The sequence below is a fragment of the Oryctolagus cuniculus genome, chromosome 12 (genome assembly GCF_051225735.1).
Source record: "Oryctolagus cuniculus isolate XC-2025 breed Fujian yellow rabbit chromosome 12, ASM5122573v1, whole genome shotgun sequence".
Lineage (NCBI taxonomy): Eukaryota > Metazoa > Chordata > Mammalia > Lagomorpha > Leporidae > Oryctolagus > Oryctolagus cuniculus.
Window position 1 is genome coordinate 95,071,973 of NC_142878.1, and position 144,179 is coordinate 95,216,151.

The 144,179-nt window shown below is 44.8% G+C and overlaps 1 protein-coding gene and 1 long non-coding RNA gene across 4 annotated transcripts; one reads left to right on the plus strand and one right to left on the minus strand.

The window, feature by feature from the left end:
* Window positions 1-20,195: 20,195 nt before the first annotated feature.
* Window positions 20,196-91,326, minus strand: LOC138844713 (protein sidekick-1-like). 2 transcript variants are annotated; one of them, XM_070054418.2, is made up of 4 exons: window positions 90,828-91,326; window positions 27,952-28,071; window positions 27,424-27,518; window positions 20,196-20,448 (listed from the first exon to the last, which is right to left on the minus strand). In XM_070054418.2, the coding sequence occupies exons 1-3, from the start codon at window positions 91,072-91,074 to the stop codon at window positions 27,433-27,435; spliced, it is 453 nt and encodes a 150-aa protein (XP_069910519.1). In that variant the 5' UTR covers window positions 91,075-91,326; the 3' UTR covers window positions 20,196-20,448; window positions 27,424-27,432. The 2 variants fall into 2 exon arrangements, with proteins under 2 accessions (XP_069910519.1, XP_089165624.1); XM_089309498.1 differs by lacking the exon at window positions 90,828-91,326 and adding an exon at window positions 28,162-28,395.
* Window positions 91,327-97,652: 6,326 nt separating this feature from the next.
* LOC138844716 (uncharacterized) lies at window positions 97,653-99,638 on the plus strand. 2 transcript variants are annotated; one of them, XR_016218579.1, is made up of 3 exons: window positions 97,653-97,752; window positions 98,295-98,414; window positions 98,625-99,638. It is a non-coding gene; the product is annotated as an uncharacterized LOC138844716 (long non-coding RNA). The 2 variants fall into 2 exon arrangements; XR_016218578.1 differs by having other exon boundaries at window positions 97,662-97,969.
* Window positions 99,639-144,179: the final 44,541 nt, after the last annotated feature.

Below are 144,179 nucleotides of genomic sequence, written 5' to 3' on the forward strand. Positions count from 1 at the left end.
TCCCCACAGATCAGGAAGCCAAGGCTCAGAGACTCACCCCAGGTCAGGGGTCTGCCAATTCTCCCACCACGTGCCCAGATTACACTCCACTCCCCGCAGCACGCAGACACTGCCTAAGCAGCCATCATCCTGTAGGAAGACCCTCCCTGACACCACTCAGCGAGATTCCATCCCTTGAAGAGAAACAGCAGTCCTCTAACTCCTGGCTCTCACTCTGCCTGGGTTATTAAGCCTTCAGAAAAGACAGTGTCAAGTTGTTCAGCTCCACACAGACTGCCTGACTTACAGGGAAAGACAGCAGGTTCTGTGTCCCCAGTAGCGCACAACCCATGGAGAGATCAGCTAGCTAAGGGACGCTAGGAGCCAAATGAAATGATCTCATTGAGAACTCAGCCAGGTAATCCAAAGGAGAGGAGGAAGAATCTGCTGACTTCTTAACAGCAGGGGAGCTGGGGAAAGGAGTAGCCCAGAGCTTCTGCCCCGGCAGGAACAGCACCAACTACGTGACGGGCTCCAAGAACCAAAAATGCCCAGTAAACCAAATACATATTATGTAGATGGGGAAAGTATGAAAGCAGGCTAAAAAGATGGCTTGAAGCAAACCATGAGTGTCCTTGAGATAAAGCCAAGACTTCACAGGGTACATAAGGCCAGTTCCACAGGTCCCGAGCTAAGAAGAAGGTGCAAACTCTGCCTAGCCTGTGACAAGTAGGCTGGAAAGAGCCAAGCCAGTGGATGGGGAATTACATTGAGAGGGTGCTGCAGCTTGCAGAGCAGGAGGGACCTGAGATTTGAACCAGCCCCGTGACAGTGGAAAGGGGAAGAACTGGCCCAGGTAAGATCAGCTCATATGGACATAGGACACGCCAGGCAGGTGGGGCCCAGGTGAGATCAACTCACACGTGGACAGAGGACAAGCCAGGCAGGAGGGGCCAAGGTGAGATCAACTCACATGGACACAGGACACAGCAGGCACAGAGAGGGTGCAGGACAATTTGGGGAGACTTCCAAGACTAAGAAGCTGGTAGCACCCTTGACTCAAAACAGGAAATTCAGGAGGAAATGACAGAAAATTGAACAGAGGAGATAGTGAATTAGGCTCCCATTAAAAGCTAGGGGACCAGCCTATACTAGAGTCATAGTATCACAAGAAAAAGCACCACAGTGAAGAAACCAAATATCTCCAATATGCCAAATAACAAATGCAAAAACTGAGATAATAGAAACAAGGAAGTCACCATGACGCCCCCAAATGAAAAAGACACCCCAATTCAAGATTATGAAGATGATGAGATAGAAGAAATGCAAAAAGCAGATCTCAAAAAATTGATAAGAACATTAAGAAGTTCTCAAAAACAAATTCTTGAACTACAGAAATCCTTAATGGACAAGGTAGAAAATCTCTCTCGTGAAAATGAAATATTAAGGAGGAATCAAAATGAAACAAAACAACTAGTACAACAGGAAACTGTGATAGTGACGAGAAATCATAATGAAGTGAAGAATTCAATAGATCAAATGAAAAACACAATAGAGAGCCTTACAAACAGAATGGGTGAAGCAGAAGAGAGAATATCGGACTTAGAAGACAGAGAACAGGAAAGGATACAGTCAGACCAAAGAAAAGAAGAGGAAATTAGAAATCTAAAACATATTGTCAGGAATCTTCAGGATACTATTAAAAAACCCAACATTCGGGTTCTAGGAGTTCCTGAAGGCATCGAGAGGGAGAAAGGATTAGAAGGCCTTTTTAGTGAGATATTAGCAGAAAATTTCCCAGGTTTGGAGAAGGACAGAGACATCCTAGTACAGGAAGCTCACAGAACCCCTAATAAACACGACCAAAAGAGATCCTCACCACGACACGCTGTAATTAAACTCTCCACAGTGAAACATAAAGAAAAGATCCTAAAATGTGCAAGAGAGAAATGTCAGATTACTCTCAGAGGATCTCCAATCAGACTCACAGCTGACTTCTCATCAGAAACCCTACAAGCTAGGAGGGAATGGCGAGATATAGCCCAGGTACTAAGAGAGAACAACTGCCAGTCCAGAATATTATATCCTGCAAAGCTATCATTTGTGAATGAAGGTGAAATAAGGGCTTTTCATAGCAAACAGAAATTGAAAGTATTTGTTGCCACTCATCCAGCCCTGCAAAAGATGCTTAGAGATGTGTTACACACAGAAACACAGAAGCACGGTCATCAATATGAAAGAAGGTAAAGGAAGGAAACCTCACAGCAAAAGATCACAGGAAATTCAAAGCATATATTAGAACTTATCTTTGGCAAATGGCAGGGCAAAGTTACCACTTATCATTAGTCACATTGAACGTGAATGGCCTGAACTGTCCAGTTAAAAGACACTGATTGGCTGACTGGGTTAAGGAACAAAACCCATCTATTTGCTGCTTATAAGAAACGCATCTTTACAACAAAGATCCATACAGACTGAAAGTGAAAGGCTGGAAAAAGATATACCATGCCAACAGAAATGAAAAAAGAGCGGGCGTAGCCATCTTAATATTGGACAACATAAACTTTACCACAAAAACTGTTAAGAGTGACAAAGAGGGACACTATATAATGATTAAGGGATCAATACAACAAGAAGATATAACAATTATCAATGTATATGCACCTAACTACAGGGCACCGGTTTATCTAAAAGATTTGTTAACGGACTTAAAGGGAGACTTAGACCCCAATACAATAGTACTGGGGGACTTCAATACTCCACTCTCAGAAATAGACAGATCAACAGGACAGAAGATCAACAAGGATACAGTAGATTTAAACGACACTATAGCCCAAATGGATCTAACAGATATATACAGAACTTTCAGTCCTACAGCTAAAAGTTTACATTCTTCTCAGCAGTACATGGAACCTTCTCTAGGATTGACCACATACTAGGCCATAAAGCAAGTCTCAGCAAATTCAAAAGAATTAGAATCATACCATGCAGCTTCTCAGACCATAAAGGAATGAAGTTGGAAATTAGCAACTCAGGAATCCCTAGAGCATTTGCAAACACATGGAGATTGAACAACATGCCCCTAATGAACAATGGGTCACAGAAGAAATTAAAAGAGAAATCGACAATTTTCTGGAAGTAAATGAGGATAACAGCACAACATACCAAAACGTATGGGACGCAGCAAAAGCAGTGCTAAGAGGAAAGTTTATATCAATAGGTGCCTACATCAAGAAATTGGAAAGGCACCAAATAGATCAGCTTTCAATTCACCTCAAGGATCTAGAAAACCTACAGCAAACCAGACCCAAATCTAGTAGGAGAAGAGAAATAATTAAAATCAGAGAAGAAATCAACAGGATTGAATCCAAAAAAAATTACAAAAAATCAGCCAAACGAGGAGCTGTTTTTTTGAAAAAATAAACAAAATTGACACCCCATTGGCCCAACCAACTAAAAAAAGAAGAGAAAAGACCCAAATCAATAAAGTCAGAGATGAAAAAGGAAACGTACCAACAGACACCACAGAAATAAAAAGAATCATCAGAAAATACTACAAGGACTTGTATGCCAGCAAACAGGGAAACCTATCAGAAATGGATAGATTCCTGGACACATGCAACCTACCTAAATTGAACCAGGAAGACATCGAAAACCTAAACAGACCCATAACTGAGACAGAAATTGAAACAGTAATAAAGGCCCTCCCAACAAAGAAAAGTCCAGGACCAGATGGATTCACTGCTGAATTCTACCAGACATTTAAAGAACTAACTCCAATTCTTCTCAAACTATTCAGAACAATCGAAGAAGAGGGAGTCCTCCCAAATTCTTTCTATGAAGCCAGCATCACCTTAATTCCTAAGCCGGAAAAAGATGCAGCATTGAAAAAGAATTACAGACCAATATCCCTGATGAACATAGATGCAAAAGTCCTCCATAAAATTCTCGCCAATAGAATGCAACAACACATCAGAAAGATCATCCACCCAGACCAAGTGGGATTTATCCCTGGTATGCAGGGATGGTTTAATGTGCGCAAATCAATCAATGTGATACACCACATTAACAGACTGCAGAAGAAAAACCATATGATTATCTCAATAGACGCCGAGAAAGCATTTATAAAATACAACACCATTTCATGATGAAAACTCTAAGCAAACTGGGTTTGGAAGGAACATTCCTCAATACAATCAAAGCAATCTATGAAAAACCCACAGCCAACATACTATTGAATGGGGAAAAGTTGGAAGCATTTCCACTGAGATCTGGTACCAGACAGGGATGCCCACTCTCACCACTGCTATTCAATATAGTTCTGGAGGTTCTAGCCAGAGCTATTAGGCAAGAAAAAGAAATTAAAGGGATACAAATTGGGAAGGAAGAACTCAAACTATCCCTCTTTGCAGTCAGGAGGTCTTATGTCACAGAGATGCAATCAAAGCATGGGCGGGGGGACTCTCTAATGCAAAACTGAGATAAAAGGAATGGAGATCCAAGTGAGGGGCCTCCCTGGACCTGGCCACAAGTTGTAAGAAGTGGTGCCTTCCTCCTGGGCCTGCATCAACCCCATAGGCTTCGCAGCATTGGAGGATGTTCCTCTAGCTAGGGATGTATCAATCGACTTTGCCAGGATCATGAAACTTGAGTCTGGATCCTGCAGATCTCACCATATTTATCACCGCTCTAGTAGGGAGTCCATGAATCTGACTTTCACTCCTTAAGAAACCCAGTGCCCAGACCTTCCCTTCCAAACCCTTGCCTTGAGGGAAACAGCTGAGTGTATCTATAGTCAGTCCTGGGTCTTTGCAATCTCCTGACTCACAGTCAGCCAACCTCCCCAGTGCACTGAATTTATGGCTGCAAGGGGCCCTGGGCTGCAATCAAGGCAGTTTCATAACTTGTTGGTCCTCATGGCTCTGGCTGGCCTTGCTAAGGTGCTTCTTCCTGGGGGGGTCATGTCTTCAGAGTGCAAGGCTCAAGGCCTGCCATAGGTGTAGTGCCTGGACTGGCACAATGGCCTGCCAGGTCCTGACCTCTGGGCAGATTATGTTACCACCATTCCAAATGCAATCACGCGAGAAGCAGGAATGACAGTTTTTCCTGTACAGCAGGCATTCCTGGGGGACTTCCACAACTGACTTGGATACAATAGGAAAGCTACAAGCTGAAATCCAAGTTGATAGGCCTATTAAGTCCTAAATCATATATGCCTGGGAGGCTCCCCTATGAAAGCAAGGAGGTAGATAATATAAAATGCAGTTTTGCTACATTAAAAGGCAGTAGAATTTTGGCAATCAAAATAGCTGAGTTGCTCAGTGAGGTTAGGCCAGTAGCACAGATATCAACAGTGACCCACCAGAGGAGGAACTCCAAAGTAAGGGTAAGGACTGTCCAGTTTGAGGCCACACAAAGTCATTAGGAATTGGTGTTGTCCCAAGAATTGGTGGACATATGAATTTCAAGATGGCCTTGAGTGAGGGTGGACTGCTCGACGACAAGTAGGATGATCACAAGTTCTGCCCCCTAAGACACATGACACTACCCCGGTATCTGGAAGGAGGTATCTGATGTGAGATGACTGATGGGGGCTCTGCAAATAGATGAAGTGTCAGAGGCTGACATCCTCGTAAGGACACAGACTCCTCAGGGTGTGGGTTTGTCTGGCCTCTGCAAATACCACTCCCATTTAACAAGAGATTCTCAGTGGCTGGAGGCCAGGGCCCAGCTCATGATGCTGAGGGAGGTAGTCCAAACTCTCCGTGAGTCAAACAGTAGTGTCACTACAAGCGCAAAGCTAACTTGAAATCCTTTACCCATGGGGCCCTCAGAACCAAAAACTAGCCATAGAGTAATCCTTAGCTTTTTCCTTGGAAGTATGCCTGACCAAGGTGCATCCTTGTGGGTGGCTGGTGAGACAGATGAATCTTAGGGTTCTTTAGAGGTGAGGAAGTTGGTGTTATCAGAAACTGAAAATGTGCTGGGCTTCCCTGGTTGAAACTGAATCAGTGAGGAAAAGCAGATATATGTGGATTTGTTGAGGAATTTGTCTGAAATCCTTGTTCAAAATATAGACCAAAAATTTGAGGTTGCAAGCTCTCATCTCATATGGAACTAAGGTCCACACCCACTTGGACAAGAAGTCAGTTGCTGATGATTGAGGCCCATTTTTCCTCCTCCTCTTGATTATCAGTTGAAACGATGTCCTCAACATAGTGTCACAGGTGGATGCTAGGAGACAACTGAAGGCCAACAAGATCCTGTTAACACAGACCACGAGCCCTGGAGGACCACAGAGGCAGTCGACTGGAAGTCTCATAAAGGTGCATTGTTGGCCTTCAAATTAAAAGGAAATGGTGGGGCTGGTGCTATGGTATAGCGGATTAATGCCTTGGCCTGCAGCGTAAGCATCTCATATGGGCGTCAGTTTGAGATCCCCTGCTCCAATTCCCAACCAGCTCTCTGCTATGGCCTGGGAAAGCAGTAGAAGATGGCCCAAGTCCTTGGGCCCCTGCACCCAAGGGGGAGACCTAAGGAACCTCCTGGCTCCTGGCTTCGGATCGGTGCAGATCCGGCCATTCCAGTCAATTCTCTCTTTCTGCCCCTCCTCTCTCTCTATAACTCTGACTTTCATATAAATAAATAAAATCTTTACAAAATAAAGTAAATGGTGCCAAATCTCCACAAGACACATACAGTTCTTGCCACAGCAATAATGGCAAAATTATCAGGGGCAGTCTGATAATATCAAGTAAGGCAAATTCAAAGCGAAGCATGACCTTCTTGAGGTGGTGGTAACCTGCAGGATGCCTCCATTCCTATCCGCCAGCTTGGAGAAGGTGCTTGATGGGTGAGTTAATAGATGACTCAATGTATTTCAAAGAATACTTATACTCTATCATGGACAGCTATGTCGATTCCCCACTTGTCCTTCTTGAGTTATATTTTAGGGTGTTGACAATATAGGGATGTGTGTTAAGTGTCCATGCCGCATCAGTACAAAAGACTTGGGATTGATCTAGGTGAAGAACAGAAGTCTTAGGCTGTCCATGCCAAGGAACAGAAATGATAGCTGAGAGGTAGGCAGAAGCAACACAAGGACTCATAGGAAGAGGTTGGGTCCTGTCTTGATGCTGACCATGGCAGTCGACCCAAGGGCATGTCCTCTTCATAGTCTGTCAATGAATAATGACTGATGCACTTTACTGGGAATGTTCACAATGCCATAGGAGTTAGTGCCTGATGATCCATAAGGCTCTATAATGTGACCCTAATACATGGTGATTGTCATCCACAAAGATGCCTGGTGATGATTGCTTACCGCTAGTGTGCACAAGAATCCCACCATGGTTGAATGTCTGGTGGTCTTCTCTCTGTCTAGAAGGGCCTCAGTGGTGTCCAGAAACTCATGAGACTTGCCTGAAATGAGCCAGTAGGCAGCAGTGCAGCCTGCGAAGCCACTGACTTTGTTGACGATGTTCAGAATAGGTCCCAACATGTATCACAGGAAGTCAGAGAGCGCACCACATCTGATTACACAGCACTGGACTGCAGGGAGATGCTGAAGGAAACTCTGGCTGTGAACACTCTACGTGTCTGCCTTCGTATTTCCCAGGGTGCTTAGGGTTTGCGTAGGTTGATAAACTTCTGAAGTTGCCGCCAACAGGGCCAGAAGTTTTGCTCGGTCCTGTGGTGGGACTGCTTTTACAAGTAACAATGGGAATGCTGATGTTGTGGCACAGCTAACAATGCTTCCGTTTTATATTGTAGTGCTGGGGCATGCCCCAGCTACTATGCTTCCACTCCAGCTTCCTCCTAAGGTGCATGGATAGACAGTAGGTGATGCCTGAAGATCTCAGGACTCTGCAACCCATGTTGGAAAAGAAGATGGAGTTCCTGCTCCTGGCTTCACCTTGGCTAATCTGTAGCTGTTGCAGCCATTTGGAGAGTGAGGTAGTGGTTGGGATGATATCTCTATGGCGTTCCCTCACTAATATTTTTTTTCCAAATAAAAAATCATTAAAATGTAACAATAGCCAAGGAACTGTGACAGAGTTGTTAAGATGTCATTTGGGTTACCCACGTCCCATATCAGAGCGCCTGGATTTCAGTATAATCTTCTTGCAGTCAGGTTTCCTGCTAATGTACACTCTGATGGATAGCAGGCATTGGGTCAGTTACTTAGGTCTCTTCCACCAATGTGAGAGAACTGGATGGAGTTCTTGGCTTCTGACTTTGGCCTAGCCCTTCCAATAATGTCTGCAGGCTTTGGGGGTGAGGCCAACAGATGGAAGCATCTCTCTCTATCTCACACTGCCATTCTAATAATTAGTATATAAAGGCATCAATACATTGTATTTGGCATGGCAATTAAAGACATCATTTTTGGTGCCAGCATCCCATCACAAAGTATCTAGGATCAATACCTGTCATGCATTCACATCCAGGTTCCTGCTTCTGCTTACCCTGGGAAACACAGGATGGCTCAGATATTTGGGCCCTTGCCACTCAAGTGGAGTGATCCAACCAGTGGGAAATCTGTTTTCTTGTCTTTCAATGAAACATAATGACTAACGCTTAAGTAAGTGAATAAATAATTCCACTGGGGCCAAGGTAGCTTGGTTGGGACTGTCCTAGGGGCAGCTTTGCCATTCAGGGCTGGTGGCTTGCACATACTCACTGAAGAATGCCTAACAGCTCTCTTTTATTCTTAATTGTACACGTCCATTGAAATACAGAGGCTCCTGCTGTAGTGTGGTGTTTAACATGATCTGGACACCCACTGCAGTAGAAAACGTTTATGTTCACCCTCTGTGCAAACATGATGCCATCTGTTTGTGCTTTCCAGACAAGCTGGACAGGATCTTGATGTGGTTCAGTGACAGCTGCCAGCTGCCAAGTCTGTTGCCCCGTGATTTGTAGGCTACTTCCTGTCAGGAACACAGCAAGGTTGCCCTTCTCAATCTGTTCCTGTCCAGTCTTTGGGCAGGCTTTGTATCTCCATCCACAGCAAGGTGTATATACATCTGTGTGGACTTCCTTGGTGTCTGAGATGCAGAACTTCACCACCTGAGACGGTTGCAGACAAGGCATCTACTTTCTTAACCATGTCCTGGGTGGTACTTGGCAGCATGTGAGGAGCAGCCAGCAGTCATCTGGTGCATCCGGACTCACCATCCCGCAGCACACAAGACTCTGCATTACCCAGGTGGAGGTACAAATGTCTGAAATGATCTCATGAGACCATGTTACTTATACGGGGCTGCCAGCAACACTCTGCACACAACCTCAAGAAGCCTCACTGTCTCACTGGGAGTCTGTGGGGGACACAGAAACCAGTGATAAACCAATGGGTGAACCCATGCACTCCATTAACAACGTCAGTCCACAAGTCTACCAGGTACTATTTCCCATACGGCAAATGACAGAGAAATTTTCCACCGATAAACTTTAAGCCTTTTTGACATGCTCTTATATTTATGACATTAAATATTCCTCAACACAACTGTTAACAATAACTGGATTCAACAACATTGTAGAATACATGATGTTGTGCATGGAAAAATCTAAACACTCCACCAAAAAATGGTTCAAGATGAAAAACCAATTCAGTAAAGTTACAGGTTACAAAATCAACATACGAAAGCAGTAGCTTTTTATATGCTAGCAACCAACTTGCCAAAAATGAAATCTAAAAAGTAATCCCATACACAATAGAGACAAAAAGAAAACATTTAGGAATCAATGTAACCAAATAAGTGAAAGATATCTACAATGATAATTCTAAAATGTTGAAGAAATGAATCATCAAGGACTCCCAAAATGGAAAAATATAACTTGCTCACGGATTGGAAGAATTAGTATAATTAAAATACCTGTATTAATTAAAGCAACCTACAAAATAAATGAAATTCCTATCAGACACCAATGACATTTTTTACAGAATGAGAAAATAATCCTAAATTCCCTAAGAAATCACAAAATATCAAGAATAGCCAAAATTATCCTGAGCAAAATTTAAAAAAACAATCAACTTGGAGGCATCAGAATGCCTGCCTTCAAAACTAACTACAAAGCTATAGCAATCAAGGCAGCATGATAGTGGAATTTAATTAATTAATTCATCAATCCAAACAGGTAGAGACAATTGATTTTTCATGGAAGTGCCCAGACTATACAATGGAAAAAAGTATCATCTATTCAGTAAGTGGTGCTGGCAAAACTGGATGCATCTATGTAGAACTGAATATTACAGTACTATAAAAACTGAAAGCCTGTTATTAGTATCAAAATCATTGCAACTGGAGGACTTCATGCTCAGTGAAATTATCCTGATACAGAAAGACAAATATTAGATGTTCTCCTTTATATAATGAGAGCTAAAATTTTCTTTTATGAAAAAAGAAATCAGGCAACAACAACAAAAGAAAAACAGAAAAAAAGTTAATGCCTGTGTATATCAGTATTGCTGCAAATATAGTTTTGTTCAACTTTCTTTTATATCTTTATCAAACAAATTCTTAAGGATGATATACTACTATAATTTTAATAATTCATGATCATTTTAAAATTTACCGTGTATTAGTGTAGTAGTCATTTTTATAGAAACCTTTGATTTAATAAACATAAATCTCATAAGTACAACTTTTGGATTACAGCAGTTCTTCCCCCCATACCCACCCTCCAACCCGCAAACCATCCCAACTCCTACCCCCTCTTCCATCCCATTCTTCATTGAGATTCATTTTTAATGATCTTTATATACAGAAGATCAATTCTATACTAAGTAAAGATTTCAACAGACTGCACCCACACAGACACACAAACTTTAAAGTACTGTTTGAAGACTAGTTTTACCATTAATTCTCCTAGTACAACACATTAAGGACAGAGGTCCTACATGGGGAGCAAGTGCACCGTGATACCTGTTGTTGATTTAACAATTGACACTCTTCTATTTGACATCAGTGATCACCCTAGGCTCCTGGTCATGAGCTGCCAAGGCTATGGAAGCCTCGAGTCCACAAATTCCAACATTATTTAGACAAGGCCATAATCAAAGTGGAAGTTCCCTCCTCCCTTTAGAGAAAGGTACTGACCTCTTTGGCGGCCCTTTCTTTCCCTGGGATCTCACTCTTAGAGACCTTTCATGTGGGTGATTTTTTGCCACAGTGTCTTTCTTGTCTTTCCATGCTTGAAATGCTCTCATGGGCTTTTTAGCCAGATTCGAATGCCTTAAGGGCTGATTCTGAGGCCAGAGCACTGTTTAGGGTAGTTGTCATTCTAGGAGTCTGCTGTGTGGCTTGCTTCCCATGTTGGATCATTGTCTCCTTTTTAATTCTATTACTTTTTTTTTTTGACAGGCAGAGTGGACAGTGAGAGAGAGAGAGAAAGACAGAGAGAAAGGTCTTCCTTTGCCATTGGTTCACCTTCCAATGGCCGCCGTGGCTGGTGCACTGTGGCCGGCGCACTGCGCTGATCTGAAGGCAGGAGCCAGGTGCTCCTGGTCTCCCATGGGGTGCAGGGCCCAAGCACCTGGGCCATCCTCCACTGCACTCCCTGGCCACAGCAGAGAGCCGGCCTGGAAGAGGGGCACCCGGGACAGAATCCGGCGCCCCGACCTGGATTAGAACCCGGTGTGCCAGCGCCGCTAGGCGGAGGATTAGCTGGCTTTTTTTTTTTTTTTCCTATCTATTACTATCAGCAGACACTTGGTCTTATTTAGGTGATCCTTTTTTTGGTAACTTTTATTTAATAAATATAAATTTCCAAAGTACAGCTTTTGGATTACAGTGGCTTTTTCCTCCCCATAACTTCCCTCCCACCCACAACCCTCCCATCTCCCGTTCCTTCTTCCATTCCATTCACATCAAGATTCACTTTCAATTGTCTTTATATACAGGAGATCGATTTAGTATATATTAAGTAAAGATTTCATCAGTTTGCACCCACACAGAAACACAAAGTGTGAAATACTGTTTGAGTACTAGTTATAGCATTAATTCACATTGGACAACACATTAAGGACACAGATCCTACGTGGGGAGTAAGTGCACAGTGAATCCTGTTGTTGACTTAACGATTCACACTCTTGTTTATGGTGTCAGTAATCACCCCAGGCTCTTCTCATGAGTTGCCAAGGCTATGGAAGCCTTTTGAGTTCACCAACTCTGATCTTATTTAGACAAGGTCATAGTCAAAGTGGAAGTCCTCTCCTCACTTCAGAGAAAGGTACCTCCTTCTTTGATGGCCCATTCTTTCCACTGGGATCTCACTCCCAGAGATCTTTCGCTTAGGTTTTTTGTTTTTGGTTGTTTTTTCTTTGTTTGTTTATTTTGTTTGTTTGTTTGTTTTTGCCAGGGTATCTTGGCTTTCCATGCCTAAAAACACTCTCATGGGCTCTTCAGCCTAATCCGAATGCCTTAAGGGCTGATTCTGAGGCCAGAGTGCTGTGATCTCTTTGACACTTAATGCCATCTTACTAGTTAAAGTGATCAGTTTAAGTTCATAACTGATCATAAAGATAGGACTTTTTTTGTTTGATTACTTTTATTGCCCTTGCCTATATTCTTCCTTAATAGATGAACTCTTTATTGAATGGAAGATAAAGCTCTTATGAGGTAAATTTAAAAATACACTATTTCAAAAATAAAAGATTTTAAAAGAATGACAAGCCCTCACTTTTTTAATTTCTGGTTTGTTAAGAATAGTGTACAAATTAAAATGTCTCTGTAGTGATTCTCAAAAACCAATAAAATCCCAAATATGAAAAAGCTTATCTCATATTCATTGTATTGCTCTGATGCTATTCAATTTCACATACACACATGAAAACATACTACCATTTTAGTTTATTAAAAGAAATAATCTAAAATAAATATCCATCAGCAACTTAAAACACAGCCAGGTAGCCCTTCGACTGAGCATGACAAGAAAAGAACAGTTCAGTTATTTACAGGTTATGTTTTTGCTTGTATTAATTAACCATTTTCAAATACCATAATATTAGTTGTGACATTAATCATTTAAAACCCCTTAACTTTATACACCAAGTAACATGTTGGTATTTTTCCTTAAATTTCATCCACAAGAGTTGTACATATTTATGGGCTAGTGTGACATTTCAATACTCATATAAAATTTGTACTGATCAAATCTACATTAATCTTTGGCATTATTTTATGGACAGAGCCTTGGGCTCCTTTATTTCATTTTCTAATAAAAGATAACAGATTACTGTGAGCTACACACATCCCCCTGCATGATCCTAGGAAATGACTCAGTAATCTAAGGCTACTGGGATAATCATCCGTAAACCATTTTTTCCACCTAGTTTTAATATTGCAATTGGTTTCAAAAGCAAAACACGGAGAAACAATAAGGGGGAGGGGGGAGGAGAGAGAGAGAGAGAGAGAGAGAGAGAGAGAAGATACCACCCATCTAGTAGTTCATTACCCAAATGTCCAAAATACTCAGGGCTGATCTGACCCAGGCTGAAGCTGGGAGATGGTCTCCAATGTGGTAGCAAGAATCCAACTACTTAAGCCATCACTGGCTGCCACTGGTATCCTGAGCATTGTCTTTCCCACCATGCCAAATGTCTACCCTTCAAAAAACTGTCTGACACACCCTCATATAGCCCTGGCTTCCAGAGGAAGAGGCCACAGTCCCCTGTCTTGACCCCATCACTGCATGGTCTCCTACTCCCAAATCACTACACATGCCAAGCTCCTGCCCAACTCCAGCCACAGCATCTGGTTTAATGGATCCAACTGAAGACACTGGGGACCCTGGCCCACCAGGGTTACCAAACATGCAGTCACTGGACGTAAAGGCCCACATCTGAGGCAGAAGCAACCTGGATAACCACATGTCCAAAACTGAAACTGTATCACTGTTACACCACATATTAAAATCAGCTCAAAATGAACTGAAAGTCCATACAGAAGATCTGAACACTTACAACTTATAAAGTAGAAAAGTCCTTGACATCAGCCTCAAGAGTGGTTGCTTATGTGCTAACAACTAAAGCACAGAGAGCAAAAGCAAATGTAAGGAAATGAAACCCCAACAAACTAGTAAAGCAAAGATCAGTGAAATGAAAAGGCACACCAATGGATAGGAGGAAATATTAGCAAACCGGATGTGTGATCAAGGGAATAATACAAGGAAGGCATACCACTAAGCAGCAAAGAATACAATTTAAAAAGGACAAAGGACTGAATCAATGTTTTCCAACAAAGACATACAATGTACCCTGAGGGTATGTGAAAAAGTTCTGAACATTGCTATCATCAGCAAAATGCAAATCAAGATTACAGTGGTTATTATATCTGTTAAATGGCTACTATTAAAAAGTTAAAAGATAACAAGTATCGGGCACAATGTAGAGAAAACAGAACACACACTAGTGGAGGGAATGTAAATTGTGCCAGCCATTATGAAAAGCAATATGGAAGTTCCTCAAATGAAATTAAAAAAGGAACAACCTTTATTAGCCATGAATCCAAAAGAAAACCACCATCTCAGAGAACTGTCTGCACCCCCACATTCACTTCAGCATCATTCACAATTCCACGATATGGAAATAACCCAAATCTTTGTTGATGGACCCATAAGGAAAACTGGGATACACACACAGTGGAATCCTCACCAAACCTTAAAAACAAAGGAAATACTACTACTTGTCACAAGATGGATCCAAAAGTATGGAACTACAGGACATTACAATGAGTGAAACAAGACACAGAAATAAGAAATATTACATGATCACACTTACATGTGGAATATACAAAAGTCAAACTAACACAGTCAGAGAGCAGGAAAAATGAAGAGATGTTAGTCACAAGATACAAATATATGGTTATGGTGCTGGAGCTGGGGTGTAAAAGCTTAAGCCTCCACCTAGACGGCCAGCATCCCCTATGGGCACCAGACCGAGTCCCAGCTGCTCCACTTCCCATTCACCTCCCTGCTAATGTGCCTGGCGAAGCACTAGAAGATGTCCCAACGGCTTGGGCCACTGTGCCAAAGTGGGAGACCTGGGGTCCAGCCCTGCCACTGAGGACATTTGAGGAGTGAAATAATGCATGAGATGAGATATCCCTCATCCTCTCTCTCACTCGATCTTACTCTCTTTCCCTGCTTCCTTTCTTTTTTTTTTTTTATTTGACAGGTAGAGTTATACAGTGAGAGAGAGACAGAGAGAAAGGTCTTTCTTCTGTTGGTTCACTCCCCAAATGGCCCCTAGAGCTGGCGCTGCACTGATCCAAAGCCAGGAGTCAGGTCCTTCCTCCTGGTCTCCCACGCGGGTTCAGGTGCCCAGGCACTTGGGCCATCCTCCACCATCCCAGGCCACAGCAGAGAGCTGGACTGGAAGAGGAGCAACCGGGACTCGAACCCGGCACCCATATGGGATGCCGGCACTGCAGGCAGAGGATTAACCAAGTGAGCCATGGCGCTGGACCCTGCCTTTCAAATAAATCTTCTGGGAAAATACATATATAAATAAAATTTAAAAATTTTAAAAACGCTATAGGAGTGATAACTTTGTTAAGTAGCTTCATTGCACTACCCCTTTCATAGTGTATGGTAAGTACCAGGAGAGTCGAAAAGTTTGTGTGAAAATGCAATGTAAAGATCAGACTCATATCGAAACACACATTGCATGCCTTGAATATATACAATTTTTGTTTCTCGGTTGTATTGTAATAAGGCTGGAAAAATAAAACATGCAAAAATAGGTTCCTATACTTAAAATGCAAATAAAAATTAAGGAACTTAGGTTAATATTGTGGGGTTTTGGTAGGCTTCATGGGAAAGAAATGAGTTTTAAAACATTCATGATTGGGGCTGGCTGGCACTGTGGCGTAGCAGGTGAGGCCACCAAATGCAGTGCCGGCATCCCATATGGGCATCGGTTCAAGTCCCGGCTGCTCCACTTCCAATCCAGCTTTCTGCTATGGACTGGGAAAGCAGTAAAGGATGGCCCAAGTCCTTGGGCCCTCGCACCCACGTGGGAGACTTGGAAGAACCTCTTGGCTCCTGGCTGCGGATCAGCAGAGTTCTGGCCATTGCGGCCAACTGGGGAGTGATCCAGCAGATGAAAGACCTCTCTCTCTCCCTCCGCCTCTCCTTCTCTCTCTGTGTAACTCTGACTTTCAAATAAATAAATCTTAAGAAAAACATTCATGAACTTGACTAAACTAAATTTCAGGCAGTTTATATCTTGAAAATAAAGATTCAGGATTTCTATCAAGAGAATATTTAAGACAATATCCAAGTAACACATTACACTGTCACCTCACCTCCCTCAGACTGAAAACTCAGAAATAGAAAATAAAAGTTAGTATATCTGAAGGAAACCAGGAAAGTGAGAAGTGAAATTAGAATTATAAATTACCATATGGTATTCTCCCACCGATGGGTGTACATTCCTATATGCATGTAACACAGTTACATATTACAGGCAGGTTGAGAATTCGCCCAATTAAACCATGGAACTGAAAACGCAGGGCCTGCTTCATCAGCATGTCACCAGTGACACGGCAACTGGACCCAACAAAAAAGAGTACGCTCTCTGCTGTCCAAATTCTTGCTGGATTTCACTTGAATTTGTACTTTGTAAATGAAGGCTGATAGGAAGATGGGGCAAGTGCTGGGGCTTGGAGCCAGGGGGCTCATGCATAGTTTGATCTCTCACTGACTCACCGGGACAGGTCTTGGTCACAGTCCTCAGGCTCACTGCCCTAAAATGCCTTCCATTTCCCATCACTGGTGACCACAATGGCCCTTGGTTCAAAGCAATAGTTGGGTGTGGGCACATTATGTTTTGAGAACACACCTTTGGGGAGGCACCATGGTAGTTTCACACCTAAACTCAATCTAAATTCCTAGGGTTTCCATATTGAAATGCATGACAATTTTTAAACAGCCCAATCTGCATTTTTCAGTTCCTACCAGGAGCTACACATTATGGAGTTAGTTCTGTCAAGTTTTAGAATTTACACTTTCCTATAGTTTTCACAATGACATTCTTTCAGCTTATTTTGTAATCACAGGAAAGGAAGGAGGGAGGAGGGCAGCATGCTGGGGAGAGGAGGGAAAGGTGAAGTATCACTATACTCCTCAATCTGTGTCTATGAAACACATGATATCTGTTCACCTCTGTATAAATAAAAATTATTAAAAAAAGAAATTTAGCTGTGAAAACTGCAAGAGGAAATAAACGAACCAAATGGAGATATCATGTATTTAAGTTGAAGAACAAAGCAAAACATGGCAATACCAAAATATTAAACCAGGATGCTCACAGCAGTATGGCAGGGCCTTCCCCGTGGAATGAGTAGCAGTACAGGCCTACGGCATCTTAGTCACCAGGGGCTGCAGCCTCTGCCAGGGTCAGAGGTGCTCACGCTGCACTTGCTTCACTGGATCAATAGGTGGCAACGTCTTCACTGATCAGGTTGCTTTAGAACCCATTTTCATAAATGGCAGGACCCCAGTAGATATCATGAAGTATTTTATCAGAAAACTGTGGGTCCCATTACATTTATCATATTATCTCTATGTACCTCAAAAATTTAGGGTCTGCCAAGAATTACTCAAATTCTACCTGCACAGAGCAGAGGGCTATACACCATGAACATTAGTCTACTACAAGAATATCTCTTGGGGACAGCACTGCGGCATAGCAGGAAAAGCTTCTGCCTGTAGTGCCGGCATCTCATAAGAGCACTGGTTTGAGTCCCCACTGCTCCACTTCTGATCCAGCTCTGTGATATAGCCTAGGAAAGTGGAAGATGGCCAAAGTGCTTGGGCTCCTGCACCCACAGAGAGACCCAGAAGCAGCTCCGGGCTCCTGGCTACATATCAGCTCAGCTCCAGCCATTGCGGCCCTATGGGGAGTGAACCAGCAGATCGAAGACCTCTCTCTTTTTCTCTCTCTGCCCCTGCCTCTCTGTAGCTCTGCCTTTCAAATAAATAAATCTTTAAGAAAAACCTTTCTTTCCCCATTTGACACTCACATGTCATCTTCCATAGTAATCAGGTGGGGAAATCAAGCAAGGTGATCCATTAGTGTAGGAGGAGTTATCAATCACATAGAGCTCAGTGTTTGCTGAGGCAGTACTTTTAAATTTAACATCATATGTATGAAAATGTTTACAAGGTTTAAATGTCTTTGAAAGCAGCACTCTGAAAACTACACATATACCAATTCATTGAAGGATTTCCTGGACTCCATGCCTGTTCTCTCACTACAGCACTTCAGTAGAAAGCTTTATAATATTTGCAATACTGAACTGCAAGTCACAGTTTTAGTTTCCCCATACGTAATTATAGAGGCCTACATAACTCACAAACACAATTGTATAGAGGTAACAAAGGCATTGTTTGTAGAAAACTCTTCACCTAGTTTTCCCCCATAGATATGACTTTAGTTAAGCAGAGGAAAAGCATCTTAAGATGTTTGGCATAAACCACTCTAATTTTGGAATTTCCTCACAAAGTTTCTATATTTTAACTTCTTATTAGTAGTGCACTAGTAGTTGCTAGCCTAGGCTTTTTGTGGGAGATGCTAAAGTTTCATGGTAGTCACAGGAACAGAGGTTTGTGGAAAAGGTGACAGAACTGAGACGCAAAAGTGAAAAGCAAAAGAATCACATATTCATGTGGCTTTGAGAAGGGTGTAGGGACCAGACAGCCTTTGAGATGCCTGGTGATTGTTATCAGAGAACATCTGTGGACTGGGAGCATGAGAAAACAAAAGAACAGATTTTTCTTGGTTTGTTGTGTGTGAGGGCAAATTATGGAATCAAGGAATCAAGTTTGAAAATAGCCAACACGAGAAAACCATGGGCAATATAAATAGGTCAAGCTAACGATGAGAGAAAGAGCCAAGACCTTCCTGAAACACGGTACAGAGATAAGGCTGCCTAGGATGAGAAGACCAGTGAGAACAAACACATAGACTGAACATGGGGTCATTTCAACTTCTGGATTTGAACAATCAGCACTAACAGGAACACCAAGAGTGGATAATGAGGAAACTGGAACATCCACGAGGACGTGCACCAAGGAGCTGTTTCGGAGTAGTCACTGGTCAGCATCTCATAAGATGAGGATCAAGGAATGATCCTGGGATATCAACACAAGTAACTGCTAACCAGAAGGAAGGGAGACTTAATTCACCACATACTGTAAGAACCAAACCACAAAACACAATACCTACGGATTTTGAAATTTTGTGTTGTTTAAAACACAGGACAAACAGGGATTTCAATTCACCAACCGATGGTTTAGAACCAATTACACGGCAACCAGAGTGGATACTGCCCAGAAACAATGCCCCTGCCTTCTCAGACCTAAAAATGGTCTACAAATATCATAATCCGAATGATTTCAGTATTTCAAAATCGAATTTAGAAGTAAAAAGAACCTGTATTGAGTTATTCAGAACCTTATAGTTTTATACCTGAAACAAATATACTTAGGAAGTAATGCTACCCTCTCAAAATTTCGGTGCCATCCTCTGATGATAAACGGAGTCCCCATATTCCTAGTTAATGCAATAGTATGACTGGGATATGTAAATTTTACATGATATGTCTTCCCAGATAACCACACTCATTAACACAATACAACAATGTATTCCTCAGGAACTTTTTCATAAAATTAGGGAAACACTGGATATCACAGAGGCAGAATTAGAATTCAGTGGGGCGATGACAAGAATGTACAACCATCTTTTTGGGTTTAGCAGTCAAAGTTATTACTGCTGTGTTGGAGAACCTTCAATGCAAACTGAGAGAAACTATCTTAGCAAATTAGGAAAAACAGGAAGCAAAGCCTGTGAGCAGGAACTTCCTTCCTGGATGACCAGATCCACTTTCTCAGCTCCTATCCACTAAGTAGAACTATAAATCCAGAAAATAAAACAAGAGACCTGGAAATCAACACAGTTGCTGGGCATCTTAATTGCCCACCTATAAGAAGATGACTCACCTGCGGGCACCTGCTGGTTCACCCATCCTGGCATCAGAATTCAGCCAGGTAGGCTCACACCTCCTGGAACTGTCTGTGATACCTCCGAGCACATATACGGTTTACAATATACAATTTAAAATCTATTTAGAACATATGATATGAAATTTATAATATATAATAAAAGGTTATCATATAAAATACAGTATTCGATTTATAACATACAATTTATTCTTCCCTCCCCCTGGCTCCTGAAGGCCCACGTGTCCCCTGCCTGTGTCCAGGACCGGCATATGATACGCACAAACATTTCAAGAAGACTCACCAGGCGAGAATGGACAAACCTGAGGGTCCTGTTGAATCCACTGCCACTCCTCCGACACCGGCAGCCCGGCCCTTCCTGTAGGTGTTGCTCTCGGCTGCTCACCTCCTTGTTCTTAGGGCCAGGGCTTAGCACATGCTCCAATGAAGAACTCCACGGCGCTGGACACCAAGAAGAGAAACGAGAAACAGCAGCACTGAGCACCCCTTTTATAAACTCGGTATTTAATAGCATACATCATTTCTGGTCAGATTACCTGCAGGCTCCAACCAATCAAAAAACAAAGACCAAGCCCGCGCAGGGGTGTGGCTCCAGGCTTCTCCTGGGCTCCTGCTGTCTGTCCCCAGTAGGCAGTGAAGCCAGGCGCCAGCGCAGTGGGGCCACAGGTCAATTGTTTGCTTCACTTTTGTCATGGAATTTATTCCACCATTCGATTTAAAATTTGACAGAGTTTTTCTCTTTAGGTACAATACATACTCTTCTGCTTTTTCTCCTTAGAGTGTTCAAATAAAGTGAAATTGCTTTTATAGGACTCATGCATTGGGAGTGGTGGCTGTTTTTCAACTACTAGATTACAGAAAGAAAACAAGGGTGGGATGCTGGCATTACAGGTGATGGCTTAACCCACTGCACCACAACACTGTGGTGTAGTGGTGACTCCTGCGGTGCCAGCATCCCATATAGGCAGCAGTTCGAGTTCTGGTACTCGGATTCCAATCCAGCTCCCTGCTAATGTGCCTGGGAAAGCAGCGGAGGATGGCCCAGCTCTTGGGCTCCTGGCTCTTGGCTTAAAAATTTGCTCTGTGGGCCAACGCCGTGGTAAAGTAGGTAAAGCATCCCTCCGGCAGCGCCAGCATCCCTCATGGGTGCGGTTCGTGCCCCCGATGCTACTCTTCCAATCTAGCTTTCTGCTTATAGCCTGGAAAAGCAGCAGAAGATAGCCTCACTTCTTGGGCCCCTGAAACCATGTAGGGGACCTCAAAGAAGCTCCTGGCTCCAGCTTTTGAATTGGTTCACCTCTGGCCATTGCAACCATTTGGGGAGTAAACCATTGGACGGAAAACCTCTCTCTCTGTAACTCTACCTCGCAAATAAATAAATAAATCTTTAAAAAAGTTGCTCTATCTCCCACTGCTTTTCAGAGAGAAGGTGGATAAAAAGGTGCTGTGCGCTCTAAATCCATTTGACAAAAAGGACTAAGATAATCTAAGATCAGGAGCAGTAGTAAGCAGCCTTTGAACCACAAAATATAATAAAAACTATGTTGCTTAGCACACCAAGTGTTGGTCCACTACTACTCAAAAGCAAAGCATTTCATCCTTGTAATTATGCTCACACGACACGCACTTATATACCCTAATGGTTGCGAAATTTTCTTCAGAATACAAGACTTTAATTTTTACAGAAGAGAAAATGCCAGCTTTGATAAAATGAACATGCCTGCACTCGAAGGGAAAATTAAACCTTCAGAAAAAAAGCAGTGAAACCACCAGATTGTGAAAAGAGTATTTTATCCACCAGGAAGTTTCTGAAAGCTGTTTTCTGTCATAAACAAACAAGGTGCCCAAACTCAGGACTGAACAACACATTCTACCAGTGCCACACAGCCACGATACTAAATTATTGTTCTTGCCAAGGCTTCAAATAGAGGGTACATTTCTAATTATGCTGGGTAAGCTCCAACACCCTCAGTTTTGAGCAAGCCGAAAATTGTAGTCTAATGCTGCAAACTTCTATCAAGTTCCTAGTACCACGGGTTCAGTAAGTTATAACACACCTAAGATGGTGAATTTACTGATGACCAAAGATTGCCAAAACGACTTTTCACATACATTTCCTCAGGTTTTTAAACAAAAGGCATTTTAAAGTTGCTATAGCAATATAAAGGGAAAGTAAAGAATGACCAATCACACTGCCTCTGTTAAGGTCAGAGATGCTCTGTCTCACCTGCATTCCTTGTACGGCCGGCGCGCTGTGGCCGGCGCACCGCGCTGATCCGATGGCAGGAGCCAGGAGCCAGGTGCTTTTCCTGGTCTCCCATGAAGTGCAGGGCCCAAGCACCTGGGCCATCCTCCACTGCACTCCCTGGCCACAGCAGAGAGCTGGCCTGGAAGAGGGGCAACCGGGACAGAATCCGGCGCCCCAACTGGGACTAGAACCCAGTGTGCCGGCGCCGCTAGGCGGAGGATTAGCCTAGTGAGCCGCGGCGCCGGCCAGAACGGCATAGTTTCTAATTTCACAAGGCTGTAGTGATTGTATCTGGTGCCCAACACAGACAACCTAGTGCTTGCTGTGCTGCTCAAAAAATCCCAGCAAACCTTGTGGTCAATTCAATTCTAGAAGTCTCTTCTGCCTTCTCATTAACTGCTACTTATATTCCTCTGTTTTTCTTATGACTTTCCCACATGGAGCATTCTCTAAAATACCTTCAGGCCAGACTTCAGCCCCTGGATCCTCAAGAGTACAATAATGTACAGTTTGCAGGGCACTGTTAAGAGGTCAGGGAGAAGTCCCCTGGTGTTAATAGCTTGAGTAATATTGTTTTCTCCTTTAGACCACATCATTAAGGTGCTTTCATTATCCATAAAGCAATTCTTTATGTCACAGCAAATGAGATCCGGCACTAATTCAAATAGGCTAATTTCAACCTAACAAAATAATTTATTCCTAATAACTAAAGGACCAAGACAATGACCAAAATTTGTAAAGACTTGTTATGATACATGAGGGATCTTCAAACATTATATAAAACATACGTATTACAAAAAATATGCATGGGCTTAAAAAAATTTTACACTAAAATAAAGGTATCTTTTGAATCCATTTCCCATTAACTTTCTGAACTATTCTGATGAAGAAAAGAAAAAGCACGGTTTTAAAAATGAATCCTACCAGAGCAAAGGATGATGCTACATGATAATTTACAAGGGAGAAGCCAGCAGAGAAGACGCAAGAAGCCTAACGCAAAAAAATGCTGCCCTTCCTGAATTGCAAGGTGACTTGAAGCAGAGGAATGAGATTTCCTTTCCAAGTTAGAACAAATGCACACATTAGCATTAAGTTCTTTTTTAAAAAAGATTTATTTTACTTATTTGAAAGAGTTAGAGAGACAGAGACAGAGACAGAGACAGAGACAGAGACAGAGACAGAGAGGTCTTCCAACAGCTTGTTCACTCCCCAAATGACTGCCAATGGCCAGTGCTGAGCTGATCCAAAGCCAGGAGCCAGAATTTTCTTCTAGGTCTCCCACACGGGTGCAGGACCCCAAAGACTCAGGTCATCTTCTACTGCTTTCCCAGGGCTTAGCAGAGAGCTGGCTCAGAAGTGGAGCAGCCGGGACATGAACCAGCACCCATATGGGATGCCAGTACTGCAGGCCAACACTTTATCCTGCTGTGCCACAGCGCCGGCTCCAGCATCAAGTTCTGATAGGACCATCTCCTCGTCCTGAGGCTCTGCTCCATTCTACTGGAAAGACACAGTTTTACCTTCTAAGCTACACACAGATTTAGTGACAGCCTCCAGAGCACCATGGCTTGCTGTGCCACCCTGGCATCCCAGGAAGATCCCACAGTCCCAGCAGGAAGCACTCAGCTCCACCATGAGGCGGCACTCAAAAGTCTTCACCATGGGTGTCTGCAATCACAGTTGGATATCCAAGTGGTCACACAGATCCGAGGAACTCTGTTACATGTTTTCTGGCATCTGGAAACTCAGAAGTCAACTCAGTACATTTCCAGAGGCCAAAGCCTCTACACCTAGGACCAAGCAGCTCAGAACATGTCCTGGGGTGGGGGCAGTGAACTTCCCAAGGCAGGAAGTGTTCAAGTTGCACATAAAGTCCTGACCTCTGGTCCAAGATCCATTTGTGGGGATCTTGAGGTGACCTTAGTTATAAGGGGGCTGCTTGGATGCAACATTTCTATCAGGGGCCTTGTCTGGACCTTGATTGCCAGGCTCAGAGCAGGAATAGAGCAGGGACAGACTGTCCCATGAGTCATTTGCGAGCACAGTTCTCAATGTGTGGTACCATAGAAACACTAAGCGGAGCTGTGGGGACCCAGTACTGCTCAGAGAACTTGCAGGAGGTCTCTGCCACACAGCAGCATTCCAGTTCCTCTCAGTGCTCTAGGTCAGGGGTGAGGAGCCTTACTCTAGAAAAAGATACCAGTCCTAGCTAGACAAGACAAGAGGTCTCTAAGAAAATCGAGGAGCGTGATCACGAGACAGTATGACTAACTAGTCCACACAATCCTCAGGGAGCTGATTTAATAAGACATAAGTCTGCCCAGGTGCCCTGGAGTGTCACAGGATTATACCTGGACTGGTTAAAGCCAATGGGTTATATTCAGCAGCCAGGGCCAACCTCATGGGCATGCAGCCTACATGGTCACACAGAAACAGTCACACGGCTCGCTCTCTGAAGGGCCTGCACTGGGTTTAAACCTCTGCTGGTGGTGTCTTAAAAATCCTCAAAACTCTGTCTTTGAACTTGTGTTTTGTAAGCCAGTCAAAAGAGCATGAGTCTGAGCCAAGGAGGTAGGTGGAAGAAAGGAAAGAGCTTTATGTTTTAGTATCTTTAGTGGCCCTTTACCCCTGCCTTTGGAACAAGGTCCTCACAAAATTGTGCAGCAGGCCCAGTTAGCAGTGGTGAGGTAAACCCCTCCCAAGTAGCCAGCCACACTTTGAAGGAGGGAACTGAAGACTAATCAGGGATGGGCTTTTGGTATAGCGACTAAGCCTCTACTGCAATCCCCACAGCTCATGTTAGAGTGCCCAGGATCAAGTCCTGGCTGAAGTCCTGATTCCAGCTTCCTACTATTCCAACCTGGGAGGCAGCAGGTGATGGCTCAAGTACTTACATCCCTGCCACTCACATGGGAGACTTGGATTGAGTTCCCAGACCCTGGCTTCACATACCTTTCCAGCTGTTGAGGGCATTAGGGAAGTAAACTAACGCATGAAATATTTCTTTCTTCCTTTGAAATAAATAATAAATAAATTTTAAAAAGACTAATCACCAGGGACCTTGAGGACTCCTCAAACCCTCTGGTCCTAACCCTACCAGCAAATCTCCTTTCATACCTCAAGGTCCCTCTTAAAAGTCAGTTCCAGTCCCAGGGTGGCAAGGTACCCTCCTCAGACTCCCCCGCCCCCTGCCAACAGCTCAAGACTCCCCACTGGTGTGAACCAGGACACAAGACCTATGTTAACAAATCACAGCATGAGGCCACAGCATTAGCAAGAAGGGTCCTTAGTGATACAGCTCAAGTCCCTGTAGTTATTTATGCTCCACACACAGACAAGCCCAAAGACTAGGACCACTGGTTTTCTCCGGCTACCACCTCTCTGATACCCCAACTCTGGAACCGATGGAAGCTGAGGTTCCAACCCCAGGAGGGACACAGCTCTGGGGCAAGCAAAGCAGGATTTAAACTGGAACTTCACTGATCTTGATATATGGCCTAGGGCAGGTTCCCACTTCCTTTAACTAATATTTAAAAGGCTATCAGAAGTGCCTCCCTCATAGACCTTTGAAGAGAATTAGACAGGACAATGTGGTATAATTCAAAAAAACAAAAACAAACAAACAAAAAAAAACCTCTTGCTTCCCCTCCTTGTGTTGTTATTTAGAAATGAGACAAGGGTACCTTAAGAAGCCTGACAACTGAAAGTGCTTCATTAATGCTGATTCTGTTAAACATCCTTTCTTGTCCCTCCGACCTTTATTCTTGTGACCAGAGCCTTCATTAACCATCACTTCCTGTCCCAAGACGCAGCAGTGAGGGCACTGTTAGTTCTGCATATATCAAATACCAACCGTGACCAGGGACTACAGGAATGAAAGCAGAGAGATAAAGTCCTGCCCTGGACAAGCTCACAGTCTTGCATGAAATAGGTATACAGCAAATAAATGGTGATTAAATGGGTAAGTACTTTACATATATAAAGAGTGTGTAACAGAAATATTTCTGTAATGAAATACATCCAAAAGCTCTGGATACTTACCTCTGTCAGGGGAAGGAGAGAAAAGTATCACAGAAAAGGAAGACACCCATACGGGATGCTGGTACAGCTGGCGGTGGCTTCACTGACTATGCCATGGCTCTGCCCGCCCCACACCCCCAAACCCCCAACAACCCAGGCTGTTCCCACTTGTGATCAAGCTGTCTGTGTGCAGTCTGTGAAAATTCACCAGATTCTGTGCAAATTAATTCGAGCGCCCCATGCCCGTTTTCCTGCACACACACCTTACACTTCCGAACAACCTGGAGAAGAGAGGCCGTGAGTCAAGGTCCTCTTCTCAAGGACGCGACCAAGGCTACTGCTGGCCAGGGACAGAAAACACCCAAGACGCAACCGAGGCCATGGGAAAAGTTCTTCCTCTCCCAAACCCCGCCACCACCCACACCCACCAGGACTCCTGTCACTCTCCACCTCCCTTTCCTCTCCTCCACGCGGGTTTCTGCCCCTCCCTTCCTCACCTCCACACCTACACATCACCTTTTCATTCTCCCCCCTTCCTCTCTCCTCCCGCGTCCCCCTTGAGCCCCTCCCTCCTCCACTTTCTATCCCAACTACCCCTCAAACACACACACCCTCCCCGCTCTCTGCACCTCGGGCCCTACCCACCCAGTGACAGGAAGGCCACCACAACCAACCATCCACAGAAAGAGCTGAGTGGATATGAAGCCAGGAGCCAGGAGCTTCCTCCAGGACTCCCACACAGGTCTTCAACTGCTTTGCCTGGCCACAGCAGAGAGCTGGAACGGAAGTGGAGCTGCTGGGACTCGAACCAACACACATATGGAATGCTGGTACTGCAGGCTGCTTCACCCGCCAAGCCATGGCTCCGACCGCCGCCCCACCCAGGCTTTTCCCACTTGTGATCCCGCTGTCTCCTCAAACGCCTAGGAAAGCAGAGGAAGTGGCCCAAGGACTTGGGCCCCCGAACCCACACCGGAGTACTGGATACAGTACCTGGCTAGGGCTCCGGCCTGGTCAAGCACCGGCCATTGTAGCCACCTGGCACCTGGGCGGAGTGAGCCCACACACTGAAGATCTCTCCCTCACCGCCTCATCTATAACTCTGCCCTTCAAACCAGTCTTTAAATAGAAAAAAGTCGCGTACTTACTATGAGGTGTCAGAATCTTGGGGCAGGCTTGAACAGAGCAAAGAGGGATTCTTGGGGTTTCTCTAAGCTTCTGCTTTCTCCTCCCTGTGTGCAGTCTGTGGAAAGTCACCGGATTAGGTGCAAATTAATTCGAGCGCCCCATGCCCGTTTTCCTGCGCACACACACCTTACACTGCCGAACAACCCAGAGAAGAAAGGCCGTGATCAAGGCCTCTTCTCACGGATGCGGCCAAGGCTACTCCCCGCCAGGGGCAGAAAACCGGGGCCGTGGGAAAAGTTCTTCCTCTCCCCACCCCACGCCCAACCACACACTCACCGGGATGCCTGTCACTCTCCCCCTCCCTTCCCTCTGCCCCATGAGGGTTTCTGCCCCTACCTTCCTCGCCTCCACACCTGCACGCCACTTTTTCATCCTTCCCCCTCGCTCCCTCCTCCCACCTCCCCCCTACACCCTCTCCTCCACCTTCTATCCCAGCTACCCTTCACACACACACCCCACCCCCTCTCTGCACCCTGGGCCCCGCCTACCCAGTGACAGGAAGGCCACCACGCCAAACTCTCCGCAGGAAGGCCGTTTCTGTGTCTCTGGAACATGAACGCAGTCTTGAGGTGTAGTCTTCGGGAAGCGGCCAAAGCAAAAGACTGCACCTAGAAATTTCCAGAAGCCCAAGATAACTGATGCGGCCGCCTCAGACTGCAGCCTCATCTGAACCCGGCCTGAACCTGGGGGGCACTCACTGTGTCTCCTCAGGGTGGGCCACCAGCGTCGAGGATGGCTCCTCAAGGCTTGTGCCAGCGCTGGGCAGGAGCGGACACGACGCTGACTCCTACCTGAGCACCAGCACAGCTGCAGATGCGCCTGCGGGTGCACTTCCAGGTCACAGCGCCAGGCGCAGGCGCACTCCTCACTGGCCGTCGCCATGGCGCAACGGGACGCATCTGCGCACTGCGACATCCCACGTCCAGCGCCCCCAGGGTCACTTCCAGTCCCGCCCCTCCAGGCTTTACCCAGGCTGGGCAGCCGCTGGTGGCCCAGGTACTCTGCACCCCACTTCCCTGCTTCCTGGGAGTCCTCAATGGAGCTCCTGCCCCCTGGCTTCTGTTTGGCACAGCGCATGCTGTTGAAGCCGCATGGGGAGAGAAGCAACGCAAGCGGCATCGCGAGCGCTCTTTCTCGCCAGAGCGTCCATCTGGGGGATCACCCCCCAGGTGACTACAAAGGCCGGGGCTGGGCCAGGCCAAAGCAGATGCCAGGGAATTTATCCGGTACTCCCTTCTGGGTTCAGGGGCCTACGTCCTTGGGCCATCTCCCTCTGCTTTCCCAGGTACGTTAGCAGACAGCTGGATCCCACGGGGAACAGCTTCCAGGAGGGACCAGCGCTGTGCGGTAGCGGGTAAAGCCACCGCCCACAGTGCCGGCAACCCATATGGGCTCCGGTTCGAGTCCCGGCTGCTGTACTTCCGAAGCAGCTCTCTGCTGCGGTCTGGGAATGCAGCAGAAGATGGCCCAACTCCTTGGGCCCCTGCACCCATGCAGGAGACCCCGGGGAGGCTCCTGGCTCCTGGTTCCTGGCTTCAGATCCGCTCAGCTCCGCCCTTTGCAGCCAACAGGGTAGTGGACCAGCAGATGGGAGACCTCCCTCTCTCTCCTCTCACTCTGCCTCTCATCCTCTCCATGTGTAACTCTCGATGAAAAATAAGAAAGATCGAAAAAAGTAAAAAATTTAAAAAAGGAAGACATAGCTGTAAATAAAATACTGCATCAAGACCAACTACTAGAGTTTGTGTAGAATTTGATATTATATGCACTACATACCCTATTAACACAGAATTTGAAAAAGAGTTTAACTTAGAAAAGATTCTGGTACACATTCCTTCTCTTCTTCCTTACAAACATTCTGTCTGGCGTATTCTCTGACTCACGCATCAGGAAATCTTTGCAATGTATTTATTCAGACTCTTACGTGTCCACTTGCACAAGGACACGGAACACCTGTGACCTACACAGTTCTCCACAGAACACAGGTCTGCTTGCAAGTCACCACCCTTCACAGTCTAGCCCTGCATTTAACCTATGGAATGTGTTTGAAATGGGACAAATCCTATCTTCCACAAAGCAAGACAGAATACAGAAAGGCAGCATCTGAGGTCACTGTTGACATTTTCTACGTGCACGTTATCATGTTGGTACTTTTTCTCTCATTTCTCAATGTTAGATACATCAGCTAGGAGCTGCATCATAAGCAGCACTAGGTGTTGGCACTGTGGTGTTGTGGGTAAAGCTGCCCCCTGCAATGCCAGCATCCCATATGGGTACCACTTCCAGTCCCAGATGCTCCATTTCTGGACCAGCTCCCTCCTAATTGCCTGGGAAGGCAATACAGATGGCCCAAGTGCTTGGGCCCTACCACTCTTGTGGGATACCCAGATGAAGCTCCTGGCTCTTGACTTTGGCCTGGCCCAGTCCCAGCCACCACTGAGGCCATTTGGGGAGTGAACCAGTGGATGGAAGATCGATCTATCTCTCTCCCTCTCTGTCTCTCTGCCTTTCAAATAAAAAACCTTATCTCTTTTTTTTTTTTTGAGTAAAGTAGCAACACCAGGACTTGAAACAGGGAATACCATATGGGATGCAGGTGTTCCAAGCAGCTTCTTAATGCCATCCAACATCAAATACCTGCCCCTGAAGGTCTTCTTACTCAACTTCTCATTTCACATGTGAGGTTTACAACCTTTGTTCCTCTCAAAAGGACAGTACTGTACTGCCTATGTTAGAAAGGAAATCTAGCAGGTAAGCGCTGTGGCGTAGCAGGTAAAGCCACTGCCTGCAGTGCAGGCATGAGCCTCAGCTGCTCCACTTCCAATCCAGCTCTCTGCTATGGCCTGGGAAAGCAGTAGAAGATGGCTCAAGTCCTTGGGCCCCTGCACCCATGTGAGAGACCTGGAAGAAACTCCTGGCTCCTGGCTTCAGATTGCAGCAGCTCCAGCCATTGCAGCCATCTGGGGAATGAACCAGCAGATGGAAGACCTCTCCCTCTGCCTCTCTCTCATCCTCTCCTTCTCTCTGACTTTTAAGAAAATAAATCATTAAAAAAGAAAGAAAGAAGAAAGAAATCTAATCAGAGCAAGATCAGCAGTAACATTCCTGTGTCAGGCATTTGATAAGAGAAATGCCCCTACGTGTTCAAAGTGCCTCCCTGTATTCTCTCCATTTACTGAGTGCATGTATTGGTCAAACGACTGGTGCTTTTGAGGAGGATGAGCAGAACAAGAATAAGAGGCAAAGGATGACAATAATCTGCAGCAGGGCCATGGAACGAAGGTGGCAGAGAGGGAAGATTCTAGTCATACCAAAGCTATAAAGAGAAAAAGCTGAGTTGCTCCACATGCATGTAGAAACATCTAAAGGTACTCTGCTTTCTAGCCTAGGTAGGAGGCGTGAGTAACAAGAGCACCCATCAAAGAGAACACAGCCTTTTTTTACCTATTAAGACTGCTAACAATTACATAATAATGACCTGGAGTTCACACTACAGAATAGAGAAGCAGTGTGCTTCAAGACAGCACACTTGAGTCTTTTTGTTTTTTTTTTTTTTTTTTTTTTTACAGGCAGAGTGGACAGTGAGAGAGAGAGAGAGACAGAGAGAAAGGTCTTCCTTTTGCCGTTGGTTCACCCTCCAATGGCTGCCATGGCCGGCACATTGGGCTGATCCGATGGCAGGAGCCAGGTGCTTCTCCTGGTCTCCCATGGGGTGCAGGGCCCAAGCACTTGGGCCATCCTCCACTGCACTCCCGGGCCACAGCAGAGAGCTGGCCTTGAAGAGGAGCAACCGGGACAGAATCTGGCGCCCCGACCGGGACTAGAACCCGATGTGCCGGCGCTGCAAGGCGGAGGATTAGCCTATTGAGCCACGGCGCCGACCATACTTGAGTCTTAAACCAAGGGTTCTAACATGATCCAGGAGCAACCAGGACTATAACCCGGTGTCCATACAGGATGCTGGTGATGCAGGCAGAGGGTTAACCAAGTGAGCCACGGTACTGGCCCCTCCAATCACTCTCGTAACATCTCCACAGTTCCCTCCTCATGCGTGTCCTCTCTCAATCCCTACTCAGTATAGATTCTACTGTCTGGCACTATCAGGCCCCCCACCAGGTGCCCAGTACTCATCCTCTCCTCCTCTGTTTCTCTATCACAGGAACCTTAAAGACCTTGATATGTACTAAACCCAACTCTCCGCCATCACCTCACCTCCACACAAAGAGCTGGCCATGGTTCAAGGATGCTACAAGGAACTGCATCCCCTGAACTGCAATGTCTCCATCATTAACGTTTTACCACATCTGTTCCAATCACCTTCTTTATCTAACTGCACCCATTCTCATTACTCTTAGAGAGCAAGTTTCTGACATAAGGGCTGATCTGCCCTATGTTCACCAGAGTAAACGTTCCACAAGAGAATATTCACCTCTGGAACCTCAGATCACTAGCTGAATAAGGAAACTGATACCACACTGTCAGTCCAATCTAGAGGTCCTCTGCACACGCTGTGCCTGTCAACAGCAGCCCTTGCACTTGCTGCCCAGCATCAAATGCGGCATTCCCTTGCTGTACCTCTTTTATTCTCAAATAGCTGCTCAGTGTTTCCCCACCTTTGTGATATTGACAATTCTCAAGAGTTCCAATCTTTCACTCTTTAGGATGTCCCTCAAGCAAAAACTGTAAAGGTGTCCTCAAAGTCAAACTCATGTTGGCATTTTATCAGAAAAACCTCAGAAATCACACTAACCTTTTCTCAGCTTTTCTCATCAAGAATCACATGATGTCAACGTATGTCACGACTGGTGAGGTTAACCTAGATCATCTGGTCACCAGATTTTCCTCTGTAAATCATAAGCATTTTGTGGGGAGATAACCCAATACTACACAGCATTCAATGTCTCATCAAACTTCTTCCCACCAACATCAAGATCCATTTGTAACTTCCATATGAATCAACTATCATTATGGTAGACGCCAAATAATGACTTGTTTTTTTAACTACCCATTTTACGGGGAGATAACCCAATACTACACAGCATCCAATGTCTCATCTAACTTCTTCCCACCAACATCAGGATCCATTTGTAACTTTCATCTGAATCAAGTATCATTATGGTAGATGCCAAATAATGACTTTTTTTTTTGAACTACCCACTTCTTCATCATTAACAAAACACCCCGCTGTAAAGAAGAAATTTTTCTTATCTCTCACTTATTCGTATACAACATCAACATTTACTTTAGTGCTGAAATTATCCAGTATCTGGCCAGTGTGCGCTCCTTCAAGCTAACTTCTGCATCTTCATGACACACCCTATCACTCTGAAAGAATTTTTTTTTAAGATTTATTTATTTATTTGAAAGGTAGAGTTAGACAGCCAGAGAAAGAGAGAGAGAGAAGAGAGAGAGAGAGACAAGAGAGAGATGAGAGAGAGAGAGAGAGAGAATGAGAATCTTCCATCCACTGGTTCACTCCAGAAATGGCCACAATGACCAGAATTTTGCCAATCCAAAGCCAGGAGCTTCTTCCAGGTCTCTCACATGGATAAAGGGGTCCAAGGACTTGAGCCATCTTTCACTGCTTTCCCAGGCACATTAGCAGAGAACTGAATCTAGCAGCTGGGACCCAAAGCGGCACCCATATGGGATACTGGCGCCACAGGTGGTAGCTTTACCTACTAAGCCACAGCACCGGCCCCTGAAGAGTTCTTCAATTCCTTAGAGAAATATATTTCCCAGGCTCATTACACATACCCTGCAATCAACTGTTCCTTCAAGGAACTTTGATTTCCCTCTTAGGAGATGACAGAATTTACAAATTCATCTAGCTATTTTTGATTGTAGACATCTTCCATGACCATTTTGAGGACTTCCCATATGCATGGATTTCAAACTTTTCGCATCAAAATAAACTTATCTCTTAATTCCATTTTCTACAAACTTTTAAAGTGGTGTCATATGCATAGATTTTCAGTATCTACATTTATATTCATGTTTTAAAAACCATGAATTTACTTTAAATTTCCAATTCCTGTCTGACATCTTCAAATTCTTTTTAATCTTCCTCATTCTATATTTATAAATTCCTTATCTGTCAATAATAAACATAGTTTGTTGTAACCTCAATATATTTACTTGGTTGCTCAATCTCCTGAATATATAACCAACTTCATTGGCTGCCTATGCAGCTCTCAGTCCCACTGCCTCCTTCACCTCTAGTCTGGTTGCCCACTCTTCAGCTCCTGTACCTGTCACTGCCTCAAAAGAAAGGGAAGGTAGGGAAATCCATGAAGAGTCCATAACAATCCCAAAATGGAACTCCAAATTTTCTCCCTGCAAACCTGCTTTTCTCTGAGTCTTCCACTTGTCAGTAATCCAATGTAATTCACTTCATTGTCTGGCCAAAATTGGGTTTGCTTCTTTTTCTCAGTATCCATCTAATAACACGCTTATTTGCTCTACCTTCAAGACTTAATCCAAGCATTGCTACTTCTCTCCAGCTTCAGGCCAACTTTTACAGCCCAAGTCTACTTATGCTGCTCACAAAGACTGCTTTAAGAGTCTCAAATTCTCTGCCTTGCAAGCCTACAATCTATTCCCCAGAGAGCAACCAGGATGACTTTTTTTTTAAGACAAACACAAACCAACGCACAGCCTACTCTACTGAAAATTCTCCATGGACTTAGACGTAAAATAAAATCCAAACCCTTCACCGTATCGTATCAGCTTCTTGAAGTACCCCTGCTACTTCTCCAACCTCACCCACCAGCTAACTAGCATCTGCCACTCAGATCTTTCTGTGACCCTCAGTCACCAGGCTCTGCCTCATGCACTCTGCGCTTGCTGCTCTCTTCCATAAACTGGGTATAGTCCCTCACATCGAACAGCTGTGCTAGAATGTCACCTCCCCAAGAGCCTTTTCTGACCTGCATTCAGTACCTCTAGCTCCATCTTCATACACTGCTTTTTTGTTTTCACAGCACTTAACACTATCTGTAGCGCTATAATGAGTTTTATTCAGTAGTTTAATGACTGTCTTCCATTATAAATCGTTATTCTTATAGAGACAGCGTATTGACCACACAGTATTACTTATAACACCTCATGAACACTGAATAAATGTTTGCTAAGCTGACACATTTACAGAACTGTGTATGGAATACTACATGAAATACAATCACTTGAAACTACGGACTCAGTATACATTCCAAAATAATAGGGTCAGCAACCACCAGCAATTTCTAGAGCATACCCTCAAACCTGAGATGTGCCATTAACAGCAGAATTTCTGCGATTACAGAATGCGGCAACTAAAGAGACATGAATACCAAGTCAACTGACAAGCTGCTGTCTGCAAAATATAAAAGGTGAGCAGAGAGCCACATGGAGAAAGTCTTTCTGAGCTGCCCAAATGACAAATATCTTCATAATAATATAAAGCTCTATCTGGAAGACATCTATAAGATTCAAAAATGCATACTCCAGTGGTTTGTATATGCATCAAGAATGAAAACCAACCAAATAAAAGACCATCTATGGCTCTTCGCAGCCCTGAAAGAAAGAAAAAGAAACAGGATGGATACACAAATGAGGCAGATTGATGGCATGAAGGAAAACTTGACAAGAATAAATGGGACTGCAGGAAACAATCATGATGGAGAAAAAGAGAAATGAAAGTAACCATTCCATCCAGCATTCCCCAGAACAGTGATGGAAGAACATGTAACTAAAAATAAAAATAACTCCAAATAGCTGTCCGCAATGAGAAAACTCATAGACAAAGGTATAGATATGTGCACAAGCACGTGTAAAACAAATACTCATACAAAAAGGGGAGGCTGATAAACTTTCAAAAACAATGATTATTAAATGCATGTTAGGTCATATTATATGTTAAAAAACTACCTTTAAAATTTTTCCCCAGCATGATGGCAATGTGGCATAATATGTTAAGCCTGCACCTGCATCTCCAGCATCCCTTATGGGCACCAGTTCAAGTCCTGGATGCTCTACTTCTGATCCAGCTTCCTGCTAATGTTCCTGGGAAGGCAGCAGAAGATGGCTCAAGTGCTTGGGCCTCTGCACCTTCTTGGGAGACCAGGAAGAAGCTCCTGCCTCTTGGCTTTGGATTGGCCCAGCTCCAGCCATTGCGTTCTTCTGGGGAGTGAATCAGTGGATGGAAGATTGATCTCTCTCTCTCTCTCTCTCTACTCCCCACCTTCTCCCCCTCGCCCTCTTTCTGCAACTCTGTCTTTCAAACAAACCTTCCAAAAATGGCAAAATATTAAAGGGTTTGGCAGAATGTGGAGAAAAGAGAAGCTCTGCACACTGCTGGTAGGAATGCAGATTACTACAGCCATCTTGGAAAACAGTATGGAAGTTCCTCAAAAAACCAAAAAGTAGAACTACCATATGATCCAGCAGTTCTACCCCTCGGTATATATATCCAGGGGAAATGAAATATGTCCATTGAAAAGGCATCTGCACTGCCATGTTTATTGAAGCATTATTCACAATAGCCAAGACATAAGACAAAATCTAAGTACTGGAATACTGATAAATATATAAGGAAAATATGATACCTATAAATAATGGAATATTACTTAGCTATAAAAATCGAAATCTTTTCATTTGCAACAACATGAACTGGAGGTCATTGTGTAAGTGAAATAAATCAAACAGAGAGAACTATGACTTGATCTCACTCTAAAAAAAGTCTTTGTGGAGTCTTAAAAAAAAAAAACAGGTAATCTCATAGAAATTGTGTATATAATAGTGGTTACCAGAGGATGGGGAGCAAAGTGAGGTGGGAGTGATGGGGAAAGGTAGATGGATGAGTACTAGGTTCCAGCTAGATTGGAATAAGGAGTTCTGGGGTTCTATTGTACAGTAGGGTGACTACAGATCATTACATACCATATAGTTCTCTGTAAAGAAACACTAGAAGATAAAAGGCAAATAAAATATATCCCTAATTCAACGCTTCCACCATCTCTATGGCTGCCATCTGATCCATCAACTTCATTCCCTTTCATTGGATCATTTAAGTGGCCTCCTAACCGATCTTTGTGATTTCATCTCTGTCCCCTGCGTGCTGTTCTCAACACACAATCACGTCATGCTACTCGTGACCTTAGTGCTTAAGTACGATCATGTTGTTTCTACCCTGACTCAGTGTCTTCCAACTGTTTGTCATCCTGCTCCACACAATGCACCCCAAAAGGCTCTGAATGATGTGGTGCCCCTGACCGCATCTCTCAGATCTCAAGCAATTCATTCTGCTATTTATTCTTTCTGGAAAGTTCTTTCTCTGCAGAGCTGTGTGGTTCACTCCTTTCCCTCTTGAAATGTCATCCTCTCAGGCACTATTTGTTGAATGAATGAAGGAGTCAATGTTGTCAATAAAGCTGCTATACTCACTCAGGCCAGGCCCTGCAGGCTTCTAATCCCCATGATGTAGTCAGGAACCAAGGACTGGAACCCATACTTGAAGGATACTGTGTTCACAGCCACCAAGGCATTAGCAGGCAGCTGAGGCTGTGCCCACAATCAGAGTAATATTTTTGCTATATAAGTTGATGGCAAGTCTGTATGTACAAACACAGAACTAAGTGTACAAATACAGGACTTTTTGTGAGGATAAAATTAACATTGCCGGTCAAAGTATGACCATAAATTGATACCATTTCCACACTCATGTTGATATTGTAATTAAGAACAAGCATTTAGAAACCTCACAGCAATTGGACAGTGCTATGGCACATCAGTGAATGGGTCTCACATGGGATTGTACTGCATACAGTCATGTGCAGGCAGATCACTAATCTACACAGGTTCTGCATTTGTTTAAAAAAGAAAAAAAAACAGTCCTCACCACAGGCAATATTAAGTGCATTATTAAAAAGTACATCTTTACAGAGGACAAAATACAAGCATCTGCCTGAATACCTACCAAATGACCTTTGTTCTTTTAAATATACAGAAAACTATTAATTTTTGGTTTTGACACTTGTTCTCATAATTCAAATGTGCATCCAATTTTCTTTCTACAACATATACAAATAACACATAACTATTTGGAAAGTGTGTGTGTGTGTGTGTATGTGTGTGTGTGTGTTAACTGTCAACACTGATAGGTATACTAGCAGGTGACCACTTCCCAGCATCTTCCTGGAGATTAACAACACTGTATTTGACATGTAGATTATAATAACTTTTTCACGGAACTTCTTGTAGTCAAAATCTACCAACAATAGATGCTGGAGAGGATGTGGGGAAAAAGGGACACTAACCCACTGTTGGTGGGAATGCAAATTGGTTAAGCCACTATGGAAGTCAGTTTGGAGATTCCTCAGAAACCTGAATATAACCCTACCATTCAACCCAGCCATAACACTCCTTGGAATTTACCCAAAGGAAATGAAATTGGCAAACAAACAAGCTGTCTGCACATTAATGTTTATTGCAGCTCAATTCACAATAGTTAAGACCTGGAACCAACCCAAATGCCCATCAACAGTAGACTGGATAAAGAAATTATGGGACATGTACTCTATAGAATACTATACAGCAGTCAAAAAACAATGAAACCCGGTCATTTGCAACAAGATGGAGGAATTTGGAAAACATCATGCTGAGTGAATTAAGCCAGTCCCAAAGGGACAAATATCACATGTTCTCCCTGATTGGCGACAACTAACTGAGCACAAAAGGGGAAACTTGTTGAAATGAAATGGACACTATGAGAAACAGTGACTTGATCAGCTCTTGTCCTGACGGTTGATGTACAATGTAATACTTTATCGGTTTTAGTATTTTTTTTGTTCTAGTAACATTGGTTGAACTCTGTAATTAACACACAATTATTCTTAGGTGTTTAAATTTTAACTGAAAAGTGATCCCTGTTAGGAATTTGGAAAACATTATGCTGAGTGAAATAAGCCAATCCCAAAGGGACAAATACCACTTGTTTTCCTTGATAGGTGACAACTAACTGAGCACCAAAAAGGAAACCAGTTAAAGTGAAATGAACACTATGAGAAACGGTGACTTGATCAGCCCTCACCCTGACTGTTGATGAGCAACTTGATATGTTATCCCTCTTAGTATTTTTTTTGTTTGTTCTACTTAATACTTTTGGTTGAATACTGTAATCAATACACAATTCTTCCTACGTGCTGAAACTTAACTGAAAAGTGATCACTGTTAAATATAAGAGTGGGAATAAGAGAGGGAAGAGATGTGCAATTCCGGACATGCTCAAGCTGACTTACCTCAAACGGTAGAGTTAGAAACATACCAGGGGATTCCAATTCAATCCCATCAAGGTGGCATGTTCCAATGCCATCTCACTAGTCCCAGTGATCAAGCTCTGTTCACAACTGATCATAATGATAGGACTAAGAACCAAAGGGATCACATAAACAAGAATAGTGTCTGCAAATACTAGCTGATAGAATCAAAAAGGGAGAGAATGATCCAACATGGGAAGTGAGATACACAGCAGACCCATAGAATGGCAGATGTCCTAAACAGCACTCTGGCCTCAGAATCAGCCCTTAAGGCATGCGGACCCGGCTGAAAAGCCCATGAGAGTATTTCAGGCATAGAAAGCCAAGACACTCTGGGGAAAAAAAAAACCTAAATGAAAGATCTCTGCGAGTGAGATCCCAGTGGAAAGAACAGGTCATCAAAGAAGGAGGTTCCTTTCTCTGAAGAGAGGACAGAACTTCCACTTTGACTACAACCTTGTCTAAATATGATCAGAGTCGGTGAACTCAGGGGGCTTCCATAGCCTTGGCAGCTCATGACAAGAGCCTATGGTGATTACTGATGCCATAAACAAGAGTGTCAATTTGTTAAGTCAACAACAGGAGTCACTGTGCACTTACTCCTCATGTAGGATCTTTGTCCTTAGTGTGCTGTACATTGAGATTTAATGCTATAACTAGTACTCAAACAGTATTTTTCACTTTATGTTTCTGTGTGGGAGCAAACTGTTGAAATCTTTACTTAATGTATGCTAAACTGATCTTCTGTATATAAAGAGAAACGGAAATGAACCTTGATGTGAATGGAAGGGGAGAGGGAGTGGGAAAGGGGAGGGCTGCAGGTGGGAGGGACGTTATGGGGGGGAAGCCATTGTAATCCATAAGCTGTACTTTGGAAATTTATATTCATTAAATAAAAGTTTAAAAAAAAAACTTTCCAATACAACATTATGCAATAATGTCCTCTCCTAAACCACTCAGTCCTCTGAATGCCCTCTTGATAGTTCTCATCACATTCCAACATTACCATATAACTATCCATCTTCTACCGGACTACACCACTGTAGGGAAAGGCACCATGTCTATACGGGTTTATCACAATACTGAAAGTAGTTCCTGGCTCACACTAGGGATTCAGCATACTTTTATCATGAATTCATCTTACACAGGAAAGAAAACTGAAGGTGACAATAAAATGTGGCCTCTTCAACTGGCCAAAGGGAACATAGTGTCCACTTCCTAAACAAGAAGATACAAGACAATGGTGTAGCTCTCAGTATTATGGAAGTGAATGAGCTTTAGTGCATATTCATATGCCTGTGATTAGAAAAAAACAGTGAAATGAACTTAGACTTTTGCACATGAATGTAAAAAAGTAAACTAATATTAAATCGTTTGCAAGAACAGAGGCAAAACAAAAAGTTTCCTTTGAACTGGAATGTTTTCCATAACATATATGTGCATGCAAGGTGGATACCTCAAGGCGGGGAGGAGAGTCAGGAGTGTGGAAGCAAATACATTACTGTCCCTGAACAGAACTGATTCTTGTCTCAGCCAAAGACTTGATTTTGGCTTGTTTCTGCCTTTTCTCTGGCTTGACCAGAAGAGGAAAAAAAGTTTAAACTGTTACAGATCAAAAGTCTACTGACAGGTGATCCATATTACTTAGTTACTATGAGGAGACTTCAAAAAGTTCAGGGAAAACTGGAATTAAAAATTAAATTTATTCTCATGCAAAAAATGAAATCTATTTCATAATACACATTTTCCATAAATTTGAAGACCCCCATATATGATATCAATTCTGCAAGTCACAGTTTTTTTTCTACTCTGAGAGGCTGGGTGTCCCAGACCTCCCTGTCCTGCACTCCCTCTGGTGCTCCACAACCATTGAGGGACTGAAAATGCTGGGGGCAGAAGCACACGCTGCATGCTGTGCAGGATAAAGGTAGCAAAACGTCCTAAATGACTCTGCAGGAGTACTGTGGGTCTCAGCTAAACCTTGCAAGACTGCTAACCATTCACCAAGAGGGTGGGGACAAGTCACTTTGATTGACTAGTGCAGCACTCAATGATAACCTTCTACATGCTAGGTGTATCTGCAAGCTCTCACTGGCCCATGGTAAGCTACCATGGAAGCACACAACCTACATCAGTACATGTGGTTCTGCCTCCCCACTACAAGAGGTCTATACCAGCGCAGATTACACCTCTAGGATTCAGCACCTAGCACACTCCTACAGCTAGAATACATTAGTAATTGTTAGTTGCGAAGACAACAAGCTTTTTCATTGTTGAGTCCGTAACAGTTGTATCATTCAGATCAGTGGTACATCATGTTTCTCGGGAGATTTCACTCCTTCTAGATTTATCAAAAACACACAAATATTGTCATTCCTCATCAAATATGATACACCTACATTTTCCCCTTTATTTAATCATGATCTCAATCACTTGTCTCATGACACAAATGTTAAAGGTTTACCAATTTACCACTTTGTATTAAATCACACAATTTGCCTTGAAGAAGATTTTTATAAAACTATTACCCAAGTTCTATACGGTGTAATTAAATAAGTCAAACCAACCCTTAGGGACCTCTTGCTCTGAAATGAAATTTAAGAGCCAAAGAGTGCCTGTAACCTTTACTGAAGTCATGTCTAAAATGTGGCTTTAAACTTAAACTAATCAGATCTCCATAGAAAAGGCTGGTCACACTCACTGACATGCATACGTGTGAATTTCACCCCCACCAGAAAGATCAATATGGAAAACAAGACCAGACTGTTCCAAGGGTACTCAAAGCTAGGAGTTTCCCTATCACTCAAGGTTAGAGACAGTAGTGCTGCTTGCTTGTTCACTGTCCCTCCAACCTCTAGCAGTTCTATAGATAAGGAAATAAAAAAATATTTCATAAGGCAACCTAGGTGGTGCCAATCACCAATCACTAATTTAATAAACATCTCAATGCTGCTCCTTTATGATGCAAGACCCACCAAGTAGATCCAAAGACAGTTCCTGGGGCTGGTGCCACAGTACAGTGTGTTAAGCTGCTGCCTACGATGATGGCATCCTCTATGGGCACAGGTTTGAGTCCCAGCTGCTCCCCTTCTGATCCAGCTCCCCGATAACAGCCTGGGAAAGCAGAAGATGGCAGAATTGCTTGGGCCCTTGCATCCACATTGGAGACCCAGAAGGAGTTAGTTATGGCCTCCTGGCTTCGGTCTGGCACAGCCCAGACCGTTGTGCCATTGAGGGAGTAAACCAGCAAGTGGAAGATTCTCTCTCTTTCTCCCTCTCTCTCTGTATTCTGCCTTTCAAATAAATAAAAAATAAGTCTTTTAAGAAAAAGATACAATTCCTGCACACAGGGGCCCCAAGTATCTATTTCACACAGCATGCATACATTATCTCTTTAAAATTAGCTAAATTCATGGGGCCAGCACTATGGCTCAGCAGCACCAGCATCCCATATGGGCACTGGTTTGAGCCCCAGCTGCCCTACTTGTGATCCAGCTCCCAGCTAATCCAACTGGAAAAGCAGCAGAGGATGGCCCAAGTCCTTGGACCCCTGCACCCACATGGGAGACCTGGAAGAAGCTCCTGGCTTCTGACTTCAGATCACCTCAGCTCCAGTCATTACAGACATTTGGTGAGCAAACCAGTGGATGGAAGACACTTTTTCTCTCTCTTGTCTCTCTCTCTCTCTCTCTCTCTCTCTCTCCCCCCTCTCTCTGTAACTCTCTCAAATAAATAAATCTCCCTTAAGAAAGCTAAATTCATATGCATTTAGCAGGAACATTATTCATCTCAGTGTAACCTGAGTGTCAAACATCCTCTCCAATTACCTCTCAACAGCCAGAGGGACAGGGCACTGAATCAGAATTAAGAGCCAGAATTTTGCTTCTACTTATTATATTGACACACTGGCTGGATTTGATAAAATAACTTCTAATTTCTCAATTTTAGCTCTTCACATTCAACAGATGAAGCAACCCTTAAAAAGCTGGATGAGCACAGATTATCTGAGAAGTACATGAAACAGTCAGAAACAAGGAGAAAGATGTATCACTCCTACTGAATTAGATCCTCAAAAAAAGACAGCATAAACAACAAAACTGAAAAGATAGCAGAGCTAAAGAAGAAATTAATGCAGTCATAACTGAAGGCTTTTTTTTTTAGATTTATTTATTTATTTGAAAGTCTGAGTTACACAGAGAGAGAAGGAAAGCCAGAGAGACAGGTCTTCATCCGCTGGTTCACTTCCTGATTGGCCACAATGTCCGGAGCTGCACCGATCCAAAGCCAGGAGCCAGGAGCTCCTTCCACGTCTCCCACACGGTGCAGGGGCCCAAGGACTTGGGCCATCCTCCACTGCTTTCCCAGGCCACAGCAGAGAGCTAGATCAGAAATGGAGCAGCCAGCACTTGAACCGGCACCCACATGGGTGCCGGTACTGCAGGCTACGGCTTTACCTGCTACGCCACAGCGCTGGCCCCTATGTCTTGAAATACTAAAAATCTTACAAAGCCTATAGTTAAGAGTACTGGATAAAGAAGGTGCTTCCTGATGATGGCTCAGACCCTTTATCTCATATTCACCTGTCAAGACTCTCCACACCTTCGATCCAATAGCTTATCACTTCCAGACTAATCCTTATGAAATGTTCACTTCCTTTAATATTTTCTAACTCGAAAACTTAGGATTTCCTGAAACAGGAAATCACTATCTAAATTCCATTACATGATTCTCCTACAATTGTATGTATTTTTACTACTTATTTTTACTTTGTGAATATACCTCTTGGCCGTCCCATAAAAACCTTATGTCCAGTCCCATGTCATATTTAGGTTGATCATGGTTTCCCCATCTTCTGTGACTCTTCAATTTTGAGAATATCAAACCCAAAGTAGCCTCCAACATCCCACTCAAGACTGCCTCCTCTATTTATGGCCTTTTTCTATTTTCCACCTTCACTAAGTTGGCTTCACTCTAAAAGAATGTTTACCACAAATTTATCACTGTCAAGATAAACAGAGAGTAGGGAAACATTCATATGCATCATATGCTGTATCCATGCAGCCCCCAAAAATTGTCCATGTCTCTAATTCCTGGATCCTATGAAGATGTTCTTCTTCTGAGAATGAAATAATATTCTGCATTTAAGCATAAGCTCTTAAAACAGAGGTGAGAGCAGGGAAGAAGACTGCTGACTGGAACTCAGGCTGCTGTTGCTGGAGAGGGCTGCATGGATACATGAGAAGGGGTGTGAGCAGCCCGCAGCAAAGGGGCTTCCATCCCAGGACAGCGGGAATTGAATCCAGGCAACTGCAATGAGCTGGGATGTCGCTCCATCCTCAGAGCTCCCAGAAAGGAACACGGACAGCCCTACTGGCAACTTGATTTTGGCCTCATGACACTCTAAGAGGAGGACACTGTCACACACACCATACTGACCTGCAGAACTGTGAAATAAGATAGGAACATCGTTTTAAGCTGCAAAATCTGGGGTTCTTTATTACAGTAGCAACAGGAAACTAATCCACACACACATATGGCTGTGCAGGGTCAAGCAAGAAAGCAGGCAGGCCAAAACACAAGTTCAGACATGCCATCCAAGCACCTCTAAAGTGCTGGTACTGAGGCTGGTCAGATAAAGATCAACACGCCCACTGGAACAGGAATCAAGTGAACGGGTGGACTTCATGACTCAGTTTTTATTAGGGAAAACTTGGAGAGATTCCTCTAACCAAACTGAATTTTAAAGTAATCAGGTCAAATATATTAGAATTACAGCATAAGACAATTTGTTTCAACTATTCTTGACATAGTATAAGAGATCTGCATTTAACTTCCAGACTCTCAAGCAATACATCCCTTTATGACCAAATGTAAGGTTTTTTTTGACATGACGTTTGCACAAGACGCAGCAAAGTCGAACAGCTGCATCCTGACTGTACGCCCAGCCTTGTTATTAACATTACACTAACGAAGAGCTCAATGGAGTAAACAGATAACTGCACAGGATGTTCTTCACTAACCTGAATATCTGCTTATAGCTAAACCAATACAAGCAGGGGATTTATCCAGAAGCTTTTGAGGAGAGCAGGGTGAAACATCAACTTGTTGGTGGAAATCTTGAATCCATTTACAAAACCACTGAGCCAACAGATGGGCAAGAGGGAAATGTGACCCCAACAAGAGGGTCCCCAGAGAAGATCCTGGTAATGTGACAACCAGCATTTTTAATTGCCTTACACAGTGAGAACAGTCCATCTAAAGGTACTAACTTTTAATCAAATTAAAATAACTTCAGACAATTTCCCCCAAAATGTACAGTAACGTGCCCAAGAAAAACACATACAAACACAATCACTCATAATCCCAACATCCGGAGGTAACTCCTGCTATCAGTCTGTTGTTAGTTGGTTTTCTGATTTATATACATGTTTGTATTTGAATATGTATGTAAGAGAATACTTAGAAATGTCATACTGTTATAAAATTCAGCATTAATCTTTTACATCTATTTTCATGCACATCTCTGGCCTCAACAGAGGCAAAATGAACTTCCGACTTTACCAATTCACTGGCTACTTGGCATTAGAAAAGTCACTTCATCTTGGCTTCAACATTTCTACATACAAAAATGAATATAATAGTACCTGTTTCACAGCAATACAATTAGGTATGCATAAAATATTGCCCAAAACATAATAAGCTAGTATAAAAATGTTAGATCCTATCACTATCATTTCCTACAACCAATCTCCAAAAGTCTAACTGATGAGAAGAAAGGCTTACCTCTTAAGAATTTTTAGGATGCATTAGTATTATTTTCTCAAGAAAGAATGGTACAAAATAAATTATTCACCTTTAAGAAATTCATTTTACTGCCTCATAGCAATACTGGATATACTAAAGAAGCACATACTATCCTCCACATGGGAAAAAATGGAACTATAAAATTAATACCTTATTCAAACATTCTCAAAGATAAATTTTGTTTTGATTCAAAGAGCCTAAAACTGTTATATATTTTGGCTATTTAAGGATCCCTAGGTGGCTTCTTCAAAGAGAACGGGCACAGAAACAAACTAGCAAAGAAGGGGTTAGTGTTTGACACAATGGGTTAAGTTATACCTTGGAACACCAATAACCCATCTATGAGTGTGTGGGTCTAAGTACACAATCTACTTCTGATCCAGCTTCCTGTTAATGCATTTCCTGGGAGGAAGCCAGTGATGGTTCAAGTAGTTGTGTCCCTGCCACACATGTGGGAGACTGCACTGAGTTCTGGGCTCCTGGCTTCATCCTACTCTGACAGTCCCAGCTGTTGCAGATTGGAGAGTCAATCAGCATAAGAAAGCTAAGTATGTCTGTCCATCTGTCTCCCAACCTCCTTCTTTCCTGGCCTCTGCCTTTCATATATGGATGATTTCTGTCTCTCTGCCATTCAAAAAATAGAAATAACCAACAAAACAACAAAATAAATTACTATTAACTAAGAAAAATATTTATGCATTGAGTATTGGCTACAGTTGGTATAACAACAAGGAACACATTTGTGATTAACAGCAACTTATGTATTGTCAGGTGCTGCCATGGTCTTACTTAATGATGACCTAGCAAAGAAATGCACAGTGAATTCTCTGAACGTGCTGAGTCAAGCAAACATTTATTGGCATAAACTTCAAGGCTTACAGATCACGCAACATAGAAGAGTTGAGACCCTTATCAGAAGAGTTGGTGATGTCAACAGGGACAATTTGCATGCAATACATTAAAGATAATTCACCCCAACCATAGGAGTAACAGGCTTTGAGCCCTGAGTCACAATGAGAGGTACACCTGCATTCCTAAGCAGTACACACTACTTCCTAATCAAACACACTATAAGTTCCTGCAGAAAGCAAGCAGAAGTATCAAGTATCATCAGGACAACATGGGAAACAAAGCACAACTTGAGTTCTTCTTCTATATATCACAATATGTTTCTGTCTCTAATGCCATACAGAATTCACTCAGGTACAACTCAAGCAGTAATGGAATGCACCCAATAAAAACAAGCCAACATAATTAACAGGAAATAGGTGACCAGCATTGCAGCATCATGGGTAAAGCCACTGACTGCGATGCCAGCATCCCATATGGGTACCGGTTTGAATCCTGGATGCTCCACTTCTCATCCAGCTCCTTACTAATGCACCTGGGAAAGCAATGAAAGATAGCAAAGTACTTGTGTCCCCGCACCCACGGGGGAGACACAGATGAAGCTCCTGGGATCTGGATTGGGCCTGGCCCAGCCCCAGCCATTGCAGCCATTTGGGGAGTGAATCAGAGGATGGAAGATCTCTGTCTCTCTTTCTCTAACTCTGCCTGTCAGAGAAATCAATCAATCTTAAAAAAATAAATAAAAATAAAAAAAGAGGAATTAAGAGTTCCACACAGGGGCCAGTCTGTTATGTACTGGGTTGAGCTGCTGTCTATAGCACCAGCATCCCATATGGGTGCCAGTTCAAGTCTGGCTGCTCTACTTTTGATCCAGCTCCCTGCTAATGCACCTGGGAAAGCAGAGGAAGATGGACCAAGTACCTTGGCCCCTGCACCTGCGTGGGAGACCCAGAAGAAGCTCCTGGCTTCTGATTGGCCCAGCTCTGGCCACTGCAGCCATTTGGGGAGTGAACCAATGGATGAAAGTGCTCGCTCTTGGCGCTCTCTCTCTCTAACTCTGCCTTTCAAATTAATATTAAAACATATAAATAAATTTTGAAAAAGAGTTCAACACAAAGACTAGAAATATTATTGCTCTAGAAAATGGAAGAGTAAACTGGGTATAATTCAAGGTTGTTTTGTATTTACTTAATTATTTTGAAAAAGTTAGAGAGGGAGAGATGGAGACAGATCTTTGATCTATTGGTTCACTTCACAGATGGCCAAAATGGCCAGCCCTGGCACAAGCCAAAGCCAGGAGATTAATCCAGGTGTCCCATGTGGGTGGCATGGGCCAACACCTGGGTCATCTGCTTTTCCCCAGGCCATTAGCTAGGAGCTGGATAGGAAGCTTAACAGATGGAACTCAGACCATAGGGGATGCCAGCGTTGCAGGCAGTGGCTTCACTAGATATGCCACAATGCCAGCTCAACCAATTTGTACACAATGATGAATATGCCTGAATTGAGCACTCCTACAAACACTGAAGATACTGGCAGCTTCCTATCAGGGCAAGTACTATCACTCTTTCAGAGGGAATGAGTTCAAACTAGAAATGGTTCAGATTAAAAGTGTAAATGGGCTTGATAAGGGTTGTGTGTTTTGTGTTTTGAGAGAGAGCTGAGCTGATCTGAAGCCAGGAGCCTCCTCGGGGGTTCCCACGTGGGTGCAGGAGACCAAGGACTTGGGCATCTTCCACTGCTTTCCCAGGCCATAGCAGAGAGCTGGATCGGAAGTGGAGCAGCCGGGACTAGAACCAGCGCCCATATGGGATGCTGGTGCTTCAGGCCAGGGCATTAACCCACTGCGCCACAGTGCTGGCCAATAAGGGTTTATATATTTATGAAAGATGTATGCAGCATAAGTTATAGAGGAAAAAAACCGAATCTGTTTGCTTAAAACTCTAATTCTCTAAGAAAGGCAAACACACACCCCTCCATACTTCATCCTCCCTCACCCCCACTCACCAAAAACAACCTGGTTGTGGACAGTGGATGCTAACAGTAGGCTGATCTGACCCTCATGGCACATCACTGCTCCACGAGTGAGTGCTTTCTCTGGTCCCCAGGTTACAGTAGTGAAGTCCATTACAGTAAGTGAGTTCTTAGGAAAGGGAGTGCTTTTCTGAGTGATTTTGTATCCATCTCTTTTGAAGTCAGAACGTCTGATATTGGACACCTTTCAAATCCATTGTCAGACAACACCAGAGTTCTTCACACTAGACATTCAACGACTTTTCCAAATTATCATTTGCACAAACTCATAATACATTGTACAAAGGCAGACCTAGTACTTGTATTTATAGAACTATTTACAAAAATATCTCTAGTAGAAAATTAGAAACAAATTCATTAAGAGATCATGGATGCTGGAAAACTACTTCACTTAGGAATCAGGAGAATGTTTTATTTATTTATTTATTTATTTTTGACAGGCAGAGTGGACAGTGAGAGAGAGAGAGAGAGAAAAGAGAAAGGTCTTTCTTTTCCGTTGGTTCACCCCGCAATGGCCGCTGCGGCCCGTGCACTGTGGCCGGCACACTGCGCTGATCCGAAGCCAGGAGCCAGGTGCTTATCCTGGTCTCCCATGGGGTGCAGGGCCCAAGCACTTGGGCCATAGGATGTACTCTTAAAAATAGCACAAGGGTGAACATTTGAGACCCACATCCCATTTTAGCGTGCCTGGTTCGAGTCCCTGCAACTCTGCTTCAGATTCAACTTCTAAAATACTAATGCACCATTTTACGCACAATACAAGAACATTTTCTAATAGGTGACTGCCAGATCTCATTACATTTAAAAGCTCTTACAAGGGCCAAAAGCATGGTTAACAAAACAGGAAAAGATTTCATTGTGATTTTAAGAGGGGAACATGGCCACAAAATGATATTTACCCCAAATCTCAACCATCCATACCAAAAAGCAGAGAAATATAAAGGAACGAAATAATACCTGTTAACAGTGGTTGCCTCAAACAATTAACTAATTTTGCTGGAACCTTAATTAACTGCAAAACAGGTCAAAGATCTAACAGACACTTTAAGTCTATAGATAGAAAAATAAGCATATATTATATTATAAAGATATATAACATATTATAAAGATGTTATAAATCATTTGTCATCAGTGAGGTTTAAAACAACATATCACTCACTACACAACTATTTGAACAGGAAAGATCCAGAACTCTGACCTCACCGAGTGCTAGGGAGGAAGTGAAGCAACTCAAAGGCTCACGTATTGCTCGCAGGAATGAGAAATGTGCAGCCACTTTAGAAGGAGGTTTTGTGGTTTCTTGAAAGCTAAACCACCTCATACACTTCCACCCAGCAATCAAATTCCTTGATGATTACACAGAGGAGGTGCAAACAGGCCCATACAGAAAGCTGCCCACAAATGTTTATTGCAGCCTTATTCCTAATCGCCAAATCTTGGAAGCAACCAAGAGGTCCTGCAGTAGGTGAAACTTTGGTACATTCAGCCAAAGGAATCCTATTTGGCACAAAAAATACTGGATTATCAAGTCATGAAAACACATTGAGGAACTTAAATGCATAGTACAAAGTGAAAGAAGGTAGTGTAAAAAGTTTACCCACTGGGTGACTCCAATTATATAAGTCTAGGGAAAAAAATCAGAGTTAAGAGATTGGTGGTTGCCAGGCATTGGAGGGCAGAAGGGATGAATAAGCAGAATATGGAGGATTTTTAAGACAAGAAACTACTGTCACAGTAGATAAGTGCTCCTGAAGTTTGTCCAAACCAACAGAAAGTACAACAGCAATAGTGAATTCTAATGTGCACTATGGACTTTCCGTGGTAATGATATGTTGATGCAGGTCCACTCCATGTGTGGGGGATACTGATAACATGGTAGGTTATGTGTGTGCAGGAGTACAGGGTAGATGAGAATTCATTGTACCTTCCCCACAATTTTGCTGGGAACCAAAAAATGCTCTATAAAGTAAAGCCTAGGGGAAGCATTTGGCCTAATAGCTCCAAAATCCACATCCCACAACCTGGGTTAAGCCCTAGCTGCAGTCCAGATTCCAGATTCCAGCTTTCTGCTAATGTACACCCAGATTGGGTTTCATCACTGCAACTCACATCGAAGACCTGGATTCAGTTCCTGGCTCCCGGTTCCGGTCTTGCCATGGCTGTTCTGGGCACGTGGAGAAAGAAGCAGAGGACAGGAGCCCTGTCTGTCTCATGTGGTCCCTCTGGCTCTCAAACAATAAAATATAAACATAAATTAAAAAGTCTATTTTAAAAAGAGGTAAAATTGTGGCTGGGCTTATTTTTATTTTTTACCATACAAAGCTTCTAATGCTTTACTAATTTTCTACAATGAGTTTATTTTTATAATAAAGTTTTTTAATAACTGCTTGCTGAATACAGTCACTTAACAAAATTATCAGGAAAAATGAGTTAGAGGAATCCACAGCATTACATAGACAGGAATAACTGCTAAAAAAAAAAACATTTTGACAAGCCATTTAACAGAGTCTGACAATTTGATTAGCAAATTTTACCAGTAAGTTAAATGTTCATTAAATAGGAATACTTTATGTACAGTACTAAAGTAAGGAAAATGGCCTAAATGATCTACCTATTGAGCTTTAAATAATTAAAGCTTCAAAAAATTGAGGCTATTTTTGAACTAGAGCTTTATTTAAAATCCTTACCCTTGAAATCTTAAGAAAATGTAAATAGCTATAGATATTGTCACTAAGCATTTAAAAATAAAGAATGATCTAAATATAGGATAATTTTCAAAAGCTACCAAATTATGTTGTAACTGCTCATCAAGAAAGAAGTAAAATTCCACATGACCTGAACTAATGGCCACAGCTTGGAGGTACCTGGGACTACTCTTCAGACCCCAAGTTTACTGCACAATGCTGCCAGCTGTGTCACCAAATACATCCCTACCAAACCAGCCCTTGGCACTGTCCCCTTCTCTCTGGGTTACTGCATAGCCACTCACTGTTCCTCTGCTTTCACCATCAACACCCCTGTGCTGACCCCTAATTTAATCCCATCTCCTGCACCATCAACACCCCTGTGCTGACCCCTAATTTAATTCCATCTCCTGTCCTAGTCCCCTGCTTCCATTCTGAATTCCCACACGCACCAGTGGAGCAGTCAGTCATCTTTCCAGTTCCTGTTCTGAAGGTACCCTTCTTAAGTAAAAAGGAGATCCTCATGAAAGGATCCAAGGCACAGTTCCTGTCATCTATGCAGCTTTCCTTTGGCTCCACTCTAGGCCAAGGTGAAGCTCCCCCATCCCTACTCATCCTGAAACAGCAGCACCTCTAAGAGGCATCTCTGGGTCACCCAGGTTAAACTGCAGCTCATGCAACCCCACCCCTGCGCTTGCTCCTATTGTTGTCCCAGTGCATTTAGCACCAGACAACAAACTGTTTAGTATTTATTCTCTGCCCCCATACCCTGCCACTAAGTAAAAGCTCAATGAGAACAGGAATTTGTTTGGCTCACTGATGTTTCCCAAGCATTTAGAATTTAACTGGCACAATGAACAAGATCCATGAACATGTGTTGAATGAATTTTTACAAAAGGCCCATTCATAGATCACAAAACTAACACAGAAGCACATTACGGTAACTCTGCCTAAAATTAAGTGTTATGCTTCTCTCTCAAGACGAGTGACACTTAATGGCAGTACTGCTACAAGTGATTATGATGATTAGATACCAGAAATCTACCTTCCTTGTTAAGAATAACATGCCCTGGTATAGCTAAAAAGGATGTCTGAAAAAAAGAGAAAGACATTCCTTCTCCAAAACCAAACTCTCAATACCCTTCAATTCCTCTTCCATTCACTATGCATATGCATTAAAAATCAGAATATCAATAGTAAATATGACATTAACAATAGTAAATATGACATTAACAATAGTAAATATGACATTAACAACTAAATAGTGGGTAGTGAAAATAGATAAAATAAAAATTCAAGAAGTCAAGATACTATTGGTAGTATCTACTGTGGCAGAATTTCTGTTCAAACCAACCATAATGAATATTCGGATATGCTTTTCTATAAAATTTTAAACTCTTTGAGACATGCTGGCTCCTGCCTCACCTTGCATAGTGTTCATCCCTTGCCAGCAAACAGTGGTTTGCAAAGCTACAGAGCAAAAAAATCCTCTGGTCCAAGCACATGGAAAACACTATGAGATCTACTCTGGATAAGGCAATCCCTTAAGAAAATCTGGAGGAACAAGATAATAAATGAGCCCAATTCCAGCTCTATGTCCATGGTTGTCTACCACAGATATGTTTGAATCACCAGAGAGCTTTGCTAAGTACCTGACCCTTAACCAACAGGGATTCTGTGTGGGGAGCAATCCGGACTGGACTGAGTTACTCGAATTAAGACTTATTCTGTGCATCTGCTCTCCCACAATATGGCGCTGGGAGAGAAGTAAACAGCTTCCGCACAGCTGCCTCCAGTTCAACCAATTAACTGTAGGACTTGCTCCTGATTGGAGAGCAGCGTACTCGGCGTGTGGGCAGCCGAGTTGGGATTGGCGGAGGAGGACTATAAAGGAGGAGAGAGACGGCATGCACCAGGAACATCTATGGGGAACATCTAGCTGAAGGAACACCCGTGCAGCCCCCGAGAGAACCGGCCGGCGGTGTGCCGCTCCCCTGCGGAAGTGGGGAATGTGGCCAGGGGGAACTGCCCTTCCACGGAGGTGGAAGGGATAGTAGCCAACCCGGGAAGAACCAGCAGCAAACCCGGGGAGGGCCGAGCAGACAAAAGAACAGCGCAGGGTCCTGTGTCGTTCCTCCACGAAGACGGGGAGCGACATAATGGTGCCGTGACTCGGATAGGAAACCTAGCTCGGATAGGAAACGTGACTCGGATAGGAAACCTAGCTCGGATAGGAAACTTAGGATGGATAGCAAACTTAGGAGGGAAGAAACGGGAAGAAACGGGAAGAAGCAGGAAAATACCGGAGAGAGAGACTAGCGAAGAGCCTAGGGGAAAGCCGGACAAGAAAGGTGCCGGAAGAAGCTATTGAAAGCCTAGGCATAGATTCAGATACGGACTACGGGGGAAGCTGGGAGAAATCTCTAAGGTCAGAAGCGAAAGTGAAAGCTAGAACAAACAGACTCGGACGTGGACTGTGGGGAGAGGCCAGGAGAAATGAGGGAGGAATATTGTTGGAGGAAAGCTTGGGGAAACATACCGGGTAGAGAAAAATGTTAGAGAAATTGAAGCCGCGGGGGGCAGGCCGAGGCGGAAACGGAAGCCACTTTGGGGTTCTCAAGTTAGCCCGGGAATAGGGGGCGAAAAGTTGAAACCAGAAGCTGAAACGTGAGCCAGGTTGGGATCCGTCTGATTAGCCCGGGGAGCAAAGGACGGGAAGCCAAACCGTGGGGCGGAGACGTACGCTGGGTTGAATTCGCCAGGCTAGCCCGGGGAACTTAGATTGAATGCTAGTGGCGGACACGTGAGCTACGCTGTGTTACTCGCGGAAGCCGCCGCGTGCAGAGAGAGCACGGGGCGTGAATAGATAGGGAACGCTGGCGCGAGGCTGTGGTTCAGACGCGAAAGGGTTAAGCGTGGAGACCGCGGAGCGCGCGAAGCCGAGCCGCGCAAAGCCGGGAAGCTGCGCAGATGAGAGAGGCGCGCGGGCTGAAGCGGCGCAGAGCCGGGAACCCGCCGGCGGGGCGAGGTGCCGGAAAGCTGCGGGGATAAGAGAAACAGAAGTTTGGAAGTGGAGTGAGAGAAATGGGAATGTTGGCAGATAGAAGTAAAATGGGAGAAATAGGAATGCCCGGAGATAGAGAAATAGAGAAATAAAAAGGCCTCCCTACAACACTGCAATGTGAGAGCTTGGATTCGGTCTGCCTAATCAAGTGAGGCGATGAGCACCTGCGGGCAGCTAGCAGCTTATGCGCCGCAGGTCACCGAAGACAGGCACGAATTAACATCAGTAAGGCTTCCCCACAATACAACAATATTAAGCTTGGATTCGGTCTGCCTGATTTAAGGCGGTAAGCGCCAGCAAGAAGCTCGACCAGAGTATGAGCTGCAGGTCACCGAAGATAGGCACGAACCAACACTAATAAGTCTCCCCCACAATACGGCAATGAGAAGGCTTGGATTCGGTTTGCCTGACAGGTTTTGTAAACACCTGCAGGCAGTTCTAGCAGAGCAGAGCATGCGCTGCAGGGCACCGAACACAGGCACGCATCAGCGCCTAAAAACCTCCTCACAACATGGCGAAGAGAGGACCCGGATTCGGTTTGCCTGATAGGACTTGTAAGAGACTGTGGCAACTCTAGCAAGTAGAGCAGAGTGTGTGCTGCGGGACACCGAAGACAGGCGCGTATCAACGCTAAAAAAATAAAAAGAAAGGGGGATCTGTGGGGAGCAATCCGGACTGGACTGAGTTACTCGAATTAAGACTTATTCTGTGCATCTGCTCTCCCACAATATGGCGCTGGGAGAGAAGTAAACAGCTTCCGCACAGCTGCCTCCAGTTCAACCAATTAACTGTAGGACTTGCTCCTGATTGGAGAGCAGCGTACTCGGCGTGTGGGCAGCCGAGTTGGGATTGGCGGAGGAGGACTATAAAGGAGGAGAGAGACGGCATGCACCAGGAACATCTATGGGGAACATCTAGCTGAAGGAACACCCGTGCAGCCCCCGAGAGAACCGGCCGGCGGTGTGCCGCTCCCCTGCGGAAGTGGGGAATGTGGCCAGGGGGAACTGCCCTTCCACGGAGGTGGAAGGGATAGTAGCCAACCCGGGAAGAACCAGCAGCAAACCCGGGGAGGGCCGAGCAGACAAAAGAACAGCGCAGGGTCCTGTGTCGTTCCTCCACGAAGACGGGGAGCGACAATTCTGATTTAATTAGTCTGAGGTAAGACCCAGACATCTAAAATTTTTTATTTTATTATTTTTGACAGGCAGAGTGGACAGCGAGAGAGAGAGAGACAGAGAGAAAGGTCTTCCTTTTGCGGTTGGTTCACCCCCCAATGGCCGCTGCGGCCAGCGCACGGCGCCGATCTGAAGCCAGGAGCCAGGTGCTTCTCCTGGTCTCCCATGCGGGTGCGGGGCCCAAGCACTTGGGCCATCCTCCACTGCACTCCCGGGCCATAGCAGAGAGCTAGCCTGGAAGAGGGGCAACCGGGACAGAATCCGGTGCCCCGACCGGGATTAGAACCCAGTGTGCCGGCACCGCTAGGTGGAGGATTAGCCTATTGAGCCACGGCGCCGGCCGTCATCTATAATTTTTAAAGCCCACCAGGTGATGTGCAGCCTGAATTGAATTCTAAACATTCTCTTCTCTAAAATGTAGATTCCAAACATTCATTTTCTATGTGTCTAAAGGGCTCTCTCTTCCTGTCATGTTGCTTTTCTTACAGAAGTCCTCCCAAGGACCCACGGCAGGAAAGCCCCAAAGTGGGGTCTGCCCTGTGATATTAGGGAGAACTGGTGGTCAGAGAGCAAGCAGTTGGGCATGGGTGAGACCAAGAGACCACTGTTGTTACATGAGAGGCCCTGAAGAACACCCAGCTGTTCACATCTCAGCTTTGAGTCTGTAAGACGGAGGTGTCAAAAAAGCCTCAGCATGGTTTAAGTATTCCCCAACCCCCTAAACAACCATTATTGTGTACCAGTCCCACTTTCAGTGCTTTGAAACATTCCCTCTCAGAAGGCGTATTTTATCACTACCCCCAATTCACAGGCAAGGGAATTGAAACATAGAAAGGTAAAACTTGGCAGAACTGGAATTTAAAACCAAGGAGCTCTGGCTCCAGGGTTAGCCCAGACACTCATCATTAATATGAGAAAAACAACACAAAAAGCCCAAACACTCTCCTGCATTTACGCTACCTGTATCCTGGGGTTCAAGTCAATCTGCAAATACCACTGTCTGAAACTGTGTGCTCCTAAATCCTGGTTACTTTTTAAGGCAGAGGGGTGAATGCATCTACAGCCCACAGGCACAGACACACCTCATTCCTGAGGTTGCCGTGAAACATCGAGTTTGTTACTGCTTCCGGGCTGCCATGACCTGCCATTCAGTACCACAGCTATTCCCAGAAATTACTAAAACGCAGTACATGTATGTATTGCTCAAAAGCAGAAGAATAAACTACATCTCACATTCAATGAAAGAAGTATTCACTTCCTGTGCCCATCCATAAATATATGCTAAGCACTTACTGAGAACAACTATTCCTGCCATCAAAGAAATTCAAGTCTGACATGCAGCCTAGCAGGTAGGGTGCTGGTTGGGATGCCTGTGTCCCATGTGCTGGATGCGCCACTCCAGCTTTCTGCCAACACTAGTGACTTCCCGAGAAGGCAACAGTTTGGCTCAAGTGATAGGTGCCTGCTCCTCACACAGGAGACCCGGGTACAGTTCTCAGCTCCCAGCTTCACAACTGGCTCTTGCAAGCATTTGGGGAGGGAACCAGTGAATGGGAGCGTGTTCGCTTCGTGTCCCTCTCTGCTTCTCAAGTACAAATTTTAAAAAGAACTTCCTTCAGTGAGGGAAACAGACGTGGGGCCCTGCCAGTGCATTCCAAGGCTCTTTCAAAACCAAGACTCTAGGTGTTAAGAAAGATAAAGCACAGAATGTGCTGAAGAATCAGGAGAAGACCGTCAGAATCAGAGAGAGCTAAGTAAGCTGCAATCTTGAGAAACGAGAATGTCAGAGGGGTAAGAGCAATGGTTATTTCAATACGGAGCACACTGAGATTGCGAGCCTGAGGGACAAGGAAGTCAACAGCCAGACCTCTACCTCAATTTGAAACTCCTAAGAGTGTGTGGCCATGAAAATATGCATTTTAAAAACACCAGCTTCCAGAGGGCAATTTATGTGATGGACGCATCTGAGAGTGCTACATAACAATGTGAGGAATTAGACAAAGACCATAGACAGTACCCCAAGAGTGCCTGGTAAGAGAAAAAGAAGCCAGATGAGTAGGGGACACCCTGAAAGAAAGGAAGTAGAAACCTATTGCATCAAGAAAATCAAGGGTAGAGAGATTTCCACAAGTGTCAAGAGTGTCCAATGCCATTAGGAATCAAGGGGGATTAGGGCTGAGACAGGTTCACTGATCGCAGCAACAGTGACCCTTAAGTAAGGCTGGTGAGGACAAATGCAAGGGAGCTGCTGCTGGGTGAAGTCAAGACTGAAGCAGGGTGAAGATTAAACATCAGCAGGTCTAGAGGTGGCTGTTTAAGACTAGGGGAGATTAAGGCACACTGAAATGCACACTGGAGACAGCGAAGGAGCGACTGAACAAAGATTAACTGCAGGCTAACGTATTCAGCCAGCACTTACTAAGTACTTACTATGCATCAGAATTTGTTCTAGATATGGAAATATGACAAGGTAGGGAGAGATATGGGAATATGGTATGGCAGAGGGAAGTCATTGCATTAACAAAGGAAACAACAAACAATCGCAACAAAGAAGGCGTGGCCAGTCAGTGTGGAGTAACTAGCACTAGACCAGCCTTCCTGCAGTAAACAATGGAAAAACAAAAGAAAACAGGAGAAACAAGTGTTTTCTGTCACTACACTGGCATCCCTAAGCACCAAGCATACCATGGAAGACAGGCTACATAATTTTGTCAGATGAGGAGAAGTCAGGGGAATTTGCACGAAAAACGCAAAAAGGAAAGGGTTTTAAGGCTGAAGTTCAGAAATCTGCATATGCACCCCCTGGACTCTAAATGCCAAGCTGTATATGACTGCCATGACATTGCATGAGCAACTGCTAGAGCACACAGGGCTGGAAGGCATCAGAGCCCCATGGACAGTTCAGTCCATGCCTGTGCATTCAGCAGAAACCATGGAAGCCCACATGCTGGCATTAGAGTTAAATAAACCCAGCAAGGAAGACTACTATTCACAACACAAGAACAAAAAACCTCAAAGCCAGGCTTGATCATTGCAGGTTGATGTGTAATGTAGTTTGCTGCAAGAATATACTTTTTAAAGGAAAATGCATGCTCAACCAGGAGAAAAAGCAAACCATGTAAAGAGATGCAGCAATCAAAGAGAAAATGGAATACTCAGGGCTTCCAGTGAACTTTCACATATTAACTATGCGCACAGATAGACATTAGAGAATTTGAAGAGCCTCAAGGACAGTGGATCTACATGAAAACATACAAAATAGAACAAACACCTAGAGTTAAAAGCACCTGAAATGAAATAAAAGATTGGTGAGTTTGAAGTCAGGGGAATAGAAACGATACCAACTGAACCATGGCTGCAGTTGGTGGGGAGGAGCTGAAACAGTCTCAGTAAACAAGGCCAACAACAAGCAACACAACACACAAGTCATCAAAGGCACAGAAGGAGGTATTGAAGATACACTATTTAAAATTTGCCAAATTACTTAAAAAATAACAACTCGAATATAAATGAGGGAGGGTGGGTAGAGAGAAAATCAACAAATTTCAAACAGAATTTTTTAAAAAGACACACAATAATGAAATACCTGAAAACCAGTGATAAATAGAAATTCTTACAGAGCAGTGGGTAGGAGCCAGGGGGAAGAAAAAAATATACACAGGGAAGACACAAGAGTTACCGTTAACTTTTCATGAGAAAGAATACAAACCAGAAGCTGGTGGAAGAACATCTTCACATTCAGAATAAAAACTAAACTGTTTTTCTGGTAGTCTACATGCAATGAAAAAGTCATTCAAAATGGAACCAAACTTTTTAAAACCAAACAAAAGAGAGTTTGTGTTCAGAAGACTTCAACGTCACAAAGAAAAAAGCTAGAAAGAGAAAAATGGAAAATGTTATCAGGTGAAAACATGGTGAAAAAGATTAAAGAGCACTGTACATCGTGAATTTAGGAAAATATATAAATTTAACTGGATTTGTGCTTTTAAGCTTTTTAAAAGATAACTGAAAGCTAAAAGCAAAATTAAAAATGTAGAGATTGGGACAGTGCTGTAGCATAGCAGGTTAAGACCCCAGTCTGCAGTGCCAGCATCTCATATGTGTGCTGGTTCAAATCCCAGCTGTTCCACTTCTGATCCAGCTCTCTGCTATGGCATGGGAAAGCAGTAGAGGATGGCCCAAGTCTGTGGGCCTCTGCACCCACGTGGGAGACCCAGAAGAAGCTCCTGGCTTCGGATCAGCACAGCTCCAGCCACTGCAGCCATTTGGGGAGTGAACCAGCTGATGGAAGACCTCTCTCTCTCTGCCTCTGCCTCTCTGTAGCTCTGTCTTGCAAATAAATAAATAAGCCTTTTTAAAAAATGTAGAGATTACTATATCCATATAACTATAAAACATAAGACAGTAATAGAATGAGGAGAAAGACTGAAATGAATATACACTGCTTAAAGCATCTTTTACAAAAAGATTTAAAAGCTACATAACAGTAAATTACAGATAAAAATTGTAAACTCTAGAGCAACCAGCAAAAAATTAAAAAGATGCGGTTAATAAGTGAAAACAATATAGCAGATTATACGAAAAACTCAAAATGCAAAAGAAAAATAATTTCTACTTCATTGTGATCAGATACATACAACCTACATTTTTAAAGGAAAATTATTTTAATAGTTACATGGACTTACCATGTATAAAGACAAAAATGGGCTTTATCATTGCTTGAAATTTTATTTATTTTGGTTGTTCACTGATTGTGTGTCCCATCACAACAAACGTTGCATGAGAAAAAAACTTTTCTTGTAAAATTTTATTCTATGTTTATTACTGTAACTCCTAATGCCTAGAAAAATACAAGGCACATAGAAATAAATTAAATGAATGAATAAACTGATCTTTTTTAAAAAATGTTTTTTGCTAAGACTAATCCTTGAGAACAGATGAATGTTAAGTAACTGCTTCAATTTTATTTATTTATTTTTTTGACAGGCAGAGTTAGACAGAGAGAGAGAGAGAGAGAGAGAAAGGTCTTCCTTTTCCATTGGTTCACCCCCGAAGTGGCTGCTATGGCTGGCACGCTGCGCTGATCTGAAGCCAGGAGCCAGGTGCTTCCTCCTGGTCTCCCATGCGGGTGCAGGGCCCAAGCACTTGGGCCATCCTCCACTGCCTTCCCAGGCCACAGCAGAGAGCTGGACTGGAAGAGGGGCAACCAGGACAGAATCCAGCGCCCCGATCGGGACTAGAACCCGGGTGCCGACGCCACAGAAGGACCGATTAGCCTATTGAGCCGTGGCGTTGGCCTCCCATTTTATTTTTTAAAGGCAGTACAATCCACTTCCCAATCAAAATCCTATCTGGAACTGGAATCTATATAGAAGTTCAAAGGAGGCCCCTGAATACCCAAGGCAGCCCTGAAGATATCTCTATGAAATACAAAGCTCAATTCAAAAACTCTTGCTTTCTGTCATTTTACTGACCACTATGAAATACCTTGGTTTTAAAAACAGTTCCATTAAGTTGTCACATACCATGACATTTACCCATTGAAGTGTTCAAATCAACAGACTGTCAAATTCAAAAGCTGTCACTAACACAATTTTAGAAAATTACACCAACCCAAAGAAAAACTTCATATCCATTACCAGTTAATCCCCATTTCCACCCCCAGCTCCAGTCCTATGCAACTATTCATCTACTTTCTCTTCATATAAATTTGAAGAATTTTTCTTATACAAGGAATCATACAATATATGATTTTTGTGTCTAGCCTCTTTTAATTGGCATAATGTGTTCAACATTCTCCCATGTGATAGCATGTATAAGTATTTTGTCCACTTTTGTTGCCAAGCAGTATTCAAGTATATGGATATATCATATTTTATTTATCCATTCATCAATAGACATTTGGGTTACTTGTACTTTTTGATGAATAATACTGCCAGAAACATCTGTGTACCAGCTTTTACATAGCAATGCTTTCATATTTCTTGGGACATATGGTAACTGTATCTTTAATATTTAAAGGAACTACCAAACTGTTTTCCAAAGTACTTGTACTTAATTCCCATAAGCAAAGCTTGAGTTTTTTTAATTTCTTTGTTGACTATGTTTTTAATGTAATATCTAAGAAACCATTACCTAACCAAGGAAAACCAAGTTTTCCTAAACTTACTTTGCTACTTGCCTCTAAGAGTTTATAGCTCTAGCTATAATGTGATTTGAGTTCATTTTTGTGCTTGGTGCGAGGTAGAGGTCTAAACATTCTTTGAATATATAGTTGCTCAAACAAAAAAACATTAACATGTCTTTTATTTCCTGATTTCACAGTCCTAGTACACTTGTTGAAAATCTGTTGACTGTGAAAGTACATTTCTGGACTCTCAATTCTATTCCACTGATGTGTAGACCTTTATGCTAACGCCTGTTGTCTCCATTACTGTAGTTCTGGAGTATCATTAAAATTGCTAAGTGTCAGTCCTCCCATTCTGACCTTCTTTTTCATTGTAGTTTGGTAACTCTGGCTCCCTAATACTACTGTGTGATTTTAGGATCAGCTTGTGAAAATCTACAATGACAACAACAAAAATCCAGCAAGATCTTTGATAGTGTGCTTAATGTATAGATTAATGTGGGGCTTAATACAGTTTTAACAATATGAAACCTTCTGATCTATAAACATGTCACATCTTTCCATGGATTTAGATCTCTCATTTTTTCAAAAAACATTTTGTTGTTTTCAATACTACTCTTGTGCGCTTTATTTAAAAAATTGTTTTAAAGTATGTTTTAATGCTATTGTGAATACAGCTGATTTTTTAAAAAGATTTATTTATTTGAAAAGTAGAATCAGAGTCAGAGTTAGAGAAAGACAGAGAGACAGAGAAGAATCTTCCATATGCTGGTCCACTCCCCGAATGACCACTATGGCCAGGGATGGGCAGGTCAAAGCTAGGAGCCTGGAACTCAATCAGTCTCCCATGTGAGTGGCAGGAACCTAAGCACTTGGGTCATCTTTCGCTGTTTTCCCAGGCACATTAGCAGATAGCTGCATCAGAAGTGGAGCAGCCAGAACTTGAACGGATGCCATGATATGTGGTACCAGCAACGTAGGCAGCACTTTAATCCTCTGTACCATAAACCCGGTCTCCGAGGTTGTTTTATTAATTTCTGGACTTCTTGCCACTACAAACTACACTTGAGAAGACTCAACCATCCTTGGATGAAAATGAATATGTAAAGATTACAGATATCATAAATCAAATAATCTAATTTTTTTTGAAATACTGTGACTGGAATTCCTGAGTCTTTTTTTTTTTTTTAAGGAGAGAGAGAAAGAGAGATATCTTCCATCCACCGGTTCACTCCACAAATGGCAGTGATAGAAGGAGCTGGGCCAGGCAGAAGGCAGAAGTCAGGAGCTTTTTCTGAGTCTCCCACATGGGTGCAGAGGCCCAAGACTTGGGACCATCTTCTGCTGCTGATCTAGATGCATTAGCAGGGAACTGGATCTGAAGTAGAGCAGCCAGGTCTCAAACCAGCACCCATATGGGATGCCAGTACTACAAGTGAAGGCTTAACTTTCTATGGACAGCACCAGTCCCTGAAATTCCTGAGTCTTAATGAACATTTTCTTATTCCTTCTTTTTCCCTGGTGCTGATAAATTCTTGCAAATTTTGTAATTATGCATAATTTGAAATTTTGTGTTAATACTCAGTTGCCATTTGCAGGAGGACAAGATTGCAACATGCATACCAATAACACATGTAATTTTAATTAAAAGAAATCAAATATTAGATAATACAATGGCATCATTAGCTAGTCCACTGTGTTGAAGATAATATATAATATTAATGGTAACATCATCTATTTAGGTAATCTAAGCAGAACAAAATATTTTACAACCAGTTCATTAATTCCCTACAATATCAAAATGATTTGGTTGTATCAGGACTATCACCCTCATCTCAGTTTTATAGCCAGAAGTACGTGACAGAACAAGTAAACAATTTGTTCAAGGTCATCCAGCAGAGCAAAAGCCAGTTTCTTATTTTTTTCATTTGACCAGAAATACACAGTTCTGAAAATACGCGTGAAGTTTTGTGTACGTACTCGTGCTTTAAATGCACCACAGGTGCTACTAACAAGAAGCCATCTTGGGGCCAGCACTGTGGTGTATCAGGTAAAGCCACTGCCTGCAGTGCTGGAATCCCATGTGGGTGCCAGTTCGAATTCTGGCTGCTCTACTTCCAATCCAGCCCTCTGCTATGGCCTGAGAAAGTAGTAGAAGATGTCCCAAGTCCTTGGGCCCCTGCACCTGTGTGGGAGGCTGGGAGGAGGCTCCTGGCTTTGGATCAGCACAGTTTCAGCCGGTATGGCCAACTGGGGAGTGAACCAGCGGATGGAAGATCTTTCTGTCTCTCCTTCTCTTTCTATGTAACTCTGACTTTCAAATAAATCTTTAAAAAGTCATCTTTTAAAACATAAGAAAATAAAGGTTTTGCTAAAATAATGTCTAAGACCTTTCTCTCTGTCCACTCTGCCTGTCAAAAACACACACACACACACACACACACACCATAGACTCCCTAAGTAACAGTGGCCCTTTAAGATTACAATAGAGCTGCTAAAAGTAGTTAGTGGGAGCAGAGCATAAGTCACAGGTGTAGCATCAGGTCCACTACAACTTGAAGTGAACAGGAATCCTTAGATATAAAATGCAAATAAAGTGCCACAGAAGAAACTAAGAAAGGATTAGTGCAATGTACATAAGGGATTCTAGGGGTCAACACTGTAGCACAGAATATTAAGCTTTCGCCTGCAATGCCAGTATCCCATATGGGTAGAAGTTCAAGTCCTGGCTGCTCCACATCCAATCCAGCTCCCTGCTAATGCACCTCAAAAAGCGGCAGAGGATAGGCTGCTGCACCCACGTGGGAGACCCAGAGAAAGCTCCTGGCTCCTGGCTCTGGCCTGGCTCAGCCCCAACCCCAGCCTTTTGGGGTCATTTGGGGAGTGAACCAGCAGATGGAAGACCTATCTATCTTCCCACCCCTTCTCTTTTTCAAATATATATGTTTAAATTTATATATATATGCATGTATGTATATGCATGTGAGTGTATATCTCATATATATATGCAATATATATATATATACACTATACACACACACACACACACACACACACACAATAGTTACTCTATTTGGCTCCCTTCCTCTCTACCACGCCGTGATTCTGAGATGCCTTTGTCCTGAATGCTGACTCCACATCCCCTCCCCAACTTCACCTTTGGTCAGGCAAATTTCAACTCATTTGTTGAGTTTCAGTTTAGGCATCAATGCCTCCTTTTAGCCTTTTTAAATTTTTTGTGGCCTCTACGTCAAGAATTGCCTTGGTTTCCACAGTACTCTGTGTATCTGTGCCTTACTCATTATAGCTCCAAGCACAGGTACAGCAAGGATTAACCTGGGCAGGCAGTTGAAAAGACAAGGTTTTATACTTCTACAAAGTAATGGGGAGCTGGAGGTTGGAACCCATGTCTCTTACTGTTCTTTGGGAGTTAGCCCTTCAGGCATCTTGCTGATCCTTCTGTAATAACACTTAAACTCTATGACTAAGAGTGGTGCCAGTGAGACAGGCGGTCAGTGGTCAGCTTCCTTCTGAGAGAGAACAGGACTCACTCAGTCTGGTGTTACTATGATTGCTATCTCACAAATGGTTGAGAAAAAAAATGTTTGAAAACCCAACACCCAAAGGTGTTCACTAATAGAGAGCAGTGTTCATGGTGTATTTGCTGCTTGCTAGCAAATCTATGATGAAAAAAGGACCCAAGCAAACACCTATGAACATATGTATGAAAAGGCCAACATCTCAGGAAGAACCTCAAGCAGGTCCTTTGTAGAGGCTGCAGAAGGCAGCATTCCTACCACAGGAGACAACAGCTCCATGTGTTATTGCACCTGAAGACCTTCCCATCAGTCAAGAAGTGACCCTGTGTTGGTCCAGTCTAATATATTTGTCTGAACAAAATGTTTACAAATTTTAAAAATTTTAAATGGAAAAAATCTTATAGAATAAGGATACGAAGAAAGGGTTTGTGCATAATGTGTTTTAAGCTAAATGTTATTATGAAAGAGTTTAAGTTTTTAAAAGCTTTCAAATTATTTGTTGGAGAAAATTTTACAAATGTAGTGCATCCTTAATATACAGTGTTTATGAAGTCTGTGATAGTTAAATAATCTTAGCTCTTTACTTTCACTTCTCTCTCATACTGAGCAACTTCCAGTCCTACAAGCTCCATTCTTGATAAGTGCCCTATAAAGGTATACCATTTATCATCTTTTATAATATATTTTACACTGTTTTCCCATATTCAGCTGTATAAATATGTACCACTTTGTCACAATTATCTACAGTATGCAGCATAGTAACATACCACACATAGTACCATGTTGTATAGAATTGTAACCTCAGATCAACAGGCTATACTATACAGCATAGGTGTTTAATATACTATGCCATTTATGTTTGTGTAACTGTACTCTATGATGTATACATGACAAAACTTCCTAGTGACACGTCTCAGGACCTGTACACAGCATTACTGTACGTGAAACATTTCCATCTAGAAACAAGAATATCCAAGAGCTGATCAGATGGGTGGACAAGACAGCATCTGAGTTATTCTACTTATACTTGATCTTAGCCAAAAGGCCAAGAAGCGATTGAGTTAGTCTACGTAAAAAACAAAAACAAAGTCAGGAAAAGGAGTTAGACTTCTTAAGATGTGAGTGTTAAGAGTGATCTTAACAAAATCACTCCAGAAACAAATTCCTACCAAAGATCAGATGCAATTCTAGATGGCACAATGGTGACTTCAGCTGAGGATGTATTACATTTGAGTTACAGCGGGTGAATCAGACACAAAGTTCAGATTAGGGGCTAGAATAAGGACATACAGATGAACTTATGTGCTTAGGCTATGAAAGCTGACAAGACTAGATGAGACAAGAAAGCTAAGACCAAAGATGATACCTAGGGAACATCTAAACGTAGGAGGTAAAAAATGAACAGAAATCAGTATAAAACCCTAAAAAGCAACTCACTCCAAAAGCTCAGCTATAACTGATTAAGCACACAACATACTGAGGCATTAAGAAAGAATCTCTGGCCTCAAAGATCCTTAGTACAATGGGAGAGTTTATACATACATAACTTAACACTACACAGCAACTTCTGAGTACATAATACCAACAAATGCTATGGGACATAGGGAAATGTTCTGGTTTTGAGAGATTTGTGAAGGAGAATATATCTGAGTTGATCCCTCCATGGATATTGGGGTGTAAGCAAAGGAGAAGAGAGAATAGAATCACAGGAAATAACCAAGAACAGTATGTGGAGTTTTCCATAATTTTAGCCCGTCTTTGCAATTTCTCTCACTGAATAAAAGAAAATGATCAGATAGTTGAGTGTAGGTAAGAGACTGGCTGTGGCAACAAAGAGGGGCACTTGCTCACTTTGATGCAGATCCTTCTCATTATTTTCCTATGACCAAAAATCTAAATCCAAAATGAACATTCACTTAAAGGCTTAGATTTCTAGTTGAAGATAAAAGATCCATTTGGAAGTAAAAATTATTTTTGAAGGACCCATATCTGTTACATGTGGAGCTTCAGACTATGAAATATAGCAAAGCTTTCCACAGAACGCGCTTCAGGGTAGCCAATGTTCTGACATTATATAGTAATTCTTACCAGAAAAATAAAAGGATGATAAAATGTAATGGAAGAGGGGCCGGTGCCATGGTGTAGTGAGTAAAGCCACCGCCTGCAGTTCCAGCATCCCATATGGGCCTTGTTCGAGTCCCGGCTGCTCTACTTCTGATCCAGCTCTCTGCTATGGCCTAGGAAAGCAGCAGAAGATGGCCCAAGTCCTCGGGCCCCTGAACCCACATGGGAGACCCGGAAGAAGCTCATGGCTCTGGATCGGCACAAGCTACATCCATTGCGGCCATCTGGGGAGTGAACCAGTGGGTAGAAGACCTCTCGTAACTCTGCCTTTCAAATAAATAATTTTTTTTTACATTTTTTTTATCTTTTATTTAATGAATATAAATTTCCAAAGTACGTCTCATGGGTTACAATGGCTTTCCCCCCCATACCGTCCCTCCCACCCACCACCCTCCCCTTTCCCACTCCCTCTCCCCTTCCATTCACATCAAGATTCATTTTCGATTATCTTAGTATACAGAAGATCAGCTTAGTATACCTTAAGTAAGGATTTCAACAGTTTGTTCCCACACAGAAACATAAAGTGAAAAATAATAGATGATTTTTTTAAATGATGATGAAATCAGATCAGACCTATTGTCATGTTTAATCCCAGTGAGAGTCAAGTTGGGAATTGATAGTTTCTTTCTTTTTTTTTTTTTTTAACAGAAGATCAGTTTAGTGTACATTAAGTAAAGATTTCAATCGTTTGCACCCCCATAGAAACACAAAGTGAAATATACTGTTTGAGTACTCGTTATAGCATTAAGCCTCAGTGTACAGCACATTAAGGACAGAGATCCTACATGAGGAGTAAGTGCACAGTGACTCCTGTTGTTGACTTTACAAATTGACACTCCTGTTTATGGCATCAGTAATCTCCCTATGCACCAGTCATGAGTTTCCAAGGCTATGGAAGCCCCTTGAGTTCTCCGACTCTTATCTTGTTTAGACAAGGTCATAGTCAAAGTGGAGATTCTCTCCTCCCTTCAGAGAAAGGCACCTCCCTCTTTGAAGACCTGCTCTTTCCACTGGGATCTCACTCACAGAGATCTTTTTGCCAGAGTGTCTTGGCTTTCCATGCCTGAAATACTCTCATGGGCTTTTCAGCCAGATCCGAATGCCTTTAGGGCTGATTCTGAGGCCAGAGTGCTATTTAGGACATCCGCCATTCTATGAGTCTGCTGAGTATCTCACTTCCCATGTTGGATCACTCTCCCCTTTATTTATTCTATCGGTTAGTGTTAGCAGATACTAGACTTGTTTATGTGCTCCCTTTGACTCTTAGTCCTTTCATTATGATCAATTGTGAACTGAAATTGATCACTTGGAATAGTGAGATGGTATTGGCACATGCCACCTTGATGGGATTGAATTGGAATCCCCTAGTATGTTTCCAACTCTACCAATTGGGGCAAGTCAGCCCGAGCATGCCCCAAATTATACATCTCTTCCCTCTCTTATTCCCACTTTTATGTTTAACAGGGATCACATTTCAGTTAATTTTCAACACTTAAGAATAACTGTGTGATAATTACAGAATTAAACCAGTCATATTAAGTAGAACAGACAAAAAAAAAATACTATGAGGGATAAAAAATGTAATGGAAGAAGTATAGAATAAAAGTCAGGTTAGGAATGAGGCTTTCTTAAGAACACTGTTTAATGGGCTACATACACAGCTTTGCTATAGCAATCCCACATTTAGAAATCTGTAGCACATATACAGCAGCACCAGCTGCTGGAATAGCAAAATACTGGACATAACCCATGCAACTGGGCTCAATAAACCATGGTATATCCATACAACAGGATATGACCGGGGGGGGGGGGAGGCATTCCCTATGTACAAATTGGAGAGATTTCCATACTATATTGTTAAGGGGGGGCGGGGGACAGGCACAGAAAACTTTGTGCTTGAAATGCTACCATTTATATAACACTAGGGAAAATTAAAATATGTGTATTAACAAAAAGAATACATGAATAAACAAGAAACAGAATGGGAGAAACTATTTTTAAAATCATGCACCTGATAATGGTTTAGTGCCCAGACTGTATAAAAAACTGCTACAACTCCACAACAAAGACAACGCAATACAAATAGGCAAATGACTTGAACAGGCATTTCTTTAAAGATGATATTCAAATGGCCAGCAACCATATGGAAAGATTATCATCACTAAATATTAGAGGGAAAGATGGGGCATACATTTGGAATATCAGTTGAGAAGCCACTCATTATACCCTCATCCCATATGGGAGTGATGGTTTTTTTGTTTTTTGTTTTTGCCAGGCAGAGTTAGACAGTGAAAGCGAGAGAGACAGAGTTATAGACGGTGAGAGAGACAGAAAGGTCTTCCTTCCATTGGTTCACTCCCCTAATGGCCGCTACGGCCGGTGCTACGCTGATCCGGAGCCAGGAGCCGGGTACTTCTTCCTGGTCTCCCATGTGGCTGCAGGGACCCAAGCACTTGGGCCATCCTCTGCTGCCCTCCTGGGCCACAGCAGAGAGCTGGACTGGAAGAGGAGCAACCAGGACTAGTACCCAGCGCCCCAACCAGGACTAGAACCCGGGGTGCCGGCACCGCAGTCGGAGGATTAGCCAAGTGAGCCACGACCCAGCCAGTGATGGGTTTCAGTACCGGCTATGCTCCCTCATTTTAGCTTCCTGCTATCGTGCATCCTGGGAGGCAGGAGATGGCTTAAATAGTTGGGTACCTGCCACCTATGTAGGAGACCTGGATTGAGTTCCTAGTTTCCAGGCATTTGGGGAAATGAATTAGCAGATTGGTATCTTTCTCTCAAATATTTTTTGAATTAGGTAAAAATCAAAACCAGAATGATATTACATTTCACATCTATTAGGTTAACTACAATAAAAGAAGAAATAACATCAATGTTTGCAACAATACAAAGACACTGGAATTCTCACATATTGACAATGGGAATATAAAATGGTTCGGCCACTCTGGAAAGCAGTTTGGCCATTACTCCAAAATTTAAACTAAAAAGTACTATAAAATCCAACAATTTTGCTCTTAAGTATTTACCCAAAAGCATTTGAATCAGAAACTCAAATACATTAACATGAACGTTCATGGAAGCACGACTCAAAACCACCAAAGGGTGGAAACAATGCAAATGCCCATCAATGTAGGACTCAAGAGATAAACTGTGGCAAACTCACCATAATGGAATACTACTCAATCACAAAAATGAGGAAGTACTGACACATGCTACAACACGAATCAAGATGCCAGGACAAAGAAGCTAGACACCAAAGGTCCTGTATTGTTCCATTTCTGTGCAATCTCAGAATAGGCAAAGCTATACAAACACAATAGATTAAAGGTTCTCAAGGACTGAAGGGAGGGAAGAATGAGGAATGACTACTTAATGGGTATGGGGTTTCCTATGGGGGTGATGAATGTATTCTGGAACTAGACAGAGGTAGTGAGAGCACAACATTGTGACCATATCAAATGTCACTTCATTATTCACCTCAGGACGGATAATTCTATGCTATATGAATTGTACCCCAACAAAACAATTCTTAAAAGAAGCAAGCTAATAAAAATGGTAACCTGTAAGGGGAAGAGACAAGTGGGCTGGAGGGGCAAGGATGTATGCAAGACTTCCGAGCACATTTTCCTACACAGTTCAGCCTTTGAGTCCTGCAAATGTGTGTATAAAATACTCAAAGAATTAAAAAAAAAAACTACATTCCCACTAATAAATTTAAAGTAACTTTCCCTTTCTCTTATGAAGAATGTTTCTTTGGAAAGTAACCCCAGTTATTTTAAGATCCTTACAACATCTTTAACTATTTAGAAAAGAAGCATGGTTTGTCATTCATGTAGCCTGCCAGTCTATCATCACACTGATTCAGCATCAATCAGTTGTGTGCCTTGAGTTACTCTCAGGACGTCAAGACAGGTTCTGATACCTTCTCATGTTCCTCGGCTCAGCCCCCACAGCCAGTGGTAGCAGGACAGGCCAAAGAACACGGCTCAAAGGCTGACCACCCACAACTGTGTCCTTAGTACTGCACTGGAAGAAACATACATGCTCTGAAGAAATCAGCTCAAATTAAATGACCCAAGAAAATCAAAGATGACTTTCTAATTCCTTTTACTTTGATTTTGAGGCTTCGAAACAATTTGACAAAAAATTCCATAGTACCATCTTGCCTCCAAGTTTTTTAAAGTCTTTGGGGGTTCTAGAAAGATATTTTCTTTCACATACAATTAATACACTTATTAGTTTTCATTTCAAGAGCCTTCAGTAGATAAGCTCTGAAATATCTTAAAATTTTAGAACTAAGAGATATCATGAAATACTGTGCTATATTATGAAGAGTTAAATTTCGGAAAAAATACACCAACTTCAAGAGCTTTGTGTTTGTCTCTGTCAAAGTCTATGGGCAACATTCAATTTTTATAGAGTACAAAGTTTAAATTAAGACTGCTTGGTCTTCCTTTTTTTTAAAAAAAAACACACTTTCCCTGACAGTATCAATGTACTAGCTTCTCTAATTCTTAAGTTCCAACAAAAATAACTACCTTCAACTTTTTTGGATAAACAGTATAAGGCTTGCTTGCTTTCTGATAAAAATCCTGGAGCCAGGAGCTTCTTCTGGGTCTCCTACATGGGTACAGGGGTCCAAGTACTTGAGCCATCTTCTGCTGCTTTCTCAGTTAGCAGGGAGCTGGATGGGAAGTGGAGCAGCCAGGACTGGAACCATAGGTAGTACTTTTTACCTGCTATGCCACAATGCTGGCCTCAATTTGCTTTCATTCTAGAAGCAGTATAAGACAGATGACAGTTTTTGTTTGTTTTTGTCTTTGTTTTTTTTTTTTTAAGAAAAATGACAAGCCCCATACCTCAAGTGGGACTTTTTCTGGCCATATTTAATATTACTAAAACAGAACAAGAACAACTGCTTAAAATACAGAAGTTCTTTGGCTAAAATCTCAAAGATCATACTTTGATTCAGAAATCTTTACTTATTTGTAAAGAACAAAAATCAGTCTGAATGTTTCATCTATTTTTAGGGATTTTAGCCCTATTTTTAGGGATTTGGAGGGGTTGAAATCAATGTAAAATAAGGCTAATGCTAAATAGCAATTTATAATAACATGAGTTCTCATTCAAAAAATAAATGCACTCTACTTGTAGCTTTCTCCAGAGTCCAAGGTGTGTATAAAAAGAGAACTTGTAAACAAAGGACAGGAGAAATAGCAAAAAACTCTAACTTCAGAGAAGAGCAAAGATGTCTGGAAACTGGAGTCTCTCATAGGCCTAATTACTGGAGTGCCTGTGTTGGGAGGGAGAAGAGTGGCTGTGAGCACGAGGCTGGAGTTTCTGAAGCCCATGTGGGCATCTGTGGGCATCTTCCACCACTTCTGGGCAATTCTATTAGGCAAAATCGAACTTGTTCTTTCTCGCTCAGAAAAGACAGCTTGTCTTGGTACCAGGGCATCTCTTTAAATGTTCAAATTTTAAGAAACGCATAGGCAAAAACAAAGGATCAAGAGTGGGCTAACCTTGAACAAACAGAAGAAGAAAACAGATTGTTCTGGTTTTTTGTTCATATTGACAATCAAATTGAAATCCTCCAACAGGACACTGCAAATGTGTTTCAAGTGCTACATTTCCTCCACTGACTGCAACTGAATGGCAAAAAGGGCATTAGAATCAGCAGTCAACAGACTAACAGACTAACACTAGATGCCTTTGGGAGTGGGTAACAGACCCTTCTCCATCACTGCAGCAGACAATGACAGAAACTCAAAATGGACAAAAATACTATCAAACACACATAGATAGGTCATCCAAGTAGTGAAAACCCATCAGGCCAAGATGCCAGAGAACACACTCCACAGGATTCAAAATCACCTCTAAAATCTAAGCCACCAGCTGGTGGGTGTGGATAGATCACACTGATGACAATCAAATCCAGACATTCTCACAGGCACTCAGCCACTACAGGGTCCTCCACAAACCATTCTGGGAGCAGCGGTCTCATCTCCCTCAAGCACAACACCTGGCAGACCCCTGTCAAGAAAGACCCATCCCTCCCCTGTGAAGACCCTTCTCTGAAGAAAGGTGGGGGGCTGCCCATGGCTAGACTGCTTGCACTCTGACTAACAACACCCAAGCAGCTAGGGAGGTAGCTCTTGTGTTTCATACACCACAAATTTCTGTTTTTCACACATACACACACGTACTATACTATGCTTACCAGTTCCTGGGAGGCCCCAAAGCCTGACTTATCACACCAATTTGTATTCAACAATGGGCTGCTGATTCTCCACCCCACTTCATGACTGGCCCCTGTGGATCTGTCTCAGGGGCTACCCCAAACAGGCCTACACTGTCGAAGGGCTTCTGTGGCATCTCAGCCCCACATTTTTCACTTGGTGCTAGATGGCATCTATGTCAAAATCTCTATTCTATCCCAGCTGAACTCCCAATCACAGAAAGAATCATACTGTCTAGTGACTTGAATAAATTTGATTGCCAATACTAAATTTACTCTAGAGCCTCATCAACAGAACTATTCCTTCTCTGCTTTGTTTTTTAACTAAACCACCTAATGCAATGGCAGGGCTGAAACAGTAGGTCAGTAAAGTCACCAACAAGCCCAAAACACTCCAAAAAGTCAAAGAAATATCCAACATTTGTTGGAGAAAGTGCCAGAAGGCTAGAGGAAGAGACTATCAACAAAAGACTAGAAGAAAAGGACAACCAACACAGTTAAAAGGTCACGAAACAAGTAACAAACAATGACTCCTGTGTATTCTATTTTAGATGAGGAAGGAGAAATATATTAGGGGTTCATCTGATCTGATAAATTAATGACTACAATAATGGTTATGATTTATTAAGCAAGACACAGTGCTAAGTGTTCTACATACATTATGTCTTCTAATCCTTAGAAAAACCTTGTGAAAGAGAATAACTTTGTCTTATAAATGAGCACCTGAAACACACACAGATTACATAACTTGCTCAAGGTCACATAGTTCATGAATGGCAGAGTCAGAATCTGAATTCAGCTCTAAGACTCATGACACCACACTACAGTACATGACTTAAAACCTGACTTAAACCACAGTTTCTATGTGCATAAGGTTTTTAAGATTTATTTATTTACTTGAAAGGCAGAGAGAGGCAGAGGCAGAGAGAGAGAGAGAGAGAGAAAGAGAGAATAAGTCTTCCATCTGCTCATTCACTCCCCAGATGGTACCAACGGCAGAAGCCGGCAGCTTCTTCTGGATCTCACACGCAGGTGCAGGGACCCAAGCACTGGACCATCTTCTCCTGCTTTTCCAGGCCATAGCAGAGAGCTGGATCAGAAGTGGAGCAGCCGGGACTCGAAACGACACCCATATGGGTTGCCGGCACTGCAGGCAGCAGCTTTTCCCACTATGCTACAGTGCCAGCCCCTGTACATAGGTTAACAAGGTATCAGTATGTGCTAATATGAAGTAACGTCTAAGATACAGTAAGTCAAAACAGGTTAAGTGTGCTCCAGTCAGCCCCTCTAGTACACTACCAGGTGTATAAGACAAAGGACTGGAGGGAATACACATAGAATCACCAACATTTCCGAGACTGGAACAGTGGCAGCCTTAAATAAAGGCAACTGTGGATTTGAGAATCCGGAAAGTACACACTTTTACTACTGCCTTTTGCTATGGTAAGAATTTAACCAACTCATGTCATTTTTCATAAATAAATACATAATAAAATAACTGCTAAAACCAAGATCCTGTAATGAAAAGATACTTTGGCAGCCTCTGCTCACAAAATCTGAACAATCTAAAGAACAAAGGAATGCCCATTTTAATCCAGCATTCTTTTTAGACGTCTTCATCATCAACATTGCTCACATCCTAAGTATGGACCAAACCAGCTTCTACCCATGGAAAGGAAAAGGCTGTTCCTATGACCCCAGAGAAGACATTGCAGAAACCTAGACAGAGGCGTGGAAAGAAGAAAGGCCACTCTAACATAGTCAACAAAGCAGAGAAGAATGGGCAGAGGACAGACCCAGGGGAATATGGTCACTGAACAAAGCTAAAAAGATGAAGCATGGAACCATCTAAGCAAGGTTAGGACATGGAATTTTCCAGATGCAAACAAAACCCCTAACACTTGAAGACTAATTTCATCTGTTGAAATGAATAATACTCTTGAAGAGGGGTGGGAATTTGGGAGGGAGGGAGGGTGGAGGGAAGAATCATTATGTTACTAAATTTGTACTTATGAAATGCATGAAGTTTACATATGTTAAAGAAAGAAGTTGCTGTGAAAACAAATCAGCATTTTTCTACTTACCTTTACTTTTAGAACTGCTGTAATTTTATGGTCATTCAAAATTGTTGGCAATGCTTATTAGTGCCCTCCCCACCCATTTTCAAAAGGTCTGAATACTATTTGCTTAAAGAGCAGAAACTCTGGACAGTTTAAGCATAAAGAGGGAATTCACTGGAAAACAAACTGGAGTAAAAACCTAACATCCAAACCTCAGTATAGACATGAACCAGACCAGCTCCAGGCTATAGGGATTTGTAGAGCTCCACAGAAACAAGGCAGGTCATGATGGGCAGAGAGATGGCCAGTGGGTCCCCGAAACTGGTATATTGTAGCGAGTCAGGTGCCACCCAGTAGTTGCCTACTACACTACAGCATTCACAAAAAATGCTCTAATTTACATTTGTACATTTAAAAAACTCAAATACTCTACATACTAAATTCATGGACATTTAAATTCACAAATTTTCACTTACAACCACATGCTTCAAATATTATTGCGCATACCACCATAAAAAAGTCAATGTGCTACATAGATTCCATATCAGAGTTGTTATTGGAAGAATCTTACAGTAGAATCATAAAGATTAAACAGCACTAACCAGAAATCAATGGTACAAATATGTTTATCAATTCATCTTTCAAAGGAATTTTTTGTTCTTACAATGAGCCTGTAACTTAAGAAACGGCATGCCATGCCTTTTTCAAATACATGAACAAAATAAGGCCCCAAACAATAATTTAAGTTCAAACAGAATTTAATTTAAGCTCAAATAGAAAACAGGCACTGAAATCCAATGTCCACTCACATGCTCTCAGGATGAACCAATTAACTCTTTAATTCCCCATTCCTCCTGAAATCCACTAACACCACATTGCACTCAATTTTAATTGCTTTCATAATTTAAAAAGGTTACAAATGCTTGCTGTTTGAAGCAGACTATTGAAAAAGAAAAGAAAATATTCCTCCCCCTCTACAACACAGAGATAACTGTGTCAAGCAGGCTGCCCTACTCCTTCAACCGTACTCATTACACTATAAAAAGCCAAGTAATTTCTTACTTGCTATTTACCTAAAGTTACATCCCCATTACTTTGTTTTTCTGAGATTTTACATCATTTCTTCTGTATAAAGCAACAGATGCTCAAAGAAGATCAGAAAACAGAGACAAATAAAAGGAAAGACCCACAATCCTACTCACCAAGAGGCAATTGCCATCTCAGTGTTCTGGCTCCAGATCCTTTTACACTTGTACAGAGGGCACTTCAAAAGTTCATGAAAAATCAAGTTTAAAAGATGAGCTCTTGGCCGGTGCCGTGGCTCACAAGGCTAATCCTCCGCCTTGCAGCGCCGGCACCCCGGGTTCTAGTCCCAGTCGGGGTGACGGATTCTGTCCCGGTTGCCCCTCTTCCAGGCCAGCTCTCTGCTGTGGCCCGGGAGTGCAGTGGAGGATGGCCCAAGTGCTTGGGCCCTGCACCCACATGGGAGACCAGGAAAAGCACCTGGCTCCTGCCATCAGATCAGCGCGGTGCACTGGCCGCAGCGGCCATTTGGGGGGTGAACCAACGGTAAAGGAAGACCTTTCTCTCTGTCTCTCTCTCTCACTGTCCACTCTGCCTGTCAATAATAAAAAAAAAAAAGATGAGCTCTTTCATACAAAGAAAATGAGAAATCCATGCAGTTTTTTCATAATATACATTTTCCATGAACATCTCCAAGACCTCTCATATATGCTGAACACTTTTCATGTCAACTGGAGCCACTCTACAGCACCCTTCCTAAAACCTACACAGTACTGTAGTCCTCATACATGCTATATGATCCACTAAAAAAGCAGCCAGAAAGATTCAGATCCTCTTCATTTTGGCCAGGATCACCTGGTGTTGACTGGAACACAAGAGACAGAGGACTCAAGCCAACCCTGCCTATACCATAAAAGCAAAATCACAGAGCAGGTTAGGTCGCCCAATGTGTCCTCACTAACTGATTTGTGTCACTCCCCCTCTTCGTGGAGGAACGACACAGGACCCTGCGCTGTTCTTTCGTCTGCTCGGCCCTCCCCGGGTTTGCTGCTGGTTCTTCCCGCGTTGGCTACCGTCCCTTCCACCTCTGTGGAAGGGCGGTTCCCCCTGCCACTTTTCCCCACTTCCGCGGGGGAGCGGCACACCGCCGGCCGGCTCTCTCGGGGGCTGCACAGGTGTTCCTTCAGATGTTCCTGGTGCATGTTGTCTCTCTCCTCCTTTATAGTCCTCTTCCGCCAATCCCAACTCTGCTACCCACATGCCGAGTACGCTGCTCTCCTCCAATCAGGAGCAGGTCCTGCTGTTTATTGGTTGAACTGGAGGCAGCTGTGTAGAAGCTGTTTCCTCCTCTCCCAGTGCCATATTGTGGGAGAGCAGATGCATAGAATAAGTCTTAATTCCAGTAACTTAGTCTAGTCCGAGTTGCTCCCCACAATTTGGGATAATTTATTCACATGCCAAATGAGGTTGGCATTGTTTTTTAAAAATCTCTTTTGTTGCCAAGGGTATCTAAAATGAAACTCAGTTTATTCATCCAAGAAACAAAAACTTTGAAGGCCAAGTACTTGTGAATTTTTTCCTAAGTTTTAGTCACAGCTAATAAATGCTAAATTTTTTATTTGCTGTGAAGAATTGATCTACATTAGAGGCATTTTACAACTTGTTTCATGCTTCTGGTTGCACAGAAAACAGCAGTTAGAAATGTAGACAATTTTTGACGAACTGTAATCCTCCACATTAGATATAAGTAACTTTCAAAGTTAAGGAGTTGTTGGTGAGCAACCATCAGCCAACTAAATATCAAGTTACCTCATCAACGAAAATGACTGCTTTCTCAACTGTCCTTAACTCTCAAGCACTAAGGTTATCTTAACCATGTACTTTTTTCCATGTATATGCTTCTTTGAATTGTTGTTAAAAATACCTTATCCTTTTGGCATTTAAAGTAGCTGAAAGCCAAGAAGACCCAAGTTTTGTCTTCCCCTATCCATGGCAGCAAAACCCCAGTTCAGAATGTAACTTGAAATTCACTGCCTAACCATGGAGGTCTTGATGTTTGGCACCTGTTCAGCAAGAATCCTATTATTCTATAAGCACCAAGTTCAAGTCCTCTGGCTCAGTCTTTCTTCCTCTTACATCTCTGTTCTCGGAATCGCCGCACCTCAAGCAGGGCCTGCTACTTCTACCCCTATTCATGTCCCAAAAGCTGACCTCTCAGACTCTCTGTGGCTTAAAACTTCCGCCTCACCTCAACCCCTCCACCAGCCACGGTGAACTGCACTGCAGTAACTTAGTATCAGTGCACTTCTGCCCTAATCAAATGTAAGCTCCATGAAGTAACAAACAATTTTATTTAGCATTATGCCTTTACTGCCTTACACATCTTACTCGCTAAAGCAAACTGAATTACCTATGTTCTCCTTAATTGACAAAAACCACACTTATCATGTATACTATGTTGTTTTGAAATAAATATACTCTGAAGAATGGCTAAAGTCAATTACAATGCCCAGTAGTTCACAAACTTTTTGTAGCAACAACAGTTAGAATCTACCATCAGCAAATTACAAGAATAAAATACACTGTCATTTCCTAGAGTCACCTGCCAATGCAGACAATCCACTGTCCTCAGGTGCTTGTTTCCTAGTGTTCCACCTATGCTGTGTCTAGGCTTGAATTTGTTTTAATCCAGCTTGATTTCACTATGCTTCTGGACCCTAAGAACTCGGGCCTTGCAATGACAATGAAAGATTTCTCAACCATTTATCTTTTTTTTTTCTTTTTTTTTTGACAGGCAGAGTGGACAGTGAGAGAGAGAGACAAAGAGAAAGGCCTTCCTTTTGCCGTTGGTTCACCCTCCAATGGCTGCCGCGGCTGGCGTACCGCGCTGATCTGATGGCAGGAGCCAGGTGCTTATCCTGGTCTCCCATGGGGTGCAGGGCCCAAGCACTTGGGCCATCCTCCACTGCACTCCTGGGCCACAGCAGAGAGCTGGCCTGGAAGAGGGGCAACCGGGACAGAATCCTGCGCCCCGACCGGGACTAGAACCCGCTGTACCGGCGCTGCAAGGCAGGGGATTAGCCTAGTGAGCCGTGGCGCCGGCCCATTTATCTTCTAATAGTTCCTCCCCTACTCCCTATTTCTGGAAATTCACAGAAGGCAATACTGAACCTCTCATTCTCAAGTTCATGAGTTTTAACTTCTCATTTTCCATTCTTTATTCCTCAGTACTGTATTCTAAGCAGTTTGATCCAATCTCCTTTAAAATCAATAGCTTTCTCTTCAATTATATCTACAACTATTTAACCTGCCCATTGAGGTTACTTTTTAAAATTTAATGACTATAATTTCCATTTCTAAGAATTCAATTTGGTTCTTTTCTGTGTTCTTTTTCTCATCTGCAATCTGCAATCTTTCACTGGGGTCTTACCTCTCATCTCCAATCATTTTAAATAAATAATCTCTTTCATATGTCCTATCATCTCTACCTACTGAAGTACTAATTATCTTATTGATAATCTGCTCTCTTTCATAGTAATTCATTTCATTGTGTGGCTGGACAGCTGTGTATTGTAAGCTCATCTTTGGCACGAGCTGTTTCTTTAGTAGACACCAATGAATTGGCTCTGCAGGACAGCATCACAGTTCCTTCTAAGGGCTCTATTAGTGTCCATTGTTGTGGACTAGGTTCTGTGCTAATTTCTCAGCTTGACGGTTAGATTTTAAGAAATTGTGGATTTGAACTCACTCCCATTGTGAGCTGCAGCCTTGGAATTTAGATGTCTTGTTGGTTTACTGTTTATTATTAATCCCAATTATCACCAGCCCTGAAGCACAAGGTTCTCTGCACTTTCTCAGACTAGCAGTCAAGTTGTTCTCAGCCTTCTCTCACAGATGTAACAGCCCATCATGATTTTGTGCTGGAGGACCTCCACTCCACCCTCCTACTGTATGCAGGCCTCACACCACCTCTGCTCCTTCAAGAGATCCTCCAGACCAAGCCTGTGGCACTTGTACCCTCCCAGCTGTCAGTTTTCACCTCTGGCACAAGGCATTTCATGGTCTTTCAAGCTCGCAAATGTTTTGGGCTATTGTTGCTATATTTTGTCAGCAATTTCTGTGCTTATAGGAGAGTAAGATGGGCAGTCTCCATATGAGCTGTGTTGGCAATGTCGCTGGAAGCCTCCAGTAGTTAGAACATACAAAGCTGGAACATTAACTTCAGAAAATTGTGATGATTACTTCCATTTTGCCAATGACAATGGCCTACATTTTTTTCAGCCTTGACAACAACTTTCAAATTTGGGGTAAAAAAATTCAAGACATACTAAAATCATTTTGTCACTATTTCAAACGCCTGTCTACTCATTTAATAATTCTAATTCATCTTGTATCTCACTCCTAGAATTTTAGTGAAATCAGAAGACTGGAAAAGATCACCACTTCCCATCTAATCAATGAATCCAATGGTCTTTTTAGTACTCATCTCATTCACCTCTCTGCAGCAATATTTTTTGATCATTCCAGTTTTTCTATTCCAACACTACCTCAGGTCATTTTTTTCTTTACTGTTCAATTTATTTTTTTAAGATTTATTTATTTATTTATGTGAAAGGCAGAGTTACAGAGGGAGGGAGGGAGGGAGGGAGGGGAAAAAGGAGGGGGAGAGAGAGAGAGAGAGAGAGAGAGGTCTTCCATCTGCTTGTTCACTCCCCAGATGGTAGCAACAGCAGAAGCCAGGAGCTTCTGCCAAATCTCCTACGTGGGTGCAGGGGCCCAAGCACTGGGGCCATCTTCTACTGCTTTCCCAGGACACAGCAGAGAGCTGGATTGGAAGTGGAGCAGCTGGGACTCAACCGTCGCCCATGTGGCATACCAGCACTGAAGGCGGAGGCTTAGCCCACTCCACCACAGCACCAGCCCCGGTCATACATTTGTTATCGCTATGTTATCAATCATTTCCTAATATATGCCCTTAACTCTCCCCTCTAGAATTCTTCCAGTAAACCATAATCAGATTAATATTCCTATAATAGTTCTCTCCTTATATGAAGCATTCACATTCTCCATCTCCAATACAGTGACTCATTATTCCCTAATACTGAGAAGACATTTTGTGGATTTCTAGCCACCAACGTGTAAACAGTAACACCACCTCACAAGTGCTAACTGCATACTATGTACTTGATAAGGCGCAAAATACCTCACCTGTTATCAATTGATCCTCACAATACCTGTATGAAGAAGGTTCAACTACTACACAATTCTTCAGGGATGAGGAAAATAAAGCTCGAAGATTAAGTAGCCAACTCAAGAAAACACAGCTAGCAAGAGGCTGAGTCAGTTTTATTTTATACCAAGTCCAGCCTCTTAAACAGTGTATATTATCCACAAGCACTTGTACCCAAAGCCCCTACCCTTCCTGTGACTGTAAAAAACATCCATCCAAACAGCCTCTTAAAAGCTCTGCCTGGTTGCTTCTATAGGGACCTCACACTAATGCACTCAAAACCAAAATCAGGATCACACTGCCCACGCTGTGGTGGTCCAATCACAGTGAAAAACTTACTACCCAACCAGTCATGCAAGTCAGAAACCAGAAATCACCCTTATTTTCTCACTCACCTACATCTGCAACCTATGACCAAATTCTGACCATCTTCTTCCTCTCTAACCTTTACGGCATCCATCTTCCTCCAGCCCAAGAACCACACCACCCTTGCCCAGCTGCTACAGCCTAACTCATCTACATTCTCATTTCTTTCAACCCATTCTCCACTGTGCAAAACAAACCAAAAAAGCACATCCTCCCCAAAAGATGATTTTAAAATACAAATCTTATTTTTTCATCAATTTGAGACTCAAAATCATAGCTTTAAGTCCATCTTTATTCCAGAGTCTGAAACTATAGGAATGCAAGTATTGGTGACATCTGGGTTTCAGTAACAAAGCAATTTGCAGTGAGCCAAAAATGATGCCAGGACAGAAAGAGGAGCAAACTGAGAAATGATGACTAAGAGGACAGCACCTGAGGTTTTCAGCACTTGGCTCCAGTGACTCCTGAAGCAGAGCAGAAACCTAAACCTGCCCACATTTCAAGGTATTTTTCTCATTACACTGTGATACCCCAGGACCCTTCCAGAAAAACCCTTTTTCTCTAAAGTAGTTCAGACTAAGTTTCTAGCTTGCAACCAAGATTCTTTGCTAAGAAAAAGGCTTTGAAAGAACTATGGTAACACACTTAAAGATAGTATACCTACAAAGCAAAAACTGAAATTCCACATAAAGTAAAAAATACCTTTGCCTAGCATATATATACATACAGTCTATGTTTGTAAACTCATGCACCTCTTCCATTTAAAGATGTTACATAAAATGCTTTAGGTCAAGCCCATGCTTTCCTTTATGTTCTCCAAACCATCACAGTAAGGGCTTGATGAAAGCTGAAAAAAAAAAAATCAGGGGCAGGCATTTGCCCTTCCAGTTAAGACACCTGTGTCCCTATTAGAGTACTGGGGCTCAATGCTCAGCTCTGGCTCCGGAGTCCAGCTTCTGCTAATCCAAATCCTAGAAGTAGCAATGATGCCTCAAGTAATTGGGTCCCTGCCACTCACATACAAGACCCAGATCAAGTTCCTGGTGGCTGGTTTCAGTCTTGGTCCAACCACAGCAGGTATCCAAAGACTGAACCAGTAGATTGGAGCACAAGCTGTCTCTCCCTGCCTCTCAAATTTAAGAGTACTAACAATTTACATCAGAAGTAAAAGCGTAACTATACAATATAAATCAGGGCCCGCACTGTGGCATAGCGGTAATGCCACTGCCTGCAGTGCCGGCATCCCATATGGGTGCTAGTTCAAGTCAAAGCTGCTCCACTTCTGATCCAGTTCTCTGCTGTGGAGGATGGCAGACCTCAGAAGGCAGTGGAGGATGGCCCAAGTCCTTGGGCCCCCGCACCCACGTGGGAGACCCGGACAAAGATCCTGGCTCCTGGCTTCAGATCAGCACAGCTCCATCTGTTGCAGCCAGTTGGGGAGTAAACCAGCAGCGAATGGCAGGTAGGTATCTCTCTTTCTCTCTCTCTCTCTCTCTGCCTCTCTGCCTCTCTCTGTTTAACTGACTTTCAAATAAATAATCATTTAAACAAATACAAAATCATGTTATGTCCCTGTTTCTTTGGGTACAGCCCACACAATACAGCATAAATGCCAACTCTATCTAGGTGACTGAACTTTCCCCACCATTCTCTTTCCTACTTGTGATATTGCATCGTCAAGTATTATAAACTCACCTTGCTCTTAACCAAAATTTTACCTATTGCATAAATACGTTGTAAAGTAGTGTGTCACAGAAGAAACAAAGGAGTTGTGGAAACCACAGATTATATTCTATGCGAAGACTTTTTCTGTTGTCATCTGGTGGTTTGTATATAAAATCAACACTGACTTCCATCATACAGAGGGGCTTGGTCACACACAATCTTGTTCTTTCTGCATCATCTCCAACATCTAGGGAGAAGTCAAGGCAGAACTGAACCTCACTCTGAAAAAAACCCCTCTCTGACAATCAGAAACATACCACAAATAAATTTAGGACTACATTGAAAAAAAAAAAAAACCCCACAGACACTACCACCCCTGGAAGTGACCACCTTGTGTAAATGTGACTAGGTTACAACAATGACATAAAAAAAATTCCTCCTTATTTCACGTCTGAAATACTCAGATTTCTTGGGGTACTTAAGTTCCCACCCCCAATTATTATCAATAGTCACAGAGACAATAGTAGGAGTCATATTTCTCCCCTGGCCACCACAGTCACTCTTTGGTTACTTCCCCATATTCTTTTCTTGAAAATATCACCTGTGTTAAATCAAACTTAGAGTACTGCAAATCTCACAAGCTAAAGAATCAAACTTACAGAGTACTGCAAATCTCACATGCTAAAGAATCAAATCCAGAATACAGAGTTCAGAAAAAGCAGCACACCACTGCACGAAAACCTGATTTTTTTCTGCATCATAATACGAGTTCCAGGGTCTAGCCCATTTTCTAAAGTTCACATCTGCAAACACTACTCGATTAAAAATCATAATATTTTTTAAAATACAGCAAAGCCAAAAACATCAAGAAGTACCTTCTTAGCCCCATTCCACAAGTTAATCTCCAAAGATCAGTAAATAAATAAATCTTATCAGTTGTCAAGAAACTGGATTGATAGCTGTATCTTCACTAGATATTGCCTGAGCATTAGTGTCAACTAAGTCTATTACAGTGAAAAATAATTCTTGTGTTAATTTTAAGGACTCTCTGCTTTACTAAAAGTCCTTAATGAAGACAATTAAGCCAAAATAACATGAGGTTGAGCACAGAAAACTCAAAACACCAACTACTAATCTCTTTCATTACTTATGGTCACTGTCCAGTAAACAGCAACATTCTTACAACCAATTCCTATCCCACATCTTGTTATATCTCTCAGAGCATCAATTACCTTTGGCAGATTTCTATTAATCTCATTACTCTTTCTTCTTCTGACCACTTAGATAAATTTTCTTAAAATAAGATGCTTATTTAATTCTCCAAATTTACAGCTTACATTGATAAATTATGCCACTAATTTGCTTTAGAGAACCTAAAATTTTGAGCATGAACCATTGTACGGCTAGAGGAAATGCATCATGTGTTAGCAGCATCTCAGGAGAAATGCTGTCTTCAACACTGAACATACCTGGCAAACTAAAATGAAGAGAGTTAAATTCTAGGGACTAAGACATATGGAATTACAGAATCCCCAAAGAGGAGACACACTTAGAGAGTCTGGTAAGGGCAGAAAAGATGTGACAACATACAGAAGATCAGAGAATCAGAGCAGAACAGATTTGAACAGTGAGTCTAACCGCCTCCCTCTGTATAGATGAGCAAACAGAGCAAGAGAGGCTACCCGACTTGCTCACACTGCAAGGCAGTCACAGACGAAATAAAACCAGAGCTACCGACGCTTAGCCCAATGCCTTCTCCATTCACTACATCGTGTTCCTAGGAAAGCTTTATTAAAAATATTCTCATTCCCACAAGAACCACAGGGGAATGGGGCCAGCCTAATGCAATGATTCTCTGGCTTTAGAGCTGTCAGGAAGCCAGATCACCTAAATACCAACACAGCAAATGCATCAACAGAGATTCCTGAAGCAATGATCCCAAATATTTGTGGGCGTGTATGCTTGGATATAGTAAAACTAGTGTTAATATAATGAAGTTCCAAGATTAATTGCAATAAACTTCTTCACAACAGGTCTCAGGTATGGTCAAACTATGACAGTTTTGCATTTCAGGAATTCACTAAAAATTTTAACTGTAATTTCTATGTGCTACCAGAGGATGGCAGAAGGTGCCACTTGCAGGCTCAACTAACCATATATTCTCCCTCAGGATTATGGGTACAGTTGTTCATGACTTTTTAATTGGGAAGTGTACAAATTCAGGGGAAACTTTAAGAAAATGTGTTACAGAACCACTGAAGTCAAATCAGAATAAAAGGACTACATGAACTAAGATACTCACCTACATTACACACAATATATCATTGTATACCAAGAGTATTTAAACCAACTGAAATCAACAGCTTTGCTTTTCTAACTTAAGTGTCCCTCTTCTTCATACTATCCCTTTCACCCAGATTTTCATTCCCACCCTCTGCTTTCATGAATTGGACTTCAAGGGCCTACTTTCAGAACTACCATTTTCTAAGTTGCTTAGAGAAACTGAAGCATGAGCCATCACAATGCAGTTTGTGTTTCCTCCTGCTGCTATGTGCATTCCCTTCTCTATGTGTAGTCAGGCAATATCCCTAGCCTCCCGGCTCCTGGACACCTTGAGGAAGGCCAGAGAGCAAGCAGAATGACACTGCCTGCCACAGACCAACGCCATTTCACACACCCCATCCTATGCACCAAAAACCACCCAAGGGCTCCTCAAAAAGCCCATGGCTATGGGTATGGTGAAAAAAAATGCATGAATTTCACAACTTTTTTGGCCAACATACTTCCATTTTTTCCAGGAATTTTTTGAAGTGGTACATTTAACTAGAAAGACTTATCATTCATCACTTAATTACCCATTTAACTTGCAGTCTTTCCACTTTGTTTCACCTAAATATTTGAGAGCACAGGAAGCTTCCTGGATGTACAGGGTGATAATGGCTATTACTGGATTTGCAAGGCCAACAAAGTAGCCAATAACCACCTGTTAAATATGCAACAGCCCAAGCAAGGTAGCCTGGGACTCCTAGAAACTCAAGTTAAAGTTGTGAAGGGAAGGGGCCAGGGATAAGAGGAAGAGGGGCAATGAATCACTTATCGATTCACAGAAGGCAGTGCGGGCTCAAAGGAAACCAGACTTGCAGTGACCTCGATCAACACTGTGCTGTAATTTCCCCAGCAAACAACTGACAGAAAAGCCTAATTAGGAGACCACCCAGGACTGGCAACTGACTTAACACAAGTGAGCCAGGCCACAGGAAAGCATGCTAGGGTGGCAGAGAACCCAGAGATTATGAGATCAACCATCACAAGAATAAAAATGTAACAAGAGAGACAAGAAGCACTTGTCAAACTTCTAAAAAATGCCCAATTCTGAGAGTCAACAGACCTCAAGTGGAGCTCAAATTTTCAATTATTTTTAAGATTTCACCGGTGATTATGATGCATGCTCCAGATGAGCACCCAAGTAGGAGCTCAGCAGTCTGCACAGGAATAAACAGAACTCGCAGCTTAAAAGCAAGTAGCTCAGAGAGATCATGAACCTGGGACAGGCGTTAGTCAAGACAGGTTTAAGGTCCATAAGCTGCCGGAATGACTTGGGGGATGACTGGACACCTAGGACAATGTCTGAAGGAAAACTGAATCCTGTGATCTCACTTAAAGGCTAAGCGCTGCGGTTCTTAAACTTGGCTACACATTCTAATCAGCTGGAGAGCCTGGCTCTCTCCACCCAGGTCAAACCTCAAATCCATTCAACAAAGTCTGGAAGAGAGATGGAGGCGCAACACTGAAAGCTCCCAAGTGCTTCCAATGTGCACCCACGTTTGAGAAACACCAGCTTAGAGAGTTCTGGGGAAATCAGCAGACTAGAGTGAGGAAAAACAAAGCAGTATACATCAGTGGTTCTGAAACTCAAGTGTATGTCACAATCCCACAGAAAGCAAGCTGCAGCTCAAGTTAGCACAGAAGGAGGTGGTCCCTTAAAGTTTTAACAATCCTCCAGGGAGCCGGTGGGTGGGGGAGAGTGTGTGCTCAAAGTTTGAGAGCCACTGGCCTAAGAGACTGGAAACAACTGCAGGGAGAAACTGCATGCTATGAACAACCAGGGACGGTAACTGACAAGAGCACTCCTATCCCTCTGGGACTGATGAGTACAAACTCCATCTATGATGTGTCCTGAAAACCACCAGAACCAATACATCAGCAGTCAAGCTAAAGGCACCACTGACCACATGTGATACTTAGGATCCATCCTTCTCCCAAGCCACTCCTATCTGGCTTCTCAGCAGAAAGTATAAAGAAAGTGTGTATTGCCACCTGCCTTTCAGAATTAAAGATTTGGCTTTTTAGGTATCTAGAAAAGTCAAAAGCAATTAAATAATCACCAATAATCAGTGTGCAACTCTTTGTTACCATGTAGAACAGAGTTACTCCAGAACATTAAAAAGGTTTTTTTTTTTTCTTTTTTTTTTTTCTGTAAGATCTGAACTGCCTCCAGGGTCAACAATATCTTCTTTTGTAACTTCTGCTGATTATTTGTAACTTATACTGATAAATGATGCATTTATTCTCTTCCAGGATGATATGACCAAGCCTACCCAATAGCTTCACCTCGCTACATAGTAACAACATGGTGCTTATGACCAGTTGCAACTTACTGATAACTACCCCATTTAGAATATTACATTGTATCTGATAAGATTCAAGAGATCACACTCCTTGCATATGACCAGCTCATCATCCCATCAGAAATTGCTATAGCAGCACCAGAATTTTCATTTTCAAGATACATGAGCTTTTGTCAAACGGTGACATCTCCTCTGTAATATGAATTTTCAATGATATAAAAAATGATGGATATATTTTACACATTTCACAGAGAACAGAAACCTGTCAATGAATTTAAAATTTGTGACAATCTATTTGAAATTCTACACTAAAAGATCTGTACACTTTTACAAACCATATAAATGTAAAACAGATACCAATGTTTTTACCACAAGGAATAAAATATTCCTCCCTAAGAAAGTTTGGCAGTTGCCTTAGTATTTTAATTAATGTATTTTCATTCATTTTTCATCTGTAAAAATACTTCAAACAGCCTTCAGAGTGCCAATGACCAAAACTTTACATCCATGTAATAAACTTCAAAACAAAGCCACTGATTTTCCCCACTGTTTCAATCTGTGCACATCTTCAAACATGTAAATGCAAATATCTTACTGTAAAGTGCAAGTCACTTTTTTTTTAAGTTTTTTTTTTTTTTTGAGTTTAAAGAAACTCAAAAGGCTTCCATAGCCTTGGAAACTCATGACTGGAGCATAGGGAGATTACTGATGCCATAAACAAGAGTGTCAATTGGTTAAGTCAACAACAGGAGTCACTGTGCACTTACTCCTCATGTGGGATCTTTGTCCTTAGTGTGCTGTACATTGAGATTTAATGCTATAACTAGCACTCAAACAGTATTTTTCACTTTATGTTTCTGTGTGGGAGCAAACTGTTGAAATCTTAATGTATGCTAAACTGATCTTCTGTATATAAAGAGAATTGAAAATGAATCTTGATGTGAATGGAAGGGGAGAGGGAGTGGATAAGGGGAGGGTTGCGGGTTGGAGGGACATTATGGGGGGGAAGCCATTGTAATCCATATTCTCCTTTGGAAATTTATATTCATTAAATAAAAGTTAAAAAAAAGAAACTCAATAATAAAACACCATTTCTATTCTAAAGGTCAAATCAAGTGATTTCAATTTCTTCTGTTAAACCTGGCTTCTCTGGCAATCCAGATCCCATTTTACAAAATGACTTAACAGACGCCTTGCTTCCAGACTAAGATATTAAGCAAGAAGCACAAATAAAAATGAAAACTGTACAACTAATGCTGGAGTTAAATTGAGCATAAGCAGGACGATTTGTTTTCACGCAGTAAGACCTCACGGAACCCATTTATGAACCCCTGGGGGAGGCACCATTCAGATACTATTAGATAAGCAGTTTAAAAATTTTGAGTTAGTTTCTAAACTGTGGCATGCGGGCTTTCAATTCAGACCGTCAACATGCTGGTGCGTTTGAATCCTTTCCTGTGCAGTAAGCTAAATCATCTGCACGTGACGCAGAACACAGCTAACTGGAGTTCAAGGCTGTCCCACGTCAGTCAACCTCCGAGTACCCAGTTCCTCACCGAGATGGTTTTCCAGGATACAGCTAATGAACACAGCCCAAAGTTAATTTGACTAGCGCTGCCAACAGCAGAAGAGCCTGGCTAACCTACAGACCTCATCCGAAAAGGGTGGTATGTAAGCGGCTGTTTCTCCCCCACCCCCTCTTTTAAGACCAGCGAACTGCAGCGGAAAGGGTGCTGAGGGGCAGGCGAAGGGCTCCGGCCGGCCGGGGACAGCTCCTTTCACGGAGATTCCCCCTCGCCGTGCCAGAGGTCGTCTGGAATCGGCAGATCGCCGCTTCCTATTTCAGCGATCACCACTGGAATGTTCCAAACCGAGGCCCACAGAGCGAGGGAAACAAAGCCAAGCCGCACAGCTGTGGGCACGGAAAGTTTTGCTCCACCGACCGCACACTCCCACCTAGGGGTCGGGCTCGGGGCAACCGCAGCAGCGGGAGGCCGGGGTTGCCCGGGAGGGGGGCGCCCAGCAGCTGGCGCGGCTGCTTCTGACGCTGGGGGTCTGCGGGGGCGAGCCCCGCACCGCCGCCCAGACTCCGCGGGGCAAAGAGCGACACCCGTCCAGCGGCTCCAGCTCGGCGCGCTGGGTCGGACTCGGGCAGCCTCTCCAGGAGCGGGTGCCTGGGGCTCCCCTTCAAAGGCTTTCGTTCGCAGGGTGGGCTTCGAGGAGCTCACCTGCCCCTCCCCCGCCCCGGGTGGGTCTAGCGGGCACCCCGCGCGCCGCAGTCCTGGCCCGGCGGCTCGGGGGGCAGGGGACACCGCGCACCCGCGCTCGCAAAGTTCGCCGCGCTGCACCCCGAAGCGGCGCCCGACCTCCGGAGCCCGCCCCCGGGGCGGCGCCCAGGACCCCGACTGGCGCCCATCTCCCCAGAGCCCACTCCCGGCCCCGGCCCGCGCCTACCTTGAGCCAGCGCCCGCAGCAAGTGCAGCTGGAGCAGCAGCAGCGCCCACCGCCCGCGGCCCGGGCTGAACTTTGCCGCCTGCCGTCCGCCGCGCTGCCCTGCGCACTCCGCGTCCTCGCCGGCAATGCCTGGCGCCGCGCGGGGTCCCGGGCGCTCGCGGTCGAGGCAGGGGCCCGGCAAGGACCCAGCGCACTCAGGGAGCGGCGGGCCGCCGGCGGTCACCGAGGGCCGGGCACCGCGGACCATACCGAGGAGCTCCCACCCGGAGCGCCACGCCGCACCGGACGGCTGGGACGGCCCCGGGTGGACGCGGTACCCGGCGCTGAGGGGCGGCGTCCCGGATGCCCGCGTGAGGTGCGCGGCAGGGGTCGAGCGAGGCGGAGGAGAAGTCGTCAGCGGGGGCAGTTCTCGTCGCGACGCCCGGAGCCCTTCCGGGCAACCGCCGCGCTGTCACCCGGCGCTGAGGAGAAAGTGCGCCCGCCCGCGCGCCGGCTCTCGCCCTCCGCCGCGGCCGCCGATCCCCATTCACAGCCCGGCCGCACGCGCCGCCCGCCGCTGATTGGCCGAGGGAGGCGGCTCCGCTCCCGGGGCCCGCCCCCACGGCCCTCGCTCGTTTTCAAACTCGACGCGCCCGCCCGCCTGCAATTTCGCGCCGGCAGCGGCGCTGGACTCGGGCAACTTCCCGCGCCGGCAGCGCCGCTCCAAGTGCCCTGGGAGCCGCCCTGCTCCCCGCCCGGGGCTCTGCGCTTGGGGCGCAGTGGAAGGGGGCGTGGGGGTTCCGCGCCAAGTTGCCATAATTGCGAACGAGAAACGGGCGCCATCGGTTTCCTAAACGCTAGGGACAAAAGGCACCGTTTGGTTCAAAGCCGCCGCCTGCTCAGAGGAGTGGACATGGCTTCGTAGAGGCGTCAAAGGTCATGTTTGTCCTGGGGGCCGGCAGCACAGGCCGCCTCCGCCGCTCCCGGGTCTGGAGTAAGGGTCTGTCAAGGGAGGGGTTTCTCCCGGCCGCCCGGGGAGTATGTGGTAAGCATTAGCTGAGTTTATGGGATGAAGTAAGCGCTCCGGAGCGTAGAGGCCCGCGCGTGGCGGGAGGAGGGCTGGAAGGTGACACCCAGCCTGCTGCTGCTGGGAGTCAGCCAGGAGGAGCCCAGGGGCACGTGATGGTGATCGGGTGAGATCACCCAGTGGGGAAGGGCCAGGGGCCCGGGTGTGCGCCCCGAGAGACAGCCGCGTCTGCTGGGGTCCGCATCTGGACCCCAGGCGGGAGAGTGGGGAGCAGCAGGCCAAGGAGTCGGAGCCTGCAGAGCACCTGTGGATGCTGGCCAGCATGGGGCAACCGAGACCCGGGGCAGCTGCCATGTGGAGGAGGCAGACGCTAGAAGGGACACACACACACACCAAAAAAGGCAGGCAGAGATGGATGCTCTGTTCTCTGACAACATCGTGGAGCTTCGAAACGGGCTGTCTTCCCGGCTTGCTGTCCTCAGATGAGACAGGGGCACGGGTGGGCTGTCGTTTGTTTGTCGGTATTGCAGGCAGCCCTGAGCTGCTGCAAACTTGCTAGGTTGGCTGAGAGCCTAGGGAGGCTCTCAGTGGGCTCTCTGGGCCAGCCCTGGGCAGTGGCGCCTTCTCACTGCCTGTATGTGAGAAGTGCTGGCAGGAGAAACCTCAGCCTTAACCAAGTGACATGACCTGCGCAAAGTCAGCAGGTCCCCTTCCCCCACTGCCCAGTCTCCATTGCTCTGAGCACCTCTGCTTTGCTGTGAGACTGAGGTTTGGGCTACACCCCTGGAGCAGATCGGGCTTTGAGGTCTTCCTACTTGTGACCTTCGGACAATTGTTGACTCCATTGCTGCCCAGAGTGAAGGACACTCCCCATCTCCCGGGGTTGTTGCAGGAAAGTGAGCTAACACACTCCATAAATGCTGCTTTTCCATCCCCTCCCTCGTGCCGGTGTGGCCTTGCTAGAGCCACTGGTTGTGTTTGGTCAGCAGCCCTATGTCCTTGAGTGTGCTTTCGAATCAGAGCTGGAGCCCATATCCCCAGCCGTACAGTGCCTGCATGAGCAGAGCTCGGGCTACTTCTTGGCTTCAGGACCCTGCAGAAGTGCCCGGAGCCTTGTTTGCTGTGATGTATTCTGCAGTTCGCCGAAAGCTTTGTGGAAACTTGCTTGGAGATTGGAAAGCCCAGGCGGTGCAGGGGCGGTTGTAAGAGATGGATGACGTCACTGCTCCTAGAGAAAGTCCAGAGACCCCTCTGGGAAATTCTAATTCCAAATCTTCCCGCGGAGGCAAGGCTCTATTATCATCTCCGTTCTGCAGTTGAAGAAGTTGAGCCGAGAAAGTTTAATAGATGCAAAACAACTGTGTTAGAGCCAGGACCAGAATCCACCTCTCCTGAGCCCCGTCCTCAGACTGTGTTGCTGCTTCCAGATTCATTAGGTCATTATAGGGGGAGGGGCAGCTTACATGACAGCTGTTCCTTCTTTTAAAAAAAAGAGACTACTTCTGTCCAAAAGGCCAATTAATCTCTAACTCAATTTTTTTTAAAAAAAGATTTATTGGAAATGCAGAAGGACAGAGAGAGAGAGAGCAAGCACCTGCATCCATTGGGTCACTCTCCCAGTGGCTGCAATACCAGGGCTGGGCCAGGCTAAAGCCAAGAGCCAGGAACTCCATCCTGGCAGCAGGGACCCAAGAACCTGGTTCCTTTTCTGTGGCTGTCTCTGCATCCCCAGGGAGCTGGACTGTGGGCAGCCACAGGCAGTTGCCCCTTTTGTTTACACTTAAACATATGAATGGAGACATCCTGGCTCAGACAATTAGGCTAAGGAGATTTCAGGGAGAGGCAGGAAGAATGGCAGGAAGAGCCTTGTCAGGAACTCTTTGTAACCCCAAAAGTCTTTTGGATATGTAAATCTTTTGTGTGCCTTCTTGTATTCAACTGGTCACCTTTAAATACTACTGGATTTGTTGAATAAAGGAGCCTTGATTGGGATTTGTCTTGGCTCCATTCTTTGCATCCTTGTCCCCGCATTCCCACTCTCAGCCAGCACACTGGACTGGAAGCAGAGCAGCAGGGAATCAAACCAGCAGTCAGATAGGGGAGGCGAACATCAAAAGTGGCAGCTTAACTCTCTGCACCACCATATTGGCCCCTCAACTTAATTCTACCCAGCCCAACAAGAAGACCCAAGAAGAGGACGTGTTATGCTTGCACGTTGGCCTTGGAAAGTCTTTAGTGGGATGTTCTGCAAGGCTAGGAGGCACAGGGATGTCACTCCAGGAAGGTGGAGATATTTTTCTTTTCGAAAGAAAAAAAAAAAGACCTGTGGCTGTCCACAGCAAGCAGTTAGGATTCTCTCTGCTTTAAAAAGAGAAAGGAGAGATGTGGGGAGCAACTCGGACTAGACTAAGTTACTGGAATTAAGACTTATTCTATGCATCTGCTCTCCCACAATATGGCGCTGAGAAGGGAGAAACAGCTTCTACACAGCTGCCTCCAGTTCAACCAATAAACAGCAGGACCTGCTCCTGATTGGAGGAGGGCAGCGTACTCGGCGTGTGGGTAGCAGAGTTGGGATTGGTGGAAGAGGACTATAAAGGAGGAGAGAGACAACATGCACCAGGAACATCTAAGGGGAACATCTATCTGAAGGAACACCTGTGCAGCCCCCGAGAGCCGGCCGGCTGTGTGCCACTCCCCTGCAGAAGTGGGGAAAGTGGCTAGGGGGAACCGCCCTTCCACGGAGGTGGAAGGGTTGGTAGCCAACCCGGGAAGAACCAGCAGCAAACCCGGGGAGGGCCGAGCAGACAAAAGAACAGCGCAGGGTCCTGTGTCGTTCCTCCATGAAGAGGGGGAGCGACAGAGAGAGTTTTCAAAACATATGATAATTTCAGGGGAATCAGAGTGGTCCCTGAGCTCATGGGTGCTGGCCTGACAATCAGCCTCACCTGGGAGCCCGTGAGAAAGGCAGCCTGGACCTCCCGCATCATCACCTGCGTTTAGCAAGTCTCCAGCTGATTCTTCTGTAAGTCCAGTCTCCTAGGAATGTAATGTGATGACTGGAACCCTCGCTTGTGTTCTCTTCCTCTCTGCACTCATTTCTCTTTCACTTCCTTCTGTGTTCTCTTCTCCCTCTTATGGACCAGGAGATAAAAAGGAAACTTCCAAAAATGATAGGATTTTAATGTTATTTTTCAATTTTATAAGGAAAGCTCGCAACTTCCTAGAACATCAACAGTTCAACTGTGTATATATTACAGTTCAGAGGCATCTTTGTGTCCGTGTGGAAGAAACAACTAGAGAAAGCAGTAATATTTTGCCATATAGGTAGCTTTTATACATCAATGGGAAAAACACAGCAAGGCCCATGGAATGAGAAACAGAGTACAGGAACAGGCACATCTCAGAGAAATACAAAGGAAAATAAACATTTGAAGAGACACAAATGGATCCCAAACATGAAAAGACCCAAGCAATAGGGCCAATAAAAAATGTGAACAGACAATGGCCAGAGCTGCAGAGGGTTTCTGGAGATGCACTCATGTATTCTTGGTGAATATATAAATTAAACAGCCATGCTCGAGTTGCTAAATTTTAAATAGGAATTGTCTTTGATTCTCACAAAGGCATAAAGACAGTACAGTACATAGAGCAGATTTAATGAGTATTAAAAGAATAGTTAGAAACATTGATAAATACTTGCTCTATGGAGGTATTTTATTATAAAATCAACAAGTTAAACAGGTAAGTATTGTCTTATAAAAGAGCATGTCTATAATGTGGAATAATCCTTTTTTTTTTCTTAGAGCATAGATGTCAAATTCAAAACAGGATTTCCTTCAGGGGACATAGAATTACATGCTTTTTTTTTTTTTGCTTTTTAAATTTCCAAGTTTGTTTTTTACAATGAAGATAAACTAATAAAGCTTATTTTTAAAAAGCAGATGTTGAGCAGAAAGAAGTCCTTTCTTACCTATACCTCATTAAGAAACATCCCCAATGGGTTCTCAGTGCTTTTGAGAAAAATAATCCCCAACCCTCAGAGGCCAAGTTACAACAAGAACTTGTCCACCAGGGATGCTGTGCCCTTCCGTGTGCAAATCATGCCCCACCACTGCACATCCAGGGCATGCCTGAGAGCGGTCCCTGGGGCCTGTCCCCTGAGAACTCTCCCGACTGGAGGCCTCAGCCCTTCACTCAGATCCCTGCCAACTGCTAAGCCCAGCCTCAGCCTCACCTTTGTTCCATTGCCTGGCAATCCATCAATGAGCCTCCAGGTGCTGCCTTTGAGCCCTAATGGGGCATGTGCTCTGGTTACCTTAGAGCCCAACTAGTTTCCTGAAAACATTTTCAGAAGCTAAAATCTCATAAAATACCGTTAAGGAAGCTATGGAGAAGAAAGGTACAGAACTTTAGCGAACCTCCAGTTTTCTTTGAAAGTATCCCTCACCCTCAGGCGCCTTGACGTTGCAGGAAGCCGGGGTTCCTAACCCCTGACAAGCAGCCTCAGCTGCCTCCCCTAGGCGGCATGAATCAGGAAGTCAGGTGGGAGCCCAGCCTGCTGTTTCACAAGGCCCCCAGGTGATTCTGTGGCAAGTTCAAAAGCCATTGGCAGGTAGTCATCCCTCCCATCCCTGCTTTTCAGCCAGTGTTTACCCGAACACTCAATTAGCGCCAGCCCCAGTGCTAGGCAATAGAGAAACAGCAATTGTGTGATAAGCAAAGGCTCCAAAGGGAATACTACATAAGGGAGGTAGTATTCCAGAAGTAACATCTAAACAGAGACCCGTGGATACACAAGGGTGGAGAGAGGCTGTTCCAGGCAGAGGGAACAGCACGTGCAAAGCCAAGTTTGAAACTCAGCTTGAGAACAGTGGAGAACCAAGAGGGTTTTCAATACAGGGATTGTGCAATGAAAAATGCTTTTAGACATAATCATTCAGGCTATGCCGTGGATCGAGATGGGGCAAGACTGGAAGCCAGGAGACCTGCTAGGAGACCATGGGAGCAATTTTAACAGGAAATAACAGTGGCTGGGATGGGGGAGAGGCGACAGGCTAAGGAGCTGTGAGCTAAGGGGGCATCCGGGATGGCAGCCTGTTTTCTGGCTTGGGAGGTTGGGGGAATGTCCATCTGGTTTCCAAAGAGAGGGAACATAGGTGGAGACGCAGAGTTGGTGGGAGGTTCGGATTTGAACTTCTTAACTGTGACGCATCGCTGGGGCATCACTTGCAGATAAGACGTGGATGCCAAATGGCAGAAGCAGAGGAAATGACTTCAAGGCATCTGACCCAGTGTCAAGACATCAGGGCTAAGTGACCTCTAGATTCTGCAATGAAGATATCCTCACAGGCCCTGTGACAGCCTTGGTAGAGAAATTGGTGGCAAGGAGAGAGGATGTTTCCAAGCAGTTGAGCACGAAGGTGCTACAGAAAACGATAAAGTGGTGACAGAACTGAGAGGAGGTTGTTTCCTGCTGACAGGAATCAGGGGGTGAGTAACAGCTCAGGAGGCTGGCCTCTGGGCATGTCTCCTGCATTTGTGCATGGGCTTTAGCCTTGGTCAGGGAGGACAGCATGCAGCTCAGGGGTGGCCAGGGAAGGAGGGAGGGAGAGAGGAGACCTCAACTGAGGGGAGATTTGGCAGCCTTTAGGGCAGAGAAAATGCAGATGGCTTTGAGATGTTTGGAGAAAGAGAGAGACTTTAACAAGGGATTCAGCAGACATCTCTCCACCTGACTTTCACATAAGCCTTTAATCTTCACAACAATCCCCATGTGGTAAAGCACATGTTTTTCCATTTGACTGAGGCTAGGCTCAGATGATTTAAATGATTTGCCCAGGCTGCCTGGCCAGTGAGCGGCGGGACTGGGGTTTGAACCTGCATCTCCTGATGCAAAGCGTTGCTTCTGCTTTAGGGGTAAATGAGACAAAGATTGTCCATCCTGCATCACGAAAACTTACTAGAGGGGATCTTAAAGAACATCTTGTTTTAAAGAGGAAGTTGATGTAAAATAAAACAAAACTGCCTTCAATTCCTTTGGGAACAGACCGTGGACATAGGGATGCCCACGGCTAGAGAGGAGGGCTGGGGTTGACCTCAGCACACTGTTCCTGCTATTGTTATGGGTGAAAAGGTAACAGAGAAAGATGATCTCGGTCCTTTGTCTCACAGGAAAGAATTGTCTCACGTGGAAGAGCCATCAGAAGTGTGGGGTGGGCAACTTGTTTCTACAGTAACCTGGGGGCTCAGAAGAGTGGAATCACCACTCCCTTGCTATTCTCATGATAGGATTGGAAGCTCCCAAGGAGTGGGCAGACACCTTGGTTTTTGGTAAAGGCAGCTTTTGGGGGAAAACGTGCAGCAGGATTTAGCACCTTGATCCTGCTGAAGGTAACTTGTGAGGGAAGCAAGCATTGTGCACCCTCTTAGAGGGACTCTGCTTTCCCCATTTTCCATAGGGACCAACGTGCTTGTTAACCCATCTGACTCCGCACTGTCACCTGTGTGAGAATCTGGTGCTTCTGTGCCATCGCTCCAGGTCGTTTCCTTGGCAAAGCACTCATCACTTAGACTGCACTGTGAGTCACATGCAAATGCCACCCCAACTCCCCAGTGCCCCAAAGAGCATATAGGATGCTGTTCAGAACAAACAGTTGTTGGAAGTATAGATGAAAACGTGTGCGGTCTGGGTGATCATCCAGCTCCTTCGTTACCCAGTGGAATAACATTGAATAAACCAGAATCCCATCCAAAACGTGACATAAAACATCGTCTTACTATACTCACAGGTTCCAGGAATCAGAAATGCAACCAGAACACAGCTGCGAAAGGGTTGAAGGCTGGACTCATCTGGAACTTCTTCACTCACGTGTCAGGTAGCTGGGCTGGGATGACTTCAGACGGGGCTCAGCGGGGACTGTTGACCAGAGTTCATTTATGTGGCTTCTCCGAGTGGCTTGAGCTTCCATACAACATGATGAGGAACGAGGAATTCCCTGAGGACCTGGAGAACCACTCGGAGGAAGGGACTCCTGCAGAGCCCCGGATCCCTGCATTGGAGGCTGATGAGTCCAGATTACAAACCAAAGCCCGCCTCATACACCAGTACTTCCATTAGGTCAGGGCTACGGGCTGAACTGTGTCCCCCCAAAACTCACATGTTGAAGTCCTAAGTCTCAATATACAACTGCATTTGGAGATGGGGCCTTTATAAAGATGATCACATCCAAATAATGCCACTGGGTTGGGTCCTCACGCAATCTGTGTTCTTATCAGAAGAGATCAGAACACAGATGACCCAGAGAGATGACCATGTAAGGACACAGGGAGAAGACGCCATACCCAAGCCCAGGAAAGAGGCATCAGTGGAGACCAGCCCTGCTCACCTTCCAGATTGCTGAGAAAGTCCACGGTTGATGTTTATGTCACCCAGTCTGTGGTGTTTAGTCATGGCAGGCCTAGCAGACTGGCAGCGGGGAGCCCACTCATCACACAGGCACAATCCCAGCTACTGCCAGGGTGAAGGGTGCAGCACCTGCCATTCTGGCTGAATGACATCCCCGTGCCTCTGGCTTTCCAGGGTTGTGTGGCTGTTTACTTTCTAGCAATTAACCACCCATTTTCTGTCTAATAGTTCATGTTCCACTCACCTCTGGGGCTTAGGATCCTTGGAGAGAAATTTAGGGTTTTTCTACTTTTTCTCTTCTGTGTCATATTCAGTTAGGAAGTGATGCTGACAGCTGATCCATGCCATTGGTTTTGGAAATTTCTGATTGAAGTAGGATGGCAGGACCACATCGGGACTGTGGGGTGGGATTTGTAGATCGATCGATCGATCGATCGATCTACACATACTTATGTATACATATGTATACATATGTACTTTTCATATGAATGAAAAGTCTCAAGAAAGTACACTTCAAATTATATTTCAGTGGTAAGAGTATATCCTTAAAATAACTGAAAAATAACTGAAAATGTGAAAGTTCTGAGTATAGGAACAGTTGTCTCTGAGTGGCAATAATGGGAAAATACTAGAAGCAAGCTAAATATGTAAGATTGGGAATGATTACGCTTCACAGTTTATGTGTATCACGGAATGCTACACTATCATTAAATTTGTGTTTTAAAGGATTCTTAGTTGCATGGGAAAATGGACAAGAGAGTGTTAAAGTAGGGGAACGTGTTTATGCCCCTTTCTCTTACAAAACATGGAGTATGTGGGCATACATTGGAAGGAGGGATGGGTCAAAGGAGAGATGAAAACAATTATGTGTCTCTCAAGACTCTTTTTTAAGGAGCAAAGAAATAAAAAGTGACTAAAAGGAAACACTTCCTAATATTAATGGTAGTTGTTGCTGTACAGAATTGTAGGTGAATTTTTTCTTTAAAATTTTTCTGCACTTCTAAGAATTCAAAGATGAATGCATTTCACATTATCAAAAATAAAAAGTAAACTATAAAAAGTAACATCTTAACGTGTGGGTGGCACTAGCAGTCGTCTTCCCCCAGGTGCGGGTGACACACCTTGCCCGTCTCCTGCTGAGTGACATTTGGGATTTTCAGGAATGCCGGCCTCTCCCTAGCCTTCCTTCCCTTTCTCTTTCTTCTACTACTTCTCCTCCAAGATGACATTGCAGCTGAGGCAGCCCCTGGCCCAGCTGGCTTTGTATGCTGCTGACAGTGGCACCAAAGAACGTTTGGTGGGAGAAGGCATCACAAACTTTAGGAGCTATTAGGGGCTTCCAGAACCTTCTAGTTCAACATAGCTGTTGATCCCGCTGTCAGCTAGAAAAGTAAGGCACGGACAGCACAACACATGCCAGTTTGCCGTAATAAGCCATTATGGGTCTTTCAACCATGAAGTTGTCTGATTCATTTCTGAAGCAATTGGTATTTTCAGGCCTGTGCCATTTCCATAAATCTGCTGCCCACTGCATGAAGCACAGGATGGGGGGATAGGGTTTAGCAGCAGCACATGTGAGCAGAGCCTGCGGGCGGCTCCCTGGCTGCCTGTGAGCTCTGTGGGGTTAGCAATGGGTGATGGAGAGCCCCGGCTAACCTCAGGCAATGCTGTGTGCAGACGTGGGCTTTGCTGGCCAGTGCTGGGCAGGTGTTCAGTTGCTGGAGCAATGCGTTCAGTTTGTTATGAAGCAGCTGAAGAGGCATTGACCACAAGCTCAAGCAAGTCTCAAGTGGAATGGATGGCAGAACAAAGGGTATGGTGACTGAAACAGGGAAGACCGGAAGTCACTCTGGGGGCCTTTGTAAAATACCCGGCTGTGTGGCTGTTACCAGGCTTCACTGCAGCACCACACCAGGGCCCTATCCAGCAGCCATTTGCAATTCAGTGTCAGGGAGAACTTTCTAGCAATTGAAGGATTCTCTGATAAGCAGCTCTGAAAGGCAGTGAAACTGGTGCCATGGCTTAGGCCGGTGCCAAGGCTCAATAGGCTAATCCTCCACCTGTGGTGCCGGCACACCGGGTTCTAGTCCCGGTTGGGGCACCGGATTATGTCCCGGTTGCTGCTCTTCCAGTCCAGCTCTCTGCTGTGGCCAGGGAGGGCAGTGGAGGATGGCCCAAGTGCTTGGGCCCTACACCCACATGGGAGACCAGGAGAAGCACCTGGCTCCTGGCTTCGGATCAGCACAGCATGCTGGCCACAGCGGCCATTGCAGGGTGAACCAACAGAAGGAAGACCTTTCTATCTGTTTCTCTTTCTCTCACTGTCCACTCTGCCTGTCAAAAAAAAAAAAAAAAAAAGGCAGTGAGTTCCCTAGCAGGGGGCAAACAGAGACCAAACATCCAGTTCTCAGGACTGTGGTGGAGGGGAGAAAGCAGAGGGCTGGAGGCAGAAGACTGAACTCAGCACATTAGGATCCCTCTTTTCTGTTCTGTCTAGCTCTGAGATTTTTTAATTTTACTTATCAGTACTGTGTCTTATCCATGAAAAAGACTTGTACACAAATGTCCACAGTAGTTTTATTCATAATAGACCCAAACTTGAAACAACTGGAATAGTAGATAATAATAGATAAATGAATAAACAAATTGTACCATGGTCCAAAATGAGGTAATATACAGTAATGAAATAGATGTAGCTACTGATATGTACAGCACCAGGAATGAAGCTCAAAAACCAAACAAACAAAAAAGCCAGATATGAAAATTGGGTACCAGTGCTGGAGGAGCAAGTTAATCCGTAGTGATGAAAAGCAGACCACTGCGTAGCAGCTGTTGGCCTGTGGTTGGGATGCCTGAATCCCAGGTTGGAGTGACTGCTGGATTCTGGGCTCTAACTCCTGACTCCAGCTTGCTACTAATGGAGACTTTGGCAGCAGTGGTGGCTCAAGTAATTGGGCTCCTGCCTCTCCCTTGAGAGGCCTGGATTGCACTCCCAGTTCCTGGCTTTGGCTTGGCCCAGTCTGTCCATGTGGGCACTTCAACAGTGAAAAACAGATAGGAACTCTCTCTATATTTATCTATTGTCTGTGTGTGTGTGTGCATCTGTGTGTGTGTATGTGTGCTTCACAAAAAAAAATTTGTTTAAATGCAAGTCAGTGGCTCCTCAAGGAATTGGGTCAGAGTGATTAACTTTAGAGGGGCATGAAGGAACTTTCATGGGTTGATGGACATGGTCTACATCTTAATAATGATGTTGGCTACACGGATGTATACATTTGTCAAGGCTCATGGAACTGTACTCCCCACAGGTGTATTTAACAGTATGTAAATCTTACCCAAACAGCTGATTTTTAAGAATATCATGCTTCATACTCAGAAAGATTCAAGGAGGCTTCCATTCGCTTGAAAGGATTTTTTAAACACCATTGGCACCTTCATCTTTCCAGTGTTCTGATTCGGTGAGCCAGGTCCTGTTCACCTCTCCACTTTCAAGGATTTCCATGTGCTCCTTTGCCTGTTTCACTGGTCCTCATTCCAGACTGAGGAGCCCAGCTTTCTGGCCATGGTGCCTCCCTCCCCTGGCTGACTTGGCATCTTTCCATCTCCCTGTGTCTGTCTTGAAACACACAGACTTGATCCAATCATGCATCCCATTAATCGTGAGTGCCCGCATGAAAGACACCTCTTGCAAATATTAAAGCATTCCACAGAGATCTGAGCAGGGAGCTCAGGGCAGTGAGGGGTGAGTGTGGTTGGGGAAGATAGAGAAGAAGGGGTGCTGGGGGCTCACAAGGTGGTGGGGAAGACACAATTGAAAGCCCAAAGTTGTGAAGTGGGATGGGGGAAGTTAAGACGCACCCTCAGGACAGGAGATAGGGAGAGAATGGCAGCCATTTCCCAACTTCAAAAAGCAGTGGGAAAATGAACTCCATCCCTTAATGACCAATGCCCATTTCCGGAAGGGTCTGGCATCCACTGTTAACCTGGCTGAGGTGGTCCAGTGGGAGTGCCCGTGCCTCTTCTGACCTTCCCTTGGGTCATGCTGACGTCTCCAGCCCATTTTTCCTTGTATGCATGTATGTCCAGAGTTTCCCCAGTGAAGCTCGTTGGCTGCTTCCCCACCACATGCTCAGCCCTGATGACCTCCACCATCTGTCTCCACTGCCCTGGCGTCCAACCAGCCAGGAAGGTGCAAGGTCACGTGTTCAGTTGCAGACTCTGCTGGATATACTTTCTTCTGGATCATTTGCAAAATTCTTATGAGGGACCATTTCTGGGGTTCCTGGCCGGGGTTCCCAAACCGAGGCCGCTCCTTCCAGAGCTGCCCCTTTCTTCCTGTTCTCCCTGCATCTGCGACATTTTCTCATCCACTTCATCAGCCCACGATGTCTGCCCCACACCATGCCAACTAAAGCTTTAAAAATGGGTCCGGGTGCAAGAATTTGGCAGGGCTCTTTGAACATCTAAAATATGATTTCTGTATGTTTCCTCTGGACCATGGTTTACTCCCTAAAAGACCTGTCATCCACCCTTACCAAAATAATGATGCCTTTCTCCCAGAATCCTTCACATCCCTGGGTGCCGCATGGCCTCTGTGTGTATTTGTCCGTCACCACCTCGCCAAGGGCAGAAGCAACCTTCACTTGGCTGTTCCCAGGGTTCCTGCTGGAAGACCTCCCCTTAACCATCCTCTGGTGCAGGGGGCCCACAGTTACCAATGCCCTTTGTCCTCACCATGGATCTCTGCAGGCGCTGAATATCTGCAGCATGACAAGGCCCACATAGGTCCAGCCAAGTTGCTCACAAACTCCCTTTTGATTGAGGGTATTTTGATCAACAAACCCTTTCTTGCAAATTAATTCCACAAGTATTTATTTATTTTAAAATTGGAGAGACACGCAGAGAGAAATTGATTCCACCTGCTGGTTTACTTGCCCAATGACTGCAACGGTCAAATCTGGGCCAGGCTGAAGCCAGGAGCCCAGGACTCCTTCAGAGTCTTCCATGTGGGTGGCAAGGACTCAAGAACTTGGGCCATCACCCACTGCCTTCCCAGGCACATTAGCAGGGAGCCAGATCATAAGCAGAGCTGCTGGCACTCTGAAAGGGGGATAGGGAAGACAGATGTTGTAAGTGGAAGGCAGCTTAACCCACTGTGCCCCAGTGCCAGCCCCCACAAATATTTATTATAATACCTACTCTTACCAGGCTTTTTCAGCTCCTTAGACTCTATCAATGAAGCAAACAAAGCTCCCAGGCTGGGGAGAGACAAAGAAGTACACCTAATAAATACATGACAGTCAAGGGAGGTATGGGTGATGGGGAAAATGCTTGAACAAGGCAGGCAGGTTATCTGCACTGGGTGAGGCATGGGGTTGAGCCACAGGGCAGATCAGTGGCAGGTGGGGTTGTTCCAGGCAGAGGAAATAGCACTGAAAATTGAGCCTTTTCTAGAAGGTTCCAGGAGCAGCAGGAGGTGGTAGGAGAGAGCAAGCAAGAGGTTGAAGACCACAAGTCCCCGGGAGGAATGCTTTCCAGGCCACAATAAGGACTTTGGCCTCAGCAGAACATGGTGGTGATTTGAGTGAGAGAGTGCCAGGAGCCAAATGATGCATTAAATCATCCACTGTGTCTACCAGATGACAGGGAAGCCCACTGTTTGAAGGGAAGAGGAAGGGGGTACCATCAGTGTTGTGATCCAGACTCCTGATGGTCTACAGAGCCCGGTCTTGCACAAAACCTGCCAATGTCAAATCATCAAAAACACAGGATGGAAAGACGTGTGGTTCTCCTTAGTATCACACGGGGAGCTTTAGAAGCAGGGACCCTCGGCCAGTTGAGTCAGCAGTTGGGAGTCTGATATTTAGTACCGAGAGTCGTGCCTCACACCAGCTCCACAGACAAACCCAGCAGTAAGGAACTGACGAAGGGGGTCCTGGCTCAGCTACCTCCTGCTGTGGGACCGTGGCCAGTCACTTCCCCACCACGATTCTTAATAAGGGGTCTTGAAAAAGTCCACGGAAAATGTGAGTCATGAAAAAAGCTATGCGTGAATTTCAAAAAAGTTTTGTACCAACACAAGCTTACCTTGTAATTCTATTTTCCCACAAATTTCAAGTCCCCTTGTTGGTTCCTCCTCTACGAATGAGGAGCTGAGGGGTATGCTGTATGCTTCAAGGGTGCAGAGCTCAACACTGGCCAGAATGTTTTGTGATGGGAACAAGCTCTATATATCTTCTTGTTGCTCGTGATCTGTTGCAGATTTCTTAACCTGAGAGCTTGTCCATTTCATTCCAGATGCAGGACTCGGGACAATGTTTTCGCCTTTTTTCTTGGAGCACTTAGTTTTCTTGCCTCACCTGGTTGTGACTTGAGTACCTGGGTCAGCTTTCCCTAAGACGTGGGGAGTTGCTTACAAGCAATCTGTAAGCCTTCAGCTTTCAACCTTGGCACCAATAGGGTTCCTGGCTCGCTGGCTCCCAGGGATAATTGTTACATGAGGGCATGCAGGTTTGACCTGTAGAAGCTCAAGAAATACAGGCTGCATTGTGCCTTGAGCAAAGGAGGTCCCCTCCCAACACTTCTTTTGCATCACATTGATATGGAAGGCTCAAGACGCCAGGCAGGTCCCTATGAAATGTCAGCCATGTGATATGTCAGAGGAAATGCTTGTTCCTTCTGCACCACTGTCCAGTTAGCAAGGGGCTGTTGTTATAGCAATGGATGAGTCTTTTGCTCAGTGAACATTTATTGAGTTCCTACTATTGTGTGTATCAGAGAGAGTTTGAGTGTCAGAGGGTAAGTCCCTTTTCTCAGAGAATTGGGAGGTGAAACGAGAAGACACACAGAGAAACAATGGATTATAATATGGATGATCTTTCTGCTATCACCACTCAACCAATAAAGGTTACACTAGAAGAGTTTAAAAAGAACCATTTATTACAGTAGATTTTCTAAACGTAAAACGGGAGAAAGCCAGCTGGTGTGGGCTGAGTATGTGATGAAGATTGATGAGTCTTCTGTTACAGAGGCCAGGAAGAAAGTCTTGCAGTTTTGTTTAAGAAAACAATTGGAATAACAGAATCTCCTCCATCCAATAAGACATTAGGTGGGCAGAGAACAGACAAATCGGAAAAAGCTGGATTACCCGAATATACCCCAATGCCAGGAGCCTGGGGTAACATGTAGAAGCCTAATATAGTTGGCATCTCAGAGACCTGGTGGCCAGGTAACAGTGTGATGGGCTCCTAGGACAAGAGCTACACAAGGAGGCCAGGGTCATGGAGGGAGGAACCTGCCTGGAGAGGGATGGAGAAAATAGCAGTGGGGTACCTGGCTTTACCCCTCAACAGGGTGATCTGAGAATCTCAGGATTGGAAACTCCATCTCATGTAATAAAAACCTTTGTTGCATTCACCACCCGTGCCTCTCCCCGAGCTGCCGTGACCCACAGAGAGATGACAGAGTGCAGAGAAACATTGATAATGGCACCAGTGAAGTGATCAAATGAGTCCTGGCATTGCTGTTGATGGAAGCCATCCATTACCCACTACCTGCCCACGGCAGGACCAACAGTTCACTGAGCAGAAAGGCCCAGTGGCTGTGAAGAACAATGGCTTTTTAAATTTAATTTTCAAATTTACAGAGCAGTTGAGAGAAAGGTACCACACACGTGAGCTTCTAAGCGTTCATTGCAAAATATTCATTATCTTTTAATTCAGTTTTTCTATGAATTTCTCAAAGCCCTCTTCTACCTTTCCCCCAGTGTAAGCAGTGTAGCAGCACTGGCATCGACTCTGTGGTGAACAGTGTTGACAGCTCACCATTTTCCCTCTCCCTCTCTTGCTTCTTAATGACTCCATCACCGTTAACTACTTCACCAGGCATCCCCTAAAACTAGGGACCTTCTTCTCTTTTATGCTATACAGGGCGTTGCTGTTCACATCTGACTGATAATAGCTGTGATGTCAGTATCACACCTATTAGCGTGAACATTAACCCAGTCCTCTAATATAGCCTCCCAAATGTTTTGTTTCACTTGAACCCAGCTACAACCAAGGTTTCCTTGTAGTGTTAGGTTTCCGAGCTTGTTAGACCCATTTATTCTAGAATAGTTCCCCACCTCTTTTTGCTTGTTTGTTTTCATGACATTGTTCTTTAAGAGTCTGTGGCCAGGTACCTGCAGAATGTCCCATTCTCTGGATTGGCTGATTGGTTCAGGTTTCATACTTGTTAAGAACAAGGTGGATTCAACCTTCTCGGTGTATCGTATTGATGAGGGAGGGGACACACAGTGTCCAGTTTTCTCACCCCTGGGAGAAGGAATTTGATCACTTGGGTAAGGTGGCATAAAGGTCATGCTGGGCTGATTCTCTGGTAGATGGGCCAAGACCCTGGCCTTGATGAAGGATTGATGAGCAGACCAGGGAGCCTTGAAAGAAAAGGCACCAAAAAGCCAACAAGGTAACAATAACAAGAGGTGAGTGCCCACTGTCTGCAAGGAATTTGGTTCATTATTGCATAGAGTATCTCCCTTAATCCAGACAGCTACCCTGTTCGTGGGTGCTATTCTCCATGTTTTACTGATCAGGGTCACGTGGTGAATTGGTGGCACAGCCAGCATCCCAAGCCCAGATATTTGACTTTTTTAGCATCAGGTTACACCCCTCCTAACCACAGAACAAGTGCAGTGTCTCAGAGGAAAGCACACCCAGGGTGCAGCTCTCCTAGTTACCCTGCTGCATTTAGAAGGATAATACAGTTCAAGGCTGGCTTTAGTAATACGTGAAGAAGGCGTGAAAAAGAGTGGATCACCCCAGGAGAAAGAGGATTATCTGAAGACAACTTACTGGATGAACAGTGCCTCATTACAGAAAAACGTGCGGAACTTATTGATTTGCTTTAGTCAAGTCATTTTTAACCTGGAGTCTCAGTTTCTCATTTTCCATATGGCTTATCGAACCTCAGGGCAGATGCTAATCCAGGGTCTTATGGGACTTGAAGCTTATTCAATCTGGTGGCCTCTGTTGGGGGAGCATTATTAATACAATCAGATACAAAAGTGAATATTTATTTAGAATGAGAAAAACCCACCATAAATAGCATTTTAAAAATTGATTCATCACAAAATCCAAGCCAGGGGGAGCCGTCCATGCAAGTAAAGGATTTTTTTTTTGTAAAATTTGTTTATTTATTTGAAAGTCTTAGTTACAGATAGAGAGAGGGACAGACAGAGACAAAGAAAGAGAGATCTGCTGTCTGCTGGTTCACCACCCAAATGGCCACAACAGCCAGGCCAAAGTCAGAAGCTGCCTCTGGTTTTCTCACATGGGCACAGGGGCCCAAGCACTTAGAACCATCCTCTGCTGCTTTCCCATGCACATCAGCAGGGAGTGGATAAGAACTGGAGCAGCTGGGACTCGAACCAGCACCACACAGGGTACTGGCACTGCAGGCCGTGGCTTTAACCCACAGTGCCACAGCATCGGCCCCAAGTAAGGGATCTTGAGGCCTCATCTCTGTTAGCCTCTCAGGAAGCCCACCGACAGCCAAGAGTCCAGCTTGTGATCTCCCTCTCAGGTGAGGTACCCATTCCAGCAACAAAGTCTGTACACCGGACCACCCTCCTTATCAGCCATCCCACCACCTACAAGGGGCCATGGTCTCCTAGCCGGCCAGTTGCAGCTGGCCTCCTTGCTTCCCTCCTGGCCCCTTCACAAGTCTGTTCTTCACACAGGTTCCATAAAGATCTTCCTAATAAAGGAGGTAACGAGATTATGCCATTCCCTGTTCTCAGCCATCCAGCGTCTCTCTGACCTCCTCTATTCACTCCAGAAGCCACTGGCTGCACATGACTGCTGAGCACTTGAAATATGTCTCATGCACCGAAGGAAAGCACTTTTAACTTAATTTTCATTAATTCAAATACTGATGACTAAGTTTGTTACTGGCAAACTTTTAAGTATGTTTGGAACAACCTGGTTATGTAAACCTATGGTTTCACCACACATTGAAGAAATCTAAATACTGCTCGGGTATTTCTGATAAAATCTTAGTACTTGAGTTGAAAAATCTGTAAGTGTAAAATATGCACCAGATTGTGAAGAAATAATACCCAGGGGCCAGCACTATGGCACAGTGGGTAAAGCTGCTGCCTTTGGGGCCAGCACTGTGGCACAGCGAGTTAAAGCCCTGGCCTGAAGTGCCAGCATTCCATATGGGTGCCGGTTCTAGTCCCGGCTGCTCCTCTTCTAATCCAGCTCTCTGATGTGGCCTGGAAAAGCAGAAGATGACCCAAGTCCTTGGGCCCCTGAACCCGAGTAGGAGATCCAGAAGAAGCTCCTGGCTCCTGGCTTCGGACTGACTCAACTCCGGCCGTTGCAGCCATCTGGGGAGTGAACCAGCAGATGAAAGACTTCTCTCTCTGTTTCTACCTCTCTCTGTAACTCTGTCTTTCAAATAAATAAAAATAAATCTTAAAAAAAAGCTGCTGCCTTGGACACTGGCATCCCATATGGGTGCCAGTTCGAGTCCCAGCTGCTCCACTTCCAATCTAGCTCCCTGCTAATGACCTGGGAAAAGCAGCGGAAGATGGCCCAAATGCTTGGGCCTTTGCACCCACGTGGGAGACCTGGATGAAGCTCCTGGATCCTGGCTTCAGCTTCGTACAGCTCTGGCTATTACAGCCATCTGGAGAGTGAGCCACTGGATAGTAGATTCTCTCTCTCTCCCCCTCCCCCTCCCCCTCCCCCTCCCCCTCCCCCTCCCCCTCTCCCTCTCCCTCTCCCTCTCCCTCTCCCTCTCCCTCTCTCCCTCCCCCACTTTCTCTCTAACTTTCAAATAAACAAATAATTCTGAAAAGAAAAGAAAAAATAGTACCCCAAAAGAAGAATTTAAAACATCTCAAATATTTTACATTGATTGTATGTTGAAATGTTGATGTTCTGGACATACTGGCTAAAAAAAATAATTTAAGACATCCACTCACTTTTACTGTTTTTTAAAAGTAGCCATTAGAAAATTTTTAATTACAAACATGGCCCATGTTCTGTTTCTCATAGGCATCACTGACTTAGAGTTCCATCCAATGTTCCCCTTTAGGAACTGATTCTTCTTTCTAACTGTGTCTGCTAAGGCATGGCTAATGATTACCTGTACAGCTGTCCAGGTGTTTCCCAAACAGTGATGTTCCATGGTAATTAGTCTGCCAGAGGTGCGTCTTCTTCTAATTAACTTGAAGGCCCTGAACGGGCTGGTGGCTACCCAGACTCGCCCTTCATGTCTCACGATCCAATTGGCCTCGCTTCCTTAGCTTATGCCAAGGTGTTTCCTGCTCAGGATCTCTGGACTTGCAGCATCTCCCTGGAATACTCTTCCCATCGCCTTACTCCCTGACTTCATTCAGCTCTCTGGTTGAATGTCAACCCTTCAGAAAAGACTTCCACACGCACCTGTCACCTGTCGAAAATGGTTCCTGAGCCCCTGGACATTCCATTTGCCTTTCCTAAGCCTTGCCACTGCCCACACTTACAGCAGGGACTTATCCACTCCACATCCCCCACTGGAACATGAACTCATGTAGCACAAGCTCTGCCTTATCACTGGCATGTTCCCAGCACCAAAACCAGTAACTGGCACACAGTGGGGCTGTTCACTTAACGAACAGAATCCTGTCTTAAAGGGTGGCTGACAGCACTTAGAGAAGCAGGCACAGGATGGGAAAGTGCTTTGTGAACAGTTTGAATCACTGAAAGAAAGGAAAAGCATTGTCCAAACAGAAGCAGAGAATCCTCTGAGGCACAGCCAGACGTAACTGGGCTGCCAACACTTTGCTGTGTAGCCTTCAAGAGCCTCTCAAGCCAATTTCATGAGAAGAGACCCTTTCATGATATCACAGAGGAGAGACTCAGCAGGAAACTCAACTGGGGGCTGGGTTGAACTGGACTGGTTGTAGTCGATAGGATCTCAACTCACACTAGCCAAGCCAACAGAGAGGATGCATTGGCTCATGTAACCAGAAAGGCCAGGGGTGGAGCTGCAGGGGTGACAGCTGCCGATTCTCATTCTCTGTACATCAGTCTTACCTGCTCCAAACATGCCGTCTCTATTGCAGAAGCGAGAAAAGACCAGAAAGGACCTGGGATGGTCTGTAAGATGACAGGGTCTCCCCTCCAGGCTCCGCTTGAAAAACACTCATGCCAATTGCTGTGACCTGATCTCCATGATGGGCGGTCTGCTTGCCTTGCCCAAAGAGGGAGAAAGTAGCACTGGACAGGCAAGCTCTCCAGGTGGGTGTGGTAGAGCCAGGACTTCAGCCACATCACCTGGCCCTGAAGCTGATACCCTGACCACAAAGCAGAGAGAGTCAGCATCCTACCGCAAGAGCAAAGCCCAGCTCCTCCTCGGGGGCTCACTTTGTTTTTGAAAAGGATGGCCTGGCTAGCAGATGCGCCCTGCAGAGGCAAGGACCAGCAGTGAAGAACTAATGGATCGAATGGCTGCCTCGCCTTGGTCCACAGAGATTATTGGAGTAGCTTCTCTGGCAGACAGGTACTAGATCAAGCCTTGGTCAATAGCAGGGTGTTCTAGGCCAGATTGGAAAAAAGTACGTGCAGATCAATCTCTGCGAGCAGATGGTGTCCACCTGAGAGAGTGGCAGGAGCTCATGGATGAAATGTGGATGGTTGCTTGGCAGGAGTGTGGGACCTGTCAGCGCGAACAGCCACAGCACTGGAGTGGATGTCGGCTCACAGATGTGACCCCAGCCGTGTGAGCACCACAGAGGGGACTGGGGAATTACAGCTCAGCTGAGCCAGCTCTCAGCCTCCATCTGCATCCAGCGGGTGGCTGCGGACATAAAAAATAATCCACTGGGCATGGAATGAATGGGTGTGGGAGCGAGAGCAGCCACACAGGTGCTGCCCAGAGAGATCACACTTGACAGCTGTGCTAGAGTCTTCTGTGGCCCAAGGCGGGGAGTCATGTATGTACGAGAGGAAACCGATGGCTCCAATTTCCATGGGGGTAATGTACAGCAAGCAGCCGATATATTGCAAAGGAGTCGGCTCTCTGAGTCACACCATCTTGGCTCAAATCCTGGCTTGGCCACCAACTTAGACTGTGTGAAGCTGAGTTGGTCATGAAGCATCCTGAGCTTCCAGTCCTCCCCTATGAAATGAGGCTGCTGACAGCTCACTTCAAACACTGCTTTGAGCCTTAGAAGTGATAAGAAAAGTAGCTGGGGGTAGCAGTGGTGGTCGGTGTTGTTGACCACATCTGGACCCTGTACATTCCCCAGTTGTCTTCTAAAGAACCCATAGGCCTCCAGGGTCAGATCCCTTGGGGCCATTGTGGAGGTCAGGTAACCAGGTGCCAGGCTCCCTGCTCTGTTTTCCCCTGTTTGTAATTATTTTCTTCAAAAGACTCTTTTGGATGAAAGATGTAGCCTGGTGGGTCTCATCTGTCCACTCACCTTCCATCCCACCCTCTCTGCTTGTGGGGGTCATTAACATAGTTAATGATCATTCTGCTTAAAATTAGCACAATTTCATTTGCTTCTAGTTCTGTTGCCCTGAGGACTATGAAGCATCTGGACCTTTTATTGATTTGTTTATTTGAAAGGCAGAACGACAGACAGAGGGAGAGAGGAGGGGTTGGGGGAGGGAGAGAGAGAGAAAGAGAGAGATCGAGAGATCTACCTGCTTATTCAGTTCCCACATGGCCACAACAGCCAGATCTGTGCCAAGATGAAGCCAGGAGCCAGGAACTCCATCCACGTCTCCCACACGTGTGTCTAAGCACTTGGGCCCTCTTCTGCTTTCCTAGCAGAGAGCTGGAGAGGAAGGGGAGCAGCTGGGACTTGAATTGGCACTGCAATCGGGGAAGACAGTGTCACCAACGGCGACTTAACCCGCTGCTCCACAGCACCACTGCACATCTCCACAGTTAGCGCAGTGACTGAGAGCGTGAGCACTAGAGCCAGGCTGTCTGGACCCGATTCCTTTTTTTAGCCATGTCACCTTCAGCAAGTCCCTTCACAGCTCTGTGCCTCGATCTCTTCATCTGTAAAATAGGGGTGGTCATAGCAATAATACTTGGCTTATACAGATGACCTGAAGACTGAGTAATTAATACATGCAAACCACTAAGAATGGTGCCTTGCAGTGTTAACTGTTGCTGTCATCACCACCACCACCAATATTGCCATCAACATCATTTTCATCATCATCACCATTGCCAACACAACCACCATCATCATCTTCGTTACCACTACTTCCAACGTTATCGTCACCAGCATCATCTTCATTATCATCACCCTCATCACCTCCCCCACCACCGTCATTATCACCAACATCATCATCATCACCACCCCCACCACTGTCAGTATCACCAACATCATCATCACCACCACCACCGTCATTATCACCAACATCACCCTCATCACCACCCCCACCACTGTCAGTATCACCAACATCAGCATCACCACCACCACCGTCTTTATCACCAACATCATCATCATCACCACCGTCAGAATCATTACTGCTGCCACAGAGAAGTCTGAAAATTTCTCTGGGCCTCCAGGATAGAACACAGAATAACAGTCGCCCTGACTTTGTGCAGGAAACCACAAGCTAGAGGCCAGGGCCCTGGCTCAGGAGAGGATGGGAAAGGAAGGCGCAGGGTGACCTGTGAAAGATACTCTCCCCCAGAGCCTGTATCTGAAGCCAACTCTGCAGACTGAAAGGTGACCTAGGCAGGAAGGGCTGTTTCCTCTGTTGCACCTGTCACGCCTTCAAGGAATTTGGAAATAATTGAGCTGCCAACCAGTTGAGCTGGGGCTGTTTTGACACACTCAAGGAATGACAGAGAGACCAGGACAAATGCCAGCGATGAAAGGACAGAGCCTCTTCCAGACAGGGAGGTGTTGGGAGCGGGACTGCAGAAGTGTCTGGGCTGGCCCCAGCTTCCTTTAATATTGTTTTAAAAGAGCTGCAGGAGGTGGGGGTGTGAGGGGCACAGCAAGCCCTGGGTTTCCAGATGAAAAGGACAAGAAAAGGGAAATTGATGACACGAAAACAGGAAGATCTTAAGACCCTGTGCAGGTGAGCTGGACGGAGGGAGATGCATTGAAGGTGAGCAGGTTCAAGGTGACACACTTTACAAAATGAGAGCTTTTGGAGAGCGCCCCTGAGCACACCACCGGCTTCACACATCACCAAGAAGAACAGTAAAAACAAAATTAGACATTAACCTCCTTAGTGTCTTTTTCCCCCAACTCCCTGTGTTTGGGGGCTGCTCTGAGCCCCAGCTCAGTGAGGCGCAGTAGCGTCAAGCCTGGGAACAGAGGAACCGGGGGGAGGATGGTTCCAGGGGGAGCCTGTCTCAGCTGAGTGGGCCATCTGGCTTGTTCAAGTGCTGATGGCCTTGTTATCTTTCAGAGGATGACCTACAGAGAGGATAAAAGCCATAACGCTGCTATCAATTCCCAAGAGGCCCTATCAACTCAAGTGGTAGATGACTGTGTTTTTCTCTCCAGAAAGCTTGTGTGCCATAAGGGTCCCCCATGGCCAGTGGCAATATTTGTGAGCCACAAATGCTTGGGGTGAGCTGGTTATAAGGCCACTTCCTATTTCTTATGCCCCACAGTTCAGCGTCCACGATCGATGTCCCTGTGTGAGCTCATTGCCTGGATGGCCTGAAAGGACTCTCTGGCCAGCTGGCTCTCCCAAGTGAGCTCATTCTGTCTTTTCCACTCCTCCATTTTCTTCCATGAGGCTGAGTTTAAGAGCCAAGCTGATTTGGCTTTTAAACAGTATTATGTGTCATCTAAATACATACATTTCACTGGGGGGAACGTGCTAAATATGATATTCCCGTGAGTCACCCAACAGCTGTGCTGGCCCTGCAGTGCAAACCTGCATCCCTGTCATCACAACGCTTGCAGAAGAGTAGAGCAAGGTCATGTTTCAGGATGGGTGAACCCAAGAGGAGCAGGGGGAGGCCACCTTCTGGCCTTCCAAGGGGACCTTCAGGATCGCGAAGAAAGAACATCAGCCAACAAGAGCAGCACCCACATAAAATTTGGCCAAGGTCCAAGGAGCTCATGATGGATTTGGAATTAATAGAGAGAGGGGAAGACAAGCAAAGTGGAGCTATTCCATCTCTCTTTGCTTTGATTCCCTACTCTGAGTGTGAAAGGGAAATCAAACCCTACACCCTTCCCAGCCACCACCGTCGCCAATTGCTAGGGATCTTGGGTTTGCACACAAGTGAGCTAATATTTGCAAAGCCACTCGGTAAAATCAAGAGAGCCATGGGAAGCACTCCGTCATCATTATTATCACATAAATGACCGCTTAGGACTGTGACGGTCTCTCTCCCTGATGTGATGGTGTCGGTGGACTAGGAAGAAGGAGGAAAGGGCCTGGGAAGAAAGAAGGTCGCACTGCAGATTTTTGACTTTCAAATGTCAGAGGGTCTTAGAGGAATGCTTTTGCTATAGCCTGCCGTATTCAATGAATTCAAAATTCAGGAGGCAGAAAGATAAAAAGAGTCCATTTCATTTTACTTTCCACAGATGACAATTTAGCTCTGCATTTCCATAACCTAATTAATGGGAGGCCACCCATGTCACTGTGGAGGAAGGCGCACTGTATATACCATATTTCCCTGCTGAGCCCTACTGAGGGGAGAATTTGGGAAGGAATCCTTAAATCACACTAATAGATTGCCTATTTTCTGGAATCACATCTTGAGACCACCCCCAAAGGACAGCCAACAGTCAAAAGGTGTAAGGATAATATTCTCCATTGTTTAGAGGGTTTCTGTGGGAGATTATCCTAACAGAGCTGTCACCTTTAAATCTTAATCCTTTTTTTTTTTTTACACGAGTTTCACATTTTCGGAAGTCCAAGAATGCCTCTGGCCAAGGTGGCCTAAGGACATTTCCAAAGGAACAGGCAATCAAGAGAATGAGTCTCAGAAGCAAAGGATGCCCTTTGTGGTGCAACTGTCCCCATAGCCCTAGCTTTGATGTTTGCCCTCCTTGGCAGGCGTGCACACACCTCTGAAGCATGGCAGCCGTGGGTCTTGTGCCGAGGATCCCAAGTGGAACGTGTTGTCTTCTAATAAAAATCTGAAATTAAATCCTCGTGTCCTTTGATAACATCTTTCAAAAGCAAATTGCCTGCTCAATTATCCAGACAGTACTTTTTGCCTATACAGAGAAAAATGGCACGCAACAGAGTTAATACACTTAATATTAGATTTTCAGAGGCATGTACCATATAATATTTGTTTTTTTTGTTTTTTTTTTAACTTTTATTTAATGAATATAAATTTCCAAAGTACGATTTATAGATTACAATGGCTTCCCCCACATACCGTCCCTCCCACCCACTACCCTCCCCTTTCCCACTCCCTCTCCCCTTCCATTCACATCAAGATTCATTTTCGATTATCTTAATATACAGAAGATCAGCTTAGTATACATTAAGTAAGGATTTCAACAGTTTGCTCTCACACAGAAACATAAAGTGAAAAATAATAGATGATTTTTTTAAATGATGATGAAATCAGATCAGACCTATTGTCATGTTTAATCCCAGTGAGAGTCAAGTTGGGAGTTGATAATTTCTTTTTTTTTTTTTTTACAGAGGATCAGTTTAGTATACATTAAGTAAAGATTTCAACAGTTTGCACCCCCATAAAAACACAAAGTGAAATATATTGTTTGAGTACTCGTTATAGCATTAAATCTCAATACACAGCACATTAAGGACAGAGATCCTACATGAGGAGTAAGTGCACAGTGACTCCTGTTGTTGACTTTACCAATTGACACTCCTGTCTATGGCATCAGTAGTCTCCCTATGCTCCGGTCATGAGTTTCCAAGGCTATGGAAGCCCTCTGAGTTCTCCGATTCTTATCTTGTTTAGACAAGGTCATAGTCAAAGTGGAGGTTCTCTCCTCCCTTCAGAGAAAGGTACCTCCTTCTTTGAAGACCTGTTCTTTCCACTGGGATCTCACTCACAGAGATCTTTTGCCAGAGTGTCTTGGCTTTCCATGCCTGAAATACTCTCATGGGCTTTTCAGCCAGATCCGAATGCCTTTAGGGCTGATTCTGAGGCCAGAGTGCTATTTAGGACATCTGCCATTCTATGAGTCTGCTGAGTATCTCACTTCCCATGTTGGATCACTCTCCCCTTTATTTATTCCATCGGTTAGTGTTAGCAGGTACTAGACTTGTTTATGTGCTCCCTTTGACTCTTAGTCCTTTCATTATGATCAATTGTGAACTGAAATTGATCACTTGGAATAGTGAGATGGCATTGGCACATGCCACCTTGATGGGATTGAATTGGAATCCCCTGGTATGTTTTTAACTCTACCATTTGGGGCAAGTCAGCTTGAGCATGTGCCAAATTATACATCTCTTCCCTCTCTTATTCCCACTCTTATGTTTAACAGGGATCACATTTCAGTTAATTTTCAACACTTAAGAATAACTGTGTATTAATTACAGAATTAAACCAGTCATATTAAGTAGAACAGACAAAAAAACTACTAAGAGGGATAATGTATTAAGTTGTTCATTAACAGTCAGGGCTATGCTGATCAAGTCACCGTTTCCCATAGTGTCCGTTTCACTTCAGGAGGTTTCCTTTTTGGTGTTCAGTCAGTTGTCACTGATCAGGGAGAACATATGGTATTTGTCCCTTTGGGACTGGCTTATTTCACTCAGCATGATGTGTTCCAGATTCCGCCATTTTGTTGCAAATAACTGGATTTCGTTGTTTCTTACTGCGGTATAGTATTCTAAAGAGTACATATCCCATAATTTCTTTATCCAGTCTACCGTTGATGGGCATTTAGGTTGGTTCCAGGTCTTAGCTATTGTGAATTGAGCTGCAATAAACATTAGGGTGCAGACCGCTTTTTTGTTTGCCAATTTAAATTCCTTTGGGTAAATTCCAAGGAGTGGGATGGCTGGGTCGAACGGTAGGGTTATCTTCAGGTTTCTGAGGAATCTCCAGACTGACTTCCATAGTGGCTTGACCAGTTTGCATTCCCACCAACAGTGGGTTAGTGTCCCTTTTTCCCACATCCTCGCCAGCATCTGTTGTTGGTAGATTTCTTAATGTGAGCCATTCTAACCGGGGTGAGGTGAAACCTCATTGTGGTTTTGATTTGCATTTCCCTGATTACTAATGACCTTGAACATTTTTTCATGTGCCTGTTGGCCATTTGGATTTCCTCTTTTGAAAAATGTCTATTGAGGTCCTTGACCCATCTCTTAATTGGGTTGTTGGTTTTGTTTTTGTGGAGTTTCTTGATCTCTTTGTAGATTCTGGTTATTAACCCTTTATCTGTTGCATAGTTTGCAAATATTTTTTCCCATTCTGTCGGTTGTCTCTTCACTCTCCTGACTGTTTCTTTTGCAGTACAGAAACTTCTCAATTTGATGCAATCCCAATAGTTAATTTTGGCTTTGACTGCCTGTGCCTCCCGGGTCTTTTCCAGAAACTCTTTGCCTGTGCCAATATCTTGAAGGGTTTCTCCAATGTTCTCTAGTAACTTGATGGTGTCAGGTCGTAGATTTAGGTCTTTAATCCATGTTGAGTGGATTTTTGTGTAAGGCATAAGGTAGGGGTCTTGCTTCATGCTTCTGCACGTGGAAATCCAGTTTTCCCAGCACCATTTATTGAGTAGACTGTCCTTGCTCCAGGAAATGGTTTTAGATCCTTGATCAAATATAAGTTGGCTGTAGATGTTTGGGTTGATTTCTGGTGTTTCAATTCTGTTCCATTGGTCTATCCATCTGTTTCTGTACCAGTACCATGCTGTTTTGATTACAACTGCCCTGTAGTATGTCCTGAAATCTGGTATTGTGATGCCTCCGGCTTTGTTTTTGTTGTACAAGATTGCTTTAGCTATTCGAGGTCTCTTGTGCCTCCATATAAATTTCAGCACCAATTTTTCCAGATCTGAGAAGAAGGTCTTCGGTATCTTGATTGGTATTGCATTGAATTTATAAATTGCTTTTGGGAGAATGGACATTTTGATGATATTGATTCTTCCAATCCATGAGCATGGAAGATTTTTCCATTTCTTGGTATCCTCTTCTATTTCTTTCTTTAAGGTTTTGTAATTTTCATCGTAGAGATCTTTAACATCCTTGGTTAAGTTTATTCCAAGGTATTTGATTGTTTTTGTAGCTATTGTGAATGGGATTGATCTTAGAAGTTCTTCCTCAGCCATGGCATTGTCTGTGTATACAAAGGCTGTTGATTTTTGTGCATTGATTTTATACCCTGCTACTTTGCCAAACTCTTCTATGAGTTCCAATAGTCTCTTAGTAGAGTTCTTTGGGTCCCCTAAATAAAGAATCATGTCATCTGCAAAGAGGGATAGTTTGAGTTCTTCCTTCCCAATTTGTATCCCTTTAATTTCTTTTTCTTGCCTAATAGCTCTGGCTAGAACCTCTAGAACTATATTGAATAGTAGTGGTGAGAGTGGACATCCCTGTCTGGTCCCAGATCTCAGTGGAAATGCTTCCAACTTTTCCCCATTCAATAGGATGTTGGCTGTGGGTTTTTCATAGATTGCTTTGATTGTATTGAGGAATGTTCCTTCCAAACCCAGTTTGCTTAGAGTTTTCATCATGAACGGGTGTTGTATTTTATAAATGCTTTCTCGGCATCTATTGAGATAATCATATGGTTTTTCTTCTGCAGTCTGTTAATGTGGTGTATCACATTGATTGTCTTGCGCACATTAAACCATCCCTGCATACCAGGGATAAATCCCACTTGGTCTGGGTGGATGATCTTTCTGATGTGTTGTTGCATTCTATTGGCGAGAATTTTATTGAGGATTTTTGCATCTATGTTCATCAGGGATATTGGTCTGTAATTCTCTTTCAGTGCTGCATCTTTTTCCGGCTTAGGAATTAAGGTGATGCTGGCTTCAGAGAAAGAATTTGGGAGGATTCCCTCTTTTTCGATTGTTCTGAATAGTTTGAGAAGAATTGGAGTTTGTTCTTCTTTAAATGTCTGGCAGAATTCCGCAGTGAATCCATCTGGTCCTGGGCTTTTCTTTGTTGGGAGGGCCTTTATTACTGTTTCAATTTCTGTCTCAGTTATGGGTCTGTTTAGGTTTTCGATGTCTTCCTGGTTCAATTTAGGTAGGTTGCATGTGTCCAGGAATCTATCCATTTCTGATAGGTTTCCCTGTTTGCTGGCATACAAGTCCTTGTAGTAATTTCTGATGATTCTTTTTATTTCTGTGGTGTCTGTTGTTATATTTCCTTTTTCATCTCTGATTTTATTGATTTGGGTCTTTTCTCTTCTTTTTTTAGTTAGTTGGGCCAATGGGGTGTCAATTTTGTTTATTTTTTCAAAAAACCAGCTCCTCGTTTGGCTGATTTTTTGTAATGTTTTTCTTGATTCAATCCTGTTGATTTCTTCTCTGATTTTAATTATTTCTCTTCTCCTACTAGATTTGGGTCTAGCTTGCTGTAGGTTTTCTAGATCCTTGAGGTGAATTGAAAGCTCATCTATTTGGTGCCTTTCCAATTTCTTGATGTAGGCACTTATTGATATAAACTTTCCTCTTAACACTGCTTTTGCTGTGTCCCATAAGTTTTGGTATGTTGTGCTGTTATCCTCATTTACTTCCAGAAAGTTTTTGATTTCTCTTTTGATTTCTTCTATGACCCATTGTTCATTCAGGAGCATGTTGTTCAATCTCCATGTGTTTGCATATGCTCTAGGGATTCCTGAATTGCTAATTTCCAACTTCATTCCTTTATGGTCTGAGAAGCTGCATGGTATGATTCTAATTCTTTTGAATTTGCTGAGACTTGCTTTATGGCCTAGTATGTGGTCAATCCTAGAGAAGGTTCCATGTACTGCTGAGAAGAATGTAAAATCTTTAGCTGTAGGATTGAAAGTTCTGTATATATCTGTTAGATCCATTTGGGCTATAGTGTCATTTAAATCTACTGTATCCTTGTTGATCTTCTGTCCTGTTGATCTGTCTATTTCTGAGAGTGGAGTATTGAAGTCCCCCAGTACTATTGTATTGGGGTCTAAGTCTCCCTTTAAGTCCGTTAACAAATCTTTTAGATAAACCGGTGCCCTGTAATTAGGTGCATATACATTGATAATTGTTATATCTTCCTGTTGAATTGATCCCTTAATCATTATGTAGTGTCCCTCTTTGTCTCTCTTAACGGTTTTTGTGGTAAAGTTTATGTTGTCTGAAATTAAGATGGCTATGCCTGCTCTTTTTTCATTTCTGTTGGCATGGTATATCTTTTTCCAGCCTTTCACTTTCAGTCTGTATGCATCTTTGTTGGAAAGATGAGTTTCTTGTAAGCAGCAAATAGATGGGTTTTGTTCCTTAACCCAATCAGCCAATCGGTGTCTTTTAACTGGACAGTTCAGGCCATTCACGTTCAATGTGACTAATGATAAGTGGTAACTTTGCCCTGCCATTTGCCAAAGATAAGTTCTAATATATGTTTTGAATTCCCTGTGATCTTTTGCTGTGAGCTTTCCTTCCTTGGTTTCCTTCCTTTACCTTCTTTCATATTGATGACCGTGTTTCTTTGTTTCTGTGTGTAACACATCTTTAAGCATCTTTTGCAGGGCTGGACGAGTGGCAACAAATTCTTTCAATTTCTGTTTGCTATGAAAAGTCTTTATTTCACCTTCATTCACAAATGATAGCTTTGCAGGATATAATATTCTGGGCTGGCAGTTGTTCTCTCTTAGTACCTGGGCTATATCTTGCCATTCCCTCCTAGCTTGTAGAGTTTCTGATGAGAAGTCAGCTGTGAGTCTGATTGGAGATCCTCTGAGAGTAATCTGACATTTCTCTCTTGCACATTTTAGGATCTTTTCTTTATGTTTCACTGTGGAGAGTTTAATTACAACGTGTCGTGGTGAGTGTCTCTTTTGGTCATGTTTATTAGGGGTTCTGTGGGCTTCCTGTACTAGGATTTCTCTGACCTTCTCCAAACCTGGGACATTTTCTGCTAATATCTCACTAAAAAGGCCTTCTAATCCTTTCTCCCTCTCCATGCCTTCAGGAACTCCTAGAACCCGAATGTTGGGTTTTTTAATAGTATCCTGAAGATTCCCGACAATATGTTTTAGATTCCTAATTTCCTCTTCTTTTCTTTGGTCTGACTGTATCCTTTCCTGTTCTCTGTCTCCTAAGTCCGATATTCTCTCTTCTGCTTCACCCATTCTGTTTGTAAGGCTCTCTATTGTGTTTTTCATTTGATCTATTGAATTCTTCACTTCAGTCACTATCACAGTTTCCTGTTGTACTAGTTGTTTCGTTTCATTTTGATTCCTCCTTAATATTTCATTTTCACGAGAGAGATTTTCTATCTTGTCCATTAAGGATTTCTGTAGTTCAAGAATTTGTTTTTGAGAACTTCTTGATGTTCTAATCAAATTTTTGAGATCTGCTTCTTGCATTTCTTCTATATCATCATCCTCATAATCTTGAATTGGGGTGTCTTTTTCATTTGAGGGCTTCATGGTGACTTCCTTGTTTTTATTACCTTGGTTTTTGCGTTTGTTATTTGGCATATTGGAGATATTTGGTTTCTTCACTGTGGTGCTTTTTCTTGTTATACTATGACTCTAGATTAAGTGGACTGTCTGTTTTTGATGGAGCCTTAGGGCTTGAGATGGGTGTGGCCTGAGAGCTCTGTTTGGTGTGCCAAAGGTGACACTCCCAGGTTAGGTGTGATAGATCTCTCTCTCTCTCTTTCTTTTTTTTTTTTTGATTCAAAAGGGAACTTATTCTGCACAGCTGAACGAAGTTGGAGGTAGTTAGCAGGCAAATGATATACCCACAGGAGCCAGAGATCAGAAGCTCTTTCCCAAGGACCACACAGGGAATCTGTTCGGCCCTCAGAGTGGGCTCAAATTCTCCTTCAGTCTCCCACTGGGTTGCCAAAGTTACGGAATTGTAGCGTCTCTGGAGAGTGCTCACGTGAATTCCATGAGTTCTCTCCCCCACCGTCTCTTTTTTCACAGTCTCAGTTCAGTAGCACCACAAATTTACTAGGTCCTAATCTCCTGTTAATTTGCCCTGCCCAGAGTCAGGTTTTTCTGCTAGGCTCAGGGCCAGTGCAGACCTGAGGTCGCTCTGCTTATGACGTATGTCCAAGATGGCGCCTGCTCTTTGTCTTGCTCGCCCTTGAGAGGTGAGCGGAGAGAGAGAAACCCGTGTCCTTACCAGTCACCTTTTTTTTTTTCCTCTCTCTCTCTTCCAGTTAGCCTGGTGAAGTCCCCCCCACCCCGGGGGTCGTTCCCTCTAGTCTCCTCTCTCTGCCTGCCTGCCGGTGTCTCGGGCTATTGAGGTTCGGCTCACCTCGCGTTCCAGCGGCTCGGTCCCGTGGCTCGGCTTGCGCAGCTCGGTCCCGCGGCTCGGCTTCCGCGGCTCGGTTCCGCGGCTCGGCTTCCACGTGGTGGGCGACCTTGTTCTCCCAGTAGGTCCTCCGATTCATGACCACTCAATCCAGAAGGGTTTCCTCTGCAATATTTTCCTGGTTCTTTTTTTCTGAGGCTACCGTAACTCCCCTTTTATTAAACTAAATTTTCCCGGACTATCGGTGCGCGCCCTCACTATTCCGCCATCTTGGCTCCCACCCCATATAATATTTGTGTTAGTGGAATTCAATTGAGTTGTGCTTACCAAGAAATTATTTAATTATTATATTGCTGGTTGAACAGGTGACATAATAAAATAACATTCTCTTTTTTAAAAAAAGTCATATTTATTGCCGGGTGATAGGAAGAAATCAAGAGAGCAGTGGAAACCATTACTGAGAAGGCTTGAACAACCACAATTTACTACAAAGAGATGAAAGCCAAACACCTCAGCCATATTATGGCCATAATTGTCTGCAGTTTACCCATCTTGTAAAATAAAAGGATCATGAAATGTGAGAGCACGTTTCAAAACATACATGGAAGGTGTTAGAGTGATTATGCGTGGGCTTGCCTGACTTCCCTGTAAGTTGTTTGTCTTTCAGTGGGAAGTGGAAAGCTATTAATTAGCAGTGATTTTGACAAGATGGGAGTCCGCGGGCTTTGGCTGGGAGAGAACTCGTCGAAGGGGCCTGCATGTTTTCAGGGGGAGTGGCTCTCTTGCGTCTCAGCTTTTAATGGCATTTTGTTGTCTGCTAATCCCTCCTACGGCCACACATTCGCAGATCTGAGATCTGATCCATGTGTGCGTGGCTCCAGTTGTAACACGGAGCTTTCCTCTCCTAACTCCAGGTGGCAGACAGAAGCTGGGCTGCAGAGCTGGCCCAGGGAGCTGCAGACCGAGGACTGGGACAGCGGCCACCGTGCCAGCTGTCTTTTACCGCATTCCAGGCACTGGCGCTGAGACAAAATCCGACTCCACGCTCTCTTCCCTTCCTTCCCGGCTCTCCGCGCCGAGTGTTTGCCACCAGCAGGTCCTGCAGCCACGGGAATTTATCGCTTTCCACCGTTCCCCTTGGCTGCATCCCCAAGCCCAGCGACTCCCCCTCTTCTGGAAGACTCCATAACTCAGCCGGCATCTAATCAGCATCGTGCTGCCTTCCCATCCTTCCCTGCGCCGGAGCCGTGATTCTTTCTCCTTCCCCAGTGGAAGGCGACTCACAGCACAGGCCATCCTGTTGTGGGCATTTGAAGACTGAAGCAGTGGTTGGAAGATCTCTCTGCCTTTTTTTTAAAGATTTTTTTTTATTTGAAAATCAAAGTTACAGAGAGAGAGAGAGAGAGAGAGAGAGAGAGATCTTCCATTCACTGGTTCACACCCCAGAAAGCCACAACATCCAGGGCTGGGCCATGCTGAAGCCAGGAGCTTCTTCCAGGTCTCCCACGTGGGTGGCAAGAGCCCAAACAGTTGGGCTATTTCTGCTGCTTTTCCCAGGCAGCTGGAAGTAGAGCAGCCGGGACCCAAACCAGCACCCACGGCAGGGATGCCTGCATCGCAGGTGGTGGCTTTGCCCACTATGCTACAATGATGGCCCCCTCTCTGCTTTTTAAATGGAAATAAATAGCTGTTGGAGAAGAAAGATGCTAAGCACACAGAAGTGTGTAGAGAACAAGGAATTGCATACCATATGTACAGTATCACCTTACCACGTCTCAGCACTTTTCCATTTCCTCCAAATCTCATTCTTTTCTCTGTGAAGAAACCTCTGTGGGTCTGTCTGATCCCACCTTCCCCTGCCTTCCTGGAGGTGACACCATCCTGCTCTTAGTGTTTCTATTCTCCCCAACATATATAGTTTATGTAGCCATAAAAGATACGTTGTATTGTTCTACAGGATTTTACACAAATGAGATGGCTTAGTTGAAGCCATTCTGCAACTTGCTTTTTCAGGCAAGAGACTTTGTTTTGAGGGTGCTGCGTGTGGATTTATGTGGCTCCATTCCTCTCATTTTAACCACCACACAGCACTCCATTGAGCAGATGGAAACACTGCCATTTATTTAGCCTTCTCCTAAACACAAACCTTTAAGTGGAGACACAAAGGATTCTTGCTGCATCCTGAACACCCTCTCCCATCCTTATTCAGAGCAGCATGTGCACTTACAAGGCTACCATTTCTACTTTTCTCGCTCTCAGGGGTGGCCATGTCTATACTCTGACTGTTACTGCACAAGCAGGAGCTTCCTACACAAGAAGATTCCTTTTTTTTTTAACTTTTATTTAATGAATAAAGATTTCCAAAGTACAGCTTATGCATTACATTGGCTTCCCCACCCCAATGACTTCCCTCCCACCCACAACCCTCCCCTTTCCCGCTCTCTCTCCCCTTCCATTCACATCAAGATTCATTTTCAATTCTCTTTATATACAGAAGATCAGTTTAGCATATATTAAGTAAAGATTTCCACAGTTTGCACCCATATAGAAACACAAAGTGAAAAATACTGTTTGAGTACTCATTATAGCATTAAATCTCAATGTATAGCACATTAAGGACAGAGATCCTACATGAGGAGTAAGTGCACAGTGACTCCTGTTGTTGACTTTACAAATTGACACTCCTGTTTATGGCATCAGTAATCTCCCTATGCTCCAGTCATGAGTTTTCAAGGCTATGGAAGCCTTTTGAGTTCACCGACTCTTATCTTATTTAGACAAGGTCATAGTCAAAGTGGAAGTTCTCTCCTCCCTTCAGAGAAAGGTACCTCAAGAAGATTCCCTTAAAAGGGGAAAGACGAGACTGTGCCCCTCTGCTTGTCCTCCGTTTCCCTCTTCTTGTCACTTGGAAGGCGGATTTGAGAGCTGAAGCTCCAGAACCACGTGAAACCATGCGGTGATACCGAGGATGCGCACTGCCTGCTCAGCGTGGCCGAGCCTAAAGAAGACAATTTGCGATTGAGTGAGATTCTGTATCTGCTCTTCATCTCAGTTCCTGACTCACAGCCTGAACACCCTTGCAATTGCCTGAGGATGAGGTCGAGAGGAACACCTTTCGCGATCAGCAGCAAGCCCCTGGCAACCATAGCTCAGTTTACACTGAGTAGCTCTCCACCGACCCCAGAGAGCTTGAGGATGAGGAGGGTCGGAACTGGCAGCCTCCTCTGCCATCGGCCTCCAAGGAGGGGAGAGGAGCTGGAACAGAAGTCCATCACCCATGATGTAATGTGTCATACTGCCTGGCAGCAGGACCTCCTTAGAAACCCTAAGGGAAAGGGTTCCGACAGCCTCTGAGATGATGGATACACCGAGATGCTGGGAACCTGGGGGGCAGCAGGAGAGGACCAGCTGCTCGGCACCCACCCCACTCCTCGCCCTCCACCTCGGGGGCTGTGCTCCCTCCAGTACCTGTCAGAATCAAGCTGAGCACTGGGCGACGCAGTGGGGATCTGGAGAGATGGAGAACTGGCCGGTGTGAGGGAAAGCGCCATGCTGTGGGGAAAGCGCTGGACGCACAGCTGGGGGGAGGTACCGGAGCTCCTGCTCATAGCCAGCTTCACGGGACCCTGCCAGACGTCCAGCTTCACCGATCCTGCCAGGCGCCCGGCTTCACGGAACCCTGATAGGCGTCCAGCTTCATGGACCCTGCAGGGCGTCTTTCAGAACCTGCACTGAAGTTGCCGCATGGGAGGTTTGACCGCGCCTGCCTCTCCCGTCTCCTGCTGCTCTTTCTCGGCCTTCTGCATTTTGGGTCTGAGAGGACAGGAGGACACAGAATCTGGTTGCTTTGATCTGTCTTTGCCTCATTCCTCATGGGCTTGGGCAGTCTGTCTTTTTCATTAAAAAATATATATATATTTATTTGAAAGGCAGAATTAGAGGCAGAGATAGAGACAGAGATCTTCCACCTGCTGGTTCACTCCCCTAATGACTGTAGCAGCCAAGGCTGGGCCAAGATGAAGCCAGGAGCCCAGAACTCCATCTGGGTCTCCCACGTAGGTAGCAGGGGCCCGAGCGCTTGGGCCCTCTCCCACTGTCTTCCCAGGCTCATCAGCAGGGAGCTGGATGGGAAGCAGAGCACTCAGGAAGACATCAACGTTCCCATATGGTCTGCTGGCATCACCAGCCCCGGCTTAGTCTGCTGCACTGCCACGCTGGCCCAGCTCGGGCACTTTTTCCATGTATTCATTTGCTGAACAGATTGCCCTATTCATGAATTATCTGTTCATTTTTGGCTATTTTCCTATTGGGTTCTTTTCTTGTTTCTTCTTATCAATTTTACTAAGGCATGTTTTCACTTTGTCTTTTGTTGTACAGAGGTTTTTGTTCTAGCCAAATTTATCCATTTTTTCCTTTGAATTTTTAAAAAGTCTCAAGTATCTATGTTTGTTTATTCCTTTCTGTTCCTATGATTCTTTATTTGTACCGTTTTCTAGCACCTTTTAAAAGTCCATCTCCTAGGGACCAGCATTGTGGTGCAGTGGGTTAAGCTGTAGCCTGCAATGCCAGCATCCCATAAGAGCACTAGCTTGAATCCCAGCTGCTCCACTTCCAATCCAACTCCCTGCTAATGGGCCTGAAAAAGCAGCAGCTAACGGACCAAGTACTTGGGCCCTTGCCACCCACACGGGAGACCTGCATGTAGTTCCATGCTCCTGGCTTCAGCCTGGCCTGGCTCCAGCTATTAGCGAGCATCTGGGGAAGTGAACCAGCAGATGGGCAATCTCTCTATGTATGTCTTCCTTTCTCCCTGCCTTTCAAATAAATAAATAAATCTTTTTTAAAAGCCCATCTCATTTACTTTGTTTACTCATTTACTGTGATGAAAAAGATGTTTAAAAATGTTTTCTCCTTGGTTTTCAATTTAACCATTTTTGTTGATTTTAGGTTGTTTTCACTGTTAAAACACAAAGGTCATTTTTTATAAATATTTTTATTTATTTATTTGAAAGGCAGAGTTACAGACAAAGAGAAGGAGAGACAGAGAAAAAGGTCTTCCATCTGCTGATTCACTCCCCAAATGGCTGCAATGGCCAGAGCTGGGCTGATCCAAAGCCAGGAACCAGGAGTTCCCTCTGGGTCTCCCATGTGGGAGTATGAGCCCAAACACTTGAGCCATCCTCCAGTACTCTTCCAGTCCAAAACCGGAGAGCTGGATTGGAAGAGGAATAGCTGGGACACAAACCAGCACCCACATGGGATGCTGGCACTGCAGGCAGAGGCTTAGTCAACAATGTCATAGCATCAGCCCCCCTAAAAGTCATTTTTTCAAATATAATTTTAAAATTCCACTGCCATAGTTCATTGTGCTTGTCCACATATTTTGTGGTTTTTATGCTGTCCCTTGTTCTCATCTTTTACACCTTTGTTCTTTGTTGACTTTCTTCCTATCGTGAGCATCCATCAGAAGTAAACCCCCATGGGTGGCACATCTGAAAATGTCTCTATTTTGTCTTTACAACTGCTGGACAGTTTAGCTGGATATAGAACCCCAGGAAAGACTGTACAGAAAGCTCTCTGCACTGTACATGTCACATTTTATAACCACAGATTCTGTGATGGTTTGATGAATGTGTATCTCTCACCGGAATGATTTTGCTTGTGTGTTCCCTGTGTAGCCACCCTAGAACAATGCCAGGCACATGGAGGGCCCTGTAGAAACAGATACTGAATGAATGAGTGTGTGCATGAGTGAATCCTTCACAAGGTTCTGTGTCCTCAAGGGCCAGGTGGGCATCTTCCTGCATGGGGCTGAGCTGCCCAGTGCCCAGGAGGAACCATACTTCAGTGCAGGAACACACGAATGCAGCCGATGTCCAAAACAAAACAGGGAGCGCTATTCTGAGACATGAGTGCCTTTTGAAGAAGCCAACTTTGATTCTCTAGCTTCACATTTTCTCCCCTGGTGCTGGCTGTGATAGAGCTGGGAGATTTTACGGAAGCAGAGCCTCCTGTTGAAGCGATCCACATTCTGCACAAACTTTCGAAGACCTGCTCACAGGACAGATTTCGGCCGAGACGTCATCCTTAAGTGGCGTGTGATAGGTCATTGCTGGAGGCGCCTTTAAAGGAGAGTGTGTCACGGCGTTCAGGGACAGGTTGCAGCAGAGGCAGAGCCACGGAGGAAATACTCAGCAGTCACGGCTGTGGGCACAGGCAGGGACAGCCAGCTGGTGCCCCCGCAAGAGGAAGTGCATTAAGGTTGTGCAGGAAGGCCCATTGTACAGGAGGCATTGAAAGAGTTAGCCCCCGGAGAGCACTAATGTGCTTTGATTTGGTCATTTATAAAATGACAGGAACTATTAGGACTCGGAAAAGATGACTGGTCTTTACCAGTTGGAGGACACAGGGGTCACCCATATGTTGACAAAGTGAAAGGGACGTGCAGAAAGGCCTCAGTCCACTTGTCCACCCTAAAGCAGCCCATCACGTCTGGGTGGGCTGCTGTGTGTTCCCAGCCCCCATCTGTGTAAAAACCGCGATGCTATTCCATCCCCTTCTAAAAGCCCTTGGTCGCCTGTGAGGGAAATTCTCAGACACCCTTTGTCAGCAGGTGGAGCAGCTGTCGGCTGTCGTCACGCCCAATACCACAAAGTTCACTGACAGTGAAGTTGGGGAGGCACCACACCCTGGAGGGAAATGGGTTTTAATGCAGTCGAAGCAGGAATGGGTATTTGACCTAGCAGCGAAGAAACCCACATCCATGTTGGAGACCCAGGGATCAGTGCCCTGCTCCAGCTCCTTATCCCAGCTTCCTGTTTAATGCACAGCCATCAGGGGAGGCAATGCTGTTGACTCAAGTAACTGAGTCCTTGCCACCCATGTAGGAAGCCTGGATCAAGCTCCTGGCTCCTGGCTTCAACCTGGACAGGCCCCAGAGGTTGTGGTGCATTTGGGGAGTGAACCAGCAGAGTGAAAGCTCTGCGTGTCTGTCTCTTTCTCTGTCTCTCTGCCTCTCAAAAGAAAGCAATTGCCAATTCCAAAGCAAATGCACTCAAAAGAGTTTAAAACCTTGTTTTCCTTGGCTCCTGCAAAACAGGACTTTTCCCAGATTGCATCTCCTTCAGCCATGACATCCGCTTGGGAAGATGGAAGGCTCAACAAAGAGAAAACTGCCTTCCAAATATTGGCTCAGGAGCTGGCAGAACGCAGTTGCTGGAGGAAAAGAACAAATTTGGAATCAGAAAAGTAAATTATTTTTTGAGGCATCAAAATGGGCTTTCCAAACAAAAGCAAGTGCTGTTTCTTTGTTCGGAGGAAATAAAGCCATTACAGAGCACACTTCAAAGTCAATACAGGACAGAGACGCCTTTGCTGCCTGGCGTGTGCCTGGGCCTCTGGTCTGCGGCCACTCTTCAGACACTCCCAGCTGCTGTGTCCTCAGGAAAGGGACTTGCCAAGTGGTTTCATGCACCTTTCCAGTAAAGATGATCAACAATAACAATAATAAGGTAATAAACTGGCCTTCCAGCTTGGCAAAACTTGAAACCATATGTTCTGAGAGTTGCTTCGTTCACTGCTAATTAAGTTTTTTTTGCCCCCACAAAATGAGACTTTTTGGGACCAAACAGCATTAGGCATGTGAGCATCTCGATGGGGCCTGCTCTACGCTTTTGAGGATCTGATCTTGGCCAGCTTTGAAGTTCAGCGCCCTATTTGGGATCTGAAGCTCGTTAATAAAATAAAACAGGAGTGCACACTTGGAGTCCTCCCACAGCCAGCAGGGAGGGTGATGGATGACTCCCTAACTCCAATAAAAAGAAAAAACAGACGGCGTCCAAGTGACATTGACACTACTGAGCCACACATATGTCTTCCTGCCCTGGCCACCCAAAGGTCTCGTCGTGGGGACATCAGGGTCTGCTACCCAAGGCCCAGCCCAGATGGCTGTCAAGCACGTCCGCAGCAAAGGTCAGCGAGCATTTGGAGCCACGCACAGCTTGTCTGTCTCGAGTTCGTGCAGCCTCGCGAAGCGCAGATGCTCTCCCTTTAATCTTGTTGATGCTCTGCCGCGGTCACACTCAGTGTCATTTGGCTGCAGAAAACCCCTCCAGGAACGACCCTGCGAGAGAAACAGTGCGTGTGGGCGCCGACTGACTCGGGGTAGCTCCCAGCCTCTCTGCGTAGCTAAGCACAGTTAATTTATCTGAACGAAATGGGTTATGAGAGTGGCGGTGAACATACAAATACCTCTTTTTTTTTTTGGTTGCTAACTCTATCGAATCTAATCATCTGGCTCTTCAAGGTTGAGTTTAGGGCTGTGCGTAATGTGCTTCAATATTCACTTCCCAGGAGGGATGTGCAGAGCGTCCCAGAGCAGCACGTCTTACAGTCTAAAAGTTCAGCATGGATTCCAGCCTGGGATCCACCATTCCTAGCTGTGGGACTTTGGGCAATTCACCACATGGGTAAAAAGGAGAGAATCCAAGTACACACATGATAGGCTATGGTGAAGATCGGTGCAGGGCACACAGAGTAAATACGCAGGCATCTGCTCAAAACATGCAAGGATAAACAAAGAGATGGCCAGCGCTGCGGCTAACTTGGCTAATCCTCCACCTGCGGCGCCGGCATACCGGGTTCTAGTCCCGGTTGGGGCACCGGATTCTGTCCCGGTTGCTCCTCTTCCAGGCCAGCTCTCTGCTGTGGCCCGGGAAGGCAGTGGGGGATGGCCCAAGTGCTTGGGCCCTGTACTCCATGGGAGACCAGGATAAGTACCTGGCTCCTGCCATCGGATCAGCGCGGTGCGCCAGCCGCAGTGGCCATTTGGGGGGTGAACCAACGGAAAAGGAAGACCTTTCTTTCTCTCTGTCTCCCTCTCTCTCACTGTCCACTCTACCTGTCAAAAACAAACAAACAACAAAAAAAGGAAAAAAAAAAAAACACAAAGAGAAGCTTGCCTTCCATACACTGGCTCATTTTAGGCCCTTGTGGCAGAGCCTCCTACCCAAACAGGCTGTGCCTTACCCACACGGCTCAACCTTTGTGGTGCTGTGGTGCAAAGCCCAGGCTCTGGAGAAAGACCCAGCCCCAGAGGAACAGGGCACGTGGAGATGGGCTTGGCAGGAAAAGGAAGTTCCTGACTCTGCAAGCGTCACCGAAGGGCCGGGGACTCGGTTAGGTCTCTTCCCACGTGCGATTCTCAGTGAGTTTCATTTTTTCTAAAGCTCAGGGGAAGTGGAATTAGAAGATGTCTATTTGGGTTCAAAAGCATTTTGAAGTCCATGCTGAGTTTGTTTCAAAACACTCATTTTCCATGAACTTTTTGAAGACCCCTTGATTGCAAGGATCTCAGTATCTTTTTTTCTTTTGGTGCCAAAATAAAGTTACCTTTTAACTCTCCTGTCCTTGAACTTTTTAAAGTGCCCCTGATGTGGTACCCATAACAAAACTATAGGACAGGTAAAATTATGATCTCTACTTCATTTGAGAGTATCCTGAAAGTCTGTGCAAAAAGAATTGAAAGGTCGGTTTATTCTGCTCCTAAAATCTCTGGAATCCATGCATTTATCAAAGAGGCTTAGGGAGACTAATTTTTCCAAAATTCAAGAGGTCTAATTGCCTACAGGATAAAGTCCCAGACCCGAGAGATTGTCCACTATGTGATCTTCCATCTGCCCAATGGCCTCCTGCCACCTGTCCCTTGCCTGTGCCTCACTGTAGCCCAGACGAAGCCAGGGGCATCCAGCTACAAGCAGCCAAGACCCAAGCCCTGAACTCCAGCGAGCGTTGGGGCTGACAACTGTGTGAAGGCCTTCCCCGGGGCAGGACTGTTCCAAAAACCTGCCTTGCACGCCTTGCTCCTCGAGCCCACCCTCCTGGGAGCTGTTCATCTCACTCCCTCCCACCCCCTCCTTACCTGGTCTGCCCCACCCTGTGGTCCCCTGCCTCTCCCTGCAGCCCACCTCCTCTGCTTGCACGAATGCAGAGATGCGGCAGCCCTGGCCTCTGCCCTCACCTCTTGGACCAGAGTGCAACTTGGTGTGGCAGAGGTCAGCAGAGAGGGCCGTCAGAAGGCTGCAGATGTGGAGGTGAGCAGGTTTTACATCACCCCCATTGCACTACAGCAAAGCTGAAATGGTTGCAGGTGTCTTGCACGGGTGACAGGGTTCCTCCCGGTGATGGGGTTCCTGCACAGGTGACACGGCTCCTGCAGAGGCTACTTCAAGCCCCCACTCCACGCCTTTCTCTTGCTGCCCTCTGTCTGCCTTACCCCACCTCACTCCTCCCCCTGCCTAAGCCCTCCTCAGGCACTCCGAGCCAGCCTCCCCTGATTGTAAGCCCTTTCTCCTGGTGCGGGTCAGGTGTCCCTTCTCAGGACGTGCAGGCTCCCCGGCTAGTGCCCTAGCTGCTGTCCTGACCGTGTGGAACTGCTGTGATGATTTCTGGCTCCATCCCCACCATACTACAAGTCTCTCAGGGCTCATGCACACTCTGCCGCCAATTGCTTCTCTGGGCTTGTTTCAGAGTGGCTTACACAAATCCGAATTTCTTCTTCTCAGTAACAAACACTCGAGAGGCGACCGGCACTGGCACGGACGCAGCACGCCTCAGGGGAGGCGGGGCCCTGCTCCATGTCCTGCTCTTTCTCTCAGTCCCGGACAGAGGGCTCCTGGACCCTTGGCCAAGCCTCTGCATTCAGGGAGGAAGGCGCAGGGGCAGGTGGTGGACCCAGCTGTGTGCGGACTTCCCAGGAGCACAGACCTTGCCCATTACCAGCCTGCCCTAGGGGGCGCTGGCCGTTCCCCGGTCTAATGCATGCCCCAAGATATGCATGTAACAGAGCGCGGTGACTCGGTTTTGCTTTTCTTCCTTTTTTATTACTGGGGTGAACTCATACAACATAAAACTCCCCATTTTAAAGTGGCCATTTGGTGGCATTTAGTCCTTTTGCAAATGTTGAGCCAGCTCCACCTCTGTCCAGCTGCCAAACATTCTCATCTCCCCAGAGGGTGACCCTCACCCTGCAGTAGCTGCTCCTCGGTGCCCCAGCAACCACCAGTCTGGCCCTGCCTCTGTACTCCTGCCTGTCCCAGACCTTTCTCGTGCCAGGGGTCACCCGCAGTGCAGCCTGGTGTGCGCCTGCTTCATGTGCCGAGAGTGTTTCCAGGGTTTCCTCCTTGTAATGTGCTTTGCTCCTTCTCATGGGTGAGTAATATTCCATTCTGCTTCTCCATTCAGCACTTGGTAGGCTTTCAGGGACTGTTTGTGTTGTGATTTGAACCCAGGTACCCTGGCTTCAAGTCCCCCCGGCAGAACACACAGGAGGTGCAGGGAGGGGAGCCCTTCACTGGAGGATGCTCGTGGCCACATAATCCTTGCCTGTGTATGGTGAGCCCACGAAGGCTGCCTCTAAGGAGTGGAGCTCCTGCCTGCGGTGATCCGAGTGAACCCGGGCCTGTCCGGCCACAGGTCTGCCTTGGCCAGAGCCCAGCCAGGCGCATTCCTCAGCAAGGTGTCATTTTATGTCTTTCTTATTGGTAATCATGCAGGATTCATGGCCGGTGGACTCTTTCTTCTTGCCAGAGGCTGATAAATTGGCCAGACGCAAGAACCGTTCTTCAATAATTAAAGCATTTATGACTCACAGGAGGAAGCAGATTTGGGCACACCCCCTGGGGACCTTGACAAGGCTTCCCCCAGCTGATGTCCTCATCTTCCATCAGCTGGGTGACTGCCTACCCTCTTCTTGGCCTCCAGGGACCTCGGCTCGCCATCCAAATGGCTACTCTCAGCTGAGGTTGGGCACTTTCAAAAATCCCCTGGGAGACTGAGTAGCAACCAAAGGGCCCAGCGAAACAACAATGGCCCCCAGTGGGCTCAGCATCCCGGAGGGACCCTCTGGGCCCCTTTCAGTTTCCCGCTCCTGAGGGGGCTCCTGGACTGTCCCAGAGCAGGAAGGAAACCCTGCTGCACTGTCACCTGCCTCCCGGAGGGACCATGTGCCTAGGAAAGGGCTGGGGGGGAAGTGCCCAGCCATTGGCTCACGGCAGGTGGAGGGAGGAGCTGAGCGATGTCACTCAAAGGCCCAGGGTGGGACAAGCAGAGCCCAGGCCTGCTGCCCCTCTCGGGAACACAGAGTGAACTTGGAACTCTCAGAGCAGCATGCATAAAGGCTCTGGCTTCTGAGTCTAAAAGACCTGGCTTTGGTCCAGGCTCTGCCATTTGCTGGTTGGGCGACCCCGGGTGAGTCGCCTGACCTCTCCGAGCCCCAGTTTCATCATGCATGAGCTCAGGTGACTTCCACCTGCCAGGGACTACGAGGGTAATCCGTGTGCAGCACAGTGCCGGGGCCCCACTGAGAGGTCACTGCAATGGCAGCGAAGCTGTTGATGGAACCTGGGACTCGTCCATCCCATTTGCTCCTGGGGACCCAGGCAGAGCTGCCAGGACCCCTGCAGGCCCACCTACCCCCTTACACCACCAGTCTAGCATTTTGCATTCAAGGTCTTAGCGACTCCGACCGGGCCAGGATGTTTTTCCTAGAGGGCCCTCTTCACCAGGACAGGCTGAGGATTACAAAGCATGCTCCGAGTTTCAAGGTCAAACCTAGTACTTCCTATGAAAGTAAAAGATAGCAGTACATCAGTACATTAGGTTGTCAAGTTAATACAGTGTGATGGAGCAACTCCAGGCTGAAGATCCTACAAGACTGTAAAAGTCTAATAGATTTAGGGAAACGGTACCTTGGGGAGCAGATTGGACAGCGCTCATCAATGGATCAAAACTGCCTTGGAGGCTCCTTGCTCAGGCAAGAGCAGAGCCTTGCTAAATGACTGCCTTCCCTCCACGACCTGCAGACAAACCTCACTTCACACGGGGATGCTCACGGATGGGGCGCTGATCCGGAGGGGAGTCTGCACCTCACTTGGCCCCGAATGAGAGAAGATAGCCCTGACAAGCCAAATTCCGTTTTCTTTTGTAGATGTGACATAAACCGTCCTAATTCCCTTAGCTCCATCTGCTGATTTTGGATAAATTCAGACACATTTAGCTTTGTTTCCCTCTTGGTGAAATGCTTTTAATTATGTTAAGGCATGTTCTTGATGCATTTATGCTTTAATCAGGTATAAAATTGGCAGAGTGTAAGGTTTGTGCATATGCTCCCACGAAGGCATCATTTCAATGAGCTTTTTTTTTTTTTTTTTTTTTTGACAGGCAGAGTGGACAGTGAGGGAGAGAGAGACAGAGAGAAAGGTCTTCCTTTGCTGTTGGCTCACCCTCCAATGGCCGCCACGGCCGGCGCGCTGTGGCCGGCACACTGCGCTGATCCGATGGCAGGAGCCAGGTGCTTACCCTGGTCTCCCATGGGGTGCAGCGCCCAAGCACTTGGGCCATCCTCCACCTCACTCCCTGGCAACAGCAGAGAGCTGCCCTGGAAGAGGGGCAACCGGGACAGAATCTGGCGCCCCGACCGGGACTAGAACCCACTGTGCCAGCACCACAAGGCAGAGGATTAGCCTAGTGAGCCGCGGCGCCGGCCTCAGTGAGCTTTTATCCCAGGAAGAAATGCCATTCGACAACAGACAGGTTAACCAGAAAAGCGTAACTGGACCACACAGACTTTTTAAGAGTTACCAGGTGCAGTCATCAATTTGCTTCCCTTGTTGCAGACACCCCAGCAGTCACGCAGGCTCCATCTCTCTCCAAGCAGCCACCAAGAAGTGATGGTTCTGCTGAACCGAGGTCTGATGAGAGATGGCACTGTTGACAGGTGTCCCCTGCCACCCCCACCCCCCGCGTTTCATGCATCTTTCCGTTAGCTGGGATTTAATCTTTTCCATGGGGAGGACTGTTCAAATTGAGTAATTTAAATACCCTCTGTGACTGGGCCATGCATCATTCCAGCCCTGGGGGACCCAACTGCTGGCAGCAGCATCCATTGCACAAGTCCTGACTCCCCAGGCTCAGGGACCAGATGCTATGGATGGAAAGGAAGTCTCATCATGGGGCTGGGTGTGTCTGTCTGCACCACCAAGGAGCTGACACGTTCTGTGTCACAAGGCAGAACACACCCTTGCTTACCTCAGGTGGGGATGCCAAGAGGTGGTGGGACCTTTCAGAGGTGGGAAGGTTGTTACCACCTTCCTTCTCTCTCTCTGACTTCCTGTATCTCCCAGGGATTTCTCTGTCTCACAGGTACTCCCCTAATCATGCCATCCATTGTGGTGTGATGCAGCCAAGGGCACCCTCACTGGAGACTGAATTGTTGAGCCACCTGATCTTGGACTTCCAGCCCCCAAAACTGAGAGCTAAGCAACCTCTCTTTAGAAAGCACCCAGCCTTGGGTATTTTGTTATAGCAATGGCAAATGGACTAATACAGTGAAGAGCATTATTTCTGGAAAATCAGGCATTCCAGTCATTACCGCCTAACAGAGTACCCTCAAACTTAACAACCTTATACAGCAACTTTTACTCTGTGTTGTGGGGACTGGTGTTGAGGCAGGGCTCAGCCAGCATGGTCATACAGTGTTTCTCAGCTCACGGATGAACGGAGCTGGGGGGTCTAAGAAGTCTTCTCCAAAAGTCTGGGGCTTTGGTGGGTGCAGCTGGAAGGTGAGGACTAGTGACCAGAGAGTCTACATGTGACGCCTAAAACATGTGTTCACAAACAACTTGGATTCCGTCATGGTGGCTCAGAGCTGCCAGAGAGAGTGCTCAATGAAACCTAGGCAGACGCTGCAAGGCTTCTGACCCAGCTTCACAAGAGATGCACAGCATTCCCCCCATGAGTTATTTGCCAAAGCAGTCATAGACCAGCCCAGGTTAACAGGCAAAATGACATAGACCCTCATCCCTTGGTAACAGAACTAGCAAAGAGTGTGCAGTTTTTAACCCACCATAGCAATCAAGAACATCGCAAAATGGTTGTTGTCACCATGGAGGGCTGAACGCTAACATTTGAGGCATGTTGTTAAACTGTAGTATAGAAAAAGGTTAGCAGATGCACCCATGACACTCAACCAAGAGCAAGCTGAGATGGTTCCTAGACTTTCTGCAAAATAAGCTTGAAGTATCCTTGTTCCACATACTTCATTTTTTTTTTACAGGCGGAGTGGACAGGGAGAGAGAGAGAGACAGAGAGAAAGGTCTTCCTTTGCCGTTGGTTCACCCTCCAATGGCCACTGCGGCCGGCGCTGCGGCCAGCGCACTGCGCTGATCCGAAGGCAGGAGCCAGGTGTTTCTCCTGGTCTGCCATGTGGGTGCAGGGTCCAAGCACTTGGGCCATCCCCCACTGCACTCCCTGGCCACAGCAGAGAGCTGGCCTGGAAGAAGGGCAACTGGGACAGAATCTGGTGCCCCAACCAGGACTAGAACCCAGTGTGCTGGCGCCGCAGGTGGAGGATTAGCCTATTGAGCCGCAGTGCCGGCCCCACATACTTCATTTTTAAGAATAACTAAATATTGTTCATTTTGCTTCCTAAATAATGGGTAGGTTTCCATTTGCTTCTATCACCAACAATTCTATTATCAGCACCACCTCCACCATCACCATCACCACCACCTCCACCATTACCACCACCTCCACCATCACCATCACCACCACCTCCACCAGCACCTCCACCATCACCACCACCTCCACCATCACCATCACCTCCACCATCACCATCACCATCACCACCACCTCCACCATTACCACCACCTCCACTATCACCATCACCACCACCTCCACCAGCACCTCCACCATCACCATCACCTCCACCATCACCATCACCACCACCATCACCACCACCTCCACCATCACCATCACCTCCACCATCACCATCACCACCACCTCCACCATCACCATCACCACCACCTCCACCATCACCATCACCATCACCTCCACCATCACCATCACCACCACCATCACCATCACTACCACCTCCCCCATCACCATCATCACCACCTCCAACATCACCATCACCTCCTCCTCCAACATCACCATCACCTCCACCATCACCATCACCACCACCTCCACCATCACCATCACTACCACCTCCCCCATCACCATCACCATCACCTCTACCATCACCATCACCTCCACCATCACCATCTCCATCACTACCACCTCCACCATCACCATCACCACCACCTCCAACATCACCATCACCTCCACCATCACCATCACCATCACCACCACCTCCACCATCACCATCACCTCCACCATCACCATCACCACATTAGTCCAAGCTACCTCCATTCACCTAAAGTAGCTTCCTGATTGTTCTAGCTGTACCTGCGCTGACCCCTTCCAGTCCAGTTGCTCCACTTCAGGTGGAATCATCACTCCAGAGGCTGACCAGTCCAACCACTTAGAACCGTTCGATGGCTTCCCCATGCTCTTAAAATGAAAGCCAAGCCCATTGTAATGGCACGTGGGGCCCAACCTTCCTTTCTGGCCCATTTCAGGTTCTCATTTCTTTCCTTTAATCCATCCCAATGCTTTCGGGTTTTTCTTCTTGTCACATTTCCTTGACCCCCAGGCTGACCCCCCGCCCCACCAGAAGGACTTTGCTTCTCTCTGGGACTAGAAAACTCTTTTCTCCACTCATGTCATGAAGCTGAACAAAACACCCCCATTTATTTTGTTGTTCATGTGTGCATGTTCAGCTTTGCTGTGTGACTATTTGGTTGCTAGGAATTCTCCACTCCACACAGTGAGCTCCATGGCTCAGGGAAGTTGCCAACAGTGGCCCCAGAGCTCCGTGGCTCAGGGAAGTTGCCAACAGTGGCCCCAGAGCCTGGGGAATAGGAAATAGTCGCCCTGAGGAGTTACTCATTTAGCATTTCTTGAATGGAGGAAGAAATAATCATTAGGTCCACCGTGAAGAGTTTTGATTAAGAAGTAGTGACCCTAAACTTCATTTCAGTCTATGAATCAATCACAGTGTTGATCTCATGCTTGTTTCCTGAAAACTTCATTGGCAGTTTGGTTGTATGTTAATACTCAGCTAGTTTAACAATGGAACATTTTATTTAAAATCATGATGCACTAGGCAAAACAACTCATGAGAAAAGAATGTTTGTATCAGCTGAGAAACTGATCGAATGTTTTCATGATTCTTTTGTACTTGTTGATTACAAAGATTAAGGACCAACTCATTCATGGAGTTTTTCTGTCCTCAGAAATCTGATAAACAAATAAAGTAATACAAGTGAAAATGAAGTTAGCTTTACTCCCTGTACTGATGCCATCATTTCTCTGCCTTCCTGGGAGAGAGATACCACCGTAAATTTGCTGTAAATTCATTAAATTCTTGGTTTTATATTTTTCTACATGTATGTACAATCATAAATAATGTATGGCATTGTTTTATGTATTTTAAAAATTTTGCACAAATAGCATCATATTTTCATATTATTCTAAAACTTGCTTTATAAGAGCTGTTCATTTTGATAAACAAGGATCTAGACTATTTTAAATTTTTATTTATTTATTCATTTAAGAGGCAGAGAAAAACAGTGAGCTTCTATCCACTGGCTCCTCCCAAATGTCTGCAATGGCAGCAGCTGAGCTAGGCCAAATCTGGAAGCCAGGAACTCAATCCAGGCTTCCCGCATGGATGCTAGGATTAGCCAAGCTGGGGCCGTGGTGGCCATTTGGGGAGTGAACCAGTGGATGGAAGACTGCCCCCACCCTCATAATTTTGCCTCTCAAATAAATAAATAAATCTTAGAAAGAAAGAAAGAAAGGAGAGGAGATGAGAGGAGAGGAGAGGAGAGGAGAGGAGAGGAGAGGAGAGGAGAGGAGAGGAGAGGAGAGAGGAGAGAAGAGGCCAGCACTGTGGCAGAGCTGGTAAAGCCGCTGTCTGCAGTGCCGGCATCCCATATGGGCACCGGTTCAAGACCCAGCGGCTCCATTTCTGACCCAGCTCTCTGCTGTGGCCTGGGAAATCAGTAGAAGATGACCCAAGTGTTTGGGCCCCTGCATTGGCATGGGAGACCTGGAAGAAGCTCCTGGCTTCAGATCAGCACAGCTCCAGCCATTGTGGCCATCTGGATAGTGAACCAGAGGATGGAAGACCTCTCTCTATCTCCTCTCTCTGTGTAACTCTTTCAAATTAATATATAAATAAATCTTAAAAAGAAGAAAAGAAGGAAAAGAAACAGACAGAACATTTACCAAGGAAGAAAATACCCTGGCTCACCCAATGCACTGAAAAGAACTGAAATCATGCGTTGTTGGTTCTCTGACCACAATGGAATCAAACTGGAAATCAATAACAGAAAGTCATAGAAAAATCTATGAGCACTTGAAAATTAAGCAATACATTTGTAAATAATCCATGGGTCAAAGAGGAAGATTTAAAATACACTGAACTAATAAAACTTACAATACAATACATCAACATCTATTGAACACACCTAAAGCAGGTCTGAGAGGGAAATTTATAGCATTAAAGACTTACTTCAGGAAAGAAAGCCTCATGTGAGTAATCTCAGTTCCCACCCCAAGAACCTGAAAAAAGAAGAACAAAGGGAACACAAAGCAATGGAAGGAAGGAAATAGTAAAGACAAAGGCAGAGATAAATAAAATTGAATAATGAAATACAAGAGAAAACAACCAATGAGACAAAAAGCTGCTTCTTTGAAAAGATCAATAAAATTGACAAACCTGTAGCCAGCATGAAAGGAAAAGTCAGAAGCCATAAATCCTTAATATCAGGGATGAAATAAAAGGTACCACTACAGACCCTGCAGAACTCAAAAGGATAATAGAAATACCGCAAGCAGCTCTACACTCTAAATTTGGCCATACCTTGAAAAGAATAAGCTACTACTCATATAGCATGAGACAAATAATTAGAGCAACCTTAAAATCGTTAATATTATTGATTTTTTCATTTAAGAACTCTCAGAAATGAAACTATGAGCCCCAGACAGTTTCAGCAGAGTCATACAAACTTTGAAAGAGTTGACATCAATTGTTCCAAATTTTCTGTAAAAACAGAAGAGGAAGGAAAGCTTCTCAAAATGTTTTATGAATCCAGTATTACCATGTCACCAAAATCAGACACAATAGTGCAAAAAGAAAGCTACAGATCAGTATCTCTCATGAATAAAGATGCAAGGCCCTTCACAAAATATCACAAAATAGAATTCAGCAGTGTAAGAAAAAGAAGTGCGTGCCATGATTAAATGGTTTATTCCAGGTAGGGATGCAAGACTAGTACACTACCCAAAAATCTACCATTACAATTCACTGTATTAACAGACTAAAAAGACAAATCACATGATCACTTCAACAGAAACAGCCTGTGACCAAAGCAACACCAGTTCATGCTAAAACCTTCAACCAGAGGGCAACATCCTCAACCCGATCAAGATCGTCTACAGAAACCTTACAGCTAACATTTTAGTTAGCAAAGGAAGATTGAATGCATCCCCTAAGACCGGGAACAAAGCAAGAATGCTTGCTCTCACCACTGCTACTCAGCATACTGGTGCATGTTCTAAGGAAAAAGAAAAAAAATGTAGATAAAGAAGATATAGAAGACATATTTGTCTATGTAGAAAATGCCAAGGAATTTACAAAAACCAATGCTCTGAACTAATTAGAACAAATAACAGTTTAGCAAGATCTTGAGATAAGAAATTAATATGCAGAGCACTCTGACATTAGAATTACAGTATTACTTGAAACTTCCCCCCAAAAAATATGTCCTTGGGTTTATAGGCTGCAAAAACGTAAAACACTGATGAAAGAAAATGAAAGAAGATACGAATAAAGAGACATACCATGTTCATGGATTTGAAGACTTACATAGTAAATATGTTAATTCTCCTCAAACTGATATACTCATATAGGCTTAAACATAATTAAACTCATCAAAATCCTGGAAAATTTTCAAATAAATAGATTGGATTGTTTGAAAATTAATTTGATATTGGTAAAAAATACTGATTCCTGGGTTCCGCCCCTGGAGGGGGTCATTGTGTTGGTGGTGGGGGCAGCCTGGGTATCGGCATTTGTCATACCTCCTGCCTGGCCTCTTTCCCTGCAGATCCTCAAACCAGAGAGAACTGCCTGAAATATCGGAAAGAAGGTTCTGTCGGGAACCCCACCTCCCTGGAGCTTGTATCCCGTGCCCTGGGGTGTCAACAGAGAAGATGAATGGAAGGAGAGGACAAACCATGCGCAAGCCCTTGACCAGACACCGGGGCCGAGGAGACAGGAGCTGCCAGGAACTGCACTCGGCCACGGAGCAGTGACATTTTCATTGGGGGCAGGGGGAGTGTCTCCAGCAATCACAACCTTGGGGACACTGGAATATTCTAGGGGAGTATTGAATGCTAATGGGTACACTCTGGAGACGGTCTGACACGCCCACTGCTCTTGCCTCAGGGTTGCCACTCAGCACCAGTTGGGAGGGTCTGGGTCGCACCTGCAGCCCCGATGTCCCATACACCAGGAGCTCAAGTTTGGTCTCGGGTGCTCGGGTGAGCAGAAGCCCATTTGTCCCCAGTCCTTACTGTGGCACAGGCTGCCAGCCCTGG

Coding starts and splice junctions, on each gene's coding strand:
- LOC138844713 (XM_070054418.2), bottom strand. CDS start 91,074: ATGGTCCGCGGTGCCCGGCCCTCGGTGACCGCCGGCGGCCCGCCGCTC. Junction 28,072..90,827: donor GCTGCGGGCGCTGGCTCAAG/GTAGGCGCGGGC, acceptor GGAAATTTCTAG/GTGCAGTCTTTTGCTTTGGC. Junction 27,519..27,951: donor GGTGGCCTTCCTGTCACTGG/GTAGGCGGGGCC, acceptor GACTTTCCACAG/ACTGCACACAGGGAGGAGAA.